Genomic DNA, 121,896 nt, shown 5'->3' on the forward strand with positions numbered 1-121,896 from the left:
TGAGTCAGAAAGTTGTGTGTCCAAGTGCTACTGCAGGGACTTGAGCACATGATCTAGGCTGACACTCCAGGGCAGTTTTATGTTAATTTTACTCCCAACAGTAAAAAAATTGGGTTTTACATATGACTTCATCAGGCCTTTCACAAACGTCTCAAAGCTCTCAATTTACAATGAGTTACTTTGAAGTGCCCTGACTATTGTTATGTAGCCAAATGGGCTCAATCTTCCCAGTTGCTAACCTATTACATCACCGGCACTCTCTACTTAAACCAATCGAAATACAATCGGATAGTCAAATAGTCTCCTCACAGTCAGAGTCAAGACTCACACATCGATAATATCCACTTGAGGAAGTGCTCTCTTTCGGATGAGGCATTAAACGGAGGTAAAGATCCCATGACACTATACTGATAGGGGAGTTCTCCACAGTATCCTGGTCAATATTTATCCCTCAACCAAAATAACTAAAACAGATTATCTGGTCATTATCACATCGCTGTTTCTGGGACCTGGCTGTGTGTTAATGTTCCCTACATTACAACAGTGACTACACTTCAAAAATACTTCATTGGATGTAATGAATTTGGGATGTCCTGAGGTCGTGAAAGGTGCCAAGTAAATGCAAGTCTTTCTTTTTAAATTGGAAACAATTTTACAACACCAAGTTATAGTCCAGCAATTTTATTTTAAATTCACAAGCTTTCGGAGGCTTCCTCCTTCCTCAGGTAAATGTTCTCCACATCATTTTTAAATTGGGGTTAGGGAGAGGAAAGCTCGGCCAGGTTTCCCCCCATCCTCCCATTGCTATCCAGTAACCACTGCTGCTTGAAGTGGGCCTGTATTGGATATCAGGCGAAGACAGGACCAGGCTCAACTGTGACGTCCCTGTTGGTCAAATAATCTGCTGACATTCAGAGTCAGGACTCACACATCAGTAATATCCACTTGAGCTCTTCCTAGACCCCTGTCCCAGCAAGGAATCAGAGCCCTTGGTAGAAGAGGGGAGGGGCGAAAATTGGTGAGAAAAAGGGGTGGGGGAGAAAGTTACTCATCCAAACAACTCATCTGTACGGCAAACAAAAGAGAACACAGAAAGAAACCGATCACAAGAAAGAATGATATAGAAAGTAAGGAGATAGGCAACATACCTAGAAAAGATTAGCAAAAAATACACAACGCGAAGAATGAAAGGAAAATGCTGTAAAAGGAAAGGGAGAGGAAGAACGACACAAATGGCTGAAAAATTAAGACAGTGAGAAAGAGGGAAAGTGAGAAATAAAGTGTGAAATAAAATGTGAGAACATTAAATCAAAAAAATAATGAAAATGAAAAGCGGTACAGATGGGAGTACAGAAAACAACAAAAAAGAAAGACAGGCGGAATGGAAATAATTTGGGATTTAGAGCAGAAACAGAGAGGACGGAAGTGTGAAGAAATTAACGACATCACTGACAACACGTCTGCTGTATCTGGAATAAATCCCAGAACGGTAACATTTAAACCCGCAGCAGCACAAATAGGCAAGCGGCAAGACATAAACTTACTGTCCCGTCATTTACCATGAGAAACAAATATTGACCACACGAATATTAAATTTATTAGATCTACTGGAACGGCAACAAGGCGTAATTTTATTTATATCCAGTACCAGTGGGACTGTGAATTCCAGTAGAAACATCATTTCTATCCACGGGATCAATGATCATCACCTGGGCACTAATATCAGTCTCATCTATCTACCTTATCAGTGAGGGGTATTCTCATTTACACAGACTGAATCAGGAATAGGCACGTTAACTGCAACTTCCTCTTCATTCCCCGTATGGAAAATGAACACTAAGTTACTTACATTGTCCGTATCAGGGATAAACGGACAGTACAGCAGGAATAAACACAGTAACATTATTTACATCCCGTGTATCAGGAATAAAAACAGCAAACTAGTTACATCCCCGAATCAGGCCTAAATAAACGGTACATTATTCGAGAGCTGGAGTATGAGAGTTCACAGGCCGGGTCTGTACCAGGGGCTTTCTGTTGGACACCCGTGTCTTAGGAACTTGTTGAGGAGTTTCCCGGAATTTTTCTAAAATTGGTCTTTTCAGTTCTTTGCTTCTCCAAGAAGACTGCATGATTAGGGGGCGGAAGGTGGTTCAGTGGCGTATTTGGCTGCACTATGTTTGGGTGAAGTCGGCTCGATGGACTGAAGGGTCTTTTCCTGCCTTTCTTGTCATTTTCATTTATATCGTTAGTATTTTCTGTTTTTATTGCTGTATTGTTAATCCCCTTTTGTGACATAAAACTTGAGGCAGGTACTTGGCATTAAAACTGTTACTTTACTTTAGCACTTTTCTTCAGCCCAACCACCTTCTTGACCTGCATCCAGATCTACTAGGTTGTCGATTTTTTTTGGTCATTCGGGTGTCTGGCACACGTGGAGGCTCATCAACATGTTTAAGAGTCTCCAAATCAAACTACTGAAAAAAATCTACACCTACCTGTTTGCCCAATACTGAATGTGCACTCTCCTCCTAGGGACACATCGCACTTACTCAAGACCAGCGAGCTTAGTTGTTTAGACAGAACCAAGGCTTAGGGACCCGAAATGTGCTCATGGACACTGCTGGAGTTTCACTATTCAAGACTGAGATGGATAGATTTTTGGACGCTAAGGGAATCGAGCAGGAAAGTGGAGTTGAGGTTGAAGATCAGCCATCATCTTATTGAATGGTGGAGTAGGCTCGAGGGGCCGTATGGCCTACTCCTGCTCCTATTTCTTATGTTCTTATGTTCTTACTATGTAAAATCATGCAGCTTGCCATAGGTGCTTCTGTACGTTATATTCTGCCATGCCTTGTTCTTGCAGCAGCTGCTTTTGAGGAGAGTACCTTGCTGTAGCAGGATAGCCCTCCTGTCCCACATTTCCTGGATTAGGAGCTCGAGTGCAAGATCATCAGAGCCAATGGTTCTCTCTCGGGAAGCGTCCATTTCACAACAATATTGAAGCACTAACCGTTAGCCTGTTTTCTCATTGCTTAAGTCATTTATACATGCCCACATTTCAATAGTTAGAGCTTGCACAATTTCGACATGCTTCTCAAAACAGTAATATTAGAGGGGGAGGATTTAAGGGGAAGGCAAGCATTTCTCCAAAACATTTGGTAACCCGCTGTTAACCCCCACTAGAGCAGCAACAATTTCCTGGCAGTTGTCTCAGTAATAAGTACTTGAGCTACGGCTTCATTTAGATTTATTGCATCAGCAATAAAACCGAGTTGCTTCATTTTCCAGATTAGCTTTATATGTTAATGGGGAGGTGAAATCACAGCAGTGCTACAATTGGGAACATTGCAGTGGTGTCTCTGTGTGAGTCAATGACACATTCAGATACAATCTTTTCTCATTACAGCAAAATTATCACATTTCTCAAGCCTCAGATTAAAGGTGTGAAAGCTGGCTGCTGTTTGAAGTTTCTTTAATCACTTGGTGGGTAGGAGGACATGCTGTACTGAAATTCAGCTTTTAACTAATGAGGTCGGTTATTATGAGAGCTTCAACAATACTGTACTAAACAGATAACAAAGCAAAGCATCACAAAAAAAGTACACAACTTTACAAGCAACTTACACCTTGAGTTCGAAAGTATTGGAAAGTTTTTCACCAAACTCAGTCCTCTCACATCTCTGCTGTTATCTCCTTCCCTCTTCCAGTGATTGATGTGTTCTCTCTCTCTCTCTTACTTTGCCCTATCTTGTCTATGACACAATTTATTTCCTGTCTTTTTATTCTAAATTATGTTCATTGTTATTATCAATTTCTGCTCATAGCTTTACTATTTTCATTTATCTGGATTGATAGACACAGTTTTACCTACTCCCCTTTAATTTTTTTTCCTTAATTAGTTATCCCATATAACTGTATCCTGAGTATATCCCATGCAACTGTATCCTGAGTGTATCCCATGCAACTGTATCCTGAGTGCATCCCATGCAACTATATCCTGAGTGTATCCCGTGCAACTGTATCCTGAGTGCATCCCATGCAACTATATCCTGAGTGTATCCCGTGCAACTGTATCCTGAGTGTATCCCGTGCAACTGTATCCTGAGTGTATCCCATGCAACTGTATCCCTGAGTGTATCCCATGCAACTGTATCCTGAGTATATCCCATGCAACAGTATCCTGAGTGTATCCCATGCAACTGTATCCTGAGTGTATCTCATGCAACTATATCCTGAGTTTATCCCATGCAACTGTATCCTGAGTATATCACATGCAACCGTATCCTGAGTGCATCCCATGCAACTGTATCCTGAGTTTATCCCATGCAACTGTATCCTGAGTTTATCCCATGAAACTGTATCCTGAGTGTATCCCATGCAACTATATCCTGAGTTTATCCCATGCAACTGTATCATGAGTGTATCTCATGCAACTATATCCTGAGTTTATCCCATGCAACTGTATCATGAGTGTATCTCATGCAACTGTATCCTGAGTATATCCCATGCAACCGTATCCTGAGTGCATCCCATGCAACTGTATCCTGAGTATATCCCATGCAACTGTATCCTGAGTTTATCCCATGAAACTGTATCCTGAGTGTATCCTTTATAACTGTATCCTGAATGTATCGCATGCAATTTTATTCTGAGTGAATCCCATAAAATTATATCCTGAATGTATTACATGCAATTGTAGCATGCGTCACATTCAGGATATAATCCCATACAATTATATCCTGAATGTGACGCATGCAATTGTATTCTGAGTGTATCCCATGCAACTATATCCTGAATGTATTGCATGGAACTGTATCATGAGTGTATCCCATGCAAGTGTATCTCATACAGATGTATCTGAATGTATCCCATACTATTTTATCTCATACAAGTATATCTCAATTGTATCCCAAACAAGTATAATCCCAAGTGCATCCCATATAAATATCCCATAGAGTGCATCTCAACTGTATTCCATACAAGCAGAAGCCATACATTTTGCATCCCATACAGTTTAGCCTGAGTGTATTCTATACAAGTATACACCATATAGTGTATCCCGAGTGTATTCCATGCAAGTGTGTCCCATACAGTGTATGTCGAATGTATTTCATACCAGTAGATCCCATATAGGTAAGACCTTTCAAATCCGTTTTACCAATTTCCACCATAATTTCCCAGATTTGTCTGGATTGTTAGAAACTGATTTCTACGCAATCCGACCTGTAAAAAGACAAATTCTCTGTGGTCTTATCGGATCCCAAATGCACACACATCGTGTTAGTGACATTATCACACAAGTTGCATGATGACATATGTAGACAATATACATGATGACATCACTAATGCACCTCACATGCATCCCAGGACTGGACTTACAGTGCCAAATTCTGTAAGGGGGTCATTTGCGGTAAGAGCCCTGAGTATTTGCAGGCCACAATCGCACCACAAGAGCCGGGATCACGCCCGCCAGTGCCCTCTATCGCTGATCCTGCTGGAGTTTGCGGTCACCTCATTTGCAGGGCTGCTAGGCACAGGTGCATCACTAGCATCTGTCTTCCCCCACATGGCCAGAATATGTACTACCTGCCCACCAACAGGGGTAGTGCCCACTCCCTGAGACCCTCTTGTGCATGGGGGCTGACAAATCATTTTCTTTTTAAATTTTCTCCTTTCTTTAAGGATCCAGTCTTTTCCTCTCACCTGGAACCCCCACTGGCTGAGGCCCACTTGCACCCATTGAAGGCTCATCTCTCTCAGCATACCAGCCCCAGTCCAACACTGGATCCCTTCTGAGCTAGGGAAGTAAAAAGCGGTAGAGGCCGATGGCATTGATGCATTTAAGGGGAGGCTTGATGAATACTCGAGAGAGAAAGGACTAGAGGCAGGGTTGCAAGAGGTAATTAGAGTGGGAGGAGGCTCCTGTGAAAGAAAGAACTTGCATTTATATAGCACCTTTCACGACCTAAGGACGCCTCAAAGCACTTTTCAACCAATAAAGTACTTTTGAAGTGTAGTCAATATTGTAATTAGGACCTCCTGACATAGGAAACCCCTACCCCATGCTTTGATCTCTTCACATTTTTGACTTGTATGGACGGGTGGAGGTTCCGCCCCTTACAGGAACTCTTGGAATTGGCAGGGACCCCTTTTTCCAACAGGTCTGCCAGACTCCTGCTCGACTTACAGCTGGAGTCCAGCAGAACACTCAAGAAAATGTGGGGTCAATTTATTTAAGCATTTTTAATAGTATGAGGAAGAGAGCAAAGTTCATGTGCCGTCTCATGCTTACCTGTGGTGCCGAAAGGAAGATAAGGGTTGTATTCAATGACACATTGTAACAAAAACACGTGATATCAAGAAACGGCTGAGCGCATTGGATACAGCAAAGGCTATGGGCCCCGACAACATCCCGGCTGTAGTGCTGAAGACTTGTGCTCCAGAAATAGCTGCGCCTCTATCCAAACTGTTCCAGTACAGCTACAACACTGGCATGTACCCGACAATGTGGAAAATTGCCCAGGTATGTCCTGTCCACAAAAAGGAGGACAAATCCAATCCTGCCAATTACCGCCCCATCAGTCTACTCTCAATTATCAGAAAAGTGATGGAAAGTGTCGTCGACAGTGCTATCAAGCAGCACTTACTCACCAATAACCTGCTCATCAATGCTGAGTTTGGGTTCCACCAGGACCACACGGCTCCAGACCTCATTACAGCCTTGGTCCAAACATGGACAAAAGAGCTGAATTCCAGAGGTGAGGTGAGAGTAACTGCCCTTGACAACAAGGCAGCATTTGACTGAGTGTGGCACCAAGGAGCCCTAGTAAAATTGAAGTCAATGGGAATCGGGGAAAACTCTCCAGTAGCTGGAGTCATACCTAGCACAAAGGAAGATGGTAGTGGTTGTTGGAGGCCAATCATCTCAGCCCCAGGGCATTGCTGCAGGAGTTCCTCAGGGCAGTGTCCTAGGCCCAACCATCTTCAGCTGCTTCATCAATGACCTTCCCTCCATCATAAGGTCAGAAATGGGGATGTTCACTGATGATTGCACAGTGTTCATTTCCATTCGCAACCCATCAGATAATGAAGCAGTCCGTGCCCGCCTGAAGCAAGACCTGGACAACATCCAGGCTTGGGCTGATAAGTGGCAAGACACATTCACAAGTGTCAGGCAATGACCATCTCTAACAAGGGAGAGTCTAACCACCTCCCTTTGACATTCAACAGCATTACCATCACCAAATCTCCCACCATCAACATCCTGGGGGTCAGAAACTTAACTGGACCAGCCACATAAATACTATGGCTACAAGAACAGGTCAGGGGCTGGGTATTCTGTGGCGAGTGACTCACCTCCTACTCCTCAAAGCCTTTCCACCGTCTACAAGGCATAAGTCAGGAGTCTGATGGAATACTCTCCACTTGCTTGGATGAGTGCAGCTCCAACAACAATCAAGAAGCTCGACACCATCCAGGATAAAGCAGCCCGTTTGATTGACACCCCGTCCACCACCCTAAACATTCAGTCCCTGCACCACTGGTGCACAATGGCTGCAGTGTGTACCATCTACAGGATGCACTGCAGCAACTCGCCAAGGCTTCTTCAACAGCACCTCCCAAACCAACGACCTCTACCACTTAGAAGGACAAGGGCAGCATGCACATGGGAACAATACCACCTGCATGTTCCCCTCCAAGTCACACACCATCCCGACATGGAAATATATCGCCATTCCTTCATCGTCGCTGGGTCAAAATCCTGGAACTCCCTACCTAACAGTACTGTGGGAGAATCTTCACCACACGGACTGCAGCGGTTCAAGAAGGTGGCTCACCACCACCTTCTCAAGGGCAATTAGGGATGGGAAATAAATGCCGGCCTTGTCAGAGACACCCACATCCTATGAACGAATAAAGAAAAAAATGTAATACACACTCAATCTGAGCGTTAGGGTAAAGCACATCATCGATCAACATCCAGGCGACTCTATTAAGGAAAGTAAGAATATTTATGGTTTATAACGGGGATGGAACAAGAAAGGAATAAAATTTTGCATCGAGATTTGTGTCTATTAAGAGCTCTTTATACTGTGGAACGATGATAGAATCTGAAGTAAAATGAAGTATATCTGAAGAGCCTTGATAATGGCTACAGTTATATCATCAACAAAATGGATATAATCCATACAATGATTCCAATACACGGCACGTAAGACATGATGCAAAATTAAATTTTAGCATCAACCATTTCAGATTTCACGCAGATTTGAAAAAGATTTGTGTTTCACAATATTATGATGAGGATGTACTACTTCAAACATACATTTTAAGCAGTCAACACGTTGCAGCACACAGTCCATTCATCAAAACTATAATTATGTTTTGCTGCTAAAATAGCTTGATTGTATTTTGAGATCATGGGAACTTATATTTCATTGCAGCACATTTATATTTCTTTTACACTCTGTTTTTTCATGTTTAAAATAAAAACTGATTTTTTTTTTTCTGAATTTACCATGCATTTTTTTGAGCACGACTTCCAATACAAATAAAAACTGAAAAAAGCACCCAAAATTGGCAATAAAAACTGACTTTGGAAGTTCTTTATATATAAGTATATCTTGAGTGTATCCCATACCAGTATTCCATACAGGTGTATCCCAAGTATACCCTGTGTAGCTGTATTCCATACAAGTATACCCCAAGTGTATTCCATAAAATGTGTCCTGAGTGTATCCTGTACAAGTGCATCCCATACTGAATGTATCCTGAGGGTATTCCCACAAGTGTATTCCATACAAGTGTATCCCAAGTATATTTCATTGTGTATCTTGAATGGAATTCCACAAGTGTATTCCATACAGTTGTATCCATAGTGTATTCCATACAAGTGATGACGGCTGTGAATGCACAGTCAGATTGGGGTTAGTTTGTGTTTTTTGGAGTGGAGATAAAACAAAGGATCAGAAAGGATGGAGCTATGTGCAACACCAGCCCACAAGGCTGGCTGAGCATCTGTTGGATGGAATGGGCCTGTTCCATCTCCTGTTCAGTTTTTGTTCCTTTTGATTGCTTGTATTTTCATCTTTTACACATTCACACTTTCTGTTCTTGATTTTTCTTCTTTCGCTCTCATATTTATTGTATTCTCAGATTATGCCAGAAATATCCTTCGTTGAACTTCTTCACCTTTATCCATTCTTTTTTCTCTTTTCAATTGTGTTTATTTATTTATTTCTTTGAATTATCAGGATATTAAACTCTTTCATATGCAGGGAAATGAATAAACGCACAAAACCAGCATGCACACATACAAACTAACACACGCAGAGATTATTCACACACGCATGCATATACAGACAGACATACAAATGCATATACATACACACACACAGATCAACACAAATATACAAACATTCAGCTTCACACACTAATCAACACGCAAAGACACAAGGATATACAGTAACATGTACCAATACAGACACTGCAGGCTAATTGATGTTCAACGAAAGTGAGGTACAAGTAATGAATGGTGGCTCTCAGTTTTTCATTTATTTTATCCTCTCCTGATTTCTCACTCCCTCTCCTGAATGCACAGACTCATACAACCCCTGTGGGTGCCGCCCACTTTACTTTTAGTCAACTATGAAGTCAGGGCCAAACCTGTTCTCACCCAACACCTACACACGTGCTGCTGCAATCTATGCATGTGTAGTACTTGGGTAAGGATAGAGTCAGATGATGCAGTGATACCCCAGAGTAAAGTAACCTGTTGAGACTCGTATGTAAATATAGGAACAAAGGAACAGGAGTAGGCCATTCAGCCCCTCAAGCATGTTTCTCCATTCAATCAGATCATGGTTGCTATGTATTTTAAGTTCATCTACCCACCTTGGATCCATAACCCTTAATACCCTTGCCTAACAAAAATCTATCAATCTCAGTTTTGAAATTTTCAATTGACCCCCAGCCTCAACAGCTTTTTGGGGAGATAGTTCCAGATTTGCACTACCCTTTGTGTGAAGAAATGCTTTCTGACATCACCCCTGAGCGGCCAAGCTCTAATTTTAAGGTTACCATAGAATGTTACATAGAATTAATGCAGCACAGCCATCGTGCCAATGTCCCCTATTTCTGGACTCTCCCACCAGAGGAAATAGTTTCTCTCCGTTTACTCTATCAAATCCTTTAATCATCTTAAACACCTCAATTAGATCACCCCTTAATCTTCTATATTCAAGGGAATTCAAGCCTAGTCTATGAAACCTGTCCTCATAATTTAATCCTTTCAGCCCCGGTATCATTCTGGTGAATCTGCGCTCCACCTCCCTCCTTGGCTAATATATCGTTTTTTAAATTTCAAAATATACCTTATTTCGTAGAATTTAAAGATACACACAGTTCAATGTGAATATCATAATTCCAAACCAGTACAATCCAAGTCAATATTTCCTTCCTGAGGTGCGGTGCACAAAAAATGACCACTTGCACAAGATTACTGCAGAACGGCTGACACCAGTGGAATGGGGCCCCAGCTTGAGTCAGTGTCTCGAGGAAAAAAAGGGAAGGAAATTACGGAGGGGGTGAGGGATAAACAAACAATAACAAGTAAATTATAATCATTGAAGTAAAACTGTGGAATGATGTATCATTGCATTAATCATATCACTGTAATGCTACTTTACATTTTTTGTCATAAACACAAAGCCAGTATTAAAACAGAGTACTGGGCACCAGGCACAGCATCTGCTGCTATGCACACTTGTTGTGGCCTATGCACAATAATTCTGCACTCAGTTTTGGACCAAGGTAGTCCTGTCTCTTCAGGAACTGAATCTTACTGAAACCTCCCATAAAAGGCATTTTAATCACTTACAGAGGACCAAACTCAACACCTTACAGATTACTGAGATATTCTCCTCTTGAACAATTTCAATTTGACCACAAATTAATACTAGGAACCTGCAGGTATCCACAATCAGCAGAAGCTGCTGGGATCAGTTATCAACAATCAGCAAAACTTAGGGGTATCAGATGTCAACAATCAGCAGCTACTGTTGGAATCAGTTCTAAACATCAGCAGAACCTGTGCAGATCAATTATCGACAATCAGCAGAACTTGCTGGGATCATTTATCGCCAATCAATAGAATCGGCTGGGATCATTTATCACCAATCAATAGAATCTGCTGGGATCATTTATCACTAATCAGTAGAATCTGCAGAGCTCAGTTATCGTCAATCAGTAGAATCTGCTGGGATCATTTATCACCAATCAGTAGAATCTGTTGGGATCATTTATCACCAATCAGTAGAATCTGCTGGGCTCAGTTATCGACAATCAGTAGAATCTGCTGGGGTCAGTAATCGACAATCAGTAGAATCTGCTGGGGTCATTAATCGACAATCACCAGAATCTGCTGGGGTCAGTAATCGACAATCAGTAGAATCTGCTGGGGTCATTAATCGACAATCACCAGAATCTGCTGGGGTCAGTAATCAACAATCAGTAGAATCTGCTGGGGTCAGTAATCGACAATCAGTAGAATCTGCTGGGGTAAGTAATCGACAATCACCAGAATCTGCTGGGGTCAGTAATCGACAATCACCAGAATCTGCTGGGCTCAGTAATCGACAATCAGTAGAATTTGCTGGGGTCAGTAATTGACAATCAGTAGAATCTGCTGGGGTCAGCAATCGACAATCAGCAGAATCTGCTGGGGTCAGCAATCGACAATCAGCAGAATCTGCTGGGGTCAACAATCGACAATCACCAGAATCTGCTGGGGTCAGTAATTGACAATCACCAGAATCTGCTAGGGTCAGCAATCGACAATCAGTAGAATTTGCTGGGCTCAGTAATCGACAATCACCAGAATCTGCTGGGGGTCAGTAATCGACAATCAGTAGAATCTGCTGGGGTCATTAATCGACAATCAGCAGAATCTGCTGGGCTCAGTAATCGACAATCAGCAGAATTTGCTGGGGTCAGCAATCGACAATCAGCAGAATCTGCTGGGGTCAGTAATTGACAATCAGTAGAATCTGCTGGGGTCAGTAATTGACAATCAGTAGAATCTGCTGGGGTCAGCAATCGACAATCAGCAGAATCTGCTGGGGTCAGCAATCGACAATCACCAGAATCTGCTGGGGTCAGTAATTGACAATCACCAGAATCTGCTGGGCTCAGCAATCGACAATCAGCAGAATCTGCTGGGCTCAGTAATTAGTAGAATCTCCTTGGTTCAGCTGTTGTCCCTATCAGTTTTCCTCCACTCCCCGTGTGTGACAATCGCTACATATGTTAGTTTCTGTGTTCTTGCCCTGAGGGCATTAACTCCTTAGTGGGGCATGGTTTCACTGGTTTCAAATGCCCTCCAGTACATTGCTGAAGTGGCCACTATTCATGTGTAAGCTTTGATGGGTGAGTGCTGGAAGGGTTATGTGACCACATGGGGCATCACTACCGAACCTGCTCCTGCCTTTATCCAACGTCCACATGCATACCCTTCCAGCAGGGATCTCTGGATAATCATCAGGAGTTGGATCTCCTCCTCTCCCACCCAGTGGTGCTGAGTCCAATTGTAGCATCTCCAATGCTGCCCTAGCTGAGATCAGAAACTCAACACAGACCCTGAATTGAACTTGGTCTTGTTCTCCAAGGCCATTGTCATTCCCTCCCCCTTCACCAAGAGCATCCCTGAGGAATTTGCCACACCATTAGTTAGGCGGTACAGTGTGGAATCCATTTTCTCCCATCCTGTACTGATTGGCTCAACTCCTCATTGGGTTAAGTTGCTGTATCATTGTTTGAGCTACCTGAGATCGATCACCAGCACTTCTTAGAATCAGATAGTTAAAATCACCAGAATCTGCTCACATTGAGTGCGTGCAATTACCAGTTTCTGGTAAGTATACACAATTTCCAAAATTTGCATGTGTCAGAAATCAACAAATTTCAAGAATTGGTTAAGATGAGATATCAACAGTTCCAGATTTGACGTCTACAGCCTCCACAATCTGTACTTATCTACAGTCCCAGAAACTACTATTCCAAGTCAGAACAAACACTGGTATCTGTTGGTCCAGCTTTAATTTGGTTCACTCTGAAATCTGGCTTCTTTAATGTTTTTTTTCTTCTCCTGAACAAAATGCTATGATTCCCTTGAAAAGCGCCTCCCTGCTGTTGATCACTATTTGGGCTCGGCAATCCCATGTGAACCTGGCAGGAGAGGGATTGTCCGGGTGACCGAGTAGGATTACAATCTAGCAGGCTCCCTCTGTCCACATCCCCTTAATTCCCAGGTATTTAATTAATACCTAACATGCTGGCTTTATATCAGCCATTGTCCCAATCATCAATTAACATTCATTACTTTTGCCTCCAGCAATTAATTATAAGCGAAGAGCTGGTAGTGTGCTGAAAGAAAGCATTATGTGGGGTTTAGTGGTTGGACTTTGCAGGGAAGTAAAGGCGAACAGAGGCTGTGGTTCAGTTAAAAGTAATTATTTCCCCTTGTATGAGCAAAGCTTCACAGAACTAACTGTCTTTTAGTCTCTGTACAAAGAGGACACCTTAGACAGCTATTACTGAGACCCTTGGTGGCAAGAAGCCATGGAGAAGGAGATTACAGGAGTTACAGGACCTGTAACTGGCAAACAAATGAGGGCAACTGCCAAGGATTTCGCCATTAACCCCTTCCAGTGACAACATGCATCTGTTTGCATAAGCACGACCAGAATACTGGAGACCTGAGCACATTCAGGCGATAAAGCTGTGTCACAGGTTATAGTAGTTGATTTTTAAAAATTCCTTCTCATGATGTGGGTATCACTGGCAAGGCTGGCATTTTATTGCCCGTCCCTAGTTATCCTGATAAGGTTGATGGTGGATCTTCTTCTTGAACCAATGCAACTGAGTGGCTTGCTAGGCCACTTCAGAGGGCAGGTAAGAAACAACCACGTTGGTGTGGAACTGAAATCACATGTTGGCCAGAGCAGGTAAGGACGGCAGGTTTCCTTCCCTAAAGGGTAAGAGAGAACCAATGGGCTTTTACAATCCAACAGCTTCATGGATTGCAAACTGATACCAGCATTTTTTTTAAATTTCCAAATTTTTTTATAAAACTGAATTCAAATTTTCAAACTGCCATAGTGGAATTTGAACTCATGTTAGGCCAGGCCTCTAGTTGCTAGTGCATCAACATAACTACTACACTACCATACCAGATGATAGGGCTTTTTTTTAAAAAAGGCAAATTGTATTTAATTAACTTGATCAAGTTTTTTGATGAGGTAACAGAGAGTATTGATGAGGGCAATGCGGTTGATGTCATGTATATTGACTTCCAAAAAGTATTTGATAAAAGTGCCACATGACAGGCTTGTCAGCAAAGTTGAAGCCCATGGAATAAAAGGAGCAGTGGCAGCATGGATACGAAATTGGCTAAGTGGCAGGAAACAGAGAGTAGTGGTGAACGGTTGTTTTTCAGACTGAAGGAAGCTATACAGTGGTCCCCCAGTGGTCATTACTAGGACCACTGCTTTTCTTGATATATATTAATGAATTGGACTTGGGTGTACAGGGCACAATTTCAAAATTTGCAGATGACACAAAATTTGGAAGTGTAGTGAACAGTGAGGAGGATAGTGATAGATTTCAAGAAGACATAGACAGGCTGGTGGAATGGGCAGACATGTGGCAGAGAAGTGCAAAGTGATACAATCTGGTAGGAAGAATGAGGAGAGGCAATATAAACTAAAGGGTACAATTCTAAAGGGGGTGCAGGAACAGAGAGACCTGGGGATATATGTGCGCAAATCACTGAAGGTGGCGGGGCAGGTTGAGAAAGTGGTTAAAAAAGCATATGGGATCCTGGGCTTTATAAATAGAGGCATAGAGTACAAAAGCAAGGAAGTTATGATGAACCTTTATTAAACACTGGTTCGGCCATAACTGGAGTATTGTGTCCAATTCTGGGCACCGCACTTTAGGAAGGATGTGAAGGCCTTAGAGATGGTGCAGAAAAGATTTACTAGAATGGTTCCAGAGATGAGGGACTTCAGTTATCTGGATAGACTGGAGAAGCTGGGTTGTTCTCCTTAAAGCAGAGAAGGTTGAGGAGAGATTTGATAGAGGTGTTCAAAATCATGAAGGGTCTAGACAGAGTAGATAGAGAGAAACTGTTCCCATTGGCAGAAGAGCCGAGAACCAGAGGACACAGATTTAAGGTAATTGGCAAAAGAACCAAAGGCGATGTGTAAAACTTTTTTACGCAGCAAATATTTATGATCAGCACTGCCTGAGGGGGTGGTGGAGGCAGATTCAATTGTGGCTTTCAAAAGGGAATTGGATAAGTGCTTGAAAAAAAAAAAATTGCAGGGCTACGGGGAAAGGGCGGGTGAGTGGGACTAGCTGGATTGCTCTTGCAGAGGGCCGGCGCGGGCTCGATGGGCTGAATGGCCTCCTTCTGTGCTGTAACCATTCTGTGATTCTAGCCATTGATTCTAAGTAGAGGAGATCTGACAGGGAGCATTGATTTATCAGCGATCATCATTGAATGGTGTTAAGTTGAATCACTCATGACTGTGACAGGATTGAGTAAGTTTGGTGATGACTTGCTTGGTGGTTTATTTCCCAATAACCACAGTTCTTTGTCACATATCAAATTTATATGACACATTCTGGAAATCAACATGTTTTTCTCCAACTTTCTCACTCTAGCTCCTAAAGGCACCTAAACAGGGAGGGGTTCAGTTCCACAGCTCCCAGCCACCTTCCAGTACATCACCCGTGTGGGCATACTTCATTTGTGAGTCTTTGTACTAATGTTTAGACCACAAGTGCCAAGCCCCTTCCTGTCCTCAGCCCACATCCATATCAAGACACTTTCAGGGTGGAGTCACTGGATGTCAATCAGGAGCAGAAACCCAAGCTAATTTTTTCTCTCCCCAGCCCCAGCTTACCCAAGACCAATTTTAGCCCTCCACTTGCCATCTTAACTGAGATCAGCTAACTCAGCACAGACCAGGGACTGAGCCTAGAACCTTCCTGATCCACATTGCTCAGTACCAGAACAAATGGTGTATTTACCCGTTGTTCACACTTACTACGATTGTGGAAGTGCACAGTGCAATGCATTGTGCTAGTTGTCCTTGGCTTCATTAGAAGTGACTGTTAAAAGGTCACAGGTTCAATTTCTGGTCTGTTGAGTATAGCTGGTCTCCAGCTAGACAGCAGATGGTTGGTATAATTGACCTCAGTGTCCTTGGGCCAAAGAGGGAAGAAAATCAGCCGGGGTTTCCATTCCTGATCATTGTCCAGTGACCACGTCGGGAAAGTGTTTCTGTGGGGACAGGGTCTGGCTCAGCTGTAATGCCTTCCATGGTTGCATTAACCTGTCAACACTCACTGTGTCAGCTCACACATGAAGTGTAATGAGATATGGGAGGGCTGCTGGAATCAGTGGGAACGTACTGCAACGGCAGTCAGTGCCTTCAAGAAAAGAGGAGAAAAGGGAGAAAACAGGGAAAAAATTACATATTTAAAGTTTCAGAAATCCAGGGTCTCCCTGAACACGACCCTTTCAATAATAGGCAAATATCAATGAATCGCTGTGTATGGTCCTTTAGTTCTTATTCCACATGTATGGCTCATTCGTAAAAGGGTCTACATCACTCATGCATTACTGAGCAAAGTTCATCAATTTAGTTAATATACCAACAACAACTTGCATTTACACAACGCCTTTAATGTAGAAAAACTTCCCAAGGTGCTTCACAGGAATGTAATCAGATAAAAATTGACACCAAGCCAAAGAAGGAGACATTAGGTCAGGTGACCAAGTGTTTGGTCAAAGAGGTAGGTTTTAAGCAGCGTCTTAAAAGAGGAGAGGTGGCGAGGTGGAGAGATTTGGGGAGGAAATTCCAGAGCTTCGGGCCTAGACAGCTGAAGGTACAGCCGCCAATGGTGGAGCAAAGGAAGTGGGGGATGCTCACGAGGCCAGAATTGGAGGAACGCAGAGTTCTCGGAGGGTTGTAGGGCTGGAGGAGGTTACGGAGATAGGGAGGGGCCAGTCCATGAAAGGATTTGAACACAAGGAGAGTGCCAAAGTACAGCCTCCACATTGGTTGCAGTGGTCCTGCCAATATACAATAACATTACATGAAGCAATAAAATAGCATGTGTTGGGAGGTCTGATGGAAATGCAAATCCAGTCTCCCAAATACTAAACTACACATAGTGACTCCACTGGTTCCCAGAGTCTTTGCAAAGATCCAATGACTCCAGCTGGAACTGCACATGAGTGAACAGGGTGATGCTTTTCATGGTCAACTAAACCTGACAACACTCATCATCCATCTCACTGATGAAGAATGGTCACTTAGCGAGGTATTGTACCAGGTGGCTGTGGGTGTAATGTTCCGATTGCAGCCACTAATGTTTTGACAATTCAATACCAGCTCCATTTTGTGTTTAGGGTTCTTTCTGTTCCCTTTCCCGCAGCCTGTGTTACTGCCGCAAACACATTTGCAAAATATTCTAGTGGAAAAATGGCACAAAATGGGAGACAGCTGGTGAAAATGTCCCGCTGTAAATACAAAAAAACACGAAAAAGCCAGCAAACATTCTGAGATATGAGCCCAAAGAGGCTTTGAATCTGAGGTACAGACCTAGGCTGCCATCTGCTGGGAGTTGTCATAACTACTAGTGCCTCATGTACCCGTAAAAACTCGGTCTTTCAAATAGCACAGCTCCTTTTCAATTAATTTTCCTCTCCATTTGTCTTCCCTTACCTCCTTTCTTGAAAGTAGTGAGTCAGGTTAAGCCACAGCTCCACTGGGCATTAGCAGCTCTCCAGGACTTTGTTGAACTGGCCATTCTATATGGACAAGCCTAGTTGACCCAAGTAGAAGTCACTGGCTTGTGATCAGAAGCTGGAAACAGGGTTGATCCTTCCATTCCTTAGCCCAGGTAAACTAAGGCCAATTCCAGTCCTTGCACTGCTGCCCAGCTGAGACGAGCTAACCCAGCACAGACCAGAAGTCGAACCTGTAACCTCCCTAATCACTACCTCACCACACCATGCGACATCCTCCAGCCAGGTAGAAGGTTAAAATCAGACAGGATTCCCAATGCTGATCACTATCCTGTGATCCCTTCTAAAAGGGATAAGTACCGTACATGGATCAGGATCATCCGTGATGCCCCCACGTCAAAAGCTTGCTAACGCTCAATGTCTGGAATTAGACAGGAAGAATGGGCATTTGGGTGAGATACCAGGGGGCTTCCTGCAGAACCGCACCTCAACATGTGTCACTCCAGGAGAAAAGGAAAGTAAATTGTTAAAGAAAGGAAAGCCATCTAACCATTAATAACAACCTGACTTTCACAGGACTTCAGAGACCCATCAAAAGATGAGGGAGTACAGGAAGTCTACATCCAGTGATATAAGGCACTGAGCTGACCACCGTGACTCAGTTCATCCATAGGGGAAGTGCACTGTCTAAATGTGCTGTCTAACTAGATAAAGAAGCATGCCCACATATCAGGAAAGTGCAATAATCACACGGCCATCTACATGAACCGGAGTACAGTCAGCGTGGTGTTACCTTGAAGAGTAAGCTGAAGGTCGGTAGTGCAGTAGCACTCACAGCTCTTGTATGGCTGTGGGGCAGGAATGTGCTACTGGCTCCATGTGAAGAAATTTGTCTCGACAAATTGTATTTGCCCCACTTGCTATTGACACTACGCCTCAAAGGGCAAAGCAAGATCACCAATGTGGATGTTGTGAGCTAGTGCAACTGGTGTGACATCCTGTGAGTTGAGCAAGAAACAATACAACACATAAACTGTACAACGTCTGCAACATGACTAACTTCGACCAGAGCATCCTACACTGTCAGCAGGGAAGGTCCACACTTCCAAACATTTTGGAGGACCTAAGATACTTCTGACGATCCAGTCACCATCAACACAAGGCAAACTAGATAAGCATGGCCTTGGTGACCCATCTCCCAGTTAGGACTTTATCACAGAGATTAGGGACCAGTCTGCCATTAAGTTTCTGAATTTTCTTTCGTAGAATTACATTGAATTTTACAACACAGAAACAGGCTGTTCAGCCCAACGGGTCTAAGCTGGTGTTTATGCTCCACAAGAGCCTCCTTCCACTTCACTTCATCTAACCCTTTTAACATAACCTTCTATTCCTTTCTCCCTCATGTACTTATCTAGCTTCCTCTTAAATGCATCTATGCTATTCACCTCAACTACTCCATGTGGTAGTGAGTTCCCCATTCTCACTACTCTCTGAGTAAAGAAGTTTTTCCTGAATTTCTTATTTGATTTGTTAGTGACTATCTTATATTTATGGCCCCTAGTTTTGGACTCCCCACAAGTGGAAACATCTTCTCTGCTTCTACCCTATTGAACCCTTTCATAATTTTAAAGACCTCTAGCAGGTCACTTCTCAGTCTCCTCTTTTCTAGGGAAAAGAGCCCCAGCCTGTTCAGCCTTTCCTGATAGTTGTACCCTCTCAGTTCTGGCATCATCCTTGTAAATCTTTTTTGCACTTTCTCCAGTGCTTCTACGTCCTTATCAAATTAAAAATAATTGTTGTAAAACGGATAATACAACAACAACAACTCGCATTTATATAGCACCTTTAACATAGTAAAACATTCCAAGGCGCTTCACAGGAGCGTTATCAATCAAAATTTGACACCTAGCCACATAAGGAGATATTAGGACAGGGCTTGGTCAACGAGGTAAGAGTCAAGGAGCGTCTTAAAGGAGGCGAGAAGTAGAGAGGCAGACAGGTTTAGGGAGGGATAAAGCAAAACTACAGTATGGTCTAATTATAAACCTATGTACCATAGATCATGACATGTTTTTGTTTTTTATTAGGCGGGTCCACTTGTTTCAATTTCATCCTCTCGTTTGTATTTGCACAATCATCGTATGTTGTATATCAAACGCTGACATTAAATATTCTTGGAAATGTCTTGCATTATTTATTACTGCTAACCAACATGCAGTTTGCACGCTCAGAAATTTTTCTGTCATACCTCTGAAATTACAGCAAAATACCGACTCTGAAAATAAAATGAAGCATTTATGGAAACGGGGTTGCATTACCATTATGATACAGCTGGTGGTGCCAGAGAAGATGACTTCTAGTAGCTCAGCAGTGCCATTGGCAGGAATCAAGAGGTACTGTAGCTGCTTAGGAGATCTATTATAAACACAGAAAATCGCATCAAGGAGTCTCAATGAACTTCGAGCCCTGCACCGCGAGAAAAAAAAATGACTGAACAAGCAGAAAGCCAGTCAAATTCACTTAAATATAATTATTCAATGCTAGCATCCGAAAAGCTCAGGATTTTATCCAACAAATTCAAGATAAAGTATGAAACCACTGCTGAACTGGAAAATAAAAGAAAACAAAGAAATACTTGCATTTACTTTGCCTTTCATGACCTCATGACATCCCAAAGCACATTACAACCAATTAAGTATTTTTGAAGTGTTGTAATGTAGGAAACGCGGCAGCCAATTTGCGCACAGCAAGATCCCACGAACAACAATATGATAATGACCAGATAATCTGTTTTAATAATATTGGTCAGGACACTGGGGAGAACTCCCCTGCTCTTCTTCAAAATAATGCCATGGGACCTTTTACATCCACCTGGAAGGGCAGACGAGGCCTCAGTTTAATGTGTTATCTGAAGCACAGCACCTCTGACAGTGCAGCACTCCCTCTGTACTGCACTGAAGTGTTAGCCTAGATTTTGTCCTCAAGTCTCTGGAGTGAGGCTTAAACCCACAACCTTCTGCCTTAGAGGCCAGAGTGCTACCACTGAGCCATGGCTGACACGGCATAGCAGTGAACAAGAGAGGTCCACTGGGTCTTTACTGCATTTCTTGCTGTTTAAAAGGTTTGTGAGTGATGCGGATAACTGGAATAATAAATGGATTCCAATGTGGATAAATACAAGGTGCTACACATTGGGAAAAGGAATATGAAATGTTCCAACATGCAGTACCTTGGAAGAGTTGTCTGCTAGCAAAATTTGGAAAAGAAAATGGTTTTGAGAGTGATTTGATGATGGAATTACTTAAGGAGGGATTTTATTATTGAGAATCGCCGACAGTCAGTCAGAGTTTCCACTTCTCCCAAATCCATGCCCATCTTCCCTGCAACTCCATGTTTGAACCTCTCCAATCAGGTTTCCACCCCTACCACAGCACTGAAACAGTGCTAATCAAAGTCACAAATAACATCTTTTGTTACTGTGACCGTGGTGCATTATCCCTCCTCATCCTCTTGACCTCTCTGTAGCCTTTGACATGGTCGACCACACCATCCTCCTCCAACTCTTCTCCTCCATTGTTTAGCTCTGTAGAACTATCCTAACTTGGTACCATTCATATCTATCTGACAGTAGCCAGAATATCTCCAGCAATGGTTTCTTTTCCCACCCCTGCTCCGTTACCTCCGGAATTCCCCAAAAATCTATCCTTGGCCCCCTCCTCTTCCTCATGAACATGCTGCCATGTGGCGACATCATCTGCAGACTTAGAGTCAGCTTCCACGTGTACGCTGATGATTCCCAGCTCTACCACATCACCACCTGTCTCGACCCTTCCACTGTCTCTGTGTTATCAGGCTGCTTGTCCGACATCCATTCTCAGATGAGCCGTAATTTCCTCCAGCTAAACATTGGTAAGACCCTCACCGCAAGCTCCATCCCTCTGCCTGGCCACTGTCTCAGCCTGAAACGGACTGTTTGCAATCTTAGCATCATATTCGACCCCAAGCTGAGCTTTCAACCCCATATCCTCCCAATCCCAAAGACTGCCTACTTTCACCTTCATAACATCACTCGCCTACACCCCTGCCTTAGTCCACATGCTGCTGAAACCCTCATCCATTCCTTTGGCACCTCCAGACTCGACTATTCCAATACCCTCCTGGACGATCTCCCACCCTCCACCCTCAGTGAACTCCAGCTCATCCAAAGCTCTGCTGTCCCACACCAAGTACCTCTTGCCCATCGCCCCTGTGCTTGCTGACCCACATTGGCTCCCAGTCCCCCAACGCCTCAAATTTAAAATTCTAATCCTCATGTTAAAATCCCTTCATGCCCACTTCCAGAGGCAAAGGACCACCAGCTGCACTTGGAGTCAGGCTCACCTATATGATTCTGGCCATGGGCGGTCTTGAGTTTTCAACCCACCCCTATAAACCGGCAACACATTTTTGACACGCTTCCCCCAACGTCAGGGTTTGCAGCTTGAGTTGCTCCATTGTGGCTGAATCCACAAGCAATATAAATAGGGCAGATTTGGCACCCAGGGAACAGAATTGAAATTGGTTCCATAAAGTAATGCACTATTAAAGAGACAGAAGGAGAAACTGTTTCCATTGGCAGTTGGGCTGTAACCAGAGATTACAGATTTATGATCATTGACAAAAGAACCGGGGGGGGGGGGCGGGGAGATGAGGAGAATTGTTTTTACGCATCAAGTTGTTATGATCTGGAATGCACTGCCTGAAAGGGTGGTGGAAGCAGATTCAATAGTAACTTTCAAAAAGGATCTGGATATATACCTGAAAATTAAATAGTTGCAGGGTTATGGGGAAAGAGCAGGGGAGTGGGACTAATTGGATAGCTCTTTCAAAGAGCTGGCACAGGCATGATGGGCTGAATGGCCACTTTCTGTGCTGTAAGATTCTATGATAAGGGACAAAAGACGGGGGCGGGGGGGAGTGTTTGATCAAGGTACTAACACAAGAATGACACCAAATGTGAAGCCTCAGGAATTGCAGAGAAGTAATGAAGTGTAAATTGATAACCCAGCAGAATTATAAGTGAATGGAGGAGAAAGCTTAGAGCAGGATCCCTGGGTCAGTACTTGGATCACTACTTTTATCACTATCTGCATACAGTGCCCAGACAAGAAGATTTAAAGTGGAATTTCTAATTTTCTTGATGACATAAAGCTTCTTTGAGATGCTAAGTATGTATAAGAGGCTGATTATAATTCAAAGGCACTGAAGAGGCTCAGCAGTCAGGCTGATGCTTGGTAAATGGCATTTAATGTGGATAAGTGCATGGGAATGCAAATCGCTGGAAATAACATTAACTGGAATTACGAGGTGAGTGGCTGAGTGAGGAGGAGGAGGAAAAGGCACCCTGACTTGACTATTTACTGGTGATGGACTGGGGTTGACAATTGTAAACAATTTTACAACACCAAGTTATAGTCCAGCAATTTTATTTTAAATTCACAAGCTTTCGGAGATTTTCTCCTTCCTCAGGTAAATGTTTCGTCATGATGTGGAGATGCCGGTGATGGACTGGGGTTGACAATTGTAAACAATTTTACAACACCAAGTTATAGTCCAGCAATTTTATTTTAAATTCACAAGCTTTCGGAGATTTTCTCCTTCCTCAGGTAAATGTTTCATTTACCTGAGGAAACATTTACCTGAGGAAGGAGAAAATCTCCGAAAGCTTGTGAATTTAAAATAAAATTGCTGGACTATAACTTGGTGTTGTAAAATTGTTTACAATTGACTATTTACTGACATGTCTCCACTGTGTTAAATCTCCTGAAGCTCTAAAGACACTTTTATACTGGTGCTCGTTCAGTTTGGATTCCCAGAGATCCACATCCATGTGTTTCCTCTACACGTTTACACTATTAAACCTGGTACCTTGATCATGGAACAAAGAACCAGACTCAATTTCAGTTTTTTCTTATTTCAGCCGCCTATTTTAATAAACCAGTGAAGGTGACCCTGGGATAACCCAGTGTCACCAGCTGAACTACAGTTCCACAGGTGCCCCCTCTTAACGAGGCACCACCAATATAATTTAGACAGAAAGTCGAGTTAACTAAAGAAACCTGTAATTCTAAATCATAATATTGTTGTTTGTGATAATTAGGTACTCTATACCTTGCTGTGGAAGGTTAGACCTGCTGTGTATTTTCAGCATTTCCTGTTCTTATTTCAGATCTAGTTTCTTTTAACCTGAAGATACTTGCCAGAGGGCTTGTTTCACTTGTGCAATAGCCATTCTATTCAGCAGTTGCATATCCGATATATTTTTTCAGTTTCCTCCCTCCTTTCCTGAAGACAGATGTAAGGAATCTTACAACACCAGGTTATAGTCCAACGGTTTTATTTGAAAATCACAAGCTTTTGGAGGCTTTCTCCTTAGCCTCCGAAAGCTTGTGATTTTCAAATAAAACTGTTGGGCTATAACCTGGTGTTGTAAGATTCCTTACATCTGCCCACCCCAGCCCATCACCGGCATCTCCACATCATTCCTGAAGACAATGATTTGTGCTGGAACAGTTCCGCCAACACCAGGAGCTCTCCGATACTTTGCCATTTTAAGGTGCAAGACTGGGCACCAAGCATTGGCAGCCAATTTGATTATGAAAGGCATCACAACTGACTCCAAACCAGGCACTCAGAAAGTTGTCAATGGATCACAATCTGGAATGGAAACCCTGGCTGATTTTTCCCCCTTTCTTTGTTTGAGGACACTAAATGCAATCACCCCTGCTCCAGATAAGATTACCTAGCTCGTCACAGGTCAAGCAATGAACTTGGGTCCTTCCTGGTATATATGGCTGACTGTGACACCAGGTAGTGTAATTATCCACTGAATGTGCTGAATATTTTCCATATTCAGGATTTTTTCCAATTTATACAATTCAGTACTTTTGTGGCAATTGTCTCTTTTCCCATTAAGAACATAGGAACAGGAGGAGGTCATTCAGCCCTTTGAGCCTGTTCCGCCAGGCAACGGGCAGTTGAAAACACTGTCTGTAATCACCAAGCATTGTTCTGTGATTTATAAATGCGAAGGGTTCGAGGATTTCATTTCCACATTCACCTGAGGAAGGAGGAAGCCTCCGAAAGCTTGTGAATTTCAAATAAAATTGCTGGACTATAACTTGGTGTTGTAAAATTGTTTACTACTGTGACTAGGCCCTTCACGATTTTGAATACCTCTATCAAATCTCCTCTTAACCTTCTCTGTTCTAAGGAGAACAGCCTCAACTTCTCCAGTCTATCCACGTAACTAAAGTCCCTCATCCCTGGAATCAGCCTGTTTCCATGTTGTAACTTCTATGATTCTATTGCAGGCAATTGGGACTAGCTTAGTGGTATAAACTGGGCGACATGGACATGTTGGGCCGAAGGGCCTGTTTCCATGTTGTAACTTCTATGATTCTATTCTAGCAAATCTCTTCTACACTCTCTCTTCACATCTTTCCTACAGTGCAGTGCCCAGAACTGGACACAATACTCTAGTTGTGGCCGAACCAGTGTTTTATAAAGGTTCATCATGACTTCCATGCTTTTGTACTCTACACTGCTATTTATAAAGCCCAGGATCCTGTATGCTTTTTTAACCGCTTTCTCAACCTGCCCTGTCACCCCTTCAACAATTTGTTTATATATACTCCTAGATCTCTCTGTTCCAGCACCCCTTTTAGAATTGTGCCCTTTAGTTTATATTGTCTCTCCTCATTCTTCCTACTAAAATGTATCACCTCGCATTTTCTGTGTTAAATTTAATCTGCCATGTGTCCGCCCATGCCACCAGCCTGTCTGTATTCTCTTGAAGTCTATCACTATCCTCCTCACTGTTCACTACACTGCCAAGTTTTGTATCATCTGCAATTTTTGAAATTGTGCCCTGTATGCCCAAGTCCAAGTCATTAATATATATCAAGAAAAGCAGTGGTCTCTGTACTGACCCCTGGGGAACATTACTGTACACCTCTCGCCAGTCTGAAAAACAACCGTTCACTTTACCTAATAAAAATCTATCAATCTCAGTTTTGAAATTTTCAATTGACCTAGTTTCAGTGGCTTTTTGGGGGAAGAGAGTTCCAGATTTCCACTACCCTTTGTGAATGGATTCCTACATGAGAATTGTGAAGATCTTATCTAATAATATCATGAAAATGAATTTCTGGAATTTAACAAATTTCTGAAATAGTCTAAAGGCCCTTTTATATTTGACACTGTTATAATTTGGATCACAGGCGAGCACTGACCATCCAGTATGTTGTTGACCTACAATTCTGCTATTGGGATAATGGAGCTGGTCCTAGTCATGTAAAACTGGGGAATCCACACAGACACCAATCTCATCACCTGAACCATCAGGTACCAGGGGTAAAAGTTCCTCAACTTCGATGCCCACAAAAAAAAGGATATATGATTCTGCTGCTGGGATAAGGGAGCTGCTTTTAGTAATGTAAATGTGGGTAGCTAATCCATAGGTATCCATCGCCCACAAACCAAGCACCAATGTAAAAAATGCCTACAGATTCAGTGCGGACCAGACTCTTATTACAATGATGGGGCTTGACTCCCCGAATTTGCTGGCAGACTGTCAGTGAACTATGGTTCTGTAGTGACCTTCCCCACACAGCCCCAGATCCGATTTAATATTTAATTTCTCTGCTCGATCTCGCTCAGTTTTAAACGTGTTGTAACTTGCTGGAAATGCTCGTCCCATCAAAAGTCCTAAGGTCAACTATTGGCCAACATTTGCAACCAAACTGTGAAGAACCGTTGATTACCTGCAAACAAGCATTCATCACTTTAAACAAATGCACGTCCATTGTGGGCTTTAGACACTTTATTTTATTTGCTAGATATCCAGTGCAGTGCATTGATATATTTCGTAATTCCATTTGAGATGTCACATGACAATACGAGCGAAAACGGGCCGCTCCTGCAATTTATCCTTTGGTCGTTTTACTATTAGGGAATGTGGACCACGAATATTTAAAGTTACTATGTTAGATTATTAGAGCCAATTCAACAGGGCAAGAGCCTTGAGGAACTTGAATGGCCAAGAAAGGGATACAATCATCTGAAACCTGATTTAAATCCAATTTGTTTTTCCTTGACGCCAAAGAAAAATTATTTCGGGTTTTTTTTATCCGAATGAGGCGGTGTTCTTCACTTTTTTAAGGTTGTCGGGTAAATGTTTCTCAATAAACTACAGCAGAAATTATGTTCCCACCATTTGAAATGCACGATTCGGATAATTGCGATTCCCTTGTGCCTTGATTTCTTGATTTCCTTGAACTCTTAAAAACCTTAAAAAATCTTTTTCGGTTCTTCAGATATTTTTTGCTCCTAACTCGTTTTGTTATTTCTGACCCCCAGTTCAATGGTGGCGATTAATATTCAGGAACTCTCCGAGGGGATTTTGAAATTTCAAAAGAGAAATTGCAAGGAAATCGCTCCACAGGTGATCCGATACAATTGCGTGTAAATGGTTATCTCCATAGACTATTAACTTAAATTCATTCTTTAAGGAGTTTAATGAGACAAACCCCAACACATTGAGACTTTAACTTGCTGTCTGATAACAAGAGGCTCACCGTGTATGTTTGTGTATTGATTGTCTGGGTTTCCTGGAAGTGACATAGCGTCTACTATACCTGAAGGCAGGAGAATAATAGGGGGGGGGTGGGGTAGTTGGAATTTACAACCCTTCCCCAGAAAAGCAGCAGTACAACAACACCTTCCCTCCTCGGCTCTCACTAAATAATGGGCAGAGCCACAGAGGTGGATTGCAGAGAAGGGAGTAACCAACAGCATTGAAGGCGACGAGCCTTGGTTGCACTCAATCAGAGTACCAATGATGACTGTGACTGGGGTGATCTTTGTACTATGGGCTGGTGGGAGACTGGATTACATGGACTCAAGCAGGCCTACCTTTAAACCCTCTACTGTGACCCACCACAAGCATTGACTCTGGTGCCTCTGTTGGCCTCCTCAACAACTGCCTCGCCTTAGTCTGTGATACTATCATCCCCACCAGATTCCTGACTATATCCCACTTTATCCCTATTATAGCATCCATCTCTGTAGTCTCAAATCCATCTGCTGGAAACTAGAGTCCATTTGGCTGCCCACCACCAGATCGGGCTGGACCACCTTAAGCAATTCTCCCTCTCTTCAAAAGCACATACTCATATTACTCCAGGGTCAACAAGGAAATTGTATCGGATCACCTGTGGAGCGATTTCCTTGCAATTTCTCTTGGCACCATCACTGATCACCTCCTCTAAACTCCCTTTGCTACATTTTCCATCCTAATTTCATATCCTAGATATGAGGAGATAAGACTTCTTTGTATAAAAATCAGGGCTATTCATTTCATTGCCACTGATCCCTCCTCTTCCCATTCCCACTCGCCATAATCCCCTCCCATACCTTACAATCTGCAGTTTCTCCTCACCTCCTCCCAGTCCTCATTTCCTCCATTAATCCCATCACTTGCTCCCTCAACTGCTTTCAAACCCCACCTGACCACCAAAAACCCCCTTCTCAGCCCCATACTCACTGATATTGTCAACCTATGCTTATCTTCAGCCATTTTCCCCACCCATAATAAAACTGATACCACTACCCTGTTGCCATTCCTGATCCCCTTATCCTGAAAAATTACCACCCTTCAGCCCATCTACCTTTTCTTTCCGTAGAGCTTTGTGTCCGCCTCTCCCATCACTGTAATCTAGTTTCTAGCCAGCCCACACAACTCAAACTGACTTGGTCAAAGTTACCACTGACATCCTGTGTGATTGCAGCTGAAGCTTGATATCCCTCCTTGATCTCGCCACCTGTTTCTGACAATGTTGGCCAATACATTCTCCTCTACCCCAGCTCCTCTGTGGTACTGTCTTGAGATTCCTACCCCTCCCAAGAGAGCCATGCAGCTCCACAAATATTTTCTCCTCTAGTGCCAGGATGCTCATCTCTGGTTCAATCTGTTGTTCCCTTCCTATTATATATATATATATATTTATCCATGAGATTCAGAACCTTGTTATCAGAGGTGAGGGTGGAGGGGCAAGGATTGATGATATTTTTGATTGTAGAGTAAAGGAGCCTGGAGTTATCCTTGCCCACTAGGATGATCATGGAATACTGAACAGTTTTGGCAGAAGAGACCGAGGCATGGCAGAGCTTGGTGCGGTTAAGCCAGATCAGGTGATGGAGGACTATACCAGTCATGCACTAGGCATGAATAAGTTGAATCCTTCAGACTTGAAGGAGTGAAAATGGGGGCTGTACAAGGGGAGGCATCAAGAATGCATGGCAGTGATTGTTTTACTAGGGACAAGGGCATCAATGGTTGAGGTGAGGGAATGGTTGAGCAAGGCAACAGCTGCAGTGATGTCATGTTGAATGGAGTGCAAAGATCAGGGAATGGGGAATTAGTGTGGTTGTAAATGGATTGGGGGAGTGTTCTGTTTCCATGGGTGGACGATGAAAGAAATTGTGCTAAAGATGGTTAAGGGATGTAGGTGATGAGGGAAATGAAGAACTGGTTGGATTTAGCCTTGTTGGTGATTGAGAGCATGGGTGCAGAGAGGCCATGAGAGATGGGGAGGTTAAGGGGTGGTATAGACTATGGGCAGTTTTGGCAGAAGAGACTGAGGCATGGCAGAGCTTGGTGCTGAGCCAATTTTGGATCCAACTTGCCACTTTCCCTTGGATCCCATTGGCTTTTACTTTTCTGACAAGTCTGCCATGTGAGACCTTGTCAAAAGCCTTGCTAAAATCCACGTAGACTACATCAAATGCACTACCCTTATCGACCCTCCTCAAAGAATTCAATCAAGTTAGTCAGACACGACCTTCCTTTAACAAATCCATACTGACTGTCCTTGATTAATCCATGCTTTTCTAAATGACGATTAATATGTCCCTCAAAATTGTTTCCAATAATTTGCTGAGGGGAGATTTAATTGAGGTGTATAAAATTATGAGGGGCCTAGATAGAGTGGATAGGAAAGACCTATTTCCCTTAGCAGAGGGGTCAATAACCAGGGGGCATAGATTTAAAGTAATTGGTAGAAGGATTAAAGGGAAGCTGAGGGAAAAAAATTCACCCAGAGGGTGGTAGGAGTCTGGAACTCACTGCCCAAAAGGGTGGTAGAGGCAGAAACCCTCATTACATTTAAAAGGTACTTGGATATGCACTTGAAGTGCTGTAACCTACAAGGCTACGGACCAAGAGCTGGAAAGTGGGATTAGGCTGGTTAGCTCTTTTTCGGTTAGCACAGACACGATGGGCCGAATGGCCTCCTTTGCTGTAAATTTCTATGATTCCATGGTAGGAGAGTCATGTTGTATCCTGTCTCATTATATTAATGAACCCACCTGAAATAAACTTAACACCTCTGTTAAAATAGTGGATAAAGGAATGTCACATTAAATTCTCTGAGCTTCTAAGCTAGAGCCACAATCCAAATTCCAAACAGGTGCTATTCATTAAATCGTGTTCATTTTAAGACCGTGCACAATATATCACCCCGTACTAGTAAAGGAAGAATAACTCCTGTCAAACGAGGCGCGAATAACGTGGAAACCGACAGCGCTCCTATGAACTGCTGCCTGCTTTGATGTGGAACCCGCGGTTCCCTATCACGTATATAAAACTAACCCCGAGCCTTTTCCATCCCGGACTTGCCATTCGTAAATGGAAGCATTATTGGGAATGAAAGATGTTGTAAACTATCTGAAGAGCTTTAGTTCTTCGCGATATCACAGCGCTAGTGCTGGGTAAAGGTTGCAACCTACTATCTAAAGGAGGTTTAATGTCTCCTCCGAAATGTAAACACGGAACAGCTGGACTTGTTTACCTTTGGATCAGTTCCCCTCATTGGACTCAGTATATCTGGATACAGGGTACAGAAACAATCCTGCTGAAATACTGACATTTATTATAATAAAACTGGTAGTTTGAGATAGTTTAACTCACATTTGGGAAAAGACTCTACAAGTGACCAAGAAAATAAAGCACGTTTCCGGATTGAGGAGGGGATGGGCTGCCTGGGCTATAGGGGTCGGTCACAGTTTCTCTATTTCACTGTTAACTGGCCGGACGCCTGTTTATATGAAAAAGAAAACAGCGAAATTCGACAGTAACTCGACATCAAGAATTCGTTGATGGCAACAGAAATTCCTCTATGCGATGGCTGTCCTATTATATTAACGAATAATGCTTTGGATTGACTTTGTAAGTTCTGTAAGGAACTGGGCTTGCAGTTTAATTATTAATTATGACTATAGTTTCTGGTTTGCAGACAACCAGGTGAAATGATCGTAGATACTGAAAAGAGAAATTCTGGCACCAAACGGTTTAGATTTGGTTAATCCGTTCACTGGCCAAGCAATTACCTAGTCTGAGGTCAGCAGTGTCATCAAATAGCCCGCACCTCCCACTATAGAATTACTTGACAAACGCTGATAGCCTGTCTAAATCCCGGAGTTAAAGGGGTTATAAGTTTTCTACCTGGTCAGCAGACAGAATATCTGGAGGCGGGGGCAGTAACGAACAAGAATTAAATGTGTAGATAGAGAGAGCCCCTGGTATTTTCATGCGATGTAATAATCACCTATTATTTTTAAGAATAGGAGAACGATTGCTGTTCGATTGAGGTTCAAAGATTTAACCCAGTACATTTTGGTATTTGATGTGACTGGGAAGACCGAGATTATCTGGCGGCCAGTAATTCTCAAGTCGTTGCTTTGTTGATTATTAAGCTGTCTGTCTCTCAATAAAATCGAAATTATGTGTGTTTAAATCGGTATTAAAGTTCAATGATTTTATCATCGCTCGTCTCGTTAAACTTGGAGTATATCTGGGTCTAAATATAAGCGGATAAAAATGCCCTAAAAAGCTTTTTTTTATATAAAAGTTAGGAGGAGCCAGGGTGAGGAGTCAAGTAACACAAAAAGAATCTATCTATACCGAAATAAAAACAGAAAATATTCAGCGTCAGGCAGCATCTGTGGAGATAGAAACAAGAGTTAACGATTCTTTGACCGACAATGTCATCAGACTACCTGTGCCCTCTGAAGAAGAGCGCACTTTCAAGACTGAGATCGATAGATTTGTATTAGATAAAAGGTATCAAGAAATATGGAGCTAAAAGGGGGGGGGGGGGGTAAATTGTGTCAAGATACAGGTCAGCTGTGATCTAAGTGAATGGTGGACCAGACTCCAGGGGCTGAATTGCCTACTCCTGTTCCTTATCCCTCTGGCTCCTTGGGTGACATAAGACACAGATCAGCCATGATCTTATCAAGTGGCGGAACAGGCACGAGGGGCTGAATGGCCTACTCCTGTTCCTATGTTCCCCACCCCCCTGTTCCTCTGATGCAGCCCATCTCAAGTGCTCTTTGCCTGCCCTGCTCACAGGGTAGGTCCACGAGGCTCAAGGAAAGGCTGACTTTCAATGGATTTGCTGTGTAGGGAACCCAGAGCCTCACTGCTACCTATCTCTGTCCGGAGTTATACTGCATTCTGTGGTTAAACTCCAACCCAGTATGTGGTGACCTGCTGGAGGGGGTTTTATATGCCGCCAGTGCCCGAGTTATACGGTCATTTTTTAAAAAAAACATTGCTGGGCACAGATCCCTAAGTGGCAGTATAACTAGATCGGCGAGTACGTTTCCAAATAAGAGCTGGGGATCAGTACGGACCTTAATCCTGGAGTGACAAATAACAGACAACAAGGATCCTGATCAATCCGAGATTTATAAGTTAAATCAAATCAATGCACATCTCCATAAAACGGAGAGCCATCCGCCCAGCCAGACACTTACAAGGCGATCAATCTTGTTTAACAAGTTTTCTGTTTTTCTTTATACAAAAATTGAAAAAAGTTAATTAAAGCAAATACTCTTCATAAGATTCTTGAGGGTAAAGTTGGTCAAACGGAAGCCCACAGACGGCCGACATTCTCAGTGGCCCGGGCGCTTATCATTTCCTGGGAGGCCTTTTGTCTCTTCCTCGGTTGATGGGCTGTTCTCAGCGGCTGCCTTGAGGGTCCTGCTCCGGGCTTTGGTCACACCCTGCTCGGCTGGCTCGACTTGCTGATTTTTTTTCTGTGTCCTTCTTCCATTTGATCCGCCTGTTCTGAAACCATACCTTCACCTAAAGTAAAACAAAAGTTTACTAACTTAAATGGGTGACCTTAAGCTGCCAGCTTGTTGTTCAGTCTGCTGGTTATCAGTGGAAATGCTGAACACTTGGCTCTGTGAAGCCGTGTACCTGTAGTACTGTGAGGCCCAGAGCAGCAGCCAAGGCTACCCTCTGAGGGCCGATTATGTAGCGGTGTTTCCTAAACTCCCTCTCCAACACTGCGAGCTGTTCCTGAGTGAACATGGCCCGGAAGCGTTTTAACTTGACATCTTTGGCGGGGATCGGGTGCAGCAGGGCAGGTCGACTGAACCCCCAGTCTGAAAGAGAATTGGCATGAAGTCAGACTCACGGATATCACAGACATCACAACACGTTTGGCCCAATCATTCTGTATTGGTGTTTATCCTGCATTAATACTCCTAATCTCATGACCCCAGCCTTATCCCAAATCCATGATTTCCCTTCCTTTCAACCATCCATCTAACCTATTTATAAATGTTGACATGGTCTCTGCTTCAATCATTAACTCCTGAAGTGCATTCCCTATGATAAAAAGACTTCTCCTGCTCTCTGTCCTAAATCTCTTAAATGTAATCTTATATCCACATCCCCCTCTTTATAATTCCTTAAATCACTGGAAACAGGCTGTTTCTATCTGTTCTGCCCCATCGCGTCATAATTTTAAACACTTTGATTCAATCAGATCACCCCCCCCCCGGTTCTAATGGAAACAGCCCCATCAGGAGAAAGGCTTTAAACAGAAACCAGCAAGAAAGCTTCATTCCCCTTGGAATCGGGTAGTTTGGTCATTGAGGGGCACTGCTCCTCTGTCCCGGGTCCCCGGCGAAGTGAGAGAATCAAGGAACATTCAGGGAGTTAGAGTGGGAGAAAAGGGACGAGCTGGAGAAAAATGGGGAGGGAGAGTGTTTGAGAACACAGACCGACCGACAGAGAGAGACACACACACACAGAAATTTAGGCAGAGACAGTAAGAGACAAAAACAATGGAAGGAAAATAACAGAGGCCATGATGTAATTATCAGAGGTTTTTGCTTTTAACTCATTGCAAAGTCTACACCTGAAAGGTGCCAACAAACTTTTGATCCAATACTACCCAAAATGGACACAGATCAGATTCATGAGAGTCAATAACACCTGGTGTGGGCACAGTCAACACAAAAATGAATTAAATGCACAGAGGCACAGAGACACACACGCGTGCAAATGACCCCAAGGGTTAGCGTGATTACCAAGTACTGAAAAGTCCTTACCTGCCCCGTACATGTCCCATGTCCTGTACCACGGCTGACTATAGTAACCCGGAGCCTGGCAGAGGACGGGGTACCCTGCGGGCACCGGGGCGCACACAGCACCCGGATAAACAGGCACTCGGGGCTCAAGCGGCTGCCAACGGCAGTCACCGCCTTTTAGTGGAGACTTGGAGAGCAGAAACTCAACGGTGAAGGGTCTCTTCTTAGCTGGAGCCTCCTCCTGAGGCTTGGTGCAGGGAGAGGAGCACCGGGCCGGGTAAAAAGCGCAGGGGTCGGGAACGAAAGCTGGGTAATGGGCTCGGTCCGAGAACATCGGCTGCATTTTGGATCCCGGGCGAAGTGTCTTTTGTTGCAGTGACGAGGCGAAGGCCGGATCTGATATGTATGCGTCTGTTTGGGACATTCTTATACTGCACCCCCCCCGCTCCGCTCCAACCTGTGATATGCAAAGTGTCCCGAGGGGTTTTTGTTCTGAGAAGTGGTGGTGAGAATCATTGAAGACACTGACGATGGGGTTAATTGAATAACTTGTTCCAGGTAATTGCTGGGGGCGAATGGTTCATGGTGTCAGTAATGCTGCGCATCCTGTACTAAGCAAACCTCTCGTTAGACACTGAAACGACTAAAAAAATATTAGTTCAGGAGAGATTGAGATGGTTAAAGGGAGATTTAATAGAGGCGTTCAAAATTATGAGGAGTTTTGATGGAGTAAATGGGGAGATACTGTTTGCACTGGCAGGAGGGTCGATAACCTAAGGACACAGATTTAAGACACTTGGGAAAAACAACCAGGGGAGATGAGGAGAAATTTATTTATGCAGAGAGTAGTTATGATCTGGAATGCACTGCCTGAAAGGGTGGTGGAAGCAGATTCAATTGTAATTTTCAAAAAGGAATTGGATAAATACTTGAAAAGAAAAAAATTGCAAGGTTATGGGGAAAGAGCAGGGGAGTAGGACTAATTGGATAGCCCTTTCAAAGAACCGGCACAGGCACGATGGGCCAAATGGCCTCCTTCTGTGCTGTAAGATTCTATGATTCTATATCATGAAATTACTTCAGTTCCTTTGACAATGTAAACTCGATTAATAATAATTCTCCCTTCTATCTCCACAGATGATTCCTTCACACCCAAGGCCTGTATCTGCTGCTGAAAGCACAATCATCAGTTTGGTGGATGAGGAGGGAATTGGGCTCAATGATAATGGTGAAGAGCAGTCCACAGCTCTGGAGAGAAGGGATTTGCACTCTAATCCACAGCACCCTAGGATGTCTTCACATCTTTGGCAGGATCTGCCACAGAATCATATCTGGATTGTGCTGCACAAACTGGAGAGTGCAATAGGACAGACATATTGGCACATCAACTAGTGCAGGCCCTTCAAAGCGCACCCAGACCATGTATGAAGAATCCATTGGACTGATACCTTAGGGCATTCGAAATGTCTCTGAAACTGTACTGGTTGGTTTCATCCAGGTATACAGTGAGAAAATGTCTTTACATTATGCAATTTAGGTGGGCTCAGTGCGAAGCTAGTTAGTGACCAATTCATCACATTGGTCACTAACTAGCAAGTTGCCTCCTCACAACCTCAGCTGTTCAAAGCTGCAACAAGTGTGTGGGAATTGTTGAACCAACTTCCAACAAAAAACATTGAGATTTTTTGTTTTCCAGTTTCCTGACTCCTTCCCTGAAGGGACTGCTGGATTATGATTCCACAGGCATCAACTCTACCCTGGAACCACACCCAAGTGAGAGCCTGGACCACGAGTGATGAGAGTCCATTTAACTGTGAACAGGTATCACAGTGAGGCCTGATCCTAACACCTGATATCCACACATGCACTTTCCAGAAGGGGATCACTAGATAGCAAACAGGAGCAGGAACTTTGGCTGATTTACCCGCTCCCTCGCCTGGGCACTGTGCCCAATTTTAGCATCCCAACTATTACCGCAGCTCCAATCAGCTAACCCAGCACAGGCTGGGAATCAAACCTTTTAACCTTCTGTTTCATATGCCTCACTTCCACTGCTGCATTTGAGGAAGGGGGTTGGAGTGGGGGAGGGATGGTCAGGCCTCTGATGTGCCACTTCAACCAAAGTGTGATCCTATGGAAGATCTTTCAAATGAAATATAGAGATGTGTTGGGGTACAGTTCCACAGGCATTGGCATCTATCTTATTCCTTGCCTGGGTGCCATCCTTCCCCTGTGAACCCTGATAGTGAACGTTGGCATGCTATGTGTCCCTGGGACATCACCCACCCAGCTATTCCTGTCCTCACACAACAAAGTCACACACGTTTTCTAGCACGGCCCGTTGGATAGCGAACAGCTGCAGGAATCTTGGCTGACCTTCTTACTCCCTTGCCTGAGGGCACTACTGGGGTCAATTGTAGCACCATCACTGCTTGTTCCAGCTCTGTGAACTGCCAACTCAGCACAATACCGGGATTGTAGCTTTGGGACCTTCCTGGTCTATATGGCTTAGTGCCACACCCAGTGGCGTATTTAACCTAACCGAGTTAGTCACTAACCGGGAGGGAATTTCAGATCTTAGGGCATAGGCAGCTGAAGGCACGGCCGCCAATGGTTCAGCGATTAAAATCGGGGATGCGCAATAGGCAAGAATTGGAGGAGCGCGGAGATCTTGGAGGGTTGTAGGGCTGGAGGAGGTTACGGAGATAGGGAGAGGCAAGGCCATGGAGGGATTTGAAAACAAGGATGAGAATTTTAAAATCGAGGCATTCCAGGACCAGGAGCCAATATAGGTCAGTGGGCAAAGGGGTGATGGGCGAATGGGACTTGGTGCGAGTTAGTTCTTTTAGGTTCTAGAGTGGGCTCTGCAGAAATTTCTAAAATGAAAACTGAGGAGGTAATTTTAAGCAAACTCACTGGTGGGAATCTCACGGGATCGGGTGGAACGCGGGTTTTACATCCCGCCTAATATGACTTCAACGGAGAGTAAAATGGGGCAGGGTGTAAAACCAGCATTGCACCCAATCCCGTCAATTTTCAGATGGGTGGGTTAGGTTAAAATTGCCCCTGTGTTATCAAAACTCTGGGTGTGAGATTCCTTCAGCGATAATTTCAGCGAACTGGCAGCATGAGTGATCCATTGTGTACTCATGACGACTTTTTCAGTCAAATTATCGGGAGGGCGAATTTCCTGATTTCTTAAACTGGAACTCAGCTTTGACTTCTGTATCTTAAGATGTGGGAACATTAGTTTTTAAGTCTGTTAAGGGTTTTTAAAAAAAATCAGTTTGTCCCTCCCATTTTTCTTTCGCCACTAATTTTCTCCCATCTCCTTAAGGTGTCGACTCCCTGCCTGTGATACAGTTCCATGGATTCCAACCTTCTGAACCTCATTCAAGCCATCCTTCATGTGTGAGCCCAGACAGTGCATGTTGGCAGGCTATTCAGCTGCAAGAGGCAACACCCTCAAGAACAATCATGTGCTCACCTGATCTCCGCACACTCAAACTCCCGGAAGAGGCCTTTGGATAGCAATCAGGAGTGTTGCTTTCATTAACCCAGATGCAGTGAGGCCCTACCCTTAATTTGCCTACTGTCCGATTTTGGTGCTGGCAAAAGGTGCCAATCCTATAGCTTTGGAATCAGTGATTCCGAATATCACAGACAATTCATTGCTGGTACCTGTACGAAATGCAAGTGTACCAACATGAAAGTCCCAAAGAGATTTGTGTAAACAGGATAATTAATATTTATGTGACACTACAGAACAGAGACAATAAATAAAACATGCCTTCAGAAACTGTAAAATGTGCAGCCGCCAACATTTTAATTAATCAATCTGGCCAATAGCACAACAATTGACACATAAGCTGTTCTTCGTCCTGGTAACCATTCTTCATGAGTGAGCCTGGACAGTGAGTGTCAGCAGACTATTCAACTGGGCGGGGCATCGCCAGCAAATCAAATCCTGTCCTTACCTGATGTCCACAGATGATTATTGTCCTTTCTCTGCCATTTTTTACCTCCCCGTCCTCTACTCTCTATTGAGGATTTTGACTCCTTGCTGAGGTGTGGCTTCATGAACAATGGGCAACCTCCAGTGCCTCACCCAATCGGTCATTATTAATTTGTGTGCCTAGATAGTGAATCAGACCAGGGGGGCATCACACCAAGCCCAGAATTTCCTTACCTGATGTACACAGGCACTTCTTTTCAGCTGGGATCACTGGATCAGTGGCAGGAACCCTAGCTGTTTCTTCCCCCTCCCCTAACCCAGGATATGCTGAGACCAATGGTATCACTCCTCCTGATGCTGCACTGACTGAGACTGAACACACCAGCTTCCTGGAACATATGCTTTGGCTTCTCAATAGCTTTACCATTGGGAGAACTACAGACGCTTTCCAACTGGAGTCACTGGACATGAGTCAGGAGTGGGAACACTGGTTACTTTTTCCCAATTGTAGCAGTCCTACACCCAACCGAGCAGAGGTGTGCACACTGGGACTCAGACCTTGGAACATCCTGGCATGAATGGCTTAGTTCCAGACGAGGTGATGCATTTAGTCACTTGGCCATCAGAAGTTCTTCCTTCACAGGAATAGGCTTGTTCAGGCCTGTCACCAGGCCCAGACAGTGAGATCTTCTGTCTGGGCTCCACTAGGTTAACAGATTAGCATTTCAATAGTCAGAATGGGGTGAGATGGATTGCAGAATTATCAACTACTTTTATATCGCTGTCATTTTAATTGGATTTTGGGAGACTGGCACGGGTGAGCCGATTCCCAGTATTTATGCTCCCCCCCACCCAATAAAGGCAATGGCTCTTTGCAGGGCTGCAGTTCCATGAGTGCTGGCCAAACTCTGGATCTTGCCCATGCTGCCATTCTTCATGTATGAGTGTTGACAGGTCCTGCAGTTGAGCTCAATTCTGTTCTTATCCAACATCACAGCTACACACATTTCTAGCAGGAATCACTGGATAGCAAACTGTAGCGGACACCTTGATCAATGTTTGCCCTCCCTCCCTCCCTCAACCAGGACAACTGTAGCTACTCCTACTGTCGCCCCAGCTGAGAGCTAACTCAACACAGACCTGGCACATTTACGGCTCACTTCCAGATTAGGTGATGCATTTACCAAGTTAGCCCTCAGGGGAGCTCAAACGTGCTTTTCTTCACACACAGGGAATAGGCTTGTCCAGGCCTGTTAGAGGAGCTCCGACATTGGCTGGACTCCAGTGGGCTAACTGATTAACATTCCCATGGTAAGAATGATGAACTGCAGATTTATGTACACTTTCTTACTCACCAACTTTTTTCTGCCAAATTTCTCCCCTTCCTGAAGAGATTGTCTACTCAGTATTTTTTTTAATTCGTTCATGGGATGTGGGCGTCGCTGGCGAGGCCGGCATTTATTGCCCATCCCTAATTGCCCTTGGTGGCAGTCACCCTCCTGTACCCAGCCCAAGTAGCCGTTACTGACGAAGGAGCTTTGGAGTGTGTATTTCCAGGCTATTCGACCACGGGGAAGGAATCAATCATGTCCTTACTCAACAGTCATACATACTCACACCCAGTAGGGGGTCGCTGGATAGTAATGAGGGGTGGGGATCTGACCAATTGCCCCCTCCCTACCTAGGGCAATTATAGTGCCATTATTAAATGGTATGGTACAAATGTGTGTCAGCTGTGGCTCAGTGAGTAGCACTCTTACCTATTGAGTCAGAAGGTTGTAGGTTCAAAGTCCAGGGACTTGAGCACAAAATCCAGGCTGATAATTCCAGTGCAGTACTGAGAGAGTGCTACACTCTTTTGGATGAGATGTTAAAACTGAGGCCCTGTCTGCCCTCTCAGGTGGCTGTAAAAGGCACTATTTCAAAGAAGAGCAGGGGAATTCCCCCTGGTGTCCGAGCAAACATTCATCCCCCTCAACTACCACCCCTTAAAAAAAAGCAGATTATCTGGTCGTTTTCACATTGCTGTTTGTGGGAGCTTGCTTTGCACAAATTAGCTGAGTTTTGGCTGGCTATTTGACTGTGGGAGTTTCGCAGTCAAACTTGATCCATCCTCAGCCAGTGCCAACTCATGCACACTTTAAGGCAAGAGTCACTAGATGGTGAACAGAAACAGTCACAGCCTACATTAATGAATTAATGCTGCACCAGCTCACTTCAGACAATATTTATTTTATAAACAACAGGTTGAGTCCCTTGAATTATCAAACCCACGTTTGAGTCTCAATTTCAACAAATCGTGCAGTTTCAAAAACATATTTTTATTTTAAAGCTTCATTAAAAAATTATAGTTAGGAAACTTTCCAAAAACTGTCAGTGTGAATACAATCAAATCTGTCCAGTAAGTGGGAGGCTTGTGAGATCTCTGTGTGTCCTGAAGGTGAGCTATCTGTAAGATTGACGTCTGTCCTGTAAATGGAGTATCTGTGCAAGATTGTAGCCTTTCCTTTCAGGAGGTATCCATATAAAATTGTAAAATTGGTCTAGAATTTGCTGGAGTGGGGCATCTCCTGATGAGTGCCGTGAGTTGGATTTTTTCCTCACACTTCGGCTCCAATTATTTTTGCACCGCGATTTGCTGGAAGTGCAAGTTAATAACGGGGCATCTGGGCCCTTGGTGAATGACAGGACCAACAGTCTATCTCCTTAACCTTTGAGATTTAAGGACGGAGAAAGAAACAGAGCAAACTACGAAGAAGGAAATAGAGTGAATTAGAGTCAAATTAGATACAGAAAGAGAAATAAAGAGAAGGAAAGAAAGATTGGATTAAGAAAGAGAGAACAAAGAGACCAAAAGGAAAAGTAAAAAAAAAATAAAATAAAAAATTTAAAAACCTCTAGGAACAATTTACTACCTGCAGGAGTGAGACTCCACCATTTCAATTGTTCCCTCTCTGGGCCTCCAAGGTTGAGTGGCTTTGCAGGACCATAAATCACCCCATTAACAGGATCCTTAGGGTGTGAAATAGCAGCCCTAACTTTCTGGAGCAAGTTTAATTTGTATTTACGGCGCAAATCCAGCAGTTTCTTGACACTCATAGGGCGTTTGACAGTGAGATCCCACTTTTGCGAGCCTATCAGCAGAGCTGTGTGAATCGTCCAGCAATTTGTGATGATTTGCAACTCACAGTGTATCTCTTTCTCGCCACAAATTTCTGGGTTATTTACACACTAATATCAGCGTGCACATTAAACTTGCCATTATTTTCCTAGCAAATTCTGGGCCATTTTCTACTTAAACTTAGGTTTGAAAGGGATGGTAGTCTGATTCCTCAATGCAGTGCCGTCTTATGGCTGACCAGAGTCACTGCATCAGAACGCCACTGACAATGCCACAGCTAGATGATATAGCGCACATAATAGGTTCTATTTAGTGTGTGTGGGTTACTCTGCATTTCTATTGCAGTCATTGTTTTGTGTGTGCATGTGGACAACTTATTTATTCCCTGGCCATTTTGGCAACCCACGATGTTACATGTACCACCACAGAGGTGACACTTTTGAGGCAGGATTAATGTATTTTCATACATTTTAAACACTTGTTTACTTCAGATAGATTCTATATGTTTCTCTCCTGTTTTTTAATGTTGCTTCTCTAATCCAGGGAGACAATTACTTATTAATTTTTGCCAAACCCTGATAATGAACAAAATATAATTGGCCCCTCATCCCGATATATGAACAAAATCTAAACTGGACCCTTATGTGAATGATAACACTAGAGCAGAGCTAATATAAACCAGAAACTAAAATACACCTATTGACTACATCTCCAGCATTCAGTTTTGCCTTGCCAATTTGCTCCCTCCTCTTCTTTTTTGACGGCGCCTTGATGCCTTGGTGGAATATGGTTCGATGAGCAACAGTAATCCTCTGGTGCCTTGTCCTGCTCAGGTGAGAGGTACAGAGATGCTGTGAGTCTGTGTGCTCTTTATTAGGAAGAGGATGCAGTGAGGGAGTGTGCTTATTTGACTTCAGAGGCATCGCAGCTAAGCCTAATCCCTTCCTCATGTGACATGTTCACATGTACACTTCTAGCCAGGATAGCATTCAGGAGCAAGAACCCTGGCCAATTTTCCCTTTGCTAACCCAACAGCACTGAGTCCAACTACAGCATCCCTACCACAGCCCCAGGTGAGATCAACTAACTCAACACAGACTGGCCATTGAATCTAGGACTTTCCTGGCCTGCGTGGATCAGCTACTCACTCTGCACTGTGGAACTAAATACTAATTTCTTTTGAGTTTTTAAATGGTTTGGTCACTAAATGAAAACAAAGGGCCCGATTTTAGCAGGCCTGCGGGTTCCCAGCGGGTGGTCCTTCGGGAGCGTGGAAAACGCGGACGGCTAAATGAGTGCGCCCCCCGCGCGATCGCGGGATAATTGATTCCATTAAGCCGTGGTTACGAGTTCTCCGCTCCCCAGCTGCGCGCCGGTGAGCTGCGCATGCGCATTATCGTTATCGCGATGGAGGAGCTCCATTTAAAGGGGCAGTCCCCAAAAGCCCCTCCTGCTTCAAGCAAGAGGCATCACAGCATGGCGCACCCCAGGGGCAAGGCTGCGCCACGGTTCTCCGACTTCACACTGCAGCTGCTTCTGGAGGGTGTGAGGAGGAGGAGGGACACGCTGTTCCCTGCGGACGGACGCAAGTGCCCAGGCTCCGTCACCAGGAAGGCATGGGCAGAGGTGGCGGCGGAGGTCAGCAGCAGGGCCAACACCCCCAGGACATGGGAGCAGTGCCGCAAGCGGTTCAATGACCTCACTAGGTCCGGCAAAGTGAGTACACCAACGCACCCTCCCACAACCCGTCCCCAACATCATGCCAAACACATCACAACCCCTTCTGCACAGCCACCACAGCGCTCCTGCAGCAATCCTCGCAGCCACTCACTCACCATCCTCGCCGTGCCCGCAAGTACCCACCGTCCCTGTCCCCACTCGAACACTACCACACACCCCAATCCCCATGCAATGGGATGGGCATGTGGCACACGCATCCTCCCATCCATCTGCCCCATGCTCAACCCACCCACACCAATGCTTGAGGCGTCTCACTATGCAATCTGCACTCACTCACGCATCTGTGTTTTGCCTTGACAGGAGAAGAGATGCAAGAACGACCGAGAAAGGGCCCGCACCGGAGGGGGCCCGCCGCACGTGCTGGAACTTACGGATGCAGAGGTGGAGGCGCTCGACATCAGCGGAACGCAACATTGCCTCTCCGTGGCGGATGGCGAGTCTGGCGCTGCAGAAACGGCCGGTAAGGGAAAGCTGACACTCAACACTCATGATCGCGAATGACCGTATCATCACCTGGCATCTGGCGCACCGTAACGTTGGTGCACATGCCTCATAGTGCCCTCTGTTCTCTTGCAGGGCCGTTTGCGAGCGCTGTGTGTGAAGAGGGCGATTCCTCAGAGGACATGCCGGTCTCTGAGGGTGCATCGTCACATCTGAGCCAACCATCCACCAGCGCAGAGACAGGCACCTCGGTGGGTCCCCCTCGCCAACTAGTTGGGGTTGCACATGGTGATTCACCGCGCACGTGTGAGCATGAGCAGACCCTGGTGGCAGGGGCAGCCGCGGAGGGTCCGCGTCGGTGGGTGCACTCATCTCCAGGCTCTGCTCAGCCGGACCCAGATGCTGAACCCAGGGGGCCACCAGTCAAAAGGAGAGTCGTCGAGGGGCACCAGCACATTGCCGAGGTACTGGGAGAGCTGCCACGCGCATTGTCCACGATCGCGCAGGTGATGGAGGAGTCCAACTCCTGCATGCGGGCATTGGTGGCGCAGGTACAGGAGGGTACCGGCGACATAGTGTCGTGGGTAGGTGCGGGAACGTCTGCGGTGGAGGACAGGCTAGCCTCCCTCGAGCGTCACGCACAGCTGAACATCGAGTCCATGCAGGCCCTGACAACGGCTGTACGGATTCAGGCTGAGCAACATTCCGCCGCCATCAACAGGCTGACGGATACACTAGGGGTGGCCTTGCAAGGCCTCACACATGCCATCCAAACTGTCGTCCAGCAGGGTGGAAGGGGTGATGTGGGCCGAGGCCACGAGAGGGATGATGGTGAACGGGGACATGGAAGCGGGGACGCTTCTCAAGGCGCCCCCACGTCCCACCCGTGGCCCCCCTCTCAACCAGTACCCGCAATGGTGCCTCCTCTCCAGGTGGCTGAGTCTGCCCCTGCCCCGGTGCAGGAGGAGCAGTCTGTGGAGGTGCCCTCACGGGCACCGAAACCCAGGGGCCGTCGGCCCAAAGCATCTACCCGGTCAGGGCACGAACAGGAGCAACCTGCCACTACCTCTGCTGGAGCCACAGGGGTAGCACCACGTAGGGGTTCCCGGAAAAGAAATGCAAAGGGCGTTATAAGCACAAAGGGAATGCACCAGGGTGTCTGTTAATTTATACACGTTTTGTTTATAGTATTTCACATTGTACATATTAAACACTATCGTTCTCATCACTCCTGCCACCTCTCGTCCATTCTTCTGCGGCTTGTGCAATAGGTGCGTTCCGTGCGGCCCATCATGACGGCGAACACCTGCTGCCGCCCATTGGGCACACTGCTGTGGGTGCGGGATTACTGGCGAGACTCTTCTGTGGAGGGAGCTGGTATGGCCGCTCGCATGTGCCGGTGATGAGATGTGAACGCCTCAGACTGTCTGACTCTAGGAGAACCGTTGACGTATGAGTGCCTCCCTGGCCTGGCGAGCATCCCGGTGAGCCGGTGTTCGGCGCATGGGTCGTACATCATCCTCTCGCGCGGCCTCCTCCTCCCCCTCCTCCTCCTCCTCCTCCCCCTCTTCCTCCACCTCCTCCTCCTCATCGTCGTCCTCAATGTGGGTGGTGGGTGTGGATGGGGCCTGCTCCAGCGGCACCCCTCTCTGTTGGGCCATGTTGTGCAGGGCACAGCAGACAACTATGATTCGTCCCACTCTGAATGGCGTGTGTTGGAGCGCTCCCCCAGAATGATCAAGGCACCTGAAGCGCATCTTGAGCAGCCCTATGGTCTGCTCAATTGTAGACCTGGTAGCAATGTGGCTGTCATTGTATCGACGCTGCGGCTCGGTGATGGGGTTCCTCAGAGGCGTCATGAGCCACGTGTGCAGGGGATACCCCTTGTCGCCGAGGAGCCAGCCGTTGCCGGTGTTGGGTGCGTGGAAGAGGGGCGGGACGGTGGACTCCCTGAGGACGAAGGCATCGTGGCAGCTGCCGGGGTATCTGGCGCACACGTGTAGGAATCTCTGGCGGTGGTCACAGATGAGCTGGGCGTTCATGGAGTGATACCCCTTCCTGTTGATGAACAGCCCTGGCTCATGCGGAGGTGCCCGTATTGCTATGTGGGTGCAATCGATTACACCCTGCACCCGTGGGAAGCCAGCCATGGCATGGAATCCAACCGCCCTCTCCATCTGGCTGCGCTCGTCCATGGCGAAGTTGATGTAGTGCGAGGCCCTGTGGAACAAACCATCGGTGACCTGCCTTATGCACTTGTGTGCAGAGGACTGACAGACCCCGGTGATGTCCCCGGTGGCACCCTGGAAGGATCCGGATGCGAAGAAGTTGAGGGCAGTGGTGACTTTGACGGCGACGGGTAAGAAGATGCTGCTTGGTCCATCCGGGAGCAGCTCGTCATTAAGGAGGCTGCAGATGTCGGCGACTACCTGGCGAGTGACTCTGAGCCTACGTATGCACTGCTTCTCGGAGAGGTCCATGAAGCTGAGCCTCGGTCTGTAGACCCTGTCCGGAGGGTAGTGCCTCCTGCGACGCAGCTCTCTCTGCGGTTGCCCTCCCTCCTGCTGTGCAGGTGGGTGTGCCACAGCACCGTGTTGGGGGGCTCCACGTCGAAGAGGCGGACGGCGTGGACTGCGAGGCTGCTGGGGCTGGTGATGCTGTTCGTCCTCCGAGGATGTCAAGGCAGCCCCCATCTGGCAGGTGTTGGTCTGAGGGGTTGTGCACGGTAGAAAAGTGTGTCCTCGCACCGGGGCTGCGGTTCCACGTCGGTGAATCTTCTTGCTTGGAGGAGGGTGCTGGAGGGCAGGCGTTGCCCTATGTGACGGAGTGGCCTCCTGCGTTGGTGAGGGGTCTCCCCCCCCCTGTGGAGTGCACCTTGGCAGCTGCCACAGGCTGCTGGCTGCAACACGTCCGTTTGGAGTGAGACTGTTTCCCCCAGTATGTGAAACAGTCTGGGTTGAAGGTAAAATCCCACACTTCATAATAAGACAGCTGAATCAGGTCATTTAATGACCTGAACAAGCAAAGTAAATACTGCTTTAATTGCCTGCGGGAATCCCACCAGCAGGGGCTGCGCACGCAGCCCCGCACGTCAGCGCGGAACCCGGAAGTGGCCGGGATCGCGGCGCGATCCGGTCACGCACCTGGAGATCGGGATTTTCGAGGCCCCCCCGCCGAGAACGCACCCGAAACCCGGTGCTAAAATCGGGCCCAAAATATTGCAGTGCATCAGTTACTACTTATATTTCATGCAGTTTTTGTAACACACTGTCCTTAATGCACCATTAAGTTACTGTACTAAGTTATGCAGACCAGGACAGAATCAGGTTCAATCCCAAATCTGTGCTGAATTAGCTGATCTCATCTGAGGCAGAGTTAGTGGCACTAAAATTGCCTCAACTCACTAAAACTGCTTCAATTCACTAAAATTGCCTCAACTCACTAAAACTGCTTCAATTCACTAAAATTGCTTCAATTTACTAAAAATGCCTCAACTCACTAAAATTGATGAGGGGGAAAGTGAACCAGAGTTCCTCTTCTTGATCATTATCCAATGACCCGGCTGTAAAATGTACCTGTGTCAACATTGAGTGAGGACAGGATCGCACTTTGCTGTGATGCTCCGTACAATTGAATATTCTGCCAATGTTATGCTGGCACATGAGGAATGGTCACTATGGTGAGGTGCAACCATACCTTAGCAAGGAGTCACTTCCTCCAGTAATAGAGCGGAGAAAATGGAAATTCACACCCTAATGTCCTCCTTCACAACTTTCACAGTGTACTGTCCTTGCACAGAAGACAGTGAATGTCAGCAGGATATTTGATTAAAGTGACAAGGGAGCAGATGGGGGAGAGGAAGATGAACGTCATAACTGAGCCTGATCCTGTTTTCATCTGAACTCCACACACATGCATTTTCCAGCAGGAATCACAAAAAGCAGAAAACCCGGGTGATGTATCTCCTCCCCAGTAAGGACACTGAAGACATTGTAGGAACCCTACTCGTGCCCTGAGGTCAACGAACTCCTCCCAGACCAAGAATCAAACCTGAGATCTTGTCTGTATGACTCAGTACTAGAGAGGGCACTTACCCACTGAGCCATTAGGGGAGCTAAACAGTTTTAAATCCAGGTTGAGATAAGGGTCTTCGTTTTCTGGGGTTTTTTCAGTTTCTCCGTTGCTTTTAAAAACAACAAAATCCAAAGGATGATCTGAAGGAAATTCAATGTTACAAACTATTCAATGAAAATGTCTGCTCTTATTCGCTTAATCTTTGCTATTGGTTCTTTGTTTTTCTCCAGCCAATATTACACACTCCTGGGACCCCTGCAAACATTAACACACTCCCGGGGACCCCTGCAAATATTACATGCTCCTGGGGATTCCTTGTTCTAATTTCCATTAGGCAATGTAGGCTACCCAAAGGAAAACAGTCTTAATGTTGCAGAAAATAGGTTTTATTACTAAGCAACACAAATAGCATGCTAGTGTACCAATGGATGCAGAAATAAATCTAATGACTATGGGTCCTCTCTTGAGCCCAAGCACTCCAATTTGATAACCTAGAACATAAATCACAAGATTTCAGAAAATAATGTAAGTTGGCAAGTCTGTCAACTTTTGGGTGAAAAGTCAGCAAAAATAGTTTGTGAATAATTTATAAATCCAGATATTTAGTGAGAAAATAAGTGAAAACAAGAAGCATGGGTTTAGGATATTCACTGACACATTCCTAACACTTTCCATTTGTGGTTCAAAGCTATGATTACCACTTCCTCATTTCAACAAGAGGGATACCACTTCATTCACAATGGACATTTGAGCTACGTCATATAGTCATGATGATGCCTGTGAGACCAATAAAGATTTATGTTAATATAATGGCATTATGTAGATGATGCATTATGCCATTAATACAGGTAATCTGATCCTGAGGTGTCAGATTAACAACACATTTTAGCCCTTTTATCAATCATATTAACAATGGGATTGAAATGTACAATCAGAATCATTTCCTTTTATTTCTGGGACCTGGATTTACATCCAGGCCAGAACGACGGGATGAATGTGTCATTTCTCTGATGAGGGATTGGGGTTGCAATAGATCAGCCACTGTCCTTTCGGGTGCTCCCTTGATGGCCAAGGTGGTAAGTGCACTGTCCACTGTTGGAAATAAGTCAAGCAGCCCAGGTTGGAACCCAGTCTGTGCTGAGTTAGTTGATCTCAACCATAACGGCAGTGGGGTCACAACAATTTTCTCCAATTATCCCTGGGATAAGGAAGGGGAAAATCAGCCATTCTCGATTGCTATCCAATGACCCCTTTTAGAAGGCATTTGTCTGTGGTGAAGGGGGTCAGGCTCAGATGTGACGTGTCCCACCCCGAAGGGCAAATAGACTGCTGATACTCTGTCTGGGCTCACATATTGTAAACAGCTGCTCAACTGCATCCCACCCAGTATAAGTCACCAGCTTCAGGAGAGGAGAAAATGGGAGGTTGTGAAGTGGGAAGAAAGAAAGGAAGACTTGCATTTATATAGCACCTTTCACAACCTCAGGACATCCAAAGCGCTTTAGAAAGCATTTGTCTGTGGTGAAGGGGTCAGGCTCAGATGTGACGTGTCCCACCCCCGATAGTACTTTTTGAAGTGTAGTCACTGTTGTAATGTAGGAAACACGGCAGCCAATTTGCGCACAGCAAGCTCCCACAAACAGCAGTGTGATAATGACCAGATAATCTGTTTTAGTGATGTTGGTTGAGGGATAAATGTTGGCCAGGACACCCCTGCACTTCTTCGAAATAGTGCCATGGGATCTTTTCCGTCCACCTGAGAGGGCAGACAGGGCCTCTGTTTAACCTCTCATCCGAAAAACGGCACCTCTGATAGTAGAGTGCTCCCTTAGTACTACAATGGAGTATCAGCCTGGATTTTGTGCTCAACTCCTCGGAGTGGGACTTGAACCCACAACCTTCTGACTCAGAAGCGAGAGTGCTACCAGTGAGGCACAGCTGACATGCTGTGAAAAGACATGACAGCACCAACTAAAAAGGAGGCCAAAATTGTGAGATGTCAGTAGCAGATTCCCAGACCACTACATCCCCCCCCCCGGCAGTGCTGAAGTTGACTACTTGTTTACAACACTTATTTCTGAGTCACATCACAGAACCTCCGGATGACACTTCCTCTTTAAATAGTAGAGTAAGAGAGATGATGAAAAGAGGCCTCCACTGTTAATGGGACATCACCAGGAAAAGGGAGGCAGGGAGTCACCCACATCTCACTGAGTGCACAATGCAGACGGTTAACCTTCTGACCTCTGACCTTTGACCCCCTGAAATCCGAGGAGGTTCTGATATTGCCTTCTAATAGTTTGTTCCACTATTGACAAATAGGGATAACAGTCACCTACAATTACACACCACTTCACGTATTTTTAAAGAGACGGACAAAATAAAGTGGAATGCATCATTATAAATATATTTTACTAATATATTTACATCTAAACCACAGCAATTAGCAACAAGAAGCCTTCAGGGTGAGTTGTCTCTTTTTCCTCCCCTTCCGCTGAGTGGTACATTCCATTCGCCCCCTCTCATCGAGTTACTTCCTGATAGACTGTTACATTAACTTTACAGGGAGGGGGGTGCGCTGATGTTACCAGTCGTCACAAGCTGGTAGGAACCAAGCACAAACGCGTTTGCAACATGTATCAATAAAAACATGTAACGTTATTACTGATATGTTGCAAGAGATGGCTGGAGTGTTGAGTGAATGGGGATGTTGAGCGGACCCCTGCCCCCCTCTCTCCCTGTAAGGGGAGTGGTGTGCGCCGCAGTGCTTGTAGCAGTTTACAGCAGTGACAGTTGTTAGTGGAGAGAGGATTTGAGGTGTTGCTGTGTGTTTAACTATGTGTGTTCTGGTATCATTGTGTGGGACTTGCACCCTGCTGTTGTGCCTCTGTGTGTGATTGTATCTGGGACTGCGACTATGTTTCTGTTGTTTGTTGCTGTATTTCAGACTGTGACTGTCTGTGTGTAACTCAAGAGTCCCACTCAGTGGGTCGTCGCTGTTTCAACTGTGCCACTTTCTGTCAGGCTTCCTTCAGTCCCAGTATTTCAGGAGCACCAGGGTATATGACTGTGTCATGGTCTTAAACTTTTAATATTGAGTTCCCACTGTGTCTGTCCCTTTAATGCTGACTCTTACTGTGTCTGTATCAGGGTCTGTCTTTTTGTCTTAAGTTCTACTGTTCCATTCTGTCACCCTGTGTCTCATATTGAGGGTTTATTGCCTTGTTTATTTCTGTCAGTATCTGACACTTGGTTTATCTACAGGGCCCCTTCTCCCTACCCTGTATTTGTGTTCAGAGTGTGTTTCTGTACCTAGTGTGGGTTCATCTGTGCAGGTCCTGCTGGCTGACTCTAAGTTACCCCAGCCTTGTCTGTGTGTGTCTGTTCCTCTGTGTCTCTGTCCCATGGACCAGTGTGTGTGTGTGGAGCGGGAGCTGGAGAAGGTGTTGCACAAGTTCCTGATGTATGGGCAGCACTGCGACCGCAGCTTGGAGGAACTGCTACACTATGTCAGCGGGCTCCGACAGGAGCTAGCTAATGCAGGTGAGGACACTGGTATGGTATGTGTGTATGTGGGCAACTCTGAAGTCTGCTTCTGGAACTACTAATTGTTCCAAGAAAATTCTGCTCTTCAGAGTCACACAGTCAAACAGTCTGACAACTGCTCACTGTCTAGGCTCATGTGAAGAATGACCACTTGACTGTTTGGAATCATATTCCAGCAAGAGAGGACCTTATGGAGAGGCAAGAAAAAGGGGAGGAATTGAAAACAAAAAAATTATTTGTATCTTGCTCCTCAAACCTTAGTTATGGTGATGCTCAAGATATTCCAGTGGCTGTTATGGTTGGATTTTTAGCAGCTGAATTATCTGGTGTTGCTACCTAATAAGATCTAATATTGTATTTAATTTTTTAAAAGTCTGCTCGGGTGGAACACCTAGTTCTGTGAAAATTGTTCATTGGTTATTATCTCATGGGCTAAACAATACAGCATGTGGTCCTTTTCTTCATCCTCCCTTCCTCCCCTTATAGTGCTGACTAGCTGTGGTACTGTTCTGTGGGTGCCAGCAGATATTTTCCATATTTCAGTATAGATAAGTGTGAGGTGGTGCATTTTGGTATGAAGAATAAGGAGGCCACACAGTCCTTGGAAAATAAGAGTCTAAATGGGGTAGAGGAGCAGAGGGATCTGGAGGTGCAGATACACAAATCACGAAAAGTTGCGATGCAGGTTAATAAGGCTGTAAAAAAAAGGCAAACCAAGCAATGGGGTTCATTTCTAGAGGGATAGAATTGAAAAGCAGGGAAGTTATGTTAAATGTGTATAGAACTTTGGTCAGACCACACTTGGAATACTGTGAACAGTTCTCCATATTATAAAAAGGATATAGAGGCATTGGAGCAGGTGCAAAAAAGATTCACAAGAATGATACCAGAACTGAGAGGATATACTTATCAGGAAAGGCTGAACAGGCTGGGACTCTTTTCTCTAGAAAAGAGAAGGCTGAGGGGTGACCTGATAGAGGTCTTTAAGATAGTGAAAGGGTTTGATAGGGTACACGTAGAGAAAATGTCAGTTGTGAGGGAGTCCAAAACTAAAGGTCATAAATATAAAATAGTCAATAATAAATCCAATAGGGAATTCAGGAGAAACTTCTTTACCCAAAGAGTGGTTAGAATATGGAACTTGCTACCACAAGGAGTAGTTGAGGCAAATAGCACAGATGCATTTAAGGGGAAGCTGGATAAGCCCACGAGGGAGAAAGGAATAGAAGGATATGCTGATAGGGTGAGATGAAGTAGGAAGGATGAACGCCGGCGTGGACCAGTTGGGCCTAATGGTCTGTTTCTGTGCCGTAGACTCAAATGTAACTGTTCTCATGCAGCACTCGTGTTGTCTAGATTTTGTTGCTGGATGCTGATCAGGAGCAGGGACCCTTGCTTTTTTTTTTGTTTATCCTTCTCTCTACTCCCCTGATTGCAGGTCCCCAACTGCTGCTTTGGTTGTATTTTTGTTTCTTTTATAAAAAAAATATGTTCAGGGTTACTGGAAAATCGTGGAAAACTGGCAGCAAAAATGGTGAGGATATTCCCTCATTCCTTGTGGAGGAATTGTGGACACATATTAGCCATTGATGTTGATGATGACAATGTGCCCAGAACCACAAGCTGCAGTCAGACAGGATCCTGTGTACTCGCCACATTCCTGATCCTAATGCATGAATATAAACAAACAATCTGCCTTTTTGTTCTTAGTCTCCGGTTTCCAATTTCATGTAATTTTTGATTTTTAAAAAAAAAATTATTTCCACCCCCTTGCCAAAGCAAAGAATGTTTAGATTGCTTTGGGAAGTGCTTTAGAAGTAACTAATAACCAGTTGTGGGGACACTGCAGCTGGTGGGCTTATCACCTATGAGACTTCATCTCCATTAGTTTATAGAAAGACAGAATTTTACAGCACAGAAGGAGCCTGTTCGGCCCATTGTGTCTGTACCGGCTCTTCAAAAGAGCTATCCATTTAGTCCCACTCCCCTGCTCTTTCCCCATAGCCCTGCAATTTTCTCCCCTTCACGTATTTATCCAATTCCCTTTTGAAAGATATTATTGAATTTGCCTCCACTACTCTTTCAAGCAGTGCATTCCAAAACATAATAACTCGCTGCATAAAAACAAGTTTCTAGGTGCCTTGAATCCCACAAGTGCGTTACATTTATAACACTGGTGCATTCATCTTTAATAAATGCAATGGGTTGGCGTTCATGTTTTAGCTGCCTTTTGAACACATAAAGAACTTTGTTCCTACTTGTTTGATGGTGGCTGTGCACATTGCATGAGAAGGAGGGTACTTTGCAGCACTGTGACTCCGTGTGGTACATGTGATGAGATGGTGATTTTTACTGAGAAATAATGCAATTTATTTTTATAGTGAAATGGTCTAATAATATATCTTATGTGTTATATCACAGGGTCCCATAGAGTTCTGCTGAAAATAAAATCAGACTGTAATCATTAACATTTGAAACTGATAAAGGGCACAGTTGGCTTTGGAAGCAGGTTGCTGAGATTTTCAATTTGGACAAACTAATGTCCTATGTTTGCTTTAAACACAGTTGTAAATTATACCATAAGTGTTCGCTACCAGGTGCTGTTTATTGGTTTTTCCAAGATAAGGTGCAGCACTGAACAAAGGAGAGCATATAGTGGAGGACCCATGAGTCCCTTATTGGATGACGTTTAGTTGGCCCAGCGAGTCTCAATTTCCATTATTGGCTGTGGGAAGTTTAAATCCATGTGTTGTGTTTAAAAGTAAATATTGTGTGACCGATGGAAAGCTCAAAAGTCAAAAGGTCCAGTTTCAGGGCGAGCTCACAATTCTCCTCACTTGGCTTACTTGGGTGAGTCCCCTCTGATGGAGTGTTGCATGTTACTGAGGTGTTCCATCGGGGGTGTAGAGGGTAGAGAGAAACAAATCTGCTCTGGCCACTGCAGTTTGACTTGCTGATCTCTCATTGATCGGTGGCCAGTACTTCTATCAGAAGTCTGTGCCATCTTGGATAAAGGAGGAAACAAAGTCTTTGCTGAATCTAATCTTTTTTTAGGCCTAATATTATGACATGATGCACAGTTCCTTGGTAAGTTGAGTATTCCTCAATATTTCAGTATTGTTGCTGCTTTCAATGTCATGGAAGATTGGTATCTTCAAGATATTTCAATGCATAATCTCTAACCATCATTAAAACATCCTGGGTGGGTGGGGGAGTGGAGGCAATCAACATTCCGTATACGTCATCTACCTCTATATAAATGTAAAAGCTCAAAAGCATCTATCAAACTTTATACTAAAGTGTCAAAAGTACATAAAAACAGGCAGTCATTGGATACTTTTTATTCTGGCCTGGGGCTGTATATTTACAAGCATCTGCCAATCTTCAAGCTTCCCTCACCAAAAAGCTATTAACCCCCGTTTAGGCTGTATACTTAACAGTGATTAGTCATTATGGCCTTAAAAGGGCAGGCCACCTTAAATACAGGTCCACCTCAGCTGTAGAATAATGGACTGTGTTACACGGTATAACACTCCTGTCGTCATCATAATAACAGCTTACCAGGAGCACATATGTCATACTCCAAAATGTCTTACTTACAGATGCAAAACAATCTTTAAAAAGTCAAATCATGCCATGTTGGGTTCCCCTGACCTGCAGTCAAAAAAATTACAAGCAAAAGCAATTGCCCTTTAATTAACCTCTAGAGCTTATAAACATCTATAATTACCTGGATTTCCCTGTTCAGACCACTTCCCATGGGAGATATTTGAACAGTGGCCTTAAAGATATGAGTCGCATTGAACAATCTTAGCAGCTAAACTCACAACCATGTTTCTGAGTACCTGTGAGTTATCCCATTGGAGATCTGCTAGTATTTTAGCAGGTTTCGCTTAGTCAGTACCAGGTCCATACTAGTGAGTACTGAATAAAAATCCATTTGTACTAGGCTGGTGAATTTTGGCACGTATGGTTATTAGCTTCTGTTGTGTTTTTGCTTTGAAGGTCGTCTCGATGCCCAATTGTCGGCAACGCTGTCACTAGTCATGTCACAGTGCTGTAAGAAGATAAAGGACACCGTTCAGAAGCTGGCATTGGATCATAAAGACATCCACGGCAGTGTCTCCAAAGTGGGGAAAGCTATCGATAGGGTGTGTACAAAGTAATAAGACTTTAGCGCTCTCTCCCAATTTTATCCTTAGCTAGTTCAATGCCAATCATTGAGAATGTGTGTCACCTATTTTTTTTCTTCCTGCTTGCAATGTTTACACTTGTCTGTTTTACATTTCATCTGTCGTTGTTTTGCCCACTTATGCATTTTGTATTTCCTCAATGCCTGCTCAGAGTCAAGTTATGTCAAGTGTCAGTTTGGCTGATTGGTAGCACTCTTACTTTTGAATCAGAAGGTTATGGGTTCAAGTGTCACTCCAGGACTTGAGTACTTAATCTAGATTGACAGCAGTGCCGAGGTGAGGGAGTGCTGCATTGTTGGAGATACAGTCTTTTAGATAAGACATTAAACCAAGGCCTGTTTGGGTGGATGTAGAAAGGCACTATTTGAAGAAGTTCTCCAAGTGTCCTGGCCAGCTTTTACCCCTCAACCAACAACACCCAAAATAGAATAAAAGATCATTTATCTCATTTGTCTTTTGTGGGAGCTTATTGTACGTAAATCGGCTAGCGTGCTTGCCCACATAACAACAGTGACAACACTTTGGGACATTTTGAGGACATGAAAGGCGTTATATCTGCATTGAGTTTGTGAAAGATTGGTGTCAAATAGAAATGGTGATATTCCCAGTACTGAAACTTGGGGTATCCCACTCAGCATTTCTCCCAGCTGACATAAATCCTCTTAACATGTAACTGCTGTTTTATGCCCTTCAGATTCACCCTACATGCCCATTGCTTTTAGCTTCGCTAATAGCCTTTCATGGAGAACTCTGTCAAATGTTCCTTTGAAATTTTGGACACATCACATCATAGGTTTTTTCCACAGTCCACTTGGGACATTACTGCCTTAAAAAAGAAGTTAACCAGTGAATGATTTCAGGGTTGTCACCAGCATATTAATGGCCATCTGTTTAATATTAATATTGGAGTTCCTGATCACTAATGTTTGTTGGTCATTCTGGCAATATTAGTTTTGCTTTATGTGACGACAGGAGCTGTTTAATATAGACTGAGTACGCAGTCTCCATAATATTAATGTTTAAAAAAGACTGAGCAGAGGCCCAATATCTCCAAAAAACAGAGGAAGGAGAACCAGATGGCAAGTAGTCACCAGGCTGTTCTTGACTGCCATGCGGTGGCTGCTTAAGTGTTTTATTGGTGCTGTACTGGAAACAGGTCACCCAAGGCCTGCCATTGTTTCCAGGATGTGCACAGAAGACTCTCTTAAAATGGAGAAAGAAAACAAGGGAAAAATGGGAACAATACTAGCAAACAATGAGTTCAAATGTAGCAAAACTAAAACGAATTAGTCACTATACAGAACATGGGAACATTCAGCCCTTCGAGCCTGTTTCTCAAGAACGTACTCGCAGGTAGGTTATGTGCTGCCTGTGTTGTAGATAAGGTGCTATGCTCATCTTACAGTTTCTGTGAGTTTTTCTGTGCCTGACTGTTTTGTTGTGTTTTGCCTTTGTGCAGAATTTTGACACGGATGTGAGTGGAGTCGGGGTGGAAGGTGTGTGGGATTCACATGAAAAGCAGCAATTTCTGAGCGAGGCTGTAGTGGAGCACTTATACAGACAGGGATTGCTGAATGTCGCTGAAGAGCTGTGCCAGGTAAGGCCAGAAATGGACTCTGCCCGTTGTGAGGGGGTGGGGCTGGGTAAAGAATAGTCAGGGAAAACAGTGCCTGTCGCAGGACTGAATGAGGCTCGGGTCTGTGTACAGGGGTGTACACTTTTGCTTTTGAGTTAGAAAGTCGTGGGTTCAAACCCCAATCCTGGAGTGCATAATCTAGGCTGACATTTACTGCAGTCCTGAAGGTACATTGCTGGAGATGCCATCTTTTGAATTAGTTGGTAAATCAAGGCCCCAAATGTTGGTTTTGGAGGATGTAAATGGTCCCATGGCATTATTCTGTGGTGAGTGACTCCCCAAAGCCTCTCCACCATCTACAAGACACAAGTCAGGAGTGTGATGGAATACTCTCCACTTGCCTGGATGAGTGCAGCTCCAACAACACTCAAGAAGCTCGACACCATCCAGGACAAAGCAGTTTGCTTGATTGGCACCATCTACAAGATGTAGTGGAGTAGCTCGCCAAGGCTTCTTCGGCAGCACCTCCCAAACCCACATCCTCCACCACCTAGAAGGATCAAGGATAACAGGTTCATGGGGACACCATCACCTCCAAGTTCCCCTCCAAGTCACACACCTTCCGACTTGGACATATATTAAATTAAAAAGCAGCACTTCAACGGTAGTGATCTCAGGATTACTACTAGTGCCACGTGCTAGTGAGTATAGGAACAGGAGAATAGACAGGATGAATGCGTGGCTGCAGGGATGGTGTAGGAGGGAGGGATTTAGATTCCTGGGACATTGGGACCAGTTCTGGGGAAGGTTGGACCTGTACAAGCAGGACGGGTTACACCCGAGCAGGACCGGGACCAACGTCCTCGCGGGGGTGTTTGCTAGTGCTGTTGGGGAAGGTTTAAACTAGAGTGGCAGGGGGATGGGAAACAGAAGGGAGTAAAGTTGAGAGCAGCAAGAGAGGGGAAGACCCAGGGGAAATTTACAATATAAATAGTACAAACAGTCGTTCAAGAACAAGTGAAAGGGAAAAGCGTAGAGCAGCAGAAAGAAAGTGTACTTTAGACACTACAGATAAAGTGAAAACTAGAAGGTGTAAGGCGATCAACCCAGCATTAAAGCTGAAGGTCAGGCTAGGGTGTGTGGCCCAACTAAGAGTTCTATATACAAATGCACGGAGTATAAGGGATAAATTAAATGAACGACAGGTTCAAATTCAAATTGGAGGGTATGACATGATAGCTATTACAGAGACATGGCTGCAGGATGGTCAGAATTGGGAACTAAATATACCGGGTTATAAGGTCTACAGGAAAGATAGGGAAAATGGAAGAGGGAGAGGTGTAGCCTTAATGATCAGAGATGAAATCACTTCAATGATAAAGGAGGATATCACGAGAGGTAAGCAGCCAACAGAGACCTTATGGGTTGAATTGAGAAATAGGAAAGAATCTAAGACTATAGTGGGAGTTGTGTATAGGACCCCTGGCAGCAGCTCTGAAGTGCTAGATTGTATAAATGCAGAGATTAGACAAGCGTGTAAGAAAGGCATAGTGGTCTTAATGGGGGACTTTAACCTTCATATAGATTGGGGAAAGCAGACTAGCAACTGTCAGAAAGGTAGTGAATTTCTTGAGTGTGTCCGGGATAGTTTTCTACAGCAGTATGTCCTAGAGGCAACAAGGGGGCAAGCCATACTAGATTTAGTAATGATTAATGAACCAGATTTAGTTAACAGCTTAACTGTACATGAACTTCTATCCAATAGCGATCATAACATGATCGAGTTCAATGTAGTGTTTGAAAGGGAAAAAAGTGAGTCAGCTGCTAAGATTCTAGACTTGGGTAAGGCCAACTTCAATGGGATGAGACAGAGACTGTCCACAGTAAACTGGGAAAATCTGTTAATGGGTAAAACGACTGATGATCAGTGGGAAATGTTTAAAGAAACATTTAACGAGATACAGAATCGGTTTATACCCCTGAGGGGCAAGAACCCTACTTGCCAAAAAAAACAGCCATGGACAACTAAAGAGGTAAGGGACAATATAAGAAGTAAGGAAAGGGCATACAAAAAGGCAAAAAATGGCACAGATCCTGGCGAGTGGGAAAGATACAAAGATCAACAAAGGGTCACAAAATAGATAGTAAGAGCTACAAAAAGAGAGTATGAAAAGAAACTTGCAAGGGATATCAAAACCAGTACGAAGAACTTTTATAGTTACATTAGGAAGAAGGGGGTGGTCAGGAGCAGTGTTAAAAACTGAAAGTGGGGATGTTGCCATTGACAATGGGGAAATGGCGGACATGTTGAACGATTACTTTCCGTCAGTATTTACAGTAGAAGAAGAGGATAGCATGCCGGAAATCCCAAGAAAACTAATATTGAATCGGGGACAGGGACTCGATTAAAATTAACATAAGTAAAGCAACAGTAATGAAGAAAATAATAGCAGTAAAGAGTGACAAATCCCCAGGACCAGATGGTTTCCATCCCAGGGTTTTAATGGAAGTAGGTGAGCACATTGCAGATGCCCTAACTATAATCTTTCAAAGTTCTCTAGATTCAGGAACTGTCCCTCTAGATTGGAAAATTGCATATGTCACTGCGCTTTTTAAGAAAGGAGAGAGAGGGAAACCGGGGAATTATGGACCAGTTAGCCTAACATCTGTTGTGGGGAAAATGCTGGAGTCTATAATTAAGGATAGGGTGACTGAACACCTCGAGAATTTTCAGTTAATCAGAGAGAGCCAGCATGGATTTGTGAAAGGTAGGTCGTGCCTGACAAACCCCCTGATTTAATTTTTTGAAGAGGTGACTAAAGTAGTGGACAGGGGAATGTCAATGGATGTTATTTATATGGACTTCCAGAAGGCATTTGATAAGGTCCCACATAAGAGACTGTTAGCTAAGATAGAAGCCCGTGGAATTGAGGGAAAAGTACGTACTTGGTTAGGAAGCTAGCTGAGCGAAAGGCAACAGAGAGTAGGGATAATGGGTAGGTACTCACATTGGCAGGATGTGACTAGTGGAGTCCTGCAGGGATCTGTCTTGGGGCCTCAATTATTCACAATATTTATTAACGACTTAGATGGAGGCATAGAAAGTCTCATATCTAAGTTTGCCGATGACACAAAGATTGGTGGCATTGTAAGCAGTGTAGATGAAAACATAAAATTGCAAAGCGATATTGATAGATTAGGTGAATGGGCAAAACTGTGGCAAATGGAATTCAATGTAGACAAATGTGAGGTCATCCACTTTGGATCAAAAAAGGATAGAACAGGGTACTTTCTAAATGGTAAAAAGTTAAAAACAGTGGATGTCCATAGGGACCTATGGGTTCAGGTACATAGATCATTGAAGTGTCATGAACAGATGCAGAAAATAATCAAAAAGGCTAATGGAATGCTGGCCTTTATATCTAGAGGACTGGAGTACAAGGGGGCAGAAGTTATGCTGCAGCTATACAAAACCCTGGTTAGACTGCACCTGGAGTACTGTGAGCAGTTCTGGGCACCGCACCTTCGGAAGGACATATTGGCCTTGGAGGGATTGCAGCGTATTTTTACGAGAATGATACCCGGACTTCAAAGGTTAAGTTACGAGGAGAGATTGCGCAAATTGGGGTTGTATTCTCTGGAGTTTCGAAGGTTAAGGGGTGATCTGATCGAAGTTTATAAGATATTAAGGGGAACGGATAGGGTGGATAGAGAGAAACTATTTCCGCTGGTTGGGGATTTTAGGAGTCGGGGGCACAGTCTAAAAATTAGAGCCAGTCCTTTCAGGAGTGAGATTAGAAAACATTTCTACACACAAAGGGTGGTAGAAGTTTGGAACTCTCTTCCGCAAACGGTAATTGATACCAGCTCAATTGCTAAATTTAAATCTGAGCTCGATAGCTTTTTGGCAATCAAAGGTATTAAGGGATATGGGCCAAAGGCAGGTATATGGAATTAGATCACAGATCAGCCATGATCTTATCAAATGGCGGAGCAGGCAGGAGGGGCTGAATGGCCTACTCATGTTCCTATGTTCCTATATATTGCTGTCTCTTCATCGTCACTGGGTCAAAACCCTGGAACTCCCTACCTAACAGCATTGTGGGAGCATCTTCACCACACGGACTGCAGCGGTTCAAGAAGGCAGCTCACCACCTCCTTCTCAAAGGCAACTAGGGATTGTCCACATCCGAAGAACTTATTTTTTTTTTTAAAGTGAGCTGGAAATATGGATTAGCCCTTCCCTCTATTGTAGTAGGTAAATATCGTTTCTTGGAAAACTATAACCTGAATCTGAAAACTGCTTTCCAAGAGTTCTCTGGTCGGTTGCTCTTCGATGTATAATGTTGCGATCGGGAAACGTACCATTTTGAAATGAGTGATTTTTATTCCTAAACTGTTCAAACAAAAAAGACCCGGGGTCAGAATGTTTCCAACAGCAGTGATGGGGAGTGGGTCTTCTGACAGTGGGTCTTCAGAGGATGCTTGTGTGGTAAATCTGTATTAACTCCTAAGTACACGGAGAATCGGAGAGCGAAGAGGTATGGGAGCGCGTACCTGAGAGAGTTTGGGGGCAGAGCAGCGGGAGAGTTATTAGTAGCGAGTCCCTGACAGTAGGCCTCAATCGGAGAGCCTGGAGATAAGGGAGCACAAGCGTCTGGGAGACAGGTTAAAAAAACACCTAAAGTGACGTCAACACAAGGGAAGGTACTAATTGGTGAGCTGGTGAGCTGGTGAGCGTTTTGTTTTTTGTCCAGATCAGGGACAAGTCTTAAGTTTATTTCTAGCAAGTTTAGTTAGTGGTCTAATAAATGGAGGCATGGCAGGGCACCTCAGACCCATCGAATGCACATTCTGTGCCATGTGGGAACTCCAGGACACTTCCCATGTCCTGGACAACCACTTGTGCAGGAAGTGTCGTCAGCTGGAGGAGCTCGAGCTCCAGGTTTTGGAGCTTGAGCGGCAGCTGGCGTCGCTGCAGTGCATCTGCGAGGCTGAGAGCTACGTGGATAGCTCGCTTCAGGGGGTGGTCACCCCGCAGCTTAAGAGTGTTTAGGCAGAGAGAGAATGGGTGACCGCCAGCCAGAAAAGGAGAACCAGGCAGGTAATTCGGGAGTGCCCTGATTGCATCTCGCTCTCTAACCGGAATACTTGTGAGGGCAGTGGTTCCTCTGGGGAGTACAGCCGGAGCCAAGTCCACGGCGGGTGCTTCAGCTGTACGGGGGGAGAAGGAAGGTCAGGAAAGTAATAGTGTTAGGGGATTCAATAGTTCGGGGAACGGGCAGGCATTTCTGCGGCCGCAGACATGATTCCAGGATGATCTGTTGCCTCCCTGGTGCCAGGGTCAAGGATGTCACTGAGTGGCTGCAGAACATTCTGAAGGGGGATGGTGAACAGCCGGAGGTCATGGTCCATATCAGTACTAATGACATAGGTAGAAAGAGGGATGAAGTACTGCAGGCAGATTTTAGGGAGCGAAATGTGTGTTTTTGTGACTGGAAGGCTGTTTCCAGTGGGATTCCGCAGGACTTAGTACTAGGTCCCTTGCTTTTTGTGGTATATATCAATGATTTAGACTTAAATGTAGGGGGCATGATTAAGAAGTTTGCAGATGATACAAAAATTGGCCGTGTGGTTGATAGTGAGGAGGAAAGCTGTAGACTGCAGGAAGATCTCAATGGACTGGTCAGATGGCCAGAAAAGTGGCAAATGGAATTCAATCCAGAGAAGTGTGAGGTAATGCATTTAGGGAGGGCAAACAATGCAAGGGAGTACACAATAAATGGGAGGATACTGAGAGGTGTAGAAGAACAGAGGGACCTTGGAGTGCATGTCCACAGATCCCTGAAGGTAGCAGGACAGGTAGATAAGGTGGTTAAAAAGGCATACGGGATACTTTCCTTTATTAGCCGAGGCATAGAATATAATAGCAGGGAGGTTATGCTAGAACTGTATAAAACATTGGTTAGGCCACAGCTTGAGTACTGCATACAGTTCTGGTCACCACAATACAGGAAAGATGTGATTGCACTAGAGAGGGTACAGAGGAGATTTACGAGGATGTTGCCAAGGCTGGAGAATTTTAGCTATGAGGAAAGATTGGATAGGCTGGGGTTGTTTTCTTTGGAACGGAGGAGGAGGCTGAGGGGAGATTTAATTGAGGTGTATAAAATTATGTGGGGTTTAGATGGAGTGGATAGGAAGGACCTATTTCCCTTAGCGGAGGGGTCAATATCCAGGGGGCATAGATTTAAAGTAATTGGTAGAAGGATTAGAGGGGAGCTGAGGAGAAATTCTTTCACCCAGAGGTCAGTGGGGGTCTGGAACTCACTGCCTGAAAGGGTGGTCGAGACAGAAACCCTCATCGCATTTAAAAAGTACCTGGATGTGTACTTGAAGTGTCGTAACCTACAAGGCTTCGGACCAAGAGCTGGAAAGTGGGATTAGGCTGGATATTTTTCGGCCGGCACAGACACGATGGGCGGAATGGCCTCCTCTGTGCCGTAAATGTCTATGATTCTATTATACACTGATGCCTAATGACAGGGAGCACCAGTAGAACTCATCAGTCAGTCGTCAAGGCGACAAGTTTTCCAGTACTATTGGGCCACTACCCATTCGGCCCATTGTGCCTGTGCTGGCTCTTTGAAAGAGCTACCAATTAGTCCCATTCCCCGGCTCTTTCCCTGTGGCCCTGTAAATTTTTTACTTTTCAAGTATTTATCCAGTACCCTTTTGAAAGTTACTATTGAATCTACTTCCACCACCCTTTCAGGCAGTGCATTCCAGATCATCATTACTCACTGCGTCAAAATATTTCTCCTCATCTCCCCTCTGGTTCTTTTGCCAATTATCTTAAACCTGTGTCCTCTGGTTACCGACCCTCCTGCCATTGGAAACAGTTTCTCCCTATGTACTCTATCAAAACCCCTCATAATTTTGAACACCTCAATTAAATCTCCGCTTAACCTTCTCCACTCTAAGGAGAACAATCCTAGCTTCTCTAATAATAAAAACAGAAAATGCTGGAAAAGCTCAGCAAGTCAGGCAGCATCTGTGGAGAAAGAAACAGAGTTAACGTTTCAGGTCGAAGACCCTGCGTCAGAACTAGAAGATGTTAAAAAGTTAATGGTTTTTAAGCAAGTACAGAGTCAGGTAAAGGGGGGGAGTGAGGGGGGAGGAGGAAAGAACAAAAGGTAAGGTCAGTGATAGGGTGGAGGGTAAGAGTGATTAAATGACAAAAGGGATGTTGGTGCAAGGCTTCTTTAATCTCTCCACATAACTGAAGTGCCTTATCCCTGGTCCCATTCTATTAAATCTCCTCTGCACCCTCTCCAAGGCTTTGATATCCTTCCTAAAGTGTGGTGCCCAAAGTTGGACACTGGGCCAGAATTTGCTGTCAAAATAACGGTGAGACTAATGGTGCTCTCCATTATTTATGCACAAACGCTACAGCAACTTTCGATGAGGGTTAAATGCAGTAATCTAAAAGTTGCTGTCAAAGATGTGCCGCTCTGCTGTTAGCTTTTCGAAAACGGCATCTTGCTGTCTGCCTCACCGATGAAATGTATTGAACAGCGTGAAGTTGCTGTATTTGCACAGTAGATCCAAACTAAACTCGCCACAGAAAGTTAAGTCTTGTCCATTTCAGTCTAAGTACCCTTTTAATGGTGTGAATTGTTAATTACAGCCAGTCAACCACTCTGGCACTGAAAATTAACTTAAGTGTGGAGTCTCATTCCTTCAGGTTTTAATTGTTGTTGTTTGAGATTTTTAAAATGTTAAATTTTTACATTTTTTTTTTACTTTTCCTTTCTGTCTTTGTTTCTTTCTTAATCCAATCTTTCTTTCTGTACCTGATTTGACATTGAATTCATCCACTCTAATTTACACTTCCTTCTCAGTCCTTTCGCTGTTAAATTCACAATCCTTCAATTTGATTGATTGAGTAAGGAGATACACAGCAGCTTTCCCTGTTCACTCAGTCCCAGATGCCCTGTTTCCCTCACTACACCGTTATCACCTCGCACTCTCAGCAAATTGCCACACAAAAAATTAAAAACCTAAACGTGCAAGGGCAAATTTAACTAACTGCGGATGTCATTCGATGCCCTGCCACAGCAAATTATGGCCAGTGATTAATCATAGAAAGTTACGGCACAGAAGGAGGCCATTCGGTCCATCGTGTCCATGCCAGCCGAAAAAAAGCTATCCAGCCTAATCCCACTTTCCAGCACTTGATCTGTAGTCCTGTAGGTTATGTCACTTCAAGTGCACATCCAAGTACCTTTTTAAATGAGTTGAGGGTTTCTTCCTCTACCACCCTTTCAGGCAGTGAGTTCCAGACCCCCACCACCCTCTGGGTGAAAATTTTTCTCCTCAGCTCCCCTCTAATCCTTCTACCAATTACTTTAAATCTATGCCCCTGGTCACTGACCCCTCTGCAATGGGAAATAGATCTGCCCTATCTAGCCCTGTCGTAATTTTATATACCTCAATTAAATCTCCTCTTGGCCTCCTTTGTTCCAAAGAAAACAACCCCAGCCTATCCAATCTTTTCTCATAGCTAAAATTCTCCAGCCCTGGCAACACCCTCTTAAATCTCCTCTGTACCCTCTCTAGTGCAATCACATCTTTCCTGTAATATGGTGACCAGAACTGTACGCAGTATTCAAGCTGTGGCCTAACTAGTGTTTCATACAGTTCTAGCATAACCTCCCTGCTCTTATATTCCATGCCTCAGCTAATAAAGGAAAGTATCCCGTATGCCTTTTTAACCACCTTATCTACCTTGTCTTGCTACCTTCAGGGATCTGTGGACATGCACTCCAAGGTCCCTTTGTTCCTCTACACCTCTCAGTATCCTCCCATTTATTGTGTACTCCCTTGCCTTGTTTGTCCTCTCCAAATGCATTACCTCACACTTCTCTGGATTGAATTCCATTTGCCACTTTTCTGCCCACCTGACCAGTCCATTGATATCTTCCTGCAGTGTACAGCTTTCCTCCTCACTATCAACCACACGGCCAATTTTTGTATCATCTGCAAACTTCTTGATCAAGCCCCCCACATTCATGTCCAAATCATGAATATATACCACAAAAAGCAAGGGACCTAGTACTGAGCCTTGCAGGAGCCTTCCAGTCACAAAAACACCCGTCAACCATTACCCTTTGCTTCCTGCCACTGAGCCAATTTTGGATCCAATTAGCCACTTTCCCTTGGACCCCATGGGCTTTTACTTTTTTGACCAGTCTGCCATGTGGGACCTTGTCAGAAGCCTTGCTAAAATCCATGTACACTACATTAAACACGTTACCCTCGTTGACCCTCCTTGTTACCTGCTCAAAAAAATTCAATCAAGTTAGTCAGACACGACCTTCCCTTAACAAATCCATGCTGACTGTCCTTGATTAACCGTGCCTTTCTAAATGACTTGATAGACTTCTTCCATCTATTTGGCAGGCCCCCAACTGCTGGGGTAGTTTATCCTTTAACCCAGGAGCATTGTTGCTCTGTAAGTAGCTTTGCTCAGTACTTTCAGTACAATAACAAGCAGGTTCTTCCTCCTTTTGCTGATGTGGATACTGTCCCAGTTTCCTATTGTGGAGACTGACTGCAGTGACGTAGCTCTGTGGTGCCACTTGTTTGTGGTTCAGTGTGTGGATGCATCATGTAAGATTGAAAGAAAATCTTTTCAAAGATCAATGGAACGAAATCAAAAGATATTTTAATTCTTGTTTTTTTTTTAAAGTTTTTTGACTGTGAGTAACAAAATGACTAAAGGTGCCACTATTGGAGTGTTTCTCTCTTTCTGTTTTTTTTTCCTGTCCTGAAGACATTAACTCACAAAAATAAGTGCAGATGGTCCATCTAGCTCATCCTTTCATAGAAGCTTGCAACCCCCCCATCAAAACATCCAACTACCTCCTGAATTTGAGTTGTTGCCTCCACTACCCTGACCAGAAGACCATTCCATGTACTGATTACCATTTGCTCTGACTGGGGATGACACTGGAGGCTCTTTAAGGCCAGTTGTATTACTCCAGTTACAGTGTTGGCTGAGATGAGCACAGACTGATAATCAAACTTGGGGCCTTTGTGACTGTATGACTGTTTGTGACTGTATTTTACACTCGGCAGTGTCTTTACCCATTAGGGCACTGGGGATCTATTGTATGGTTATCTCATAAACATAAAACAAAATAAAAACACTGCCATGGTGTACAGCTGCACTGATTTATATTCGCAGGACTTGTCTCTATAAGTTACCTTCTTTATTAAAATATGTGGTATACTATAATATATACACTTACACATGCACACTTTACAGAACTTCCAAACCCAGGAAAAAATTCTGGTAAATAAGAAACTGTCTCAGGGAAGGTGACCTACCTGGGGGTAATGGGGACTGACAGACACATGGATGTTAAATGCAGGCAGCCTGATATTTGGGATATTGCCAGCTACACACTACTACTGCTCTAACACAGCCTCTCACATAGCTTGCATTGTATGTGAGTGCCTCTTAGAACCCACACCGACAATAACATCCTTTTTGTGTGATTCCCAAAAGCTGAGCACTAATGTTCTGTGATTACTGTTATAGAATGAGCTGAGGAAGGGGGAGATTGCAATTTAAAAACACAATTTATATAAAGAAAGACTTGTATGCATATCGCCTTTCATGACCTCCGGACGTCCCAAAGCACTTTACAGCCAATGAAGTACTTTTGAAGTGTAGTCACTGTTGTAACGTAGGAAATGCAGCAGCCAATTTGTGCACAGCAAATTGGCTGCTGCGTTTCCTACATTACAACAAACAGCAACTAGATCATGATCAGATAATATGTTTCAGTGATGTCATTGAGGGATAACTATTTGGCAGGATACCAGGGAGAACTCCCCTGCTCTTCTTCGAAATAGTGCCATGGGATCTTTTGCGTCCACCTGAGAGGGAAGACGGGGCCTCAGTTTAACATCTCATCCGAAAGACGGCACTGTCAACAGTGCAGCGCTCCCTCAATGTTGCACTGGAGCGTCAGCCTAGATGTAAGTCTCAGGAATGGGACTTACACCCCTGAGAGTTCTACCATTGAGCCACAGCTGACACCAATATACCTGGATAATAAGTTGCTGCACTTCAAGAAAAAAAGTATTTCACTGTATGTGATGTTTCTAAGAGAGATGATAAATGCAAGTCTTTCCTTCTTCCCATGTAGTGTTAATCTTTATCGCTGATAGCTGAACCCATCATGATAAATGCCATTTTCCCATTTTTCTCTAGGAATCTGGAATATGTATTGATCTCAGTCAGAAGGAACCCTTTCTAGAGTTGAACAGGATCCTGGAGGCCCTGCGAATGCGAGATTTGAGGCCAGCGCTGAAGTAAGTCACTTCTTGGATTCTCTGGTCCAGGTTCCTCGTTTCTTCCTTCCCTTGTCTGAGCCCATTTCGTACAGATGTCCTGCTCAGCTGAGAACCTGGTGCTGTTCACAGCGGGGATTGGCGCACTGTTGTCACTGAATAATGACACTTGGGTGTAATGAACAGGTGATGGCCACCTTCTCTTCTGAAAGGGACAGCTGATGAACTGCACCAGCTCTGAATGATCAGCAACCCTTCAAATAAACTTCATTCATTGACGTTGGGTTTAAAAGAATGTCATTGCCTGGTCAGGTGTCTTGCAGGGTTTGTGAACACGTACAAGGATGTAATTGCACCTGTTGCAATTAAGGTTGATAAAAATGCCTTCTACGCACAGCTCAAACACAGTAAAAGTTTGTACTGACACGGATAACACATCTTTGTTCCTCGTCCTTGTCCTCCCTCCCCTACAGTCCCTCAATTCCCTTCATTCAGCAATGTGTGGTGCACCTTCTATACATCTCCAGCTGCTTTTATATTGGCACAGTTTTAATTTGGATTCTGGGAAACCTGCACCCATAAGCCCTCATCCAGCATTTCTGCTGCTAAATTTGGCTCCTTTATGTCAACAGCAGGCTTATAGGCTCACAAAAACCCACGTCTAACAGTTTTGCCACTGGGATAAGCTTGCTGAATTTAACCATGTAAGCACTGCCTCACTGGTACGGGTCTCCGAACCCAAGTTAAACGTGACCGCTTCTCCTTTTGTGAAAGGCGCCAGCTCACTTCCCCCTTCACTTTCCCCTCTCCGCACCAATGATCATCCCTGTTTCTCCCAGGGATGTCTGGCTGTGATTGGAGCTTCAGTGTCTGGGAGATCACCTGGAAAGTATTTTGCCATTTCTATCACTTGGTGCACGTTTGGGAATTGGCAGTGCAGCGCTCAGTCATGACCAACAATGGCATTCTGAGGATCGATTGACGATGCCTATAGTGGCAAACAGCAAGGCCAGCAGCGTGAGGTGAGATGGCTGTGTTGGACAATAAGAAAGGCCCTATAAATAGGGATACCTGTAGTTGCTGACATGCCTAACTGCATCATCAGGGGCTGTTTCATTCAGAAACATCTAATCAGGCCTTAAACTCCAGGGATCAGTCTGTTTCTGTTTAATTTTTTTTTTCAAAAAATATACTTTATTCATAAAATTTGCAGCAGTACATACAATACAGTTGTCATATCACATTCCAAACGTACACAATACAGATTATACAATTTGTAGGTTACGTCAAGTACAGTTCAATGAACACATTGGACATAATTACAGTTCATGACACTCTAGGGTGTCTCATTGCATCATACTCAACACAGATTATTGCTTACAGATTCATTTCAGGTCTATTTCAGATTCATTACAGGTACATTACAGCAATTTGAATTTTACATTCTGCCCGAGGGGGTTGTTTCCTGATTGCAGCCCCTCGGTATACAATGGCGGGAAGGCTCTAAACGGTTGCCTTTCCCCACAGAGCCTTTGCAGCGGCCGCACCCATCCTCAGTGCGTCCCTCAGCACGTAGTCCTGGACCTTGGAATGTGCCAGTCTGCAACACTCGGTCGAGGACAGCTCCTTGTACTGGAAGACCAGCAAGTTTCAGGCAGACCACCGAGTTGATGGTCTTCCAGCAGCAGCTGATGTCCGTCTCAGTGTACGTCCCCGGGAACAGCCCGTAGAGCACAGAATCCTGTGTTACGGAACTGCTCGGAACGAACCTGGACAGATACCACTGCATCTCTCTCCAGACCTTCTTTGCAAAGGCACATTCCAGAAGGAGATGGGTGACGGTCTCGTCTCCACCACAGCCTCCTCGGGGGCAGCGCGCGGTGGCGCTGAGAGCCCGGGAGTGCATGAAGAATCTGATGGGAAGGGCCCTTCTCACCACCAGCCAAGCTAGGTCTTGGTGCTTGTTTGAAAGCTCTGGCGATGAGGCGTTCTGCCAAATTACATTGACAGTCTGCTCGGGGAACCAACCGACAGGATCCACCATCTCCTTTTCCCGCAGGGTCTCGAGGACGTTACGTGCGGACCACTTGCTGATCGCCTTGTGGTCAAAGGTGTTTTCCTGCACAAACTTTTCCACGAAGGACAGGTGGGGCGGAACGGTCCAACTGGATGGAGCGTTCCGTGGCAGTGTGGCCAGGCCCATCCTTCTCAACACTGGGGACAGATAGAACCTCAGCACGTAGTGACACTTTGTGTTTGTGTACCGAGGGTCTATGCACAGCTTGATGCAGCCGCACACAAAGATGGCCATCAGGATGAGGGCCACATTGGGCACGCCTTTCCCCCCTTTCTCCGGAGATTTGTACATCGTGACCCTGCGGACACAGTCCATTTTTGATCTCCAGATAAAGTGGAAGATGGCTCGGGTGACTGTCGCGAGCGAGGTATGGGCCAGACCTGCGCCACGTACAGCAACACCGAGAGCACCTCGCACCTGATGACTAGGCTCTTGCCCACGATCGAGAGGGATCGTCGATCCCACAGTCCCAGTTTCTGCTTAACCTTGGAGATACGCTCCTCCCAGTTTTTGGTGCACGCCCCGGCCCCCCCGAACCAGATCCCCAGCACCTTCAGGTAATCCGACCTGATGGTGAAGGGGACAAAGGATCGGTCGGTCCAGTTCCCAAAGAACATGGCCTCGCTCTTGCTACGATTTACCCTGGCCCCCGAGGCCAGTTCGAACTGCTCGCAGATGCTCATCAATCTGCGGACCGAGAGCTGATCCGAGCAAAAGACGGCGACGTCATCCATGTACAGGGAGGCCTTGACCTGAGTGCCTCCGCTGCCTGGGATCGTCACCCCTCTTATGCCCGCATCCCTCCTGATGGACTCGGCAAAGGGTTCGATGCAACACACAAACAAGACGGAGGAGAGAGGACAGCCCTGCCTGACTCCAGATTTGATCTGTTTAATTTTCTACTGACTTTTTGCATTTTCAAAGTGCTTATATAACCACAGTTGAAAGCAGTATGCCAGGTGTGGCCTTGTTGATGCTTTATTGAGTGTCAGTAACTTTTCCTTGGATGAATTGTGCGGATTTACTCAAAACACTCTGACAGGATATTTGTCTTTACACACCACGGGAGCAGCTGAAATGAGCAGATTCTGTTTTCTTTTCTAAAACTGGTAAATTGCCATTGGTGTTGCCTAAATTCAGCTGATGAATATGTTCGTTTAAAATAGAAGATAGTGGGAGACTTGGAGAGGGATTTCAGAAACTTGCTCAACACCGCCACCCACTGGTCAGAACCCATAACTATATATTGCAGGTGACCGTTTACTTACAGGATTTTCATTCTATGTGTTTACTTAGGAGATGTTCAGTGTTAACTGTTGGTGTAACAGTTTGACAGGATCATAACAGGAAGCTGGATAAGAAATGCATGCCGACACAAACTATCTTTCCTTGTCCTTCTCTGGCTCTCTACAGCCTTTGACACTGTCAACCACACCATCTTCCTCCCAACATCTCTCCTCCGTTCTCCAGTTCAGTGGGACTGCCCTCTTTGCTTCCACTCCTTACCTATCCAATTACAGCCTGAGCATCTCCATTCTCTTCCTGCACCGTTATATGGAGTCCCTCAAGGATCTGTCCTTAGCCCCTTCTCTTCCTCATATATATGTTGGGCCGGATTTTGCAGCGAGCAGCCAACAACTGGCGCTTGCTATTCGTTAGACTTGCACTTGCCCATAGACTTTCGCATGGCAACTTCCTCTAAATTAGAGAGCCAAAAAGCACTGCGCCCCCTACAGGGCATCTGGAGATCTGAGTGAACAAGGCAAGCAACTGTGTATCTCCTTAACCAGTCAGATTGAAGCACTGTTAATTAGCTGCACACAGATTGAACCAGGAAGTGTAAATTAGAATAGTGAATTCAATGTCAAATCAGGTACAGTAAGCAAAATAAAGAGAGGGTAAGAAAAGTTGAATTAAGAGACGGAAAGAAAAAGTTTTTAAAAAATAAAAATTTATTTAATTTTTAAAAAAATCTGAAGGACTGAGTGGGGGACTTTAACCTTCACATAGATTGGGAAAAGCAGACCAGCAACTGTCAGAAAGGTAGTGAATTTCTTGAGTGTGTCCAGGATAGTTTTCTGCAGCAGTATGTCCTGGGGGCAAGCCATACTAGATTTAGTAATGAGTAATGAACCAGATTTAGTTAACGGCTTAACTATGCGTGAACGTCTATCCAATAGTGATCATAACATGATTGAGTTCAATGTAGTGTTTGAAAGGGAAAAAAGTGAGTCAGCTGCGAAGATTCTAGACTTGGGCAAGGCCGACTTCAATGGGATCAGACAGAGACTGTCCACAGTAAACTGGGCAAATCTGTTAATGGGTAAAACGACTGATGATCAGTGGGAAATGTGTAAAGAAACATTTAACGTGATACAGAATCACTTTATACCCCTTAGGGACAAGAACTCTACTTGCCAAAAAAAACAGCCATGGACAACTAAAGAGGCAAGGGACAGAATAAGAAATAAGGAAAGGGCATACAAAAAGGCAAAAAATGGCACAGATCCTGGCGAATGGGAAAGATACAAAGAGCAACAAAGGGTCACAAAACAGATAGTAAGGGCTACAAAAAGAGAGTATGAAAAGAAACTTGCAAGGGATATCAAAATCAATACGAAGAACTTTTATAGTTATATTAGGAAAAAGAGGGTGGTCAGGAGCAGTGTCGGCCCCTTAAAAACTGAAAGTGGGGAAATGGCGGATATGTTGAATAATTACTTTGCATCAGTATTTACAGTAGAAAAAGAGGATAGCATGCCGGAAATCCCAAGAAAACTTATATTGAATCGGGGACAGAGACTCGATAAAATTAACATAAGTAAAGCAACAGCAATGAAGAAAATAATAGCACTAAAGAGTGACAAATCCCCAGGACCAGATGGTTTCCATCCCAGGGTTTAAAGGAAGTAGGTGAGCACATTGCGGATGCCCTAACGAGAATCTTTCAAAGTTCTCTAGATTCAGGAACTGTCCCTCTAGATTGGAAAATTGCACATGTCACTCCGCTTTTTAAGAAAGGAGAGAGAGAGGGAAACCAGGGAATTATAGACCAGTTAGCCTAACATCTGTTGTGGGGAAAATGCTGGAGTCTATAATTAAGGATAGGGTGACTGAACACCTTGAATTTTTAGTTAATCAGAGAGAGCCAGCATGGATTTGTGAAAGGTAGGTCGTGCCTGACAAACCTGATTGAATTTTTTGAAGAGGTGACTAAAGTAGTGGACAGGGGAATGTCAATGGATGTTATTTATATGGACTTCCAGAAGGCATTTGATAATGTCCCACATAAGAGACTGTTAGCTAAGATAGAAGCCCATGGAATCGAGGGAAAAGTACGGACTTGATTAGGAAGTTGGCTGAGCGAAAGGCGACAGAGAGTAGGGATAATGGGAAGGTACTCACATTGGCAGGATGTGACTAGTGGAGTCCCGCAGGGATCTGTCTTGGGGCCTCAATTATTCACAATATTTATTAACGACTTAGATGAAGGCATAGAAAGTCTCATATCTAAGTTTGCAGATGACACAAAGATTGGTGGCATTGTAAGCAGTGTAGATGGAAACATAAAATTACAAAGGGATATTGATCGATTAGGTGAATGGGCAAAACTGTGGCAAATGGAATTCAATGTAGACAAATGTGAGGTCATCCACTTTGGATCAAAAAAGGATAGAACAGGGTACTTTCTAAATGGTAAAAAGTTAAAAACAGTGGATGTCCAAAGGGACTTAGGGGTTCAGGTACATGGATCATTGAAGTGTCATGAACAGGTGCAGAAAATAATCAATAAGGCTAATGGAAAGCTGGCCTTTACATCAAGAGGACTGGAGTACAAGGGGGCAGAAGTTATGCTGCAGCTATACAAAACCCTTGTTAGACCGCACCTGGAGTACTGTGAGCAGTTCTGGGCACCGCACCTTCTGAAGGACATATTGGCCTTGGAGGGAGTGCAGCGTAGGTTTACTAGAATGATACCCGGACTTCAAGGGTTAAGTTACGAGGAGAGATTACACAAATTGGGGTTGTATTCTCTGGAGTTTAGAAGGTTAAGGGGTGATCTGATCGAAGTTTATAAGCTATTAAGGGGAACGGATAGGGTGGATAGGCAGAAACTATTTCCGCTGGTTGGGGATTCTAGGAGTAGGGGGCAGTCTAAAAATTAGAGCCAGACCTTTCAGGAGCGAGATTAGAAAACATTTCTACACACAAAGGGTTATAGAAGTTTGGAACTCTCTTCCGCAAACGGCAATTGATACTAGCTCAATTGCTAAATTTAAATCTGAGCTCGATAGCTTTTTGGCAACCAAAGGTATTAAGGGATATGGGCCAAAGGCAGGTATATGGAATTAGATCACAGATCAGCCATGATCTTATCAAATGGCGGAACAGACAGGAGGGGCTGAATGGCCTACTCCTGTTCCTATATTCCTATATTCCTATGACTCCACACTTTGGCAGTCATTCAGATTTACCACTCTGTTAAAGGGGTACTCGCATCAGAATGGACAAGCCCTAACTTTTTCTGGCGAGGTTAGTCCGTATTTATGACATTGCAGGAACTTAGGAAGATAGGAACAGGAGTAGGCCATTTAGCCCCTCGAGCCTGTTCCCACATTCAATGAGATCATGGCTGATCTGTGACCTAACTCCATATACCACCTTAGTCCCATATCCCTTAATACCTTTGGTTAACAAAAATCTATCAATCTCAGATTTAAAATGAATAATTGAACTAGCATCAACTGCCGTTTGCGGAAGAGAGTTCCAAACTTCTACCACCCTTTGCGTGTAGAAATGTTTCCTAACTTCGCTCCTGAAAGTCCTGGCTCTAATTTTTAGGCTTTGTCTCCTAGTCCTAGACTTCCCAACCAGCAGAAATAGTTTCTCTATCTACCCTATCAGTTCCCCTTATTATCTTTAAAACGTCAATCAAATCACCCCTTAATCTTCTAAATTCCAGGGAATGCAACCTTAGTTTGTGTAATCTCTCCTCATAATTTAACCTTTGGAGTCCAGGTATCATTCTAGTAAATCTACGCTGCACTCCCTCCAAGGCCAATATATCCTTTCTAAGGTGCGGTGCCCAGAACTGAACACAGTACTCCATGTGTGGTCTAACCAGGGCTTTGTGTAGCTGCAGCATAACTTCTACCCCCTTGTAATCTAGTCCTCTAGATATAAAGGCCAGTATTCCATTAGCCTTTTTGATTATTTTCTGTACCTGTCCATGACATTTTAATGATCTGTGTACATGGACACCTAAGTCTCTTTGGACCTCCACTGTTTCGAGCTTTACCATTTAGAAAGTACTCTGATCTGTCCTTTTTAGGTCCAAAGTGGATGACCTCACACTTGTCTACATTGAAATCCTTTTGCCACAGTTTTGCCCATTCACTTATTCTATTAATATCACTCTCTAATTTTATGCTTCCATCTGCATTGCTTACAATGCTGCCTATCTTTGTGTCATCGGCGAAGTTGGATATGTGGTTCTCTATCCCATCATGTAAGTCTTTACTAAATACAGAATAGTTGAGCCTCAACACAGATCCCTGTGGGACACCACTCGTCACATCCTGCCAATTTGAGTACCTGTCCATTATCCTTGCTCTCTGGCTCCTGCCGCTCAGTCAATTTCCTAACCAGGTCAATAATTTGCCCTCAATTCCATGAGCTTCATCTTTAGCTAACAGTCTCTTATGAGGGACTTTATCGAATGCCTTCTGGAAGTCCATATAAACAACAGCCATAGACATTCCCCTGTCCACTACTTTAGTCACCTCTTCAAAAAATTCAATCAGGTTTGTCAGGCATGACCTACCCTTTACAAATCCATGCTGGCTCTCTCTGATCAGCTGAAAATTTTCAAGGTGTACAGTCACCCTATCCTTAATTATAGATTCTAGTAATTTCCCAAGAACAGATGTTAGGCTAACTGGTTTATAATTCCCTGGTTTCCCTATCTCACCTTTCTTAAATAGCGGAGTGACATACAATTTTCCAATCTAAAGGAAGGGTTCCTGAATCGAGAGAACTTTGGAAGATTATAATTAGGGCTTCTTCAATGTACTCACCTACTTCCTTTAAAACCCTGGGATGGAAACCACCTGGTCCTGGGGATTTGTCACTCTTTAGTGCTACTATTTTCTTCATAACTGTTAATTTGCTTACATTAATTATGGTGAGTCCCCGTCTGATTCAAAATTAGTTTCCTTGGGGCTTCCGGCACGCTATCCTCTTCCTCTACTGTAAATACTGATGCAAAGTAATTATTTAACATTTACAATATCACCATTATCAGTTTTTAAGGAGCCCACATTGCTCTTTACCACCTTCATTTTCCTAATATAATTGTAAAAAATTTTTGTGTTGATTTTGATATCCCTTGCAAGTTTCTTTTCATACTCCCTTTTTGTAGCTCTTGCTATCTGTTTTGTCGCCCTTTGCTGTTCTTTGAATCGATCCCAGTCACCAGGACCTGTACTATTTTTTTGTATGCTTTTTCTTTTAGTTTTATGTTGTCCCTTACCTCTTTTGTCATCCATGGCTGTTTTTTTGGCAAGTAGAGCTCTTGCCCCTTAGGGGTATAAACTGGTTCTCTATCACATTAAATTCTTTTTTGAACACCTCCCACTGATCATCTGTCATTTTACCCATTAACAGATTTACCCAGCTTACTGTGGACAGTCTCTGTCTCATCCCGTTGAAGTTGACCTTACCTAAATTTAGAATCTTAGTAGCTGTTACGGGTCTCTCCCTTTCAAACACAAATTTGAACCTGATCATATTATGATTGCTATTAGATAAATGTTCACGTACTGATGAACTCGATTCTTTCCCCTCAGTCTGGTTCAGCAAATTCTGAGTCGAATACACCGTTGCGGTTCAACAATAACTTTATTAGGGTCGAACTTGGAACTTGGTCTGCAGCATTGATCTGGACTCCCGATAGAGTCCCACCTATGCTGGCAAAGCAAGACAAAGAACATACAGAAAATACACACGTTTATACAGCTCAATAGGGGTTGGAACATTGTTAGCATGAGGGTCAATACCAATCATAAGCCTGGCATAGGTTGGCCATGAGGGGTTACCTCACTACAGGCCAATCATGGACAATACAGTTAGCTGATCACGCCGCATTGACGGACATAGACGAATGTCTCTTCATCTCCTAGCTTGGAATGTTTTCCCCCAATCATCCCACATCCTTATCAGCTAACCTGGAATGGTCTCTGGCTTCACTAAGCTCATTATTTCTATTGATCACCCAGATGCACAGAGACACCTGCACCAAACTCCCTACTCCCTAATGGCAACATGTCAATGATGAGCATAAGCAGACCCCAACATCTAACGAGTTACTCATCTCACTATTAGCCTTGAAGGGGCCCATTGTTCTAACCTAGGCAGCTTCTAATTAACCCTTGCTTGTCCTATTACTACTTTTCTACTTTGCCACTTAGACATTCTCATTCTATACTTTGCCACTTATACATTCTCATACTTTGCCACTTAGACATTCTCATTACCATTAGGATGTTAACTAAATCTGGCTCATTACTCATTATTAAATCTAATATGGCCTACCCCCCTGTTGGTTCTCAGACATATTGTTGCAGAAAGCTGTCCTGAACACACTCAAGAAATTCGGTACCTTTCTGACATGAGCTCGTCTGCTTATCCCAATCAATATGAAAGTTGAAATCCCCGATTAAAACCACTCTGCCTTTGCTACATGCTTGTCTAATCTCTGCATTTATACCTTCTGCCACCTCACAGCTGCTACCAGGGGGCCTAGACACAACTCCCACTACAGTCTTTTCTATTTCTTAATTCTACCCATAAAGTCTCCACTGCCTGCTTACCTCTCATTATATCCTCTTATCATTGAAGTAATTTCATCCTTAATCACTAAGGCTACTCCTCCCCCTTTACCAGTTTCCCTATCCTTCCTATAGACCTTATAACCTGGTATATTCAGTTCCCAGTCCTGGCTGTTTTGCAGCCATGTCTCAGTAATGTCTACCATATTGTACCCTCTAAGTTGAATTTGTGCCTGCAATTCATTCAATTTGTTCCTTATACTCAGTGCGTTTGTATGAAGAACGCTTTTTTTGTCCTGCTGTAATGTTGTTTTTCTCACACGTTTCTTATTTCTCTCTCCTAATTTAATTACTTTGCATCTTTTAGTTTTTCCTTTACCCCTGTAGTGCCTAAAACATAATTTGACTATCAGTCTGCTCTCTTTCTTTTCGTTTGTTTTAGAATTATTATTTATACTACCTTTTCCACCTGTGACCGTCCTGTTATCCTTTCACGCTGTTCCATTCATTTGAATGGGTAGCCAGATGGTAATATGCCTTTTTCACGGAGCTTACGGAGGAGAATTGCATCTCGTACAGCAGATTTCCGTGTTTAACTGCACATGTGCACTCGCCGGAAGTTGCTGTCTGATTTGCACAGAAGTAATGGTGAGCGCTGTTAGTCTCACCGTTATTTTTACAGCAAAATCTGCCCCGTTGTCTTTTGGTGAGGTCATCCAAAGACATGGGGTCGGCTTCCACATGTACATTGATGACATCCAGACCTAACTCTCCACCACCTGTCTCAACCCCTCCACTGCCTCTGTGTTGTTAGACTGCTTGTCTGACATCCAGTCCAAGATGAGCTGCAATTTCTTCCAGTTGGGAAGACCAAAGCCTTTATCTACAGCACCAATTCCATTCCCCTCCTCGTCACGGTCTCGGGTTGAACCAAATTGTTCCTAACCCCGGCGTCCTATTTGACCCCACATCCTCGCTATTACACAGACTGCCTACTTCCATCTCTGTAACCTCGCCCACCTCCGCCCCTGCCTCAGCCTATCTGCTGAAGAAACTTTCACCCATGTGTGTGTCACCTCCAGTCTTAACCAATCCAATGCTCCCCTGGCCAGCCTCCCATCCTCCACCCTCTAAACTTTAGCTCATCCAAAATCCTACTGTCCATATCCTATCTTGCACCAAGGCCCGCTCACTCATCACCGCTGTGCTCGCTGACCTATTTGTCTCCCAGTCCACCACAGTCGCCAATTTAGAATTCTCATCTTTGTGTTTAAGTGCCTTCATGGCCTCGCCCCTCCCAATCTCTGTGCCCTCCTCCAGCACTACAACCCTCCTAGAACTCTAATTTCCCCCGACTCTGGCATCTTGTGTAGCCTCCCACCACCCCCCACCCCCATTGCCCTGCCATTGGTGGCTGTGCCTTCAACAGCCTAGGCCCCACACTCTGGAATCATATCCTCTCCACCTTTGTCCTCCTTTAAGACCCTCCTTAAAGCCCACCTCTTTGACGAACTTTTTAGTCATCCCCTCCTAATATTTCCTTCTTTGCTGAGTATCCATTTTCATCTGATTACGTTTCTGTGAAGCGCCACTGTGGCGGACTGGGAGACAAATAGGTCAGCGAGCTCGGCGGTGATGAGTGAGCGGGCCTTGGTCCAGGATAGGATATGGACAGTAGGATTTTGGATGAGCTGAAGTTGGGAGGCTGGGAAGGCTGGGAAGGCTGGGAGGCTGGGAAGGCTGGGAGGGTGGGAAGGCTGGAGGCTGGCCAGGAGAACATTGGCATAGTCCAGTCTGGAGGTGACACACATATGGATGAAGGTTTCTTCAGCAGATAGGCTGAGGCAAGAGCAGGGGCGGAGGTGGGTGAGGTTACAGAGATGGAAGTAGGCAATCTGTGTAATAGAGGGGATGTGAGTCAGAATCTCAGCTTTGGGTTAATAGGACGCCGAGCTTACGGACAATATGGTTCAACCTGAGACCATGACGTTTCTGTGTTTAAAGGCGCTTTATGATTCAAGTTTTAACATATGGATGGTGTCAACCAATTGCAGTAACTTGGAATGAATCACCTGATTACATTTTAGATGTTTTCAGTAATCAGTCATCTACTACACAGCTTTTTATGGCACCCACATATGTTCTTTTGCATTGTGGGAACTGCTGTGTTAAATCTGGCCATGCTACTTTGCATGACAACATGAGGCATCGACTTTAGTATTGAGTCAAGAGTCAAATTTCTTTTGAGTGCTGATGTGCAATGTTGTGAGTTTAATGAGCTGGTTTTTCTTGTTTGGGTCCAGTTTTAATGCTCTTGTTTCTCTCGCTCAGGTGGGCCATGTCAAATCGAGAGAGGCTCTTGGCTTTGAATAGCACGCTGGAGTTCAAGCTGCACAGGTTATATTTCATTAGTCTATTGACTGGAGGTGTCATCAACCAGATTGAGGCACTGGAATATGCCAAGAACTTTCAGCCCTTTGCACACCAACATCAAAGAGGTCAGCTTTCATCTGTAAGGCGTTTGGTCAGTTTTTTAAAAGGCTGATCTGAATTTTGTCTCATACTGTTTTTAAGTGAATTGGACAGCAGGAATACAGTGGGCGTAATTGCAGACAGGCAGTCTGATTGAATGAACCATTCAATCAAACTGATATCCTCATTATAATCTAATGTATCTTATTAATTCTCTCTTCTTGCTATTTTTCCCTTCCCTGGCTCACGGGTGATGATACCTTCCCCCTTAATGAAGCCTCCCCACCTGGCTATATCTTCCACCGCTTGCCCCGCCCAGACCACCGCGCTAGCGGCGTGGCCCATATCACCAAATCGCTCTTTGGTCTGTCCCCCTACTCCTCTGGCACCTTCTCTTCCTTTGAGCATCTCACTTTGTTCTACCCATCTTACCTCTCCTTTAAAATCCTCGTACTCTACTGCCCACCCAAGTACCACGCCGCGTTTCTCACGGAGAGATCTTCACTGGTTTCCTGCCTCAGCCTCTGCACCGAGCGACTTCTCATCCTCGGTGATTTCAACTTCCATCTCAACTCATCATGCTCTCTCCCCTAAGTTCACTGCCCTCCTATCCTCCCTTTATCTCTCCCTCCATATAAACTCCCCTACCCATATTCACTGCCACTCCCTCGACCTTGCCATCTCGCATGGCCTCTCTACTCCCAACTTGTTGATCATGGATAAGGCCATCTGATCACTTCCTTGTATCCCTCTCCACCCACATCCCCCCCCCACCTTCCTCCTCCCAACTCCTCTTCCTTCTGTGTTCGCCCCTGGAAAAAATTCTTTCCCCAAGTCACATACATCGGTACTTTCAAATTCTCAACTGTCCACCGTTTGCCCTTCATTCACCATGACATTTCTGCAGCTACCGATCTGCTCAGTCACACCCTCACCTCCACCTTTGATGCCCTTGTCCCCATTGAAACATTACTCTCTTTCATCCTGGTTGTTCCCCCTGGTACAGCCCAAGGGACGCAGACTTGAACGTTGATGGCAGACAAGTGGTTTAGCCATTCATTGCCAGATCTGGCTGGACCACGTAAAGCACCATCGTGTCCTGCTCTCCTCAAACAAAACTGCTCACTATTCCAGGATCATCCTGGAATGCCTGGTTCTATTCTTGTCTATCCAGTCATAGCCAGAGAATCACCTGCAATGGCTTCTCTTCCTGCTCCCGCACCATTGCCTCTGGAGTCCCCCCAGGATCTATCCTTGGCCCCTCCTATTTCTCATCTACCTGCTGCCCCTCGGCGACATCATCTGAAAACACAATGTCAGATTCCACATGTATGCTGATGATACCCAGCTCTACCTCACCACCACCTCCCTCGATTCCTCCACTATCTCTCATTTGTCACATTGCTTGTCCGAGATAAGCAAAAATTTCCTCCAGCTAAATATTGGGAAAACCGAAGCCATTATCTTTGGTCTCCGCTGCAAACTCCATTCCCTGGCCACTGACTCCATCCCTCTCCCTGGCCACTGTCTGAGGCTGAACCAGACCTTTCGCAGCCGTAGCATTCTATTTGACCCTGAGATGAACTTCTGGCCACATATCTGCTCCATCACCAAGATCACCTACTTACACCTCCGTAACATCACTCCTCTCTGCCCCTGCCTCATCTCATCTGCTGCTGAAACCCTCATCCATGCCTTTGTTACCTCCAGACTAGACACTTCCAATGGTCTCCTGGCTGGCCTCCCATCTTCCACCCTCCATAAACTTGAGCTCATCCAAAACTCTGTTGCCTGTATCCTAACTCGCACCAAGTCCTGTTCTCCCATCACCCCTGTGCTCGCTGACCTACATTGGCTCCTGGTACGGAAACGCCTCGATTTTAAAATTCTCATCCTTGTTTTCAAATGGCTCCATGGCCTCGCCCCTCCCTATCTCTGTAACCTCCTACAGCCCTACAACACTCCGAGATCTCTACGCTCCTCCAATTCTTGCCTCTTGCACATCCCTAATTTTATTCGCTCCACCATTGACGGCCGTGCTTTCAGCTGCCTAGGCCCTAAGATCTGGAATTCCCTCCCTAAACCTCTCTGTCTCTCTACCTCTCTCTCCTCCTTTAAGATGGTTCGTAAAACCCACCTCTTTGAACAAGCTTTTGGTCACCTGTCCTAATATCTCCTTATGTGGCTCAGTGTAAAATTTTGTTTGATAACGTTCCTGTGAAGCGCCTTGAGACATTTTAAGTTAAAAGCACAATATAAATGCAAGTTGTTCACCTCTTCTCCCAAATTGTAAACAATTTTACAACACCAAGTTATAGTCCAACAAATTTATTTTAAATTCCACAAGCTTTCGGAGGCTTCCTCCTTCCTCAGGTGAACGGTCTTCTCCCAAAGACATTGACTTATTGCTGAGATGTGGATTCATGGATGCAAGGCACCCTCCTGTTTCTTGTCCAAGAAACTGTGAGCCTTGGCAGTAAGTGCTGGCAGGCTATTCAACTGTAGGGGCCTCGAGTACAGTCCTAGCCTCACCTGTTGTCTATACAGGTGCATGTTCAGCAGGGGTTGCTGTATAGTTTGAAGGAGCAGAAATTCTGGTCAATTTTCCCCCGCTCTAATCCAGGGCACCGAGGCCAGTGTAGTTACTATTACCAGCTTGGCTGAGATCAGCTAACCGCACAGGATGAGAACTGAACCCAGGACCTTCCTGATCTGTATAGCTCAGTTACTCACTGTATAAACTCGAAGAGCCTTTGGGGGAGCCCTTCGATGCTACAGTGTGACTGCCAGTTCGTTGTGAGCATTCAATGAGTCTTGATTTGAAGGGCAACCTTACAAAGCCTTTCGCCTATGTCTATGGGTTTCTTGATGGAGGTTGAGGGACCAGTGTAAAAGGTGGCTGCTTAATGTAATTACAGGCTGCTGTCCCATCATGGCACTCTGATGTTTTATGATATGAAATACATATACTTTTTAAAACACACAACTCTCTGATACCATGCAGGACCTCTAACTGCTTCTGTATATCCACTTCGAAATACAGAAAAAGACTTGCGACTGTCTTGATGAGACAGCATACTGGTTAAATCCACACTTGCCTTTACTCTTTTAAGTAACGAATTCCCTGACCCTATCGCTTCTGAAACTCAGCTCAATTATATAAAGCACATCACTCCCTAACCCGATTCCAACCACACTTGCTCTTCTAGTTCCTGTAGACATTACTAGCTACCAACGCCATGGCAGTTTACTCATCGCAGTTCAATGCTGCTGCCCTTCCCTGATGCACCGTCTATTGTCTACGCTAATTGCAGGTTGCGTTTTGTTTGTACATCATAACAAAGCAACACTGGAAAATCTGGTTTCATCGTAATTGTAAGGTGTTTCTGCCTTGTGGAACAAACTACTTGTTCTGTTGTGTATTGTCGTTAGCTATACGTATATGGTTCGGAATAAAGCTGTTTATTTTGGACTTTTGTTTGTTTTTTTTCAGTAATTTAATGCCTGATTGTAATCTCTCTCTTCTGTAAGAGTTGGTAATTCTTTTTCTCTGAATTTCAGTGACGACCCAGACACCGTTCCCCTCGTTTTCCAATGTGTTGACTTTGGGCTGGGACCTCTTTAGTGCTTGGTCTTTAGATTTTATTATTTTACTGTGTGAATTGCTCAATAGATAATGAGTGAGTTATCATTCCAGACATCCAGGTATTGATGGGAAGCCTGGTTTACCTGCGGCATGGAATTGCAAACTCCCCCTATCTCCATCTGCTGGACTCCAACCAATGGGCAGACATCTGTGATATATTCACTCGGGATGCCTGTGCCCTCCTTGGTCTATCAGTCGAGTCACCTCTCAGTGTCAGGTAAGCTCAGCGTGAGAGAGCTGGAATCTTTTTTTCTCTTCAATATGTTCTAATCGTCTTTTTTTTTAAAAGAGGAATTTGTGTCATTATGGCTGTCCTTAAACAATAAATTAGAATTAAGTGAAACACAATTCTTTACAATCGTCTTATTTTTAAAGCAGTGGGTTCTGATGATGTGAGCAGAGGTTTTATGATTCCAAAGGTGTAAGGGAGCTTCATTAATACAAGCTGATATTGTCATCGACCCTGGGGGTTGTTGCCAGTGAGCTAATTTCCTTATGCCCTGTGGAATGAAACAACTTATCTTGTCAAGTAAGCAGAATAACGATGTCAGTCAAATGAGATTGACCTGGTTACCCCAGTGCTGCAGCCAGCTCAGTCTTAAAATCCTGAGACTTAACTGACTGAAAAACCAGCCTTGGGAGCCAGTTGAAGGACCAAATCTTATCAGTGTGGTCTCAGCTCAGGAATGGAAAGGTATAGGAATGCTGGCAAGTTTAAAATTTTAATATTTATTTTAGTCGCAAAGCACTATTAACCTAACAGAACAATTCCTGATATTAGCATTATTACAGTAATTAGATTCGTTTCAGTGTTGCCATGTCTTCGGCTGAATTTTTTTTAGAAACTGGTTGGCGCAGGGATGTTAGAATTCCGGGAGCTACTGGCAGGTGAAGTGTTAAAACCAGTTATTTCAGCTTCAGTGCGTGTCATGCAGTTTCTCCTATTGTTGAGTTTGGTTCTTCCTCTAGACCATTCTCCTAATGATGCCATTAACACTCACCGTTTAAACAGAAGCTTTTTAAAAAATCAAAGTTGTTGGGCCTAATTGGTAGATTTAAGGACTCCTGTCCTGATTTCTGACTGTTGAATAAATGCTCACTTCCTTGTTGTTCGATGTAATAATTTTAAGGGTTATTTTTCCACCTTCTCCCTCCCCATATATTTGAACTGTTTTTTGTATGTGTTTAAATGTATGTATGGGTTTGTGTAAACACGCGTGTGTATGTGGGGTGCATGAGTCCTTTTACTTGAAAGGAGCCAACCCACAGCAGTATCCTTAACTGATAACATGAAAATCTGCCACTATCAGAGCAGTGTACAGTTGGATCTAAAGGCCTGGACATATGACTTTGAGTTGGGTTGAGTAAGATGTGCAAGATAGCTATACACTGCACTTTACAGTATTATTCTGATGTGCCATGCTGTAACCCCTCTTCACAAGCCTTTGGTAATCTGTAAAATTGTTTCTTGGCCAACTTTTTCCAAACCTATTTTTGGAGAGATTTTGCAGCTTTTATGAACACTGCTGAATTCTGGAAATTACACTCCGATGTGCTGACTTTATAGAATTGTTATTTTGCACATTCTGGCCCAATATTGGTCTCCATCCAGTACTCCAATCTCATGTTCAAGTAATCATGCTGGTGTCCACTGATGGTTCAATTGGTGAATGTATGATTCAGTGTTGGACTGAGCCATCCAGACCAAATGATCCTAAATTTAACCCCAATTCGTGCTGTTCGCTAATCTCGGCTTGAATACCAGTAAGGATTCTATAAATTGGCCTCAGGATCCCTAGGAAGGGGGAAAAAACCATGAGCTCGCTGCCAGTTACTATCTAATGACCCCCACCCTCCTCCATTGGAAATTGTGCATCTGTGGACATTAGACGTAGATAGGATCAGAATCAGCTGTCAGTGGCCCCACTCCCCCGGGCCAGGGATACTTGCTAACTTTAGGTTGAAAGCCACAATCCCAAGCAATGGTTTGTTAGAAGGCTGCTCTTAAATCCAGCCATAAGACAATTCCACATGTTTATTTTAACAACATGTTACTATATAGAAAATACCAACAGAGCATCAAATTGCAAACAAAAAACATTTTCCATTAGCACTGGATACAGTACGTGGAGTATGTTCATCAATTTTTCTGAAGTAGATTATCAACTTATTCAACATTTGTTTCCATAAATTGGTTGTCTTGATCAGATACCACCAGTCTCATCAGCCCTGCATCATGCAACTTCTCCATCCAAGCATCATGAGGACCTGCAGAATCTGATCTACAACCAATTTGTGGAAACAAAACTATGGGTTCTGTAAATTTCAATGCCGCTCAACACCCACCCAGTTCCCCCATTTTAATCAGGACTGAAACAGTTGTGCACTGAGTTTTCCGATCTAGTGCTACGAGACATGAGTGAATGAATGTTTGCTGAGAGAAGACAAGGCAATTGTGTTTGGCCTCAACCGGAGTTAGTGGTTGCATTGTAAACCTGCTGATGCAACCGAGGCTGTGTGAAGATTGTGTTAGTTGGGCTGTTTTAAGCAGTTTAACGGCAACATTAATTAAATGAACTGTATTGTTTAATCTGAATTGAGGGAATGCCTAAGAGAGCTGAGTGAATCATCAGATAGATCCATGTAGGTATAAAAGAAAGGTTGTGCGAGCACAGGCTTCTTGAGCTGTGAGTCAAACTGAGTGAGGTGCTGACAGTGAGTTTGTGCTGAAAAAAGGTAAGGAAATGAATTTGGCCTAAGCAGGAGTTTGGCACCGAGGCAGAATGGGTATGAATTGGCAAGACGTGTGCACGGTGACAGTGTTCTCTTCTGATTTAGGTAGATTGTATACGCTGGAGGCCAGCTGAGTGAGTATAGGGAGTTTGGCCTGAACCAGAATTTGGCACTAAAGTGTAGTTGGCTTGAAACTACTTAGAGTTTCTGGGTCCTTTTAAGTCCATTTATTAAGTCAGGAGAGTGGAAACATGTGTTGTGTAGAACTTGCTTGATGTGGGAGTTATTTTTTAAAACGGAGTGTTCTGAAGTCCCTCCTCCCAGTTACTAGAATGGTACCAGGGATGAGGGACTTCAGTTATGTGAAGAGACTAGAGAATCTGGGATTGTTCCCCTTAGAGCAGAGAAGGTTAAAGGGCAATTGTAATAGAGGTGTTCAACATTATGAAGCGTTTTGATAGAATAGATAGGGAGAAACTGTTTCCACTGGTAGGAGCATCGATAACCAGAGGGCACAGATTTATGATGATTGGCAAAACAACCAGTGGGGAGATGAGAAGAAATGTTTTTATGCAGCAATTTGTTATGATCTGGAATGCACTGCCTGGAACGGTGGTGGAAGCAGATTCAATAGTAACTTTCCAAAGGGAATTAGATAAATATGTTAAAAGGAAAGATTTGCAGGGCTGTGGGGAACGAACAGGGGAATGGAACTAATTGGATAGCTCCCTCAAAGAGCCAACACAGGCACGATGGGAGGAATGGCCTCCTCCTTCTGTACTGTAAGCGTCTGAGTGTCCAGGTTTAAGAAGAATCTCCAGCTGGACTCACTCAAACCCAAAGTTACTGAGCTTGAGAAACAATTGACGACACACTGCATTATATGGGAGGAGGAAAAAAAATCAGTGTGTCTATTGACACCACTATGTCAGCCAATGAGTTGGAGGTGGGGCTTACAGCAGGACTCACAGCAAACAAAGTCAATTTACTCAGCAAGAAGAGTCTATTCAAACTGCACACTACAGTAAATAGTCTACAGAGTCTATTTAAAAGATCCTCTATAAACTGCATCAAGCAGAACTCATGACCGAAACTACAGCAACGTCTCCCGATAAAAGCAGGGTGATTTCTCCAGCAAAACTCAGTGAGTGGAGGATAATTACATAATACAAATTGAATATTTCTCCAGTAAAATGCAGTGAGTAGAAGCTAGTTACATAATACAAATTATGTGCGTAAAATCAATCCCAGTCACTTACATCAGTGCAGTTTCCAGGCGTGATTGATGGAGGAATTATCCAATCACCTCAATTCTGGCCGGGAATAGTGGTGTCCCTATATGCGGCCTGAAAAAATCTGAGAGCTCGCATTGTAGGAGGTGGGTCACCCCACAGCTAGAGGGCACTAGTGAGGCACAGGAAGGGAAGTAAATGACCATGGGGAATCAAAGGAGAGGTGAAACCAATAATAAACCAGTCACTTTTGATCAAGTGATGGCACCATCCTCCAACCGTGAAGGAAATATATCGCAGCCTACTCCTGAGATAAAGGTCAATTCAACTCAAGAAATTTCTTTTAATCTTTTTCATTGTTCCTGTATAAGATTGTCAAAAGTTATGGCTGTTTTCTAAGGCTTCCTTGTTGATGGGAGATACAATGAATGATTATATGCTTTCACTCCCTTTCTTCTGTTTTTAAAAAAAAAGTGATTTGCTATAAAAAGCCATTCAAATCCATACCTCTCAAGATTCTTGTACAATTAATCAGTTAAGCACTAGTATCTCTGTATAATTGACTTTTTTTTGTGCTGTTTCAGTTTTTCTGCTGGATGCCTGGCATTGCCGGTTCTGCTGAATATTAAGGCCGTGATTGAACAGCGGCAGTGCACAGGGATATGGAGCCAAAAGGATGAACTTCCAGTGAGTGTTGTCCATTTTGAGTATTTTTAGTGACAAACTAAATGGTGAATGTAGTGACTTCCCATCATGCCCAACACCCCCAGCCCCAAACCTGAGTAAGTGGACTCTTGCTGGTGGATAGGTTGTGTGTGACCAGATGAAACCGAACCATGTACAGTGGGTTGCTCTGGTTTCTCTCATAGCTTGGAACAGAATTGTGCATTTGGAAACCAATATGCAATGTGTGGGTGGTGTAGTGTCCCTGGAATGAGTCAGTGTTACTGGCCCATAGGTGCAACATGGGCATTAAAGTACCTGTGTTGCATTTTTCCGCACTTAAAAAGACAAATATGCTGAAGTTGTGCCACTGCCTGTAGTCCCCAGCACTCCTGGGACCTCTTCTCTACCCTTCCTTATTCCGTGGCAAGGCAGCCACTGGTTTATTTAGGGCTCTGGCGATGAGGCAGATGTGTTTTTCCTCCCCAATTTTTTTTTCATGGCATGGGTCATATACCCCATTATCTCCCTTACTTCAAATCTAGGAATTGCCCTGAATGTTACCCCATTCCCAGCTCTTTATACACTGCTTCACCTCTGATCTCTGGGATTATAGATGTATTTCAGCTCCCAACTCCCTCCCCTCTAGCCTTCTGACTACCACTGACACTGTGGACCTGCTCAACTGTTCCTTGACCTCTGCCCGTGACTGGAAAAGAACAGCTGGTCCTATCAAGCTTGGTCCATCCTGACATGATGCAACCTACGCCCGCCATTAAATTCATTCCAACTTGCCCTCCCCCGCAGTCTCACAATCAACTGGGAGAGGCAAGAAAAGAGGAAAAAACCTTAGGCCAACTTAGGAAAAAGCTCTGGGGAAAAACCTCTCTGATCCCCACAAGGAATCAAGCAAACTCCATGAGACCACGTTGATTGGTACCACTATCCCTGTTAACCCATTTACCATCTATAACTTGAGGTATCGTCCCCTCACCATATTGGCCAATATTTATCCCTAAACCAGCATCACTTTTAAAAAAAAAAAACAGATCTGAAAGGCGCTCTATAAATGCAAGTCTTTCTTTTCTCGGTGACATTATCCACATGTGTGGGGTCAATCTCCATGTCTACGCTGATGACACCCAGCTCTACCCCACCACCACTTCCTTCAACCACAATGGTGCACTCAGACTGCCTATTTGACAAATTGTGGATGAGTCAAAATCTCCACCAGGAAGACCAAAGCCATTGTTTTCACCCCCTTTCATAAACCCTGCTCCTTTATCACTTGGCACCCACTCCCCAACCACCTGCTCAGGCTAAACCAGACCATGTGGAACGTCGGAGTTGTGTTCAGTCCAGACTGAGCTTCAGACTCCACATCCTATCCATCACCAAGACCACTTCGCTCACTTACACACCTACTGTACCCCACTACTGCTGAAACCCTTATTCACACTTTTGTCAATGTCTCCTTGCTGGCCTCCCACCCTCCATAAACTCCAACTTGTTCAAAACTCAGCCACATATCTCCTGCCTTGCTCCCATCCTCACTGACCTATATTGACTTCCTGTCCCCAGCCTATTGAATTTTAAACCCTTGTCTTCAAATTCCTCCCTGTCTTATCCTACCTCTGCCATCTCCTCCAGCCTTGTCTTCCCTCCCACACCTTTAGTTCTTAACTTTGACCTTTTATGCATTTCCCCCTCCTCACCCCACCAGTGATGACAGAACCTTCAATCATCTCAACCCCATTCTCTCTTGAATTCCCACCCTAAACCCATCCACCTCTCTCACCACCTTTTCAAAACCCATCTTTGTGACTGGGCTTTCTTTGCTTAATCTGACACCACAGCTTGGCATCTGCTCATTATCAAACCTTTTTTCTCCCCCCTTCCCCCCCCCCCCCGCCCCCGCCCCCAGTAAAACACCTTGGGATGTTTTCTTTGAAATATTATATGAATTATTGTTGCATGATGTCATTGAGCACTAGTATATCTTAAAGTGTAAAGATTGCCTTGGACAGCTTAATTTTCTTTGCATATATTGAGTTAGGAAATGCCATAGTTGAGTGAATAATCACAAAATCTGCAGCAATGCAACAACTACTTGCATTGATATAGTGCCTTTAATGTCCCAAGGCACTTCACAGGAGCGTTACCAAATAAAATTTGACACCAAGCCATAAAAGTAGGTATTAGGACAGGTGACTAAAAGTTTGGTCAAAGAGTTGGTTTTAAGGAGGGGGGAGCGGTTTAGGGAGAGAATTCCTCACAAAGATGTAGATGAGACAAATAAGACCATGCTGGGTATCGAAAGTGTTTCACTCCCCAGGTTTCCTAGGGCGAAACCCACTCTTTTTTTGCTCTCCTTGTCCCAACTTTCTTCCTCATTTCTTAAAGACAGTGGCACTTGATTGGTTGTAGTTCCACCAACCCACCAATACAGTTGAAGGACCATGTGTGGACCTGGACAGCGAGTGTTCCTATGCTTTCAGCTGTGAAAGGAATCACGATTGAACACGTGTCTGTCCTCACCTGACCTTCACACACACTTCTCCGCAGGAATCACTGGCTACTGATCAGGAGCTGGGAGTCGGTCCGTTTTTTGCCCCCTCGTGACCCCACCACTTCAGGACCGAATGTCATTCCATCACTGCCACCCCCCATAGAGATCAGCTAACTCATCACATACCAGGGATTGAACCTAAGGACAGCATCGTCTGTATGGCGTAGTATTGCCCCCCTTTCCAAATAAAGGCAAATAAAAATGTAAAACTGACCCTTGTTTCTTTCAGATTGAGATTGAGCTGGGTAAGAAGTGCTGGTACCACTCTGTGTTTGCCTGCCCCATCCTCCGACAACAGGCAACTGAATCCAACCCTCCCATGAAGCTGATCTGCGGTCACGTGATCTCCAGAGATGCATTAAACAAACTGATCAATGGTGGAAAGTGAGTAGCATGCGGATACATCGACAGACTTATCGAGAGTAACGGAGTAATGCAGTCCTAAGTTTTGGAATGACCGATATTTACATGTCGGATCTGCCATACAGCTGAGTGTTGGTGGCAATTGTGAATCTCTGGGAGTGATCACAGATATAATGGGGAGGAGGCGAGGGGAAATACTTTGCTTATAACTAAAAAGGAATAGCCATCCCTGACCAATCTAAACCACAGTGCCTTCTTCCATATCTCTATTCTGGTCCTTCATTCTCCCTGACTCACACTTACAGCTAGCTGGGGGAGGTGGTTGTTAACGTCCTGATTTAATGGTTAGGTAGTTGCTGTTCTAGTATGATGAAGATATCCAGTTATTGTCTTGTAATTAGCTGTTCCATTCTGCCTTAAAAGTCTAGTTTCTGAGCTAGGTTTTCCTGCCACTCCTTCCCCACTACACCCCTGGCATCCAGCACTTGAGCCGCGAAGGCCATTACCTCACCTGGATTTCCCTCCGCAAGTGTACGTGTCTGTCTTAGAGAATGCCAATCATGTTTTTCTCCTCGGGAGCCCACTGTGCACAGCTTCACCTCTGCACTGCACCAATTCCATCATTGTTCTAGTTGGTGAAGCTTCTAATTCTCTACCGATTTACTGGTGACTTGCTGGGTTGGTGCAGCAGCTCATGGATGAAAGGCATGAACTTACCCTCAGAATCCTCGCCCCGGAGCGCTCCGAACCTCAGCAGGCAGAGGCTCACCCAACTTGCAAGGTCAGAGTGAGTTGCCCACCGCCTGGTGGTGGACTACAGAATGGCATAGATCTGGGAGGACCTTGCCTGCTAACCCCCTCAGCAGCAGAATAGTGCTGGGGGTGGGATGTTTACTGGGTGGGGCGGGTAATGCAAATTTAAACAAAAAAAATCTTTTCCAGCAAGGTACTTGTATCATTTCTTGCATGTTTCTCCTTGTGCAGGTTAAAGTGTCCCTATTGTCCGATGGAACAAGCTCCTGCAGATGCTAAACAGATCTATTTCTGAAGACCCTCTTCGAGCCCACTGGACATTACACCTCCTGTTGGAGATGGGCTGTTGCTAGGGTGTGTCTACATTAGTACTGTTTTATTGTGACCAGCCTAGGCCAGTAGATGGTGTGAATGTGATTTGCCCTGGATTGGGCTAACGTGGGCTGTGGCAGGTGTTTTCAGATGGTTTCTTCCCCCCGCCCCCCCCCCCCCCCAGCTATTGTAGGACCTGCACTTTCTTTGCACTGGTATAGAACCTGGATTAGCCATTAACTCCTATCTAACATTTTTTTGCCCCACTTGGCAGATGCTTGGCCATTACCAGGCAATTTAAATACAATTGCAATACCAATTTACTGCCACTTGATGTCAGCAGCTCACATTATAAACCCTGTGCTGCGGAGTAGTTCCAAAACATGCCAGTGGACCTCCAATGACTTTATTAGTTGCTGTACATACTTTGACACTATTCACCATTAAGGAGTTGAACGGCGCGACTTTTTCCTGAGTAACTTTATTTAATTTTACCACTGGTCAATGGGGGAATGGTTATCACAGACTCCTTTCCCCCCCACCCCCCTCCAATTCTGGGAGATATGTAATACTATACCACTGAGAGTTACTGAGATTCACAAACCTTTGTGGTATCTATTGAAAGGTCATGTTGCTGTGATGGTGTTTGCCAGAGGGTGGGATTGGAGTGGATTGTTGGGTAATGGAGCAGGAGCTCGGCATTGCATCTGATCCATCTCACGTATCCCCTGAAATGTGGTCACCAAGTGCAAGCAAGGAGGAGGGAGGGAGAAAAACCATACAATTTCCCAACAGTGAGCCTCCTCCCCTTCACAATCATACTTTTATCATGACTGATACATGGAGATCTATACTATGTTAGATATCAAAAGATCATATCTCTATCAATGAGTTTTTTAAGATGGTGGTCTGTCTCTATAGTCACTTATATCAGTACCGTGGTCCTTTATGCACTGCAGTGATAATATTTGACCCTCAATAACTTATGATCTAGCAGTCCTCGGGTCCAGGATCCTAGGCTGGGAAAATGTGTCCTTTTCTGATACACTCAGTAATGGCAGTTAACACAAATCAGCAGTGGAATTGAGTCCGACTGAAATGTAGAACTGGTTCAACAAGAAATGTTTTTCTGTGAGACTCCTGCTGCATCTTCCTGAGCACATTAAGTGGTGCACCACTGAACTATACAGTAAATCCCAAGTTTTAAGCGTAGTTGGTGCTAAGTACACTGGTCTTAGCCAGGGCAATAATGGGAGCATTACAGTTGCCCTCTGTGTTTCTGAGCTGGGGGAAGAGGGAAGTCATTTGGTATTCCTACTCTACTTTAACCAGTGATCCCCGCTGAAAAGTGTGGATATGTTGGACAGGACATCAGATGAGGACAGCTGTGATGCCCACCATGGTCCATGAGTGTGCAAATCTTGTTGCCTGGGTTCACACATAAAGAATGGCAGTTTGAGCATAGAGCTGCCAATGCCCATGTAACCATCCCCCCAGCAAGATTCCCAACGTCAGGAGAAATGAAGAGGGGAAGAAATGCTTTGCTTCAAACATGAATGTTCTTCATTCAGACTTTGCAAGTCAAAAAAAAGTCAACTTACAAACTTTTATAGCAGCCCATTCTATCATTCATTCAACACAAACTGAAACAAGGACTTATTGATTTAATTCTTTGGATTTTAACTGGGATTGGCCAGTTTGTGCTGGGGAGAGTGCTGTTTTGACTCTAGGTGGGAATGGCCACGAGGGGGGAGGGGGGAGGGACAGGTGGAGTCAATCGTGTTATGATGGCTATTCATTGTTTTTCAGAAATCAACTTTTAAAATTGACCTTTTATTTATATTTGCAAATTGTACTGTATAATTTTTTTAAAATATTCTTTATTCAGTTGTTTGTAATATAACCCTGTAATTGTGCCTTTGCAGATGTTTGTTTTCTGTGACATCACTGTAATTGCCTCTTGCACTAGTTCTGAATGAGTGGCAGTAGCACATCAGTCATGGTCTCCTGCTATACATGGTTGTAGGTACACACATAGGAACAACTTCCGTTAGATGCCAATTTTTTCTAATTAAGTGCTGATCTTTTGTTTAAAAAAACCTTTACCACTTAATTATAAACTGGTTATGTCTAAAGTAGCCACCCTAAGTATTCTTAATGAAACAAGCATTAAACCCCAGATAATTGGGAAGCAGGCAATACTTCGATCAGCAGTTCTAAATAATGGGAGTGAAGGGAATCTGGTTTGATTTGGAGGATTAAGCGAAGCCCATGTATTGTTTCATCTCAAATCCAACCCAGGCTGATGGGTTGAAGATCTCTTCCACCTGGTAGATGCTTTGAATGGGATAAACCTCTGTACCCCGCCAGTCTCGGTTGGCCCCGGTGCAGCTGAGTGAACTCCCTGCTCTGCCATGGCCACTGAGCATTTTTACCAGCTGCTAATTTGATGTTGGCCAACATGTGCCCTCTTTGAAGGCAGAGGTTATTTTTGACTCTCTTCCTTCCCTTCCCCCTTCACCCCATGTCGTGCACGTGCCACAGCCACCTGGAAGGTATGGGAGTATGGCCTGGGAAGGAAGCTTCATCCAACGTAATGTCCTTCTCTGTGGAGAAAGAAACTGACTCCTGCTTGCAAAGAAGAGCTTTGTAGGTAGCAATCTGTGTCGATGGCTGGGATAAATAGCATACATTGGGATGCCCATAATAGGGTTTCTCTGGGTTCTAGAACATAATGTACTCCTATATCACTGCCAAAAGTAATTAGAAACACTTAAAATCTGTATTAAAATTTATTAATTTTAGGTGTCGAAGCCTTTTGTGATCAGATTCAGGATGTACAACTCAGATTTACCTGCAATGGGTTGAGTGGAGATGTCCAGTATATTCGTGCAGGCTGGAAAGAAAGGATGACTTTAGAAAAGGATGGTGCAGTTGTTAACCACAAATAATAGCATTTTCTGATGACAAGTCCTGCAAACGGTGGGGTATGAAACTTTTAAACTAACCTGATTTTTTTTTTGGAAGGAGAAGTCAGATTTTTTTTCTTACCGTTTCTGAAATGTCACTTTGTCACAAAGATGGTCCTTGACTATCCTTTGCCATCTATTCTTGCTATATTTTTAGTTTGGAGGGTGCCTGAAAATTTTGGAGGTTGCTCCATTTCATGAGCTGTTATTTTAATCCCTAGTTTCCTTGTCACCTGTCCACACAGAAAACCAGAAGAATGCACAGAAAAGGTCATGGAATACCCTGCAATCAGCAGTTTGGAGAGCTCAATGCTCACTGATAATTTTAGACTGTTACATGACTTTTAAATTATATTATGAATAACAAATTATTACATTATTTTAGAGGAAAAATTGTTTAATAAATATGTTGAAATGCTTTTGTGATTTAAATTGTTTTTCTGTTTTTCATCTGCAATAATAAAAATGCAGAACCAATCCAGTGATGTGTTTTGGGGAATTTATTTTTTTGGAGGCAGATCTTTTTTTTTATTCGTTCATTGGATGTGGGCGTTACTGGCAAGGCCGGCATTTATTGCCCATCCCTAATTGCCCTTGAGAAGGTGGTGGTGAGCCGCCTTCTTGAACCGCTGCAGTCCGTGTGGTGAAGGTTCTCCCACAGTGCTGTTAGGAAGGGAGTTCCAGGATTTTGACCCAGCGACGATGAAGGAACGGCGATATATTTCCAAGTCGGGATGGTGTGTGACTTGGAGGGGAACGTGCAGGTGCTGTTGTTCCCATGTACCTGCTGCTCTTGTCCTTCTAGGTGGTAGAGGTCGCGGGTTTGGGAGGTGCTGTCGAAGAAGCCTTGGCGAGTTGCTGCAGTGCATCCTGTGGATGGTACACACTGCAGCCACTGTGCGACGCTGGTGAAGGGAGTGAATGTTTAGGGTGGTGGATGGGGTGCCAATCAAGCGGGCTGCTTTGTCCTGGATGGTGTTGAGCTTCTTGAGTGTTGTTGGAGCTGCACTCATCCAGGCAAGTGGAGAGTATTCCATCACACTCCTGACTTGTGCCTTGCAGATGGTGGAAAGGCTTTGGGGAGTCAGGAGGTGAGTCACTCGCCGCAGAATACCCAGCCTCTGACCTGCTCTTGTAGCCACAGTATTTATATGGCTGGTCCAGTTAAGTTTCTGGTCAATGGTTACCCCCAGGATGTTGATGGTGGGGGATTCGGCGATGGTAATGCCATTAAATGTCAAGGGGAGGTGGTTAGACTCTCTCGTTGGAGATGGTCATTGCCTGGCACTTGTCTGGCACGAATGTTACTTGCCACTTATGAGCCCAAGCCTGGATGTTGTCCAGGTCTTGCTGCATACGGGCTCGGACTGCTTCATTATTTGAGGGGTTGCGAATGGAACTGAACACTGTGCAATCATCAGCAAACATCCCCATTTCTGACCTTATGATGGAGGGAAGGTCATTGATGAAGCAGTTGAAGATGGTTGGGCCTAGGACACTGCCCTGAGGAACTCCTGCAGCAATGCCCTGAGGCTGAGATGATTGGCCTCCAACAACCACTACAATCTTCCTTTGTGCTCGGTATGACTCCAGCCACTGGAGAGTTTTCCCCCTGATTCCCATTGACTCCAATTTTACTAGGGCTCCTTGGTGCCACACTTGGTCAAATGCTGCCTTGATCTCAACACAATGCAGCTGAATGTTTTGAGAAGTTGAGGTTTGCAATGACCACTTCACCAGGGAGTTATATCCTGATCTTTAGAAAGCATTGGATCAGGTTAATCTCTTGAGACATGAAAGCTAGAATAAAAGCTCATGAAGTCAAGGGTGAAGAAATGGGAAAACTGGACCTGGTTATCCTTGGTACTTATTCTAGTTGGTTCGCTATGTGACCATTTTGCAGGAAATCAATCTTGGGAACCCTTCTGTTCAGGATATTTATTAATATATTGGATAAAGCTACTGTAAGTAGAATGCTGAAGTTTATGGATGAAACAAAGTTATGCGTTAAACCAGGGTGCCCAGAGGAATTGTAAAATAATGACACTAAAACAAGTACTACAACCACATACCGAAGTGTATCTCATTGAAATGTGAGGGGCAATAGGTTACAGTATTCTATCTGACAAAGTTTATAATTGTCAGAGGAAGTAAAGGACTTTAAATTGATAAACTATGAAGGACATAAGCTTTGGCTTATGGTTTTTGTAAGCTGAAGAAACCCTAAGCTAAATGTAACTAAAGAACCACTAGTTCACTTTTACAGTTGCTGACTTACAGTATCCAGTTCCCTTTGATTATGCTGAATGGAAATTTGGTCAAATTTTTCAAAAAAGTTGAACTAACGGCTCATTGGAATAGAGCAAATCCAAGACCGCCTTTAGAGCATAAGGAAAAAAGTCAAGTTCTGCATGTGGACTTAAATAATGGAGGAATCAGGGGAGCAACACATATAGAGTAGGAAGAAGTTAAAACAAAAAGAAAAATAACTTGAGTCACACAGCGAGTTACATTTCTCATTCGTGAGTTCTCTTCTGCCTCATCAGTTGGGGAAAGTTGCAGTGGTGACAATGGAAAGGGTAGCAATAGGTTTGGTAAGAGAGAGCTATTCCTGATAAGTAATGGCAGATGGTGGAGTAACCTTCTGAGATGACCTTCAGGGATGGAACCAACAGAGTGAGCATTCAATGGATGCAGCTGCTGCAATCTACTATAGAATCATAGAATCATAGAAGTTACAACATGGAAACAGGCCCTTCGGCCCAACATGTCCATGTCGCCCAGTTTATACCACTAAGCTAGTCCCAATTGCCTGCACTTGGCCCATATCCCTCGATACCCATCTTCCCCATGTAACTGTCCAAATGCTTTTTAAAAGACAAAATTGTACCCGCCTCTACTACTGCCTCTGGCAGCTCGTTCCAGACACTCACCACCCTTTGAGTGAAAAAATTGCCCCTCTGGATCCTTTTGTATCTCTCCCCTCTCACCTTAAATCTGTGCCCCCTCGTTATAGACTCCCCTACCTTTGGGAAAAGATTTTGACTATCGACCTTATCTATGCCCCTCATTATTTTATAGACTTCTATAAGATCACCCCTTAACCTCCTACTCTCCAGGGAATAAAGTCCCAGTCTGTCTAACCTCTCCCTGTAAGTCAAACCATCAAGTCCCGGTAGCATCCTAGTAAATCTTTTCTGCACTCTTTCTAGTTTAATAATATCCTTTCCATAATAGGGTGACCAGAACTGTACACAGTACTCCAAGTGTGGCCTCACCAATGCCCTGTACAACTTCAACAAGACATCCCAACTCCTGCATTCAATGTTCTGACCAATGAAACCAAGCATGCTGAATGCCTTCTTCACCACCCTATCCACCTGTGACTCCACTTTCAAGGAGCTATGAATCTGTACTCCAAGATCTCTTTGTTCGATAACTCTCCCCAACGCCCTACCATTAACGGAGTAGGTCCTGGCCCGATTCGATCTACCAAAATGCATCACCTCACATTTATCTAAATTAAACTCCATCTGCCATTCATCGGCCCACTGGCCCAATTTATCAAGATCCCGTTGCAATCCTAGATAACCTTCTTCACTGTCCACAATGCCACCAATCTTGGTGTCATCTGCAAACTTACTAACCATGCCTCCTAAATTCTCATCCAAATCATTAATATAAATAACAAATAACAGCGGACCCAGCACCGATCCCTGAGGCACACCGCTGGACACAGGCATCCAGTTTGAAAAACAACCCTCGACAACCACCCTCTGTCTTCTGTCGTCAAGCCAATTTTGTATCCAATTGGCTACCTCACCTTGGATCCCATGAGATTTAACCTTATGTAACAACCTACCATGCGGTACCTTGTCAAATGCTTTGCTGAAGTCCATGTAGACCACGTCTACTGCACAGCCCTCATCTATCTTCTTGGTTACCCCTTCAAAAAACTCAATCAAATTCGTGAGACATGATTTTCCTCTCACAAAACCATGCTGACTGTTCCTAATTAGTCCCTGCCTCTCCAAATGCCTGTAGATCCTGTCCCTCAGAATACCCTCTAACAACTTACCCACTACAGATGTCAGGCTCACTGGTCTGTAGTTCCCAGGCTTTTCCCTGCCGCCCTTCTTAAACAAAGGCACAACATTTGCTACCCTCCAATCTTCAGGCACCTCACCTGTAGCGGTGGATGATTCAAATATCTCTGCGAGGGGACCCGCAATTTCCTCCCTAACCTCCCATAACGTCCTGGGATACATTTCATCAGGTCCCGGAGATTTATCTACCTTGATGCGCGTTAAGACTTCCAGCACCTCCCTCTCTGTAATATGTACACTCCTCAAGACATCACTATTTATTTCCCCAAGTTCCCTAACATCCATGCCTTTCTCAACCGTAAATACCGATGTGAAATATTCATTCAGGATCTCACCCATCTCTTGTGGTTCTGCACATAGATGACCTTGTTGATCCTTAAGAGGCCCTACTCTCTCCCTAGTTACCCTTTTGCCCTTTATGTATTTGTAGAAGCTCTTTGGATTCACCTTTGCCTGATCTGCCAAAGCAATCTCATATCCCCTTTTTGCCCTCCTGATTTCTCTCTTAACTCTACTCCGGCAATCTCTATACTCTTCAAGGGATCCACTTGATCCCAGCTGCCTATGCATGTCATATGCCTCCTTCTTATTTTTGACTAGTGCCTCAATCTCCCGAGTCATCCAAGGTTCCCTACTTCTACCAGCCTTGCCCTTCACTTTATAAGGAATGTGCTTACCCTGAACCCTGGTTAACACACTTTTGAAAGCCTCCCACTTACCAGATGTCCCTTTGCCTGCCAACAGACTCTCCCAATCAACTTCTGAAAGTTCCTGTCTAATACCATCAAAATTGGCCTTTCCCCAATTTAGAATTTTAACTTTTGGGCCAGACCTATCCTTCTCCATAGCTATCTTAAAACTAATGGAATTATGATCACTGGTCCCAAAGTGATCCCTCACTAACACTTCTGTCACCTGCCCTTCCTTATTTCCCAAGAGGAGGTCAAGTTTTGCCCCCTCTCTAGTCGGGCCATCCACATACTGAATGAGAAATTCCTCCTGAATACACTCAACAAATTTCTCTCCATCCAAGCCCCTAATGCTATGGCTGTCCCAGTCAATGTTGGGAAAGTTAAAGTCCCCTACTATTACCACCCTATTTTTCTTGCAGCTGTCTGTAATCTCCTTACATATTTGCTCCTCAATTTCCCGTTGACTATTTGGGGGTCTGTAGTACAATCCTATCAAAGTGATCTCTCCCTTCTTATTTTTCAGTTCTACCCATATGGACTCAGTGGGCGAACCCTCGGATATATCCCCTCTCACTACTGCCGTGATGTTCTCCCTAATCAAGAACGCAACTCCCCCTCCTCTCTTACCTCCTGCTCTATCTTTCCTATAGCATCTGTACCCTGGAACATTGAGCTGCCAGTCCTGCCCCTCCCTTAGCCATGTTTCAGTAATAGCTATAACATCCCAGTCCCATGTACCCATCCATGCCCTGAGTTCATCTGCCTTGCCCATCAGACTTCTTGCATTGAAATAAATGCAGTTTAATCTAGACTTCCCTTGGTCTTTGCCCTGCTTTCTCAGACCATCTGTCCGGTCATGTTCTGTACACTCTCCCTTACTGCCTTTTGTTTCTGTCACCACTTTATTTCCCACTGACTTCCTGCATCGGTTCCCATCCCCCTGCCACATTAGTTTAAACCCTCCCCAACAGCACTGGCAAACACTCCCCCGAGGACATTGGTTCCAGTCCTGCCCAGATGCAGACCGTCCAATTTGTACTGGTCCCACCTCCCCCAGAACCGGTTCCAATGGCCCAGGAATTTGAATCCCTCCAGCTTGCACCATCTCTCAAGCCACGTATTCATCTTAGCTATCCTGTCATTCCTACTCTGACTAACCCGTGGCACTGGTAGCAATCCTGAGATTACTACCTTTGAGGTCCTACTCTTTAGTTTAACTCCTAACTCCCTAAATTCAGCTTGTAGGACCTCATCCTGTTTTTTATCTATATCGTTGGTGCCTATATGCACCACGACAACTGGCTGTTCACCCTCCCCCTCCAGAATGTCCTGCAGCCGCTCCGAGACATCCTTGACCCTTGCACCAGGGAGGCAACATACCATCCTGGAGTCTCGGTTGCGTCCGCAGAAACGCCTGTCTATTCCCCTTACAATCGAGTCCCCTATCACTATAGCTCTGCCACTCTTTTTCCTGCCCTCCTGTGCAGCAGAGCCAGCCACGGTGCCATGAACCTGGCCACTGCCACCTTCCCCTGTTGAGCCATCTCCGCCAACAGTATCCAAAACGGTATACCTGTTTTGGAGGGAGATGACCGCAGGGGACCCCTGCACTGCCTTCCTGCTCTTCCTCTGTCTGTTGGTCACCCATTCACTATCTCCCTCAGTAATTTTTATCTGCGGTGTGACCAACTCACTGAACGTGCTATCCACGACTTTCTCAGCATCGCGGATGCTCCAAAGTGAGTCCATCCGCAGCTCCAGAGCCGTCAAGCGGTCAAACAATAGCTGCAGCTGGACACACTTCCCGCAGGTGAAGGAATCAGGGATACAGGAAGGAGCCCTGAATTCCCACATCCCACAAGAGGAACATGACACGGCGCTGGGATCTCCTGCCATGACTTAACCCTTAAATTAGCTTAAGAACAACTACAATGTCAAGAGAAAAAAAAAGGAAAGAAAAACTACTTACCACTCCCTTTAAGGAGTTTACTCCTTTAAATTGTTCTCAATTTAGAGAATGTTAACTACACTCGGGACCTTGATTCACTAAAAAATAAACGCTACTTCCTATAAGACCTGCAGACCTTCCCTTTCCTTTTACTTCAGTTACTGTAGATAAGGAGAAATACTCACCTGAACCTATGAGGGAATCCATGGTGTTACGTCTTCTATTTCAGAGTTTATCCCTATGTCAAGTACAATACCGAGACTAATGCTCGTAATAGAGAGTAAGTAACCCGGAAGACAGACCCTGGAACTTTTTTGATCTGCTTGTTGAGCTATTTGCTGGATAAACGCACTGACGCAATCAGGGGTATTAATTTATTTTGTGTTTCTTCCAATTTCTCCCAAAGCTGATTGTTTTCTGGAGTACAAGGCCTCAGGTGAGGCCAACCTTCCAGTACCTTGTCCAATTGGCCATTCTTAATGTGTGGGTCTAGTCAACCTTGGCATCATAGCCAAGCTCAATTCTGTTCTGATATATGCAGTTTCCAGCAGGAGCTACTGGCTCACAATAAGGGTTTAAGGGTTGGGGTCCCTGGCTGATTTTATCTTCTGAAACCCAGGGCATTGAGTTCCCCAATGGCTGGCCTAAGTTAATGAATTGAAATTAGAGCCCCTTGATCTCTATGGCTCAGTGCTACAGCTGGCGATGTTTTTACCCAGAAGGACAACTGGGGAGCTTTGTTTCAGTTTCTATGGTGAGAATGAATAGTAAACAGCCACTGGAAGTCAACCATTCCACATGTTCCATCTCTCACCCTGGTGAACATATAATGGGTGAAAAGATGCCACCCTGGAAGACGTGCAGCAGTGTTTTTGATATCACAGAGTGATTCTTTGCATTTCTGAAACTAGGAATTTAATAAAAATGGCATCTCATTATATCAAGTCAATTTTATCAAAATATAAATCCAATGTACAGTCGCATATTATAAAAGTGAGTTCAGTCAATTAAAAGTATACTGTACAATTTACAATATCCTAAAGCAGACAGTTCTTATTCCGAAGTCACATATATACAGTATACATAAACACAGGGGCTTCATTGTGATTGTTAGACTCTGTTGAATCATTAGCATTTCATTTCAGAGAAGCAATAGCACGGTTGTGATCTAAAGCTGCAGTATTGAACCAAAACATTACGTGAGTCCGAGAGCTGCCCATCATTCACATTTACCTCTCGCGGATGAGTTAGTATAAATCCCAGAGGTCTACATACAACCTGACTTATCCTAGATAGGGTAATGCAAGTCTCTACTGTTGCTCGGAAATAAATAATTAAACAAAGCCAAATTGGATACAGTAATAGTTGGATGTTGTGCAAAACAGAGGCGAAGTCCACATATCAGCTGCTTAACCATTAGAAGAGGGAGGCAGACATTTTTCTCAAATGCAGAGAGCTTATTGATAATGAATAGGTAATATCTAAAAAGGTTGGACAATATTGACCCAGGAAGGACTGTGAAATGTTATAGCACTTATGTTGGCACAGGGGCCAATTTATTTTCAGTATACGTATGCCTTTGCGTCTCCACGTACCTTCTTGAGTTGTGCTTTGTCTCCCCCAGTTGCCTTATTCAATAGACTAATTCTTGGACTTCCCTTTGATTAATTGGTTGTGACCTCTTTAATAATATTCTTAGTTGTTTGTTCCCTCTTTCTTACTGCTTCACTAATTGGAACGCTTTCCTCTTTCCAGCAGTATCCTTACTTCTCTAACTCATGTCACATTTCCTGCTGCTCTCCATCTTAATCTGACCCTCTTCATCTCACTCCTTTTGTGGCCTTTCCCTCTCCATGTCCATTTCTCCATACACATCCCTCTCCATCTCATTCTTCTCCCACCTGTCCTGTACTTCAATATTCTCCATACATTTCACACCCAGATTGGATCTTTATAGCCCACAAGTGCACTGGGTGTGCTCACATTTGCACAATCCACTATTGGGCCATGTATCCAAGTGCTACAAAACACGTGATTAGTGTGGCAGGAAAGCCAAGCTGCTGATATTCAAATGAAGGTCACTCAAACTGTCCAATAGACTGAGTTCATTTGTTAATTTTGAGGTATTAATTGCGGTATGCCTTGATGATCTCTTTGATTGGTCCTCTGCAGATTGGGCATTTTGAATTCTTGATGAGGAGCTTCTTACCACAGCCGTAGCACACACACATGTGTCCACATCTGTACATAACGGAGTCCACTCGGCGAGAACAACAGATAATACAGTCATTGTCCAAGGATTCGGAGCTCTGGGGACGGGTATTTGATGATACTTTAGGAGCACGGGGACTGGAACCAGAAATGCCTGAAATTAAAGTTTTAGATTGTTACTACACAATCATAGGATGTCTTTTTTAAGCAGTGTCCAATGGCAAATCTATACCAAGTAAGCTTCTAGTTAATATCTTTAGGGGTTCAGTAGCTGCACCTGAATACTGGATGATACATTATATATTCCCAATATTCAAAACAAGGAGTGAGACATGCGTCAGGAATCAATTATCTACTATTGGTATTCAGGAAAATGCTTCAGTATCATAGATATTAGAAAAGCTCATTTAAAAAGTTTAGAATCCATAAGTCATTGTAGATTTAGAAGCAATAGCTAATTCCTCATTAATCTACTGGAATTCTACAAGGAGGTAAATAAATTAGGGGATTAAGGTTAGCTAACATTTTTGATTTTCAGAAGGCATTTAAAGAAAATTAAGGCCCCCAAAGTAATTACATATGAGGCAGCTGAATTGATTTGATAATAGAAATCAGAACATGATAGTCCTTGGGCAGGGTGACTTCAGGAGGGACAGCCAAACACAAAGGGCAGCGATGGCATGGTTGAATGTGGTATGTTATGGTACGGTGCATTAGACATTGTCCTTTCAACACATGAATTCCAGCCATTTTTTTCTGGTGGGGGTTAGATAGTGCAATACAGGTCAGACCCTATTCTTTAGCATTAGGGTCTCAGTTTAAGTACAATCCAAAATGAGGAGATAAAGGACTTTTATCTCCAGGTACTGGGTGGTGCAATGGATTAGAGTGTTTTCCTATCAGCACTGAGACTAGGTTCCAGTCCAGCCTGGACCAGACAGAGACGATGGGATCTTCTTTCTGTAACTGGATGTTATGATAGTGCAAAAAGCATAATGTTCTAACCTGTCAGTTGAACGCCTAGTAGACTTGATTTTGCAGCTCGCCACAGTCTTTTAGATTTGACACTGGCAATATTTCAGAAATTTTGTTCAAAATAATTGTAAGTAAATGGATGGTAAGAACAATGAAAGTCACAAGGATTTAGTAGATCGTTCTCTTCTGAGATTAGGGCTGAGGTGCATCATGATAGGGAGAACTCCAGTCACCACCGTAACACTCTCACTGAAACCAATCAGGGAAGTTCATTTCACAGCGCCTCCACTCACGATGATATATGCCTCTTCTCAGATGCAAGTGAGCAAAAGTAGTGCCAGATTCAAGCAGTTCCATGAACTTTTCTACTGGGAACAAGGCTGCCTAGCTCTTCTTGCTTAGGATCCCCTATTGAGAGAGGACCATGAGGTTGATGCTCGGTCTGGGCTGACACGAAGCCAGGTTCTAAAAGTGATGGGACATTGTTGGCCCTCAGGTGCTGCTCAGCCTTCTGTCCAGCAACTGTTTAGAGGAACTTACTAAATGACTAAAGCTCCAGGTGTTTGCCAATTGCTCTTACCTTTGACAGGTGTCGCACAAGAGACTGACGTGTGAGGACGTGATGCTTGGGGCTCGTTGCTTCTGACAGGGAGGGATGGTTGCAGTGGTAATTTGTTCTGGGATACACATTTCATGGAGGGATCTGAAGGAGTAAAGTTTTTAATTTAGCAGAGTGAGCATGGCAATATACATTTAGATTAGGAATAAAGTATCATTAATCTGAAATGATCAGACTTTGTAATTCCTGGTTTTACATTTACCTCTAGTTACAAAATGTGTACGCTTGATTTATTAACTACTTGGGCAGTGTCATTTTGCAGGTGCCATTGAATATACCTTAGAATGTACAATAAACAGTCTCACAGAAACTTGCTCTGCAGTCTCAATGAGAACAAGCTGCACATAGCAGAGTTCTGCCCACACACCTGTACCCATTTTTAGTGACACTGAGGGAGAACTAAAGTTACTGGATGGCTCACAAGATCCGTCCAACTTAACTGAGATGCCAGTAAGTGCAGCTGTCTATCTTAGAGCACCCAAGAGATATGTCTCTTGAACAGAGACAGTGCCCTCAATCAATGAGCTGCTATCTCCATTCATATTATTTAGGATTATGTTAACTCATAATCCATTTAAAATATTGTCTTAAAGATGTATTGTCATTCATGTGTCTCTGGCTTTCTGTGTGTAAGCAACCTCCCTGTTCAATACCATCCAACATTGCAGTAAGCTGCAGTCTTTAGTTAGAAGAGTTTATTAAGTAATGTGTTTTTCACCTGGAATAATCTAAATTAAAATCACTGCATTTGAATACTTTGAATAAATACGATGATGGCCTCTCAGTCGACCACCATGTTGGGTGATATTTGGTGATGTTGGAATCTTCTCTCTTTTGTGGCACGCATCACTTTTAACTTTGTTTTGCATTTACACATTTGAATTAATCTCTTTTAAAAAACATTATTTTCCCAATTTTCTCCCCCCTCCCGAAGGTGCTGAGTGTTACTAGGGTATGGTTCCGCAGTTCTCTGGAACCTCACACAAGTGCAGGTTGTGCATCCTTTTGTGGGAAGCCTAGATAGGAAGCGTTGGTGGGCTCTTCAGCTGTGGAGCACATCAAAGCTGAAATCAGTCTGACACTGTCTTAACCCAATATCTACACACACGCACACACACATAGATGCACAGAGTGATGGGCACAAGTCACTGAATAGTGGTCTGTAGCAGGAATCCAGGCTAATTTTCTCTTTCTTGTCCCGAGGACTGAGGTCAATTATAGCGCTCCAGCTCTGGCTGAGATAAGCTAACTCGGCACAGACCAGCGATTAAGCTTGGGACCTTCTATCCTGTATGGCTCAGTAGCATATCACATGGTGTAATTACCCACTAATCTATCAAGGAAGTGAAATAAGCAAACCTAGGCCAAGCTGTACACTCCTATACAATGAAACACATGGTGAAACATAATGAAACATTCTATCACGTATTTCAAATGCGTCCATTAATTCTTTACCTTGGAGCTGGACTTCTCGTGTTGTTCCATACACATCAATGATTGCCCACAACGGCCATTTCACCAACAAGCCTTTCATAAGGAGGTATTCCCTCCCTTCATTCACGCTGAATAAGAAGTGGCCTTGGCTGTTCACCCAGAACGTGATGATAGCTCCCTCTTGCATACACTCCTGGGGTAACGCATTGGCCCAGAATCCATTTACTTCCTCTAGGTCTGGGCACACAAACTTCGGAAGTGCATCAGGATCCAGGAGGGAGGGGTTAGTGATGGTGCAGCCTAGCCGCAATGCTCCTTGCCACGAGACATCCATCTTTGTGATCTTCAGTCTCACTTTCTCCTGGATGAGGACTGGACGGTTGGTGAAGGTGATCCCATTGCAGAATCCGGATTTTCTCCATGCACAATGATGGGATGAATCCATCTCTATCTGTGACCCCTTGGTGTATGGATGGAAGAAAAGTGGATTGTGCGAAGTACTTGGTGTTTGAAGATGCTTTTCCTTTGTTTTACAAATGGGCTGTTGGCCATTTCTCTGCTCAAGTTCTGCAAATGAATGAAACAAAAAAGGGGGCTTAATGCTGAGCATTAGTTTGCTACACTGGTCAATGTAACCGTGATTTTGGTGCTGATAGGTGATAGCTTAGTGCTGATCATTACTCTGCTTTGCTGTCCTCTATTGGGTAATCTTATTGCATGTTTACCATTGATTGCATGTTTACCATTGATTGCATGTTTACCATTGATTGTGATACATCACCACTGGCAATAATCCAACACTTAGGATAATTACTTGTATTTTGCATCATCCATATAACATTTAACACAACTCTAATTGAGGAGCAACATCTGAGTAAAATGCCAATTAGAACAATTATTAGGGAGTAGATCTCATTTTAGTAAACCTGGCAACATTGTCTCCTTGTTTGTACTAAACATTTGGGCCCACTACTCACGACAGAAAGAGCAGGGCTGTAGAAGAGCAAGTGAGGCCCAATTAGGAACACAGGAACAGGAGTAGGCCATTCAGCCCCTCGAGCCTATTCCACCATTCAATTAGATCATGACTGATCTGTACCTCAACTACATTTTTCCGCCTTAGCTTCATATCCCTTGATATCCTTACCTAACAGAAATCTATCGCTCTCAGTCTTGAAAGCTCCAATTGACCCAGCATCCACAGCCTTTTGGGGGAGAGAATTCCAGATTTCTACTACCCTTTGTGTGAATAAGTGCTTCCTGATTTCACTCCTGAATGGCCTAGTTCTAATTTTAAGATGATGTCCCCTCGTTCTTGATGCCCTCACTAGGGGAAATAGTTTCTCTCTATCTCCCCTAGCAAATCCTTTTAACATTTTAAGCACCTCGATCAGATCACTCCTCAATCTTCTATACTCAAGATAAGCCAAGTTTATTGAAACCGTCCTCTTAATTTAACCCTCTAAGCCCCTGCGGACACATAAAGCAACTTTTTTTTTAAGTTCTGAAATTGTACCCGGTTACCCGCATGAAGGACAAAAGGGGCTGGTGGCAGAAATGATAACAAGCGCTGTATTATTTTGCTGAGCTGCACGAAGGAGCAAGGCAAGGCTTGTTGCGGACAACTTTAGTCAACAGATTGGCTTAACTTTGTGGGCCCAGCCTAATTCATCAATGGTGATGTCCCTGTGGAACTGGTTGTGAAGTAGGTGGAGCGCTCCCTCTCACTATCTGCACCTGTATTTACTGACGGCTGCAAACAAGGTTATTTAAAGAATCAGCATGCCATTGCCAAGCCACATATATGCAGCATGAGTCTCCTTTTTCAGGAAAGGAGGGGAGAAAGGAGAATTGGGTACAAATGGCCTGGCTTTTCAGTAGATGTTCACAGTAAATATTTGGCTGGGTTTTATTTCTTGGGTAAAAACCTAGGAACAAAAATTTATCTGTGACATTTTGCAACTAAATGTTCAAATAACAATGGGAGGAATTTCACCAAAACAAGTTAGCCAAAGTCATTAACTTGGTTTGTAGAATCATACAGCACAGAAGGAGGCCATATGGCCCATCGTGTCTGTGCCGGCTCTTTGAAAGACCTATCCAATTAGTCCCACTCCCCTGCTCTTTCCCCGTAACCCTGCAAATTTTTCCAGGTTAGAGAAGTATTCTAAATATTTATGTTTATATCAATGTCAGTAGGGAAGGTTTGCTTTGAGCCTCCATAACAGGTGGTTCGAGGACACATGTTGCTCTGAAAACTCTACTCAGAGACTCTGGCCCCAATATTTACGGGGAGGCGGGGGGGAGGGGGGGTAGTCGTAGCGGCCAGGAAACCTGGAAATGCATGTAATGCGGTGGCCCTGCCGAATTTAAAGGCAGGATCTCATTTAAATTTTTATTTCTCCAATTCCCGGCTGCAGCCAGCCAGATTCATAGGCTGGCTGGCTGTCGGGTGGGTAGACCTGCGCTGGTAGGCCGCAGCCGGGGAGCGGAGAGGGGGAGGGGCAGATTGCCGGGGGAGGGAGAGTTTGTGGATGGAAGGTCGGGGAGAGATCAGAGGTCGGGGGGGAAATCGGTGGTCGAGGGGGAGATCAGAGGTCGGGGGGGGGCGGAGATCGTGGAGGTCAGAGGAGAAATCGGAGGTCAGGGGGAGATCATGGAGGTCGAGGGAGAGAACAGAGGTTGGGGGGGAGATCGTGGAGGTCGGGGGGGGGAGATCGGAGGTCAGGGGGAGATCGTGGAGATTGGGGAAGAGGTCGGAGGTCGGGTAGAGATCAGAGGTTGGGGTAGATTGGAAGTTGGGAGGGAGATCCTGGAGGTTGGGGGAGAGATTGGAGGTTGGGGGGATTGTGGGTCGGGGGGGATTGGAGGTTGGGGGGATCAAAGGTCGGGGGAGATCGTGGGTCGGGGGGAGATCGGAGGTCGGGGAGGGAAAGGAGATCGTGGAGGTTGGGGGGGAACGGAGGTCAGGGGAAAGATCATGGGAGGGGTCGGCAGATCATGGGGAGCGAAGCAGGTTAGCTTGGGTTGAGGGGGGTAAGCACTCTTGCTCCTCCTGGCCCACAAGCAGTGCTGGAAAGGCACTTACCTGCTGGGACCGGCCGTTCTCGCCTCCCTTCAGCTGTCAGGTTTCCTGATCTCTGGGAAACCCGGCCCGCAGCCGTTAAAGGGTAAAACACTGGGAAAATTTGAGGCACACAGCCTCATCAAAATATTTAAATAACTGATCCGCCTCTCGGGAGCAGGTTACTCGCCCACCCCCCAACCCGCCTCCGTTAAAACTGGAAGTGGAAGCGAGTTGGGGTCGGGATTCCGCTTTTTGAAATTTTAATCCCCCACCCCCACCCCGCCCGTCCAGTGGGGGTTAAAATTCCCCCCTCTGTAACTGAAGACTACATGGCACATTTAGCACAGGACTACATTGCATTTCTTTGTATTTCCACCCCATCTTTTTAGGTCCAATCCTACGATGAACCACGCACTATTCAATTGATTGAGAAGGTAAAATAAAAGAGGTCCACACTCTTAGGCCCAGAGCTCGGAGATGTTCATGAGATTAGTGATTGACTCTGACTTCCCACCCTCTGGGCACCTGACCTCCACTCAGCACCTCCTCCAGAAGCCACTGCTGAACTTGGGTCCCACAATGTGGGGAACGGCAGGTGAAAATACCCATCCTCTACACTCCATGAACATGCCGTACCATGAGCCATGCTACCATTGAACCACCACCAGATGACCCAAAAATGCTAACTATTTCACACAAGCCATGATCATTTGCAATCATGTTGGCTAAGCAGAAGATGTCTGCTCTTCCTGACAGCCAGTGGCCTGTTCTCTGTTTCTCATGAGCAAAGCCATTCAGAATGCAAGTGAAATCAGTGGGAGAGGGAGAATTTGGTGGACTTTTTGGGAAAACATACCTTGATTTGCAATTGTCTGTCACCCAGCAGACAGGAGTCTAACCTTTTGATTCACTTAGTGTTTACAACCCACTAAAACTGAAAGTGAAAGAGGTAAACCCTTTACTGGAAATTCTTATCAATTGCAACAGAGGACATTTAACGGAAATCTGATAGCAGAACTCTTGATTATTCCATATATCCAATTGGGTTGTAAAAATTGTCTCCTTTGGACCGCTGATGTCTCAGTAGCAAATGCACTACACTGTGTGGTACTGAGCCTTACCGACCAAGGAGGTCCTAGGTTCAATCAGTCATTTGTTCAAAGTTAACTAATTTCAGTCGAGACATCAATATGGATCGACACATCAATATGAAGCAGCATGAACTTCACGCTATCGTCTTAGCTGTGATGTGGAGATGCCGGTGATGGACTGGGGTGGACAAATGTAAGGAATCTTACAACACCAGATTATAGTCCAACAGTTTTATTTGAAAATCACAAGCTTTCGGAGGCTTTCTCCTTCGTCACGTGTGATCACACATGAAGTCAGAATTATGGTGAAATTCTACCAAGACTGGATTTGCCTCTTATGTATGTAATGAGCGCATTCCTTAGGACTTTTTTTATTAGTTATTGTTTATTTTTTTATGCCCCTGGCAGGATGTGTCACTTTTAGTGTTGAGACTTGTCCCGAGTTTGTTTATCAGCCTGAGATTTCCATCGGGATTCTTGTCCGTTTCACCCAGTGCATCCCAGGTTACAGGTTATTCTGGACAAACTAATCAAAATTCAAAATGAACTCAAGTCATTTGACGAAACTCACACTGACTGAAAAATCATAATAAAATTGTACGAAGCAGAGTGATAATTTGGGTTATCCGGAGATACCTGACACTCAACACTTAAATGGTGTTTTAGGGGTGAGATCAACATGTTGGAGCATGGAATGCTTCTGGAGGAGTTTCTTTTGACGTATAACCACATTACATCGTCTGACGCTTCTATCTATTTATAGAAGCTCAATTAAAAATCTCAAACTACTCCTGGCTGATCACACCCAGCAGCAAACTGGAATAAACCGCTTTCTCATGAGCAAAGCCATTCAGAATGCAAGTGAAATCAGTGGGAGAGGGAGAATTTGGTGGACTTTTTGGGAAAACATACCTTGATTTGCAATTGTCTGTCACCCAGCAGATAGGAGTCTAACCTTCTGATTCACTTAGTGTTTACAACCCACTAAAACTGAAAGTGAAAGAGGTAAACACTTTACTGGAAATTCTTATCAATTGCAACAGGGTAAACTTAACAGAAATCTGATAGCAGAACTCTTGATTATTCCATATATCCGATGGAAGAGTGATAATTTGGGTTATCCGGAGATACCTGACACTCAACACTTAAATGGTGATTTAGGGGTGAGATCAACATGTTGGAGCATGGAATGCTTCTGGAGGAGTTTCTTTTGACGTATAACCACAATACATCCTCTGACGCTTCTATCTATTTATAGGAGCTCAATTAAAAATCTCAAACTACTCCTGGCTGATCACACCCAGCAGCAAACTGGAACAAACTGCTTTTGCTGTTTCGTTTAGCGAGTAGGTTGGATCGAAACATCTGCCTGGTGTGGCTGATACCAGCAGCTTTGCGTACTTGAGGTGGGCAATGGGTTGCTAGGAACACTCACCAAAATATCTAGTTCATGACTTGTCCTCACATGCCCAAGTTTGAGTGTTGATACATATCAAGTGAGGTACACTTCAAATAAGCATTTTGTTCCTGCAAAAAACAGTATCAAACAGTCCTGTTTGTGACTGGAATTCATTCCTAATTCGTCTGTTCGACAGGGCAGGTCACCACCAGAAATAACTCACGTTGTTCAGGAGCCTCAGGAATTGTTACACACTCCTCCTTATTCAAGGCCAGTGCAATATGTGCTTCAAAAAACATCCAATGAAGTGCCTCAGGAACTATCCCGTTGCCTCAAGGATAATCTCATACTGTCCCAGCGTCTCAAGGACAATGCCTTTCTGTCCCACAGCCTTGCGGCACTTGTCCAGTGCCTCAAGAACTATCTCACTCGCATTTTACATATAAATAAAACGCGTTCATCGTGTCCAAAATATTTCTTAATACCTTAACGTCTTCTGTTTGTGCTGTATTTACTTACATTCGAGAAGTATATCAGTCGTGAAATGAACAATTCCTTCTTTTTTACCAGCACTGTTGAGTTCTGACTCTGGGAAGGATGGCACCCTGTCGGGACCTGGACTGACCCTCTTACAGGCACTGAGCATGCATACCTGACTAGCTGAATTCAGAAAGAGTAGTTGTCTCGGGGTACTGCTGATTGGTTCTGCGTAGATGTGGGAATGTGATGATTCTAATTACGTCGGTATGGACTGTATCTCTCTAATGATGTTTTGAGAGCAGGGAGGAGAGAAAGTGGACAAGCAGGACCTGAGAGCTGTCCAGTTAGAGAGCAATACCGTGTTCACATAGTTCTTTGTCAGGAACATTTATTACTGGGTAGTGTTGTAAATTGCGTTCAATGATTCTTCGTGTCATTCCTTTGTAAGAAAAAAAAATGCAGCGGGTCATGTGATGTCAAGATTTATGGTAAAACAAGAAGCGAGTGTGAACCTCTCTGTGACTTTCACTGGGTCATTATACCGGTACTATCGCACTGGAAATATCTTTGGATGGTTTCTAAACAAGATTCATGCAACCCCCTTGTTATTCTTAAGGATAAAATGAAAGTAGATCACCAGTTTGCCTGTAGCCCTGTCATTCTGAATGTGCAAAAAAATTAAAGCTCACTGTTGATATGTATAGAAAATCAATATTTTTGTATTCCCCAAGCAAACCCCCGCCCCCTGCTTATGCTGGAGGCACTCACTTTGTAATCAAAAAGCATGTGACATTATTGCCAATAACATTACTGAACCAGGTCAAACAGAACTCCCCCTCCCTCGCCCTGTCCAAACCAACTCAAAGCTCTTTGAACTAATTGTCCTTTTGACTCTCCCTTCCCAAACGCACTCCAGCGGAGCCTCAGCATGCTGCGAAATTACACAAATAAACACATCGCTGCTCCTTCATATAATTTCTCATGAAGTGATTTTGGAGTTTATTTTATGATTCAGAAAAAGGAATCTCAGAGACTCTATATGTAGAGTTTAGGGCTTTGTGAGTATATTATAATGTAATTCTCCTGTATTTTTAGTGTCAGCCTTGGCTCAGTGGGTAGCAGTCTCTTCTCTGAGTCAGAAGGTTGTAGGTTCAAGCTCCCATTCCAGAGACTTGGAACACATAATCTAGGCTGGTACTTCAGTGCAGTACTGAGGGAGTGCTGCACTGTTAGAGGTGCTGTCTTTTGAATGAGGCATTAAACCGTGGACATGAAAGATCCCATGGCACTATTCAAAGAAGAGCTGGGCAGTTCTCCCGGTGTGCGGACCAACATTTATCCCTCAATCAACACCTAAAACTTGGTCATTGGTATCATTGCTGTTTGTGGGACTTTGCTGTGCGCAAATTGGCTGTCGTGTTTTCCTATATTACAACAGTGACAAGACCTCAAAAATACTGTACTTCATTGGCTTTGAAGTGCTTTGGGAAGTCCTGAGGTCGTGAAAGGCGCTATATAAATGCAAGTTTTTTTTCCCACAGATATTCAATGCCATGCAATGCAATGCCGGTCCTGATGCCATATGCCCCCAAATAAAAAGCACAAGAAGACAGAACATTCTGTGTAGAACAGGCCATTCCCACAACATCACAACAGACAGATACAGGATACACATCAATAGCACAAAAGAAACCAATGAATAATGCAGGCTATGGTCCTTCATAGTTATACTGACTGTGATACATAAACCATCTGTCCCAGGGATGTATTCTAATTAACGCAATTTTTATATAATTTAGACAAATGTTTACTTAATTTTTGCACCAACTATATATAGAGTTGCCAGCATGCATTTAACGATGCCATGTGAAATACACAAAATAATATAATTGAAATTGGTGGAAATACTATTTTAAATAGATGAATTTATGCTCTCATAAAAAAAATCTAGGCATCATTAACATATTGTAATGAAACAGAACTATGGTGCAGTGGGTTAAACATCCTTTTAAACCAGCCCATGATGGGATGAAAGTCTTTCCTCTCTGTTGGCTGTAACGGTCATGTGTGAACTGAGTTGTGTTGTCTCAGTCCTGTTCCTAGTGGTCCCCACAACACAAATCCCCCTAATTCAAGACTAAATTGGCAACCTTGCTCAGAGAGGCCACTGAATGATTGGTGTGGGAAATGGACAAAATATCACCTTGATGCAGTATGGGGTATTATTCTGAGGCTGGGGTCGAGGTACATTGTGAGGACCGGAAAGAAGGAGTTTTACCCTATTTCTAACCACAGTGTATCTGAACTAATACTGGGTGACTGAAGTGGTAGATATTTCAATCCACACCAATAACATGCCCACCTTGATGAGCACAACCCCCCCCCCCCCCCAAAAAAAAAATAATCACTACAATTTAAAAAAAAACATACTTGGATGGGTCACAAAATATTAACCCCTGCTATCCTGATGCCGTTTGAAAAAATGGAAGAGCTCTCAGTGGCTCACTGGAAACAGAAAGCAGGGAGGTGGCAATGTAGGCCGAACCCGTACTGTAGAAATAAACAATGGCATGGTACAGGTGCACAGTTTAAATGAGCACACTTATGAGTGAAAGCCTATTAATGTTTAATGCTGGCAGGTGGCAGGCGGTCAATGAAGCAGATAGAGTTTCAGCTCGTTGCTACCCAGCGAGGCACTGCTTCCATGGCTGCTGCCACTGAGGCTTATCAGTTCCCTTCCAATAAAGCGTCTCAACTACAGGCAATAATAAAAGCATTCGGAGATAGTGATTTACAAGATCCCAGTATTTCGAAACTTGCTTTCAAACAGCAGGAGGGTCAGCATGTGTATAAATAAAACACTGAAACTGTCTACTATGTCGGATGGACTTTATATTTACCAGCACTCCACAAACAGGGGCAATCTACTGCAATTTTAAAATCAAATCAATAATGATTAGTTATCTACATGTATTTACTTGCATCCTTATCTCTTCTTCAGTCACAAACTCCACCGAATCCTTCTAACCTTCTGAGCAAAAATTCTGCAAAATTCCACCCTTTAGATCTGTATATCTCCAACTCTAATTATCCATTTGTAACTCTTTTTTTAAAATGAGTTTTTCTTTTGTGAATTTTGTGCTCATCAAAATGAGGAATATATTGACTTCAATGGAAAAGAAAATCAGGTAGGTTGTCAAACGCGCTGTCGGTTCGCTATTGCCCGTTCTGCGCTACCGCCCAAAACAATGACTAACTGCAGCACCTCACTGTTGTGCTGGCTAAGATCAGCTCTCGCAGGGATTGAACCTAAGGCACTTAAGGTCAATACCACATCACATGCTGATTTACCCACTGGGTAATCCCAATCTCTAGTTCGGTCTCCATATCTGTATCTCTACCACTGTCTGTACCTCTCTCTATAATGGCTCAGTGGGTTTGACCACCTTTTTAAGGAGTGAAACTTACTATGGGTCCTTTTTTAATAAGGAGGACGCCTCATTATGGGACCATTTTTAAGGGGGAATATTACCAACAGAAGCCTTTTGAAACAGCAAATAGAATTCTGATCAAAATCTAATTGTTTCATTTTGGCATCCTCCGTTGTTGCAAATTATTACCATGAAGCTGTAAAAACAGCAATATCAGACTGTAAAGGTTTGGCTCCACCCTCACATTTATCTATATGATCTCATCGAGGTATTGTAAAGTGAGTTCCCGACATTTCAAGTATCCAACACCTTACCGGAAATGTTTTATAACGAAGGTTTTGTTTGAACAAACAAGTTATTAAATAATTGGAGATGAAATAGAAACTCCATTTAGAGAGAGAATATTACTGTTAGAACTCTTCTTAAAGGAGAGTGTCTCTGTCAAGCACCTGTTTAAAGACAGATAGCATTATCACGATGACCTCCTTTAAAGAGAGAGTGTCATCCTTGAGACCCTCTTTAAAGAGGGAGAGTATAACTGTTGAGGCCTTTGTTAAAGAGACAGTGAATGATTGGTGTGGGAAATGAACAAAACTAGAGACAGTCACGATCATGGCCCCTTTTAAAGGCATAATTTCACCATCAGGATCCCATTTTAAAGAGGAAGTCTTGCCAATAGGTTCCCTATAAAAAGAGTATGTTGCTATCACTTCCTCTTTTAAAAATCGAGCTGTTATGAAGAATCATACTTACCTCTAATGTCCATTTGTTTATTTCTGTGTATTTCTTTCAATATTTTTGTTCCTTTCTGTTTTAACAGTAAGCACCGACAACATCAGTAGCAAACTAGTTTGGACGAATTAATAAAGGCTGCATTCACACTACACCTGTAGGGTTAGAGTGAAGTGGTCTGTCTTTGCACCAACGCTGTAGTAACAGTGCAAATGCCACCAGAATCGTGCATCATGGCCTAGCTTGACTCTCAAATGAAGCTAAGTGAGACTCCTTGGAGGAGATAGTTTCATTCCATGTCACATGGAATTCAGTTCAGGCCTTCCAATTTACACTCCAAGTTTCTTCACACTGATACTAAAGTTGTGGAGTGTGAATGCCCCTGGGTCTACAACATTAGGGGGCTGGATAGCACAGTAAAGCTGTAGAACCCAATTAGGTGCCCTATAAAAAGAGTATGTCCCCATCACTTCCTCTTTTGCCTTTACCAATATTTCTCAACTCCACCTTACTGTAAGACTCAGCAATTCCTCCAGATCAGTTCCCCTAATACTGTTGTCAGTGCTCAGTATTTACACAAAATAAAGGTGTCAACCTTGGCTCAGTGATAGTCAGAAGGTTGAGGATACAAGTCCCATTCCAAAGACTTGAGTGTGTACTTTAGTCTGGCACTTCAGCTCAGTAATGGGAGAGTGCTGCTCTGTCAGAGACGCTGTCTTTCACATGAGATGTTAAACCGAGACCTTGTCTGCCATCTCATGATACTATTTAAAGAAGAGCAGGGGTGTTCACCCTGTGTCCTGGCCACAGCAAAGGCTATGGGTCCTGACAACATCCCGGTTGTAGTGCTGAAAACTTGTGCTCCTGAACTATGCTGCGCCTCAAGCCAAGTGGTTCTAGTACAGCTATAACACTGGCATCTACCCAAGAATATGGAAATTTGCCCAGACCTCATTACAGTTTTCATCCAAACTTGGACACAAGAGCTGAATTCCAGAGGTGAGGTGAGAGTGACTGCCCTTGACATGAAGGCAGCATTCGACCAAGTGTGGCATCAAGGAGCCCTAGTAAAATTGAAGTCAATGGGAAACAGGGGGAAAACTCTCCAGTGGCAGAAGTCATACCTGGCATAAAGGAAGAAGCTTGTGGTTATTGGAGGCCAATCTTCTCAGCCCCAGGACATTGCTGCAGGAGTTCGTCAGAGCAGCGTCCTAGACCCAGCTTCATCAATGACCTTCCCTCCATCATAAGGTCAGAAATTAGCTGTTTGCTGATGATTGCAGTGTTCAGCTCCTAGCACAATTCCTCAGATAATGAAGCAGTCCCTGCCCACATGCAGCAAGACCGGACAACATCCAGACATGGCCTGATAAGTGGCAAGTAATATTTGTGCCACACAATGGCAATGACCAACATGAGAAAGCCTAACCACCTTCCCTTAACATTCAATGGCAATACCATTGCCGAATTCCCCACCATCACAATTGACCAGAAACTGAACTGGACCAGCCACATAAATGTTGTTGCTATTAGAGCAGGTTAGAGGCTGAGTATTCTGTGGTGAGTGGCTCACCTCCTGACTCTCCAAAGTACCTTCATCACACAGACTGCAGTGGCTCAAGAAGAAGGCCCACCAGCTAGGGATGGGCAATAACTGCTTGCCTTGTCAGTGACACCCACATCCTGAGAATAAAAAAAGCATTTATCCCTCGACCAACATCACTAAAAAACAGATCATAAGGTCATTTATCTCCTTGCTTAGTGTGACCTTGCTTTGTGAGAATTGGCTGCTGTGTTTGCCTACAAAACGACAGTGACTGCACTTCAAAAAGTGCTTCATTGGCTGTAAAGCACTTTGGGACATCCTGAGGATGTGAAGGGCACTACATAAATGCAAATTCTTTCTTCAAAAATCAAGAGAAAGACAGAACTAAATAAAAGGATGTTGAACGGAACCTATTAGTCGAAGCCCTGAGAGATTCCCTTTTTAAACTCTGTCACTGTAATATCAACTCCTCCTTTAACGTTATTTCCTTTACCTGACGATAGACTAATGAGAATTCTACAGAATGTGGAGGAGTAACATACCAGATCGAATGGAATACCAAAAGATTGCTACAAACTAATAATACATTTTACACAATTTTAATAAATATATCAATTACTTTCAGCTCCATGTTGAGTTCACTAAAATATCTCTTGGTCACAACTAAAAATTAGGAATTGCCTCCCGTAAATTTGTTAGTTCCTTATTGTTATCTGATTAAACACGTTTTTTAAAGTTTGAGTATTGCAGCCTTTTAAATTAGAATGGAAATATTAATGAACAACGAACGTACTTGATTCATATATAAATATGCATACTGTTAAACCTCCCAAGGATTCGATTTTACTTTGAAATTAAACAGCTCCTTAGGTACTTTCGTTGCACCTGAGTGCAAGACTCAGTATGCATAAGTACAACGGATTTTTTTTACATGAATTTAACATTTACTTCCTATATTTCATCTAAATTCTAATAGGATGCAGAAGACATCAGATATCGGTCATTTTTTTACCTCTGGGAGCTCCCTTGGTGCAGCTGTTTCCCATGCTGACCGGCATTTAAATAGATGTCTTCTCACAGCAGCTTGGCTCTCTACCTGCGCCGATACTACTAGCTCCTGTCTGCCTGATTGCTTGTGAGCTATAAATACAGCAGCGTTTCCTGATGTGACGATACTTCGCTACGAAAAGGGGAGGAGCTGGGCGATGAAAGTGGAACAACCCAAACCCTCCATCACAGCCATCTGCGATTCATGGCTCTGATATTTCATTGTTAACCTTAAAAGTAACATTTCCCGATATAAAGTCGCGCACCCTGTCCTGTACCATCTGCTTTGTAAGGGGGGTGCCGCAGAAAACCGTATCTGACTTGGGGCATTGACTTCGGAATGTCTACACTGTGCAATGTGCCATCTGCTTCCAGTGAATCACTCCGTACGACAGTAGAATATTTCAGCTGCTCTCAGGAGAGCTGCCCTAGTGGGGTGTATATGATAACTAGAGGGGTACTTCCTACTTTGAGTGGGTCTAAGGGTGAGACCTGTTTTCAGGGGAGTTTCGCATCAACATGCTGCTCCGTGGCTACATCATCTGAAGACATCACCTCAGGTTCCACATGTAAGCTGACAACACCCAGCTCTACCTCACTGACACTTCTCTCCCTCAGCTTTCTGTCTGGCATCCAGTGCTCGAGGAGCCGTAATTTCCTCCAATTAAATATTGGGAAGACCAAAGCCCTTGTCTTCAGCCGCTGCGACAAACTCTGCTCCATGGCCACTGATTCCATTCCCGTCCTGGCCACTGTCTCAGACTGAATCTGACCGTTCGCAACCTATTTGACCCTGAAATGAGCTTCTGACCCCCATAAACTCTCCATCACAAAGACCCTCTACGTCCTCCTCCTTAACATTGCCCGTCTCTGACCCTGCCTCAGCCCATCTGCTGCTGAAATCCTCATTCATGCCTTTGGTACCTCCAGACTCAACTATTCCAATGGTCTCCTGGCCAGCCTCCCATCTTCCATCCTCTATAAACTCTGCCTTTATCCTAACCCGCACTGAGTCCTGCTCACCTATTACCCCTGTGTTCGCTGACCTACATTGGCTCCCGGTCCACCAATGTCTCGAATTTAAAATTCTCATGCTCGTGTTCAAATCCCTCCATGGCCTCGCTCCTCCATATCTCTGTAACCTCCTTCAGCCTTACAATCCTCCAAGAACTCTGCATTCCTCCAACTCTGGCCTCTTACGCACTCCCTTTGTCCCATCATTGCTAGCTGTG

The 121,896-nt window shown here is 44.2% G+C and overlaps 3 protein-coding genes across 3 annotated transcripts; 1 reads left to right on the top strand and 2 right to left on the bottom strand.

The window, feature by feature from the left end:
• Nucleotides 1-32,711: 32,711 nt before the first annotated feature.
• Nucleotides 32,712-34,598, bottom strand: LOC137332164 (homeobox protein not2-like). Its single transcript, XM_067995870.1, has 3 exons — nt 34,277-34,598; nt 33,135-33,322; nt 32,712-33,017 (listed from the first exon to the last, which is right to left on the bottom strand). The coding sequence occupies exons 1-3, from the start codon at nt 34,596-34,598 to the stop codon at nt 32,892-32,894; spliced, it is 636 nt and encodes a 211-aa protein (XP_067851971.1). The 3' UTR covers nt 32,712-32,891.
• A 15,728-nt stretch (nt 34,599-50,326) lies between these two features.
• On the top strand, nt 50,327-96,363 carry rmnd5b (required for meiotic nuclear division 5 homolog B). The gene is made up of 9 exons (XM_067996473.1): nt 50,327-51,129; nt 55,138-55,283; nt 56,785-56,922; nt 68,189-68,289; nt 80,506-80,672; nt 84,344-84,509; nt 88,842-88,944; nt 91,719-91,873; nt 92,837-96,363. The coding sequence occupies exons 1-9, from the start codon at nt 50,991-50,993 to the stop codon at nt 92,898-92,900; spliced, it is 1,179 nt and encodes a 392-aa protein (XP_067852574.1). The 5' UTR covers nt 50,327-50,990; the 3' UTR covers nt 92,901-96,363.
• Nucleotides 96,364-103,563: 7,200 nt separating this feature from the next.
• Nucleotides 103,564-120,736, bottom strand: LOC137332165 (E3 ubiquitin-protein ligase NEURL3-like). Its single transcript, XM_067995871.1, has 4 exons — nt 120,630-120,736; nt 107,893-108,438; nt 106,399-106,521; nt 103,564-104,997 (listed from the first exon to the last, which is right to left on the bottom strand). The coding sequence occupies exons 1-4, from the start codon at nt 120,673-120,675 to the stop codon at nt 104,759-104,761; spliced, it is 954 nt and encodes a 317-aa protein (XP_067851972.1). The 5' UTR covers nt 120,676-120,736; the 3' UTR covers nt 103,564-104,758.
• Between the last annotated feature and the right edge of the window lie 1,160 nt (nt 120,737-121,896).

This window comes from Heptranchias perlo, chromosome 14 (genome assembly GCF_035084215.1).
Source record: "Heptranchias perlo isolate sHepPer1 chromosome 14, sHepPer1.hap1, whole genome shotgun sequence".
NCBI lineage: Eukaryota > Metazoa > Chordata > Chondrichthyes > Hexanchiformes > Hexanchidae > Heptranchias > Heptranchias perlo.

What these genes read in the sequence shown, in the direction of transcription:
- rmnd5b (XM_067996473.1), top strand. Translation starts at nt 50,991, where the DNA reads ATGGACCAGTGTGTGTGTGTGGAGCGGGAGCTGGAGAAGGTGTTGCAC. An exon ending in ACAGGAGCTAGCTAATGCAG is followed by an intron (nt 51,130 to 55,137) that starts GTGAGGACACTG and finishes TTTGCTTTGAAG; the next exon opens with GTCGTCTCGATGCCCAATTG. An exon ending in GAGTCACCTCTCAGTGTCAG is followed by an intron (nt 84,510 to 88,841) that starts GTAAGCTCAGCG and finishes GTGCTGTTTCAG; the next exon opens with TTTTTCTGCTGGATGCCTGG.
- LOC137332165 (XM_067995871.1), bottom strand. Translation starts at nt 120,675, where the DNA reads ATGCCGGTCAGCATGGGAAACAGCTGCACCAAGGGAGCTCCCAGAG. An exon ending in ACGAGAAGTCCAGCTCCAAG is followed by an intron (nt 106,522 to 107,892) that starts GTAAAGAATTAA and finishes TTACTCCTTCAG; the next exon opens with ATCCCTCCATGAAATGTGTA. An exon ending in TTGTGCGACACCTGTCAAAG is followed by an intron (nt 104,998 to 106,398) that starts GTAAGAGCAATT and finishes CTTTAATTTCAG; the next exon opens with GCATTTCTGGTTCCAGTCCC.
- LOC137332164 (XM_067995870.1), bottom strand. Translation starts at nt 34,598, where the DNA reads ATGCAGCCGATGTTCTCGGACCGAGCCCATTACCCAGCTTTCGTTCCC. An exon ending in ATGGGACATGTACGGGGCAG is followed by an intron (nt 33,323 to 34,276) that starts GTAAGGACTTTT and finishes ATTCTCTTTCAG; the next exon opens with ACTGGGGGTTCAGTCGACCT. An exon ending in TGGGCCTCACAGTACTACAG is followed by an intron (nt 33,018 to 33,134) that starts GTACACGGCTTC and finishes GTTTTACTTTAG; the next exon opens with GTGAAGGTATGGTTTCAGAA.